This window comes from Phyllobates terribilis, unplaced genomic scaffold (assembly GCF_046119375.1).
Source record: "Phyllobates terribilis strain yellow unplaced genomic scaffold, ASM4611937v1 Scaffold_7__3_contigs__length_470593459, whole genome shotgun sequence".
Classification (NCBI taxonomy): Eukaryota; Metazoa; Chordata; class Amphibia; order Anura; family Dendrobatidae; genus Phyllobates; species Phyllobates terribilis.
The window spans coordinates 395,386,810-395,530,988 of NW_027362767.1; the positions used below are offsets into that span (position 1 = coordinate 395,386,810).

General features: G+C 45.9%; 1 protein-coding gene across 1 annotated transcript; it reads right to left on the bottom strand.

Moving 5' to 3' along the window:
- Positions 1-38,763: 38,763 nt before the first annotated feature.
- Positions 38,764-104,929, bottom strand: LOC141154984 (cytochrome P450 2C8-like). The gene is made up of 9 exons (XM_073641571.1): positions 104,694-104,929; positions 102,872-103,034; positions 81,385-81,534; positions 80,452-80,612; positions 79,523-79,699; positions 79,266-79,407; positions 78,492-78,679; positions 75,807-75,948; positions 38,764-39,191 (listed from the first exon to the last, which is right to left on the bottom strand). Exons 1-9 carry the CDS (start codon positions 104,871-104,873, stop codon positions 39,007-39,009), a joined length of 1,488 nt encoding a protein of 495 aa, XP_073497672.1. The 5' UTR covers positions 104,874-104,929; the 3' UTR covers positions 38,764-39,006.
- Positions 104,930-144,179: the final 39,250 nt, after the last annotated feature.

A 144,179-nucleotide genomic window follows, 5' to 3' on the forward strand; every position in this document is an offset into this window, starting at 1 on the left:
CGCACTGTCACTATCGTTTTGGCCACTTTTTAGGCTTTCTACAGACTGCCGGGGATGCCGCCGCAAAAATGCTCGGGTCTCCCATAGACTAACATTGGGCACGTTGCTCGGGTCGAGCACCCAAGTATCACGGCGAGCTTCGAGCACCCGAGCATTTTAGTGCTCACTCAACACTTGTAGTATTTTGTGACAACGTACATGTAATCCGTGTGACGGAGAAAACACAGTTTAAATACCTGGCCTGTAGGTAACTGTTTTGAACAGCAAACAAGTGTCAAAAACTTTGCCGACACACTGTAAGAAATTTTTAATGGAGGCCAGAAATGGCAGTATTTTCTGACAACATATATGTGAGCCGTGTGATGGAGAAAACACAGTTTTAAATACCTGGCCTGTAGGTAATTATTTTAAACTGAAATCTGGTGTCAATTGCTTCACTGACACACTGAAATTTTTTTTTAATGGAGGCCAGTAGTGTTGAGCGAGCATGCTCGACACTGCTCGGTGCTCGCCCGAGCATCTTACTATTCGGGATGTTCGGCGAGCACCGAGCATTTCCGGGTTACTCGGGCGAGAGCTCGGGTCTCCGCCCTGCACGTTTGGCGCTCTTTACAGAGCCAATGAACATGCAGGGATTGCCAGCCAGTCACTGTAATGCCGCAGCCATGTTGTTTGTGGGCATTACAGTGATTGGCTGGCCGCACAGCGTCACCTCGAGTATTTAAAACCGTGCGCCACCATCTTGGACACAGTCGCTCCGTATCAGACAGTGTAGGGAGAGTGCTGCTGAGTTAGGGAGAGATAAATAGTGCAAAATAAGTAGTGTAGGGTGTCTAAAGCCTGCCAAATCAAACAAACAGTCCTTCTAAGGACTAATATCCATCCCAGAAATCAGGCAGGCAGGCAGGCATGCTGTATAGGAGACACAGTGGTTATACCAGCAAACGCTGCATTACAGTCCTGTGTGCCCTGTTGCTGAAATTGCTGGACTTAGTTCCAGGTCTCGGGGGCCAGGAAAAATCCTTTTTTTCATCTAAATCCTGTATTTTTTTTTTCCTCCCCCCCGCAAAAAAAAATTGAGTGTGGATGTGACTGTTCAGACACCAATATATCTGTTTAAAAGAGTCTGGTGTAGGCCAGATAACTAGAACTGTGGTTTTGCAGTTCCACGGGTCAAATCTCTGTATTATCCTGCTTTTGACATTTTTTCCGAAAAAAAAAACAGTAATAGTGTCTCCCTGACTGTTCAGACACAAATATATCTGTTTAAAAGAGTCTGGTGAAGGCCAGATAGCTACAACTGTGGTTTTGCAGATCCACGGTTCAAATCTATGTATTACCCTGCTTTTGGCATTTTTTCCGTAAAAAAAAACAGTAATAGTGTCTCCCTGACTGTTCAGACACAAATATATCTGTTTAAAAGAGTCTGGTGTAGGCCAGAGGAATATAACTGTGGTTTTGCAGTTCCACGGGTCAAATCTCTGTATTATCCTGCTTCTGGCATATTTTCCATTAAAAAAAAACAATAATAGTGTCTCCCTGACTGTTCAGACACAAATATATCTGTTTAAAAGAGTCTCGTGTAGGCCAGATAACTAGAACTGTGGTTTTGCAGTTCCAAGGTTCAAATCTCTGTATTATCCTGCTTTTGGCATTTTTTTCCGTAAAAAAAGACAGTAATAGTGTCTCCCTGACTGTTCAGACACAAATATATCCGTTTAAAAGAGTCTGGTGTAGGCCAGATAACTAGAACTGTGGTTTTGCATTTCCACGGGTCAAATCTCTGTATTATCCTGCTTTTGGCATTTTTTCCGGAAAAAAAACAGTAATAGTGTCTCCCTGACTGTTCAGACACAAATATACCTTTTTAAAAGTGTCTGGTGTAAGCCAGATAACTAGAACTGTGGTTTTGCAGTTACATGGGTCATCTTTTCCTTAAAAAAAACAGTAATAGTGTCTCCCTGACTGTTCAGACACCAATATATCTGTTTAAAAGAGTCTGATGTAGGCCAGATAACTAGAACTGTGGTTTTGCAGTTCCAAGGTTCAAATCTCTGTATTATCCTGCTTTTGGCATTTTTTTCCATAAAAAAAGACAATAATAGTGTCTCCCTGACGGTTCAGACACAAATATATCTGTTTAAAAGAGTCTCGTGTAGGCCAGATAACTAGAACTGTGGTTTTGCAGTTCCAAGGTTCAAATCTCTGTATTATCCTGCTTTTGGCATTTTTTTCCGTAAAAAAAGACAGTAATAGTGTCTCCCTGACGGTTCAGACACAAATATATCTGTTTAAAAGAGTCTCGTGTAGGCCAGATAACTAGAACTGTGGTTTTGCAGTTCCAAGGTTCAAATCTCTGTATTATCCTGCTTTTGGCACTTTTTTCCGTAAAAAAAGACAGTAATAGTGTCTCCCTGACTGTTCAGACACAAATATATCTGTTTAAAAGAGTCTGGTGTAGGCCAGATAACTAGAACTGTGGTTTTGCAGTTCCACAGGCCAAATCTCTGTATTATCCTGCTTTTGGCATTTTTTCCATAAAAAAAAACAGTAATAGTGTCTCCCTGACTGTTCAGACACAAGTATATCTGTTTAAAAGAGTCTGGTGTAGGCCAGAGAAATAGAACTGTGGTTTTGCAGTTCCACTGGTCAAATCTCTATATTATCCTGCTTTTGGCATTTTTTTCCATAAAAAAAAGACAGTAATAGTGTCTCCCTGACTGTTCAGACACAAATATATCTGTTTAAAAGAGTCTGGTGTAGGCGAGAGAAATAGAGCTGTGGTTTTCCTTTTCCACGGTACTAATCTCCTTTTTGTTACACTTTTTCCATTGATAGTGCGAGTGTAAACTATTTTACTTCACTTACAATGGGCAAAGCATGTGGCAAGGGACGTGGAGCTGGACATTCTGGTGATAGTGCATGTAGAGGACGAGGCCGTTGGCCAAGGTGAAAATGTGCCACTTCCAACAGCCACATCTTCTCGCTCCCTATTCTTGACCGAATTATTAGGGAAGCACACTACAACACCAGTATTGTGAACTGATCAGTGTGAACAGGTTATTAATTGGATAGCAGATAATACTTCCAGTTAACTGGGCACCACCACCTCCAGTCTGTCTACCACATGGTCAAGTTTTAGTAGCTGTGAGTCTTGACCGCATACTCCTCCTCACCCTGATGCTCCTTCCTCCCACCATGCCGAGTGTCGTCAGACAGCAACTGATCCCACACTTGGACACTCTGAAGAGCTGTTCACTGGTCCATTTCAATATTTGTGCCGCTCGCCAGCTGCGCTTGAAGTGGTGGAAGAGGTGATTCCATGTAGCAATGCCCAAATATTTGAAAAGCCACGGCCAGAGGAAGTCGACGCTGGCAATTTGTCACAAGAGGTGGACGATGACGAGACACAATTGCCACGAAGTGAGGAGGAGGATCGTGGTGCGCAAGTGGAAGAGGAGGAGGTGGTGGATGATCTAGTAACTGACCCAATGTGGCAGGAGGACACGCAGAGCGAGGCCAGCAGCACACAGGGGGAGGGAGGTAGAGTACCCCAACAGGCAGGAAGAAGCAGTGTGGTGGCCGCACACAGAAAGCGGGCAACAGTTCCCTGTAGCACCAACACGAGGGACGTTGCCAGTACATCCGGTAGTTCTTCCAGTGTCTGTTTTTTTTTTAAAGACTCTGCTGATAACCCCAAAAAGGCCATTTGTACCACCTGCCATGCCAGCATCAGCAGGGGTGACAAAATTACCAGCCTGACCATCACCAGCATAAGGCACATGGCAGCAAAGCACCCGACTTTGTGGGGCATACCCCAGGGTCCACGACCAGTGTCAGTGGGTCTCACCACTGCTTCTTCCGCTGTTGTGCGTGTAATAGAACCCCCTGTTGTGTGTGCAAGGCAATAACCTGTCCATACTGCATGCAAAGATGCTCCCTCCTCTCAGTCTTCACTTGTTATGGCAGTTTCTCAAGAAACAGCATCAACGTCCACGTCCCACCGCAGCATTCAATTGTCCATATCCCAGAGCTTTGAACAAAAATGCAAATTCGCAGCCAACGCCCCACAGGCCACAGTCCTAAATTCGCACATTTCACGATTTCTTGCGTTGGAAATGCTGCCTTTTAGGCTGGTGGAGATGGAAACCTTCCGCAACCTTATGGCAGTGGCCGTCCCTCGGTACTCGTTCCCCACTAGACACTATTTTGCCCGGTGTGCCATCCCCGCACTACACAAGCACATTGTTACTCTCGCGCCCGGACTGACTGGCGTGAGCGTGATTAGTGATCCCACTGTACCATGAACTGAGGAGTGCCTGGAGGGGCGTAACTAAGTATCAACTCGGTCCGACCTAGGTCACACTGCAGCTCAGTCGACTCTGTGAACCAGGGAGCAAGTGAGCTGAGGGACCAGGTGCTACTCCAGGTCAGACCCCGGTCACAGCTGTTGACCCACACCGGGGAATGCAGGAACAGGCAGGTTAGGCTGGTATACAAACAGGTGGGTACTGGCTGGCACGGCTGGTGTGAAGACATATGGGTATTGGCAGGCATGGCTGGTATGCAGATAGGAGAGGACTGGTAGGCTCGGCTGGCATGCAGACAGGTGGGCACTGGCAGGCATGGCTGGTATGCAGACTGGCAGGTACTGGCAGGTAGGAACACAAGTAGGATAGGGACCAGTTCAGACTGGGACACAGGAACAGAGCCGCAGGTGCGGTGGACAGCAGAGTAGAGCGAACCCGCAGATGCAGTGAACAAGCAGAGCAGAACCGCCGGAGCGGTGAGCAAACAGAGCAGGGTGAAACCGCAGATGCGGTGAACAAACAGAGCATAGCAAAACCGCAGGTGCGGTGAACAAGCAGAGTGGAGCAAAATCGCCGGAGCCGTGAACAAGCAGAGTGGAGAAAAACCGCAGGTGCGGTAAACATGCGAAGCAGAACGGAACCGTCGGAGCGGTGAACAAGCAGAGCAGAATAGAACCGCAGGTGCGGTAAACAAGCGGAGCAGAGCGGTACCGCCGAAGCGGTGAACAAGCAGAGCAGAATAGAGCAGAAGGTGAAGGCAGACAGGACAGGGCTCGGTTCACATGGAACAGTCTGGAAAATACAGGAAGATAGATAGAACACAGGAGGTAGATACGGAGGAAGGAAAAGGGGACAAGCAGAGTGGAGCAAAATCGCCAGAGCGGTGAACAAGCAGAGTGGAGCAGAACCGCAGGTGCGGTAAACAAGCGAAGCATAACGGAACCGTCGGAGCGGTGAACAAGCAGAGCAGAATAGAACCGCATGTGCGGTAAACAAGCGGAGCAGAGCGGTACCGCCGGAGGGGTGAACAAGCAGAGCAGAACAGAGCAGAAGGTGAAGGAAGACAGGACAGGGCTCGGTTCACATGGAACAGACTGGAAAATACAGGAAGATGGATAGAACACAGGAGGTAGATATGGAGGAAGGAAAAGGGGACAAGCAGAACCAGATACACACGAGGTACTTAAAATGAAGTAGAGAGTGGACACAAAACTCACAAACAGAAGTACAGAGACAACGAGTTGGAGTTAGGTGCAGGTTCAGACACTGCAGGAAAAGGGAAGATTCGGACATAGAGACAAACAGGTAACGGACTAGCACACTGTTCAGACAGGAACTGAATCGGGAACAAGATACAGGAACGAGCCTGGAAACTCAACCCCCAGGGTGGCAGAAACAGACTAGAAGTCAGAGATACAGGTAGCGGCCCTGGGTACTCGGCCCCCAGTGTGGCGGAAACAGTCTCGAAGTAACAGGTACAGGTAGAGGCCCTGGGTACTCAGCATCCAGGGTGGCAGACAGACTAGAGTCAGGACAGGACCTGGCAACTAACAGTTGCTCAGAACACAGACTGTAAGAAAGTGTTGCTCAGGCACCTCAGAATGGGTGGAGGGGGTTTAAGTATTGAGTGACTCACAGCAATAGGCTGCGGATGCATTAGTACTGTGCACTCAGTAGCTATAAGAAACAAGCAGAAAGCCGTGCCGACGCCCTAAGCAATCAAGCAAGAGACACGGACAGAGCAGGTACTTGAGCAAAGAGTGCAGCATGGACTGACAGCTATGATTGCGGTCTTGCATGGTGGGAGGTGGTGCACTATGCATGCACGCTGCCAGGGATGTTACACACGTGTCCCAAAGCATCTGCCGTGCCCTCAACAATGCAGTTACTGGGAGAGTCCACCTGACAATGGACACGTGGACTAGTGCTTGTGGCCAGGAACGGTACATCTCCCTGACGGCACACTGGGTATACATAGTGGAGGCAGGGACCCAGTCGGACCTTGGGACGGAACACATCCTCCCCACACCGAGGATTGTGGGCCCTATGTCAGTCAGAGTTGCCCCCACAGTGTACAGCTCCTGCGCATCAACCTCCTCCTCCTCCTCATGTTCAGCCTCCATCTTAGATATCACCACATCAGTTACAAGCTGGAAGCACTGCAGTACTGTCTCAGCCAAGCAGCAACAGGCTGTGCTGAAACTCATAAGCTTAGGTGATAAACCTCACACTGCTTGTGAGTTATGAACAGCTGTGAAAGAGCAGGCAGATCTGTGACTGAGACCGCTGAACCTACATCCAGGCATGGTCGTTGTGACGGATCAACCCCGTACTCCAAGATTTTGCCACATGGGGGTTGTCATAGCGCCTATGCAGCTAATGGGACATAATGTTATAAAGTGGGGTGAATATTGTGGATCGCATATTGTTGGACATTCTGTGATGTGACCGAAGCCCTCCTGGCCCCCACCTTCTTGTGCTCACTTAGCATGGGCAAACAGACAATGTGCTGATTAATGGGTTGATGCATAACTGCTGTCTGGGAGCCTACTGTGGGTATTATCTGGTGAGAACAATGGGTGCTAAAAATAGCTTGTGTGATTCTCTATAAAACCTGCTTGTGAGAATAAAAGTTTAGTTTATTTTGGAGACACTGTGCGATAGTCATATTTTATATATCCCAGTGTAAGAAAAGCCTTTCCATGACAGGGGCCTGCAGAAGAAGATTGGACATCTGTGGATGGGGTAACTAGCTCCAGTCTCACTGGTGGCAGCGGTGGGATACGGTCCATCTTCTTCAGGAATCAAGGACTGAATGGAAGACATCTACCAGAAGATAAAGAGGAATACATTGAAGGACCTTGTGGAAGCTCGAGGGTTAACCGCAAGCAACAAAACAAAAGCAGATTTGATAGCAGCCATTATGGAGCTGGACAACGCAACAACCTCCAACGGGAACGTGGAAGAGACTGAATTCCAGAGGGAGGTAAAGAGCAGACTGGCACTTTATGCTCCCAGCCCAGCAGTACAGATAATAGATAAGGTGATGGCTGATGTGCGTACTGATCTGGATGAAAAGATGGAGATGGAAAGGGCAGAGCGGATGGAGCTAGCCAGGATGGAGATGGCAGAGTGGACCAAGATAGAGCTAGCCAAGATGGAGATGGCGGAGCGGAGAGAGGAGATACAGCGAGCAGGGGGAGCCGTGGCTTCCTCCCCGGTACCAGCAGGGGTAAGACACAAAAATATCCAATACAATGCCTTCCGACAGTTGGGGGAGGCAGAGGAAGACATTGATGGCTTTCTGCAGGACTTTGAGCGGCAGTGTACCCTTCATAAAGTGGAGCCGGAGGATTGGGTCCAGATTCTGGCCAGCAAGCTGACAGGCCGGGCAGCGGAGGCCTATCGCACTGTATCGGATAAGGACTGTATGGACTATAAGTGAGTCAAAGAAGTGATCTTGGCCCGGTATGCACTAACACCAGAGGCATATCGTCAAAAGTTCTGCAAAACCACAAAACGGGAAACGGATACCCACGCTGAATGGGCCTGTAAACTATGGCGGTCACTGCTACAGTGGGTACAAGGTCGCAAAGCAGACATGAAGGAGGACGTCCTACAGCTCATCACGTTAGAACGATTCTTTACTGGGTTAGCTCCCGAGACGCAAGAATGGCTTCGGGACCGACGACCGACGTCTCATGAGGAGGCCGCACGGCTGACCGATGAACATTATGATGCCAGGAGGGCCCAATTGTCAGGGTTCAAAACTGTCTCAAGGGGCCCTCCCATGGGTCTGGAGGCCCCTAAACCACAGAAGCTTGGTGGGGGATGCACCAATACCCGGGCCTACCAGAGTCCTCCTGGGGTGCGATGCCACACCTGCCATCAGCTGGGTCACCTGCAGAGACACTGTCCCAACCGGACGCAGCGCACCCAGTGGCCAAAACCGGAAACGGCTACATTCAAACGGGCCGCTGTACACTGCTACCAAGGCGAAGCCGACCCGGCATCGGTGGCTATGGCTGAAACATATCCTGTGACAACCCGGAGACAAGCTCGAGCTGCGCAGGCAGAATCACACTCGGAGGAGGCCCCGGTAAGACACTACAGCCCTTCTCGTATTCCCATAGCCAGACACATTTCTTTGGACACCCCAGCAGAATTTAGGAGGGAGGTACTAGAGGATCCCTCATTGCAGGGGTATCGCCTGAAGGCACAGGAGGGGAGAGGGGTACTGGAAGGTGAACAGTTTATATGGCATCAGGGACTCCTCCACAGGGTTACAGAGCAAACTCACTCAGGGACGAGCCCCACTGTAAAAAGCCAGCTGGTAGTTCCCAAAAAGTATAGGCCGGAGTTGCTGCGAATCTCTCATGACATACCCTGGCGGGGCACATCGCAGTCAGCCGCACCAGGCATCGTCTGACATAAAACTTCTTTTGGCCAGTGTTATCCCATGTTGTTCGTCAGTACTGCCAGACCTGTGACAGTTGCCAGTGCATTGGCAAGATGGGAGATCGCTGCAAGGCCAAATTACACCCCCTTCCCATTGTGGAGGAGCCATTTAGCTGAGTAGCGGTCGATCTGATAGGGCCGTTAGCCAAACCCAGTCCGTCAGGGAAAAGGTATATATTGACAGTGATAGATTACGCCACAAGGTATTCAGAGGCGGTTGCCTTACCTAACATACTCGCAGAGACGGTGGCGGCTGCCCTGCTCCAGGTTTTCTCACGGGTTGGATTTCCCCGGGAGATTATCTCGGATCAGGGCACCCAATTTAAGGCATAGGTGACCAGGCAACTGTGGAGACTGTGTGGTGTAAAGTCCATTAGAAGCGACCCATACCACCCGCAAACCAATGGGCTGTGTGAGCGCTTTAACGGAACGTTAAAACTAGTGTTGAGCCACCCCCGTAGTGTTCGAGTTCGGTTCGGTTCGTCGAACACCCGTATGTTCGCCGAACTGTAAGTCGAACATCTTCGAACACCGTTAAAACCAATGGCAGGCAAACAAAAACACATAGAAACACATAGAAAACACCTTCAAAGGTGTCTAAAAGCTGACAAACTGCTCAGAAGACACAACTAACACATGGAAAAGTGACAAGTACATGTAGTCATGGAAAAGAAAAGTGGTGGAGGAGTAAAAGGAGGGGGAGACACAGATATAGGCATGTCATGCCCTTCTAAAATCGAAAAAGTGCAAAGCCGACACTGCCAGTCCGTTCCTGCCCATGCGACCTCCGTGTCGCCGGGTTTGTGCCAGAGCTGCGGTGGACCCTGACGGCCAGCCCCCCTCTCCCAATACTGGTGCCTGTCCGCTGGTGGGTTGAGCGAGCCCACCTGTGGTGGAGGCAGGTCTAAGCTTTTTAATTTAAATTGTCTCTCTAATTTGAATGAATACACTTTAAATCCTTTTACAAGGATCTATTGCAGGGCAAGTCTCATGCCAGCAGCCGCGTAATTCCAGCTCCAGTAGCGTCCACTAAAGCTGCTGCAGTTAAAAAACTTTTATAAGGATCGAGCTCGGCGGTCCACCGCAAGGCGTCCTACCGCCAGTCCCAGCCCCTATGCCTTGGGGTGCCTACTGATGCTCTTCACTGAGTATCCCGGGGTCCCGAAGCATTTCCTTTGAAAAAATGAAGTGTCCAAACTACAGGTGGTGTAGCTTGCTTAACAGCTGGGATAATCCGCTGACTAGCAGACACTGCTACTAGGCACAAAGTATTTCCTGGGCTAGATGCAGTTAAAAATTTGTAATTAGATACTCTCGTTGGATGCTGAGAAAGCATTCCATAGAGTCTCCTGGCACGCCATATATTATTCTCTTAAAAAGCTTGGGGTAGGGGTCTAGGGGATCCTTTTAAAGGCAAAATCACGGCCCTGTATCGCAATACGTCACGTGGGCTGAAGATAAATGGAACTGTAGCACACTCGGTTGCTACAGAGGTATTGCACCTCACCCAGAGGTGTGATATCTCACTCTCAGGTAAGGATGGAGTGTGGATCAGGACCCCGACACCTGCATGCATTACACCACATTGCCGTGGGGCAGGGCGACCAATATGCCCCTGAGATGGGCACGACAGTCCCTGTCCCTGGCTGGAGTGGGGGGAGGGAACACCGAGGAAGGGGAACCCTGTAGTGCAGGAGCGGGGAGGAAGCAGTTCCTGGGTGCATTGAGAATGGAGTATAAAAGGTGGGCACCATCTTAGTTCAGTGCAGAGAAGTCTGAGCAGAAGTGACAGTAAGCAGGGGCTCTGCATGAGCTCTGCTTCAGAGGCGGGACAAGTAACAGAGGCCCAGGCCTGGAAGAGGGAGAAGGAAGGAAGAGGAGCGGAGAAGGCTCCAGGAATGAGGAATGAAGGGATCCCAGGGGTGAACGGGCGAGTCGCCACCGCACGCCCGAACCTGGCGCCAAGTTTACCAAGAGGAGGCCTGAGGCAGCCGGACAGAAGCGTTGGTAAGAAAGGCCAGACAAAGGACACACAAAGGGGGTCCTGTGAAGCGCTCCAAAGTTATCTGGGAGTTGTCTGAGCCCCTCACCTGGTGAGCACAGTACGACGTGGGCAGCCATTACCTGCAGAAGTGGTCTGGATAATAAGAACTGTGAGTAAAGGCCCTGGACTGCATCACTGACTCCGTGTCGTTACAGCTGCTGCCCTGCACCATCACCCCCCGTCCTCCGCATACACTGCCCTGAGGCTATACTCCTCCCGCGGGGAGTTATACTATGCTCTGCTGCACCCACAACACCAGTCTCAGCGGTCTGCCCTGCAGCGGCGGTTCACTCTGACCGCAATCCACTGGTGGCGTAGTCGGACATTTAAACATCAAAACCACATAAATAGTTCTGCCACTGGTTTGACCGCCCTGAGCCACGGAACTGGGTCGCCGCCACGGAGACTACAACCACCAGCATCCTCCAAAAAGGGTCCGGCACCAAGAGTGCCAAGGCCCAGGGGGCGCGTCAGAACATTTTCATCACCTTTCATAATCACCAATGGGACAAGGCAGGGATGTCCTCTGTCCCCTCTCTTATACATCCTAGTGACGGAGCACCTGCTCTCATCAATTCGCCATAACCCCAATATTAGGTGGATTGAGGTGGGAGGCACCGAGTACAAGTGCTCTGCATTTGCTGATGATGTCCTAGTATATATCACTCAATCACATATATCCATCCCTGCTGTTATGGCTGAAATAGATCACTTTGTTACATGGTAGTGCAGCAAGAAGGCACTCATGTGTCTTGCACATCTAGGAGACCTAAAATTATTTTCCGGGCTAGATGCAGCTAAAAATTTTTATTAATTTTTAATCTGGTGGAGTTTAGTATAGATGGCCTAATAGAATCAGTACTGCACACTGCTACAAAGCCCAAATTATTTTCCAGCCAAGATACAGAAAAACATGATTAGTAATTTTAAATCTGGTGGAGCTTAGTATAGGTGGCCTAATAGAATCAGTACTGCACACTGCTACAAAGCCCAAATGATTTTCCAACCAAGATACAGATAAACATGATTAGTAATTTTAAATCTGGTGGAGCTTAGTATAGATGGCCTAATAGAATCAGTACTGCACACTGCTACAAAGCCCAAATGATTTTCCAACCAAGATACAGATAAACATGATTAGTAATTTTAAATCTGGTGGAGCTTAGTATAGATGGCCTACTAGAATCAGTACTGCACACTGCTACAAAGCCCAAATGATTTTCCAGCCAAGATACAGATAAACATGATTAGTAATTTTAAATCTGGTGGTGCTTAGTATAGATGGCCTAATAGAATTAGTACTGCACACTGCTACAAAGCCCAAATTATTTTCCAACCAAGATACAGATAAACATGATTAGTAATTTTAAATCTGGTGGAGCTTAGTATAGATGGCCTAATAGAATCAGTACTGCACACTGCTACAAAGCCCAAATTATTTTCCAGCCAAGATACAGATGAACATGATTAGTAATTTTAAAGCTTAAAATGGTTGGTGAGGTGATTTTAACAAATTATCAAGCTTTTACTCTCGCTAGGATGACACAGGGGTAGAAAAGTCGTTTCGGATCCATGATTTGTTACGGTTTGAGTGCTGAACTCTCGACGGTCCCACGGTTGGCAAGTTAGAACTGTGAAATTCACTACGTGCACCACTGGTGTTTTGCGGAAAAGCACATGTAATATTCTGCAACAGTCTCTGCTGATTCTCCTGCATGCGTGCATCCCTTTCTATGGCAGGAATAATTTCTGCAAATTTACTTTTGTACCGGGGATCTAACAGTGTGGCAACCCATTAGTCAGGATTATTTCTAATTCTCACAATTCGAGAGTCATGTTGCAGGTGGTGCAGCAAGAAGGCACTCATGTGTCTTGCGCATCCAGCACCAAGTCCCTGTTGTGTTGGTGGCGAGGTAACAATCATGCTTCCTTCCTCTGTCCTCTCCCCCCAACCTCGCACAACAGAAATGTGATCAAGGTCTCCCTCATCTGATGAGTCTTCCATCAGTTCGTCCTCCACTTCTTCCTGGGCTCCTGCACCTTCCTCACTAGTTTGGCTGCTACCATGCGCCCTGGTAAAACCATCTACCCCCACCCTCACATGCCTGCCGCCTTGGTGCTGCCGACCGTCTGGACCTTGCAGATGTTAGACCTTCCGCATACAACTCCTCCTCCTCTACTTCCTCCACCTCCTCTTGTGCCACCACTTGACTCCGAATTCTGTTTAACATGTGCTCCAGCATGTAAATCACTGGAATAGTCATGCTGATAATGGCATCGTCAGCACTAAACATCTTCGTCGCCATTTCAAAACTGTGCAGAAGGGTGCATAGGTCGTTGATCTGAGACCACTCCTCCAGCGTGATTTGCCCCACCTCTGGATCTCGTTGGCCCAGGTTATACGTCAGAATGTATTGCACCAGGGCTTATCGGTGCTGCCACAGTCGCTGCAACATGTGCAGAGTTGAATTCCACTGGGTAGGCACATCGCATTTTAGCCGGTGAAGTTGCAGGCCCAACGACTTCTGTTGAGATGTAAGTCGCTGAGCTGCGGGATGCGAACGGCGGAAGTGAGCACACAGCGACCGTGCCCTCTGCAGAATTCCATCTAGTCTGGGATAGTGGGCTAAAAATTGCTGAACAACCAGGTTCAACACGTGAGCCATACAAGGCATGTGTGTGACATTGCCCCGGCGAAGGGCCGCACCCAGGTTTGCAGCATTGTCGCACACGGTCTTCCCTGGTTTAAGGTCAAGTGGAGACAACCATTCATGAAACTGGTTCTCCAGAGCTGACCACAACTCCTCAGCTGTGTGACTCACATTTCCCAGACATTTCAAAGTAAAAACTGCCTGATGACGTTGAGCCCTGCTGCCAGCATAGTAAGGAGGTGTGCAGGATCACTTCTGCACAGTTAGAAAGCTTGTGGCATGACCAGACAGGCTTTGGGTGCAGGTGGAGGACCGAAAGGAGGTTGAGGAGGCAGAAGCAGTGGAGGAACTTTGCGATAAAGAGGATTGACGCACAACTCGTGGGGACGGCAAGACTTGGACAGCAGCCCCTTGTCCTGCTGTCACCATAGTTACCCAGTGCCAAGTCAGCGACATGTAACGCCCCTGTCCAAGCCTACTCGTCCAAGTGTCTGTGGTGAAATGCACCCTGTCACACACAGATTTTCTCAAAGAAGCGGTGATATTGTGTGTGACATGCTGGTGGAGCACAGGCACACCTTTCTTTGAGAAGTAGTGCCGACTGGGCATCTGGTACTATGGCACTGCAATGGACATAAGGTCTCGAAAATCCTCTGTGTCCACCAGGCGGAAAGGAAGCATTTCTGTAGCCAAGAGCTTGCAGATGGTGAAATTCAACCTCTTAGCTTTCTCATGGCTAGGAGGAAATGGTCTTTTACTTGTCCACATCTGAGGGACCGAGGGCTGGCTGCTGTGCTTAGACGGGGTTGATAAGGGTGTCCCCGGCAAACTGCCGGTCTGTGAGGAAGATGCAGGCGGACATGTTAGGTTGCCTTGATCCAAAGGTGGTGCTATCGATGTCGGACAGCGCTCAACACCAGCTGGTGTTACCACCTCCAAAGAAAATGATGACTTGCCAATCACGCTGGCTGTTGTGGGTAAAGAGGTGGCAGGTCTGCGTCCCAAAACAGGTGTGACTGCTGTCCCCACAGTCACAGAGGATGAAGAGGCCGCGGACGCACAAGATGTGGCAGATAGTGCTTGGCCCGGCCGGCTAGGCCGCATTGTAGCACAGTGAGCTTCCCACTGCAACTTATGCTTCATGTCCATGTGCCGGTTTATGCATGAAGTACTCAAACTATGTATTTTTTGGTCTCTACTTAGCTTTTGCTGACAAATGTTACAGATAACACAAGTTGGGTCATCTTTTTCGATCTGAAAAAATGCCCAGGCTATGCAAGGCTTAGCACCCATGCGACCTGAAGAGCCACCACGACTTGTGGTCAGAGGCAGAGTTTTGTTTGAGGATGCAGTTGTTGACGTGCTTCCAGTACTACGTCTCTGTCGAGGAAGGCACAACCTGACCTCGTCGTCACTAGCATCCTCCCCCGCCTCCTCTGCTGACCTCATCTCTTGGCTGACTGTGGGTTGACAGTAAGTGTGATCTCCAAACTCATCATCATCACCCTGTGTGTTATCACACCCGTCGTCCTCAGTGCCAACCTGTTCCTGCCCTGACAGAAAACTAAAGTTGTCGCTCCAATCAGGTATTTGAGTCTCATCATCGTCTTCCTCATTGTCTCCACCAACAGGAGTTACAGTTTGGGAACAGGGTATAAATTATGGTCAGAACCTTCTGCGTCTGGTCCCGGATCCGACTCATAAAGATTCTGGGCATCAGTGCAGATCATTTACTCGTCTGGATTCACAGAAGCTCTGGAGCCGACCTCTGATTCCCAGGCTATAATATGAGTAAACAGCTCTGCAGACTCAACCATCTGTTCTACCCCATACTCAGACGGGCAACTGGAGACTTGGGAGCTGTGAGGAAGCAAGTGCGATTGGGGTGACACCTCTGAGGACTGGAGTATTTGTGATGTTGAAGTTGAGGTGGAGGAGAGCCCACTTAAAGGAGCACTTGATATCCGTTGAAGCACCTGCTGTTTGGTGCCTCATCTGGAATTTGTAGCGATTGGCGTGGCCGTAAGAAAGGGATCTTATCACATTGTCCGCTAAAAGAAGTAGACATTTTAGTTTGGCTGGAAGATGGTCTTTCTTCTGCAGATGTTACTGTTGCTTTAACACCTACCCCACAACCTTTTTTCCCCTTCCCAACACGCCTATTCCCCTTTCCACCAGCAGCAGGCCTTTTTCCACTCAATTTGGTGGTTAACTAATTCACAACTCTGGAGTTGTTTGCACAGAAAAACATTGGATGGGAGACGAGCAGAGCTGAGTGGCCAAACTGTGGTATTAGGCCAAAAGTATTGGCTGGGTTAGATGCAGAAAAAAATTATATTGAATTTGCAACCTGATGGAGGTCAGTATAGATGGACTAATAGAACAAGTCCCACACACTGCTACAAGCTGAAATATTTTTTCAGAGCTAGATGCAGAAAAAAATTATATTGAATTTGCAACCTGATGGAGGTTAGTATAGATGGACTAATAGACCAAGTCCCACACACTGCTAGAAGCCTAAATATTTTTTCAGAGCTAGATGCAGAAAAAAATTATATTGAATTTGCAACCTGATGGAGTTCAGTATAGATGGACTAATAGAACAAGTCCCCCACACGGCTAGAAGCTTAAATATTTTTTCAGAGCTCGATGCAGGAAAAAATTATATTGAATTTGCAACCTGATGGAGGTCAGTATAGATGGACTAATAGAACAAGTCCCACACACTGCTACAAGCTGAAATATTTTTTCAGAGCTAGATGCTGAAAAATATTATATTGAATTTGCAACCTGATGGAGGTCAGTATAGATGGGCTAATAGAACAAGTCCTACACACTGCTAGAAGCCTAAATATTTTTTCAGAGCTAAATGCAGAAAAATATTATATTGAATTTGCAACCTGATGGAGGTCAGCATAGATGGACTAATAGACCAAGTCCCCCACACTGCTAGAAGCCTAAATATTTTTTCAGAGCTAGATGCAGATAAAAATTATATTGAATTTGCAACCTGGTGGAGGTTAGCATAGATGGACTAATAGAACAAGTCCCACACACTGCTAGAAGCCTAAATATTTTTTCAGAGCTACATGCAGAAATAAATTATATGGAATTTGCAACCTGATGGAGGTCAGTATAGATGGACTAATAGAACAAGTCCAACACACTGCTAGAAGCCTAAATATTTTTTCAGAGCTAGATGCAGAAAAAAATTATATTGAATTTGCAACCTGGTGGAGGTTAGTATAGATGGACTAATAGAACAAGTCCCACACACTGCTACAAGCCGAAATATTTTTTCAGAACTATATGCAGATAAAAATTATTTTGAATTTGCGACCTGATGGAGGTCAGAATATATGGACTAATAGAACAAGTCCCACACACTGCTACAAGCCTAAACATTTTTTCAGAGCTAGATGCAGAAAAATATTATATTGAATTTGCAACCTGATGGAGTTCAGTATAGATGGACTAATAGAACAAGTCCCACACACTGCTAGAAGCCTAAATATTTTTTCAGAGCTCGATGCAGAAAAATATTATATTGAATTTGCAACCTGGTGGAGGTGAGCATAGATGGACTAATAGAATGATGCTATGCCCAAAAGGTTTTACTTCACTAGGTACAGAAAAAAAAATGGTATTCTATACGCAGGTTGTGTAGCTTGCAACACAGATAGGCTACTCCACTGACTAACACACTCTGCAATAGGCCAAAAAGGATTTGCTTTGCTAGATTTAGCCAAATGCTGTGAAAAAAACTTGCACAGCACTGGCACAGACCTACCTGGCAAAAAGTGATAGGAACTGATGTTTCCTAGCCCTGAAAAGGACTGCAATTACAATTAGTCTTTACTCCCAACTTATCTATTTAAGAGCACAGACCTGCCTGATAAAAGTGATAGGAACTGATGTAACCTAGCCCTGAAAAGGACTGCAATTACAATTAGTCTTTACTCCCACAACCTATCTATTTAAGAGCACAGACCGGCCTGATAAAAGTCGTAGGAAGTGATGTAACCTAGTCCTTAAAAGGACTTCAATCACAACTCTTCCCTACTCCCAAGCTATCTGCAGATTTGTGCGAAAATTGGCTTGAAATTAACAAAGTATAGCGCACACAGCAACAGCGGTGCCGTCTAACACGCAGCTGCAGCAGTGAGAAAATGGTGGCGACGGGGAAAATGGCTGGGTCTTATAGGGCAAGGACATGTGACATACACTGTCAATGACAGATGCCCTTGCTTGTGTGAAAAAAAGCAGTTCGCTCCCTGTGTGCGCTGCTAATAGGCTGACAGACTGCACCTCCCCACTGTAAATGCGGGAAAGAGAAAAAAAAATGGAGATCTTCATTATTCCGGCAGAGATCCATCCCCTGCCCCTCCCCCCGCCCCGTTGTACACTCAAACTGCGTATTAACATTAATTTTCAGAATTACTGAGAAAAAATCCAGTTATGATTTTGGTGCACGAACAGTTATTGAACATAACCTCGAACAGTCAAATTTTTTTCAAATCGTTCGTGTTCGCAGAACGGCTCGAACACCGCCCAAAACAGCTCGAATTTGAGATTGGCAAACAGTTCGAGTTGAACACCGCTCATCTCTAGTTAAAACAACTCATTGGGACGTTCACCCGGACCTACAAGGACTGGGAGAAATTCTTGCCGCACCTCCTGTTCGCCTATCGGGAGGTGCCCCAAGAATCTACGGGGTTCTCCCCATTTGAACTGTTATATAGGAGGCGGGTGAGGGGGCCCCTAGACTTAGTGCGAGAGCTAAGAGGATTTAGCCTAACTCCCCTTGCCCGATGTCTTAGGTGAAAGGACTCAGTCGAAAACCTGGGACCAGGTACACTTAGGAGAAAACCTAGGGGCCTGGGAGAGAGAGCAGGCCGTGGCATTGCTGAGGCAGCGGCAGAGGATGTTCTCAGAGAGACCGGGATTCACCCGACTTGCACAACACAAGGTTGAGACACAAGATCAGACCCCCCTGAGACAACCCCCCTTCCACATCCCGGAGTCTGTACGAGAAGGGATGCGACAAGAGATACAGGAGATGTTGCGTTTAGAGGTCATTGAGGAGTCAGATAATCCCTGGGCGTCCCCTGTAGTGTTAGTGGCAAAGAAAGATGTGACTACCCAGTTTTGTGTAGATTATCGCAAGCTAAAAGAGAAAACTGTGACGGATGCGTATCCCATGCCGCGTGTGGACGAGTTGGTAGACCGGCTGGCTGGGGCAAAGTATTTGACCACCATCGATCTATGCAAAGACTATTGGCAGTTCCCCCTAAGTCCTGATGCTATTCCCAAGTCTGAATTTGTCACCCCGTTTGGCTTATTCCAGTTTCAGGTTATGCCATTTGGGATGAAGAATGCCCCCACGACCTTCCAGAGGCTGGCTGACTGGCTTCTGGATGGTCTTCAGGACTATGCTTGTGCCTACCGGGATGACATCGCCGTCTACAGCGCGACATAGGATGAGCATCTAAATCATCTAGAGACAGTATTGGATAGGATCCACAAAGCAGAACTCACCCTGAACCCCAACAAGTGTCACGTAGGCAAAGCAGAGGTGCAGTATTTACGACATTGGGTGGGGGGTGGAAAACAACGACCGGAACCCGCCAAGATTGAGGCCATAGCCAAGTGGCCCACCCCACATACTAAAACCCAAGTCATGGCCTTTCTAGGGACAGCGGGGTATTATAGGAAATTTGTCCCTAATTACAGCAGCATTGCCAAGCCCCTCACTGATCTGACACGTAAGAACCTCCCCCGCCAGGAAACTTGGACCCCCGAGTGTGAGGAAGCCTTCCGCCACCTAAAGGATGCTCTCACAAATACCCCGATATTGGCCGCACCCGAACCAACTAAACGTTTCCTTGTTCACACGGACGCATCTATGTTTGGGTTGGGGGCAGTACTGAGCCAAGTCAGGCCGGGCGGCCAAGAACACCCAATAGCTTATCTGAGTCGGAAATTACTGCCTCGAGAAGTCAGCTATGCGGCCGTCAAAAAGGAATGCCTGGCAGTAGTATGGGCTGCCAAGAAGCTCCAACCATATTTGTATGGAAGACAGTTTTCCCTCATAACGGACCATAACCCCCTGGTATGGCTTAATCGGGTCTCCGGGGACAATGCCAGACTACTACGGTGGAGTTTGGCGCTACAACCGTTAGACTTCACCATCCACTATAGACCCGGCAAGCAAAATGGTAACACCGATAGACTAAGCCGACAAACTGACCTGCTACCAACCTCATAAATCGTGGACCTCCTCCAGCTTATCCTTCAGTGAGCAGACTGGGTAGGCCGATCCTGTCCGGGAAAGGAGAGCATTGTGATGAATCAACCTCCTACTCCAAGATTTTTCCACATGGGGGTTGTTGTAGCGCCTATGCAGCTAATGGGACATAATGTTATAAAGTGGGGTGAATATTGTGGATCGCATATTGTTGGACATTCTGTGATGTGACCGAAGCACTCCTGGCCCCCACCTTCTTGTGCTCACTTAACAGGGGCAAACAGACAATGTGGTGATTAATGGGTTGTTGCATAACTGCTGTCTGGGAGCCTACTGTGGGTATTATCTGGTGAGAACAATGGGTGCTAAAAATAGCTTGTGTGATTCTCTATAAAACGTGCTTGTGAGAATAAAAGTTTAGTTCATCTTGGAGACACTGTGCGATAGTCATATTTTATATATCCCAGTGTAAGAAAAGACTTTCCATGTCAGGGGCCTGCAGAAGAAGATTGGACATCTGTGGATGGGGTAACTAGCTCCAGTCTCACTGGTGGCAGCGGTGGGATACGGTCCATCTTCTTCAGGAATCAAGGACTGAATGGAAGACATCTACCAGAAGATAAAGAGGAATACATTGAAGGACCTTGTGGAAGCTCGAGGGTTAACCGCAAGCAACAAAACAAAAGCAGATTTGATAGCAGCCATTATGGAGCTGGACAACGCAACAACCTCCAACGGGAACGTGGAAGAGACTGAATTCCAGAGGGAGGTAAAGAGCAGACTGGCACTTTATGCTCCCAGCCCAGCAGTACAGATAATAGATAAGATGATGGCTGATGTGCGTACTGATCTGGATGAAAAGATGGAGATGGAAAGGGCAGAGCGGATGGAGCTAGCCAGGATGGAGATGGCAGAGTGGACCAAGATAGAGCTTGCCAAGATGGAGATGGCGGAGCGGAGAGAGGAGATACAGCGAGCAGGGGGAGCCCTGGCTTCCTCCCCGGTACCAGCAGGGGTAAGCCACAAAAATATCCAATACAATGCCTTCCGACAGTTGGGGGAGGCAGAGGAAGACATTGATGGCTTTCTGCAGGACTTTGAGCGGCAGTGTACCCTTCATAAAGTGGAGCCGGAGGATTGGGTCCAGATTCTGGCCAGCAAGCTGACAGGCCGGGCAGCGGAAGCCTATCGCACGGTATCGGATAAGGACTGTATGGACTATAAGTGAGTCAAAGAAGTGATCTTGGCCCGGTATGCACTAACACCAGAGGCATATCGTCAAAAGTTCTGCAAAACCACAAAACGGGAAACGGATACCCACGCTGAATGGGCCTGTAAACTATGGCGGTCACTGCTACAGTGGGTACAAGGTAGCAAAGCAGACATGAAAGAGGACGTCCTACAGCTCATCACGTTAGAACGATTCTTTACTGGGTTAGCTCCCGAGACGCAAGAATGGCTTTGGGACCGACGACCGACGTCTCTTGAGGAGGCCGCACGGCTGACCGATGAACATTATGATGCCAGGAGGGCCCAATTGTCAGGGTCCAAAACTGTCTCAAGGGGCCCTCCCATGGGTCTGGAGGCCCCTAAACCACAGAAGCTTGGCGGGAGATGCACCAATACCCGGGCCTACCAGAGTCCTCCTAGGGTGCGATGCCACACCTGCCATCAGCTGGGTCACCTGCAGAGACACTGTCCCAACCGGACGCAGCGCACCCAGTGGCCAAAACCGGAAACGGCTATATTCAACCGGGCCGCTGTACACTGCTACCAAGGCGAAGCTGACCCGGCATCGGTGGCTATGGCTGAAACATATCCTGTGACAACCCGGAGACAAGCTCGAGCTGCGCAGGCAGAATCACACTCGGAGGAGGCCCCGGTAAGACACTACAGCCCTTCTCGTATTCCCATAGCCAGACACATTTCTTTGGACACCCCAGCAGAATTTAGGAGGGAGGTACTAGAGGATCCCTCATTGCAGGGGTATCGCCTGAAGGCACAGGAGGGGAGAGGGGTACTGGAAGGTGAACAGTTTATATGGCATCAGGGACTCCTCCACAGGGTTACAGAGCAAACTCACTCAGGGACGAGCCCCACTGTAAAAAGCCAGCTGGTAGTTCCCAAAAAGTATAGGCCGGAGTTGCTGCGAATCTCTCATGACATACCCTGGCGGGGCACATCGCAGTCAGCCGCACCAGGCATCGTCTGACATAAAACTTCTTTTGGCCAGTGTTATCCCATGATGTTCGTCAGTACTGCCAGACCTGTGACAGTTGCCAGTGCATTGGCAAGATGGGAGATCGCTGCAAGGCCAAATTACACCCACTTCCCATTGTGGAGGAGCCATTTAGCCGAGTAGCGGTCGATCTGATAGGGCCGTTAGCCAAACCCAGTCCGTCAGGGAAAAGGTATATATTGACAGTGATAGATTACGCCACAAGGTATTCAGAGGCGGTTGCCTTACCTAACATACTGGCAGAGACGGTGGCGGCTGCCCTGCTCCAGGTTTTCTCACGGGTTGGATTTCCCCGGGAGATTATCTCGGATCAGGGCACCCAATTTAAGGCATAGGTGACCAGGCAACTGTGGAGACTGTGTGGTGTAAAGTCCATTAGAAGCGCCCCATACCACCCGCAAACCAATGGGCTGTGTGAGCGCTTTAACGGAACTTTAAAACTAGTGTTGAGCCACCCCCGTAGTGTTCGAGTTCGGTTCGGTTCGTCGAACACCCGTATGTTCGCCGAACTGTAAGTCGAACACCTTCGAACACCGTTAAAACCAATGGCAGGCAAACAAAAACACATAGAAACACATAGAAAACACCTTCAAAGGTGTCTAAAAGCTGACAAACTGCTCAGAAGACACAACTAACACATGGAAAAGTGACAAGTACATGTAGTCATGGAAAAGAAAAGTGGTGGAGGAGTAAAAGGAGGGGGAGACACAGATATAGGCATGTCATGCCCTTCTAAAATCGAAAAAGTGCAAAGCCGACACTGCCAGTCCGTTCCTGCCCATGCGACCTCCGTGTCGCCGGGTTTGTGCCAGAGCTGCGGTAGACCCTGACGGCCAGCCCCCCTCTCCCAATACTGGTGCCTGTCCGCTGGTGGGTTGAGCGAGCCCCCCTGTGGTGGAGGCAGGTCTAAGCTTTTTAATTTAAATTGTCTCTCTAATTTGAATGAATACACTTTAAATCCTTTTACAAGGATCTATTGGAGTGCAAGTCTCATGCCAGCAGCCGCGTAATTCCAGCTCCAGTAGCGTCCACTAAAGCTGCTGCAGTTAAAAAGCTTTTATAAGGATCGAGCTCGGCGGTCCACCGCAAGGCGTCCTACCGCCAGTCCCAGCCCCTATGCCTTGGGGTGCCTACTGATGCTCTTCACTGAGTATCCCGGGGTCCCGAAGCATTTCCTTTGAAAAAAATGAAGTGTCCAAACTACAGGTGGTGTAGCTTGCTTAACAGCTGGGATAATCCGCTGACTAGCAGACACTGCTACTAGGCACAAAGTATTTCCTGGGCTAGATGCAGTTAAAAATTTGTAATTAGATACTCTCGTTGGATGCTGAGAAAGCATTCCATAGAGTCTCCTGGCACGCCATATATTACTCTCTTAAAAAGCTTGGGGTAGGGGTCTAGGGGATCCTTTTAAAGGCAAAATCACGGCCCTGTATCGCAATACGTCACCTGGGCTGAAGATAAATGGAACTGTAGCACACTCGGTTGCTACAGAGGTATTGCACCTCACCCAGAGGTGTGATATCTCACTCTCAGGTAAGGATGGAGTGTGGATCAGGACCCCGACACCTGCATGCATTACACCACATTGCCGTGGGGCAGGGCGACCAATATGCCCCTGAGATGGGCACGACAGTCCCTGTCCCTGGCTGGAGTGGGGGGAGGGAACACCGAGGAAGGGGAACCCTGTAGTGCAGGAGCAGGGAGGAAGCAGTTCCTGGGTGCATTGAGAATGGGGTATAAAAGGTGGGCACCATCTTAGTTCAGTGCAGAGAAGTCTGAGCAGAAGTGACAGTAAGCATGGGCTCTGCATGAGCTCTGCTTCAGAGGTGGGCCAAGTAACAGAGGCCCAGGCCTGGAAGAGGGAGAAGGAAGGAAGAGGAGCGGAGAAGGCTCCAGGAATGAGGAATGAAGGGATCCCAGGGGTGAACGGGCGAGTCGCCACTGCACGCCCGAACCTGGCGCCAAGTTTACCAAGAGGAGGCCTGAGGCAGCCGGACAGAAGCGTTGGTAAGAAAGGCCAGACAAAGGACACACAAAGGGGGTCCTGTGAAGTGCTCCAAAGTTATCTGGGAGTTGTCTGAGCCCCTCACCTGGTGAGCACAGTACGACGTGGGCAGCCATTACCTGCAGAAGTGGTCTGGATAATAAGAACTGTGAGTAAAGGCCCTGGACTGCATCACTGACTCCGTGTCGTTACAGTTGCTGCCCTGCACCATCACCCCCCATCCTCCGCATACACTGCCCTGAGGCTATACTCCTCCCGCGAGGAGTTATACTATGCTCTGCTGCACCCACAACACCAGTCTCAGCGGTCTGCCCTGCAGCGGCGGTTCACTCTGACCGCAATCCACTGGTGGCGTAGTCGGACATTTAAACATCAAAACCACATAAATAGTTCTGCCACTGGTTTGACCGCCCTGAGCCACGGAACTGGGTCGCCGCCACGGAGACTACAACCACCAGCATCCTCCAAAAAGGGTCCGGCACCAAGAGTGCCAAGGCCCAGGGGGCGCGTCAGAACATTTTCATCACCTTTCATAATCACCAATGGGACAAGGCAGGGATGTCCTCTGTCCCCTCTCTTATACATCCTAGTGACGGAGCACCTGCTCTCATCAATTCGCCATAACCCCAATATTAGGTGGATTGAGGTGGGAGGCACCAAGTACAAGTGCTCTGCATTTGCTGATGATGTCCTAGTATATATCACTCAATCACATATATCCATCCCTGCTGTTATGGCTGAAATAGATCACTTTGTTACATGGTAGTGCAGCAAGAAGGCACTCATGTGTCTTGCACGTCTAGGAGACCTAAAATTATTTTCCGGGCTAGATGCAGCTAAAAATTATTAGTAATTTTTAATCTGGTGGAGCTTAGTATAGATGGCCTAATAGAATCAGTACTGCACACTGCTACAAAGCCCAAATTATTTTCCAACCAAGATACAGATAAACATGATTAGTAATTTTAAATCTGGTGGAGCTTAGTATAGATGGCCTAATAGAATCAGTACTGCACACTGCTGCAAAGCCCAAATTATTTTCCAGCCAAGATACAGATAAACATGATTAGTAATTTTAAATCTGGTGGAGCTTAGTATAGATGGCCTAATAGAATCAGTACTGCACACTGCTACAAAGCCCAAATGATTTTCCAACCAAGATACAGATAAACATGATTAGTAATTTTAAATCTGGTGGAGCTTAGTATAGATGGCCTAATAGAATCAGTACTGCACACTGCTGCAAAGCCCAAATTATTTTCCAGCCAAGATACAGATAAACATGATTATTATTTTTAAGTCTGGTGGAGCTTAGTATAGATGGCCTAATAGAATCAGTACTACACACTGCTACAAAGCCCAAATTATTTTCCAACCAAGATACAGATAAACATGATTAGTAATTTTAAATCTGGTGGAGCTTAGTATAGATGGCCTAATAGAATCAGTACTGCACACTGCTACAAAGCCCAAATTATTTTCCAGCCAAGATACAGATAAACATGATTAGTAATTTTAAAGCTTAAAACGGTTGGTGAGGTGATTTTAACAAATCATCAAGCTTTTACTCTCACCAGGATGACACAGGGGTAGAAAAGTCGTTTCGGATCCATGATTTGTTACAGTTTGAGTGCTGAACTCTCGACGGTCCCACGGTTGGCAAGTTAGAACTGTGAAATTCACTACGTGCACCACTGGTGTTTTGCGGAAAAGCACATGTAATATTCTGCAACAGTCTCTGCTGATTCTCCTGCATGCGTGCATCCCTTTCTATGGCAGGAATAATTTCTGCAAATTTACTTTTGTACCGGGGATCTAACAGTGTGGCAACCCAGTAGTCAGGATTATTTCTAATTCTCACAATTCGAGGGTCATGTTGCAGGTGGTGCAGCAAGAAGGCACTCATGTGTCTTGCGCATCCAGCACCAAGTCCCTGTTGTGTTGGTGGCGAGGTAACAATCATGCTTCCTTCCTCTGTCCTCTCCCCCCAACCTCGCACAACAGAAATGTGATCAAGGTCTCCCTCATCTGATGAGTCTTCCATCAGTTCGTCCTCCACTTCTTCCTGGGCTCCTGCACCTTCCTCACTAGTTTGGCTGCTACCATGCACCCTGGTAAAACCATCTACCCCCACCCTCACATGCCTGCCGCCTTGGTGCTGCCGACCGTCTGGACCTTGCAGATGTTAGCCCTTCCGCATACAACTCCTCCTCCTCTACTTCCTCCACCTCCTCTTGTGCCACCACTTGACTCCGAATTCTGTTTAACATGTGCTCCAGCATGTAAATCACTGGAATAGTCATGCTGATAATGGCATCGTCAGCACTAAACATCTTCGTCGCCATTTCAAAACTGTGCAGAAGGGTGCATAGGTCGTTGATCTGAGACCACTCCTCCAGCGTGATTTGCCCCACCTCTGGATCTCGTTGGCCCAGGTTATACGTCAGAATGTATTGCACCAGGGCTTATCGGTGCTGCCACAGTCGCTGCAACATGTGCAGAGTTGAATTCCACTGGGTAGGCACATCGCATTTTAGCCGGTGAAGTTGCAGGCCCAACGACTTCTGTTGAGATGTAAGTCGCTGAGCTGCGGGATGCGAACGGCGGAAGTGAGCACACAGCGACCGTGCCCTCTGCAGAATTCCATCTAGTCTGGGATAGTGGGCTAAAATTTGCTGAACAACCAGGTTCAACACGTGAGCCATACAAGGCACGTGTGTGACATTGCCCCGGCGAAGGGCCGCACCCAGGTTTGCAGCATTGTCGCACACGGTCTTCCCTGGTTTAAGGTCCAGTGGAGACATCCATTCATGAAACTGGTTCTCCAGAGCTGACCACAACTCCTCAGCTGTGTGACTCACATTTCCCAGACATTTCAAAGTAAAAACTGCCTGATGACGTTGAGCCCTGCTGCCAGCATAGTAAGGAGGTGTGCAGGATCACTTCTGCACAGTTAGAAAGCTTGTGGCATGACCAGACAGGCTTTGGGTGCAGGTGGAGGACCGAAAGGAGGTTGAGGAGGCAGAAGCAGTGGAGGAACTTTGCGATAAAGAGGATTGACGCACAACTCGTGGGGACGGCAAGACTTGGACAGCAGCCCCTTGTCCTGCTGTCACCATAGTTACCCAGTGCCCAGTCAGCGACATGTAACGCACCTGTCCAAGCCTACTCGTCCAAGTGTCTGTGGTGAAATGCACCCTGTCACACACAGATTTTCTCAAAGAAGCGGTGATATTGTGTGTGACATGCTGGTGGAGCACAGGCACACCTTTCTTTGAGAAGTAGTGCCGACTGGGCATCTGGTACTGGGGCACTGCAATGGACATAAGGTCTCGAAAATCCTCTGTGTCCACCATGCTGAAAGGAAGCATTTCTGTAGCCAAGAGCTTGCAGATGGTGAAATTCAACCTCTTAGCTTTCTCATGGCTAGGAGGAAATGGTCTTTTACTTGTCCACATCTGAGGGACCGAGGGCTGGCTGCTGTGCTTAGACGGGGTTGATAAGGGTGTCCCCGGCAAACTGCCGGTCTGTGAGGAAGATGCAGGCGGACATGTTAGGTTGCCTTGATCCAAAGGTGGTGCTATCGATGTCGGACAGCGCTCAACACCAGCTGGTGTTACCACCTCCAAAGAAAATGATGACTTGCCAATCACGCTGGCTGTTGTGGGTAAAGAGGTGGCAGGTCTGCGTCCCAAAACAGGTGTGACTGCTGTCCCCACAGTCACAGAGGATGAAGAGGCCGCGGACGCACAAGATGTGGCAGATAGTGCTTGGCCCGGCCGGCTAGGCCGCATTGTAGCACAGTGAGCTTCCCACTGCAACTTATGCTTCATTTCCATGTGCCGGTTCATGCATGAAGTACTCAAACTATGTATTTTTTGGTCTCTACTTAGCTTTTGCTGACAAATGTTACAGATAACACAAGTTGGGTCATCTTTTTCGATCTGAAAAAATGCCCAGGCTATGCAAGGCTTAGCACCCATGCGACCTGAAGAGCCACCACGACTTGTGGTCAGAGGCAGAGTTTTGTTTAAGGATGCAGTTGTTGACGTGCTTCCAGTACTACGTCTCTGTCGAGGAAGGCACAACCTGACCTCGTCGTCACTAGCATCCTCCCCCGCCTCCTCTGCTGACCTCATCTCTTGGCTGACTGTGGGTTGACAGTAAGTGGGATCTCCAAACTCATCATCATCACCCTGTGTGTTATCACACCCGTCGTCCTCAGTGCCAACCTGTTCCTGCCCTGACAGAAAACTAAAGTTGTCGCTCCAATCAGGTATTTGAGTCTCATCATCGTCTTCCTCATTGTCTCCACCAACAGGAGTTACAGTTTGGGAACGAGGGTATAAATTATGTTCAGAACCTTCTGCGTCTGGTCCCGGATCCGACTCATAAAGATTCTGGGCATCAGTGCAGATCATTTACTCGTCTGGATTCACAGAAGCTCTGGAGCCGACCTCTGATTCCCAGGCTATAATATGAGTAAACAGCTCTGCAGACTCAACCATCTGTTCTACCCCATACTCAGACGGGCAACTGGAGACTTGGGAGCTGTGAGGAAGCAAGTGCGATTGGGGTGACACCTCTGAGGACTGGAGTATTTGTGATGTTGAAGTTGAGGTGGAGGAGAGCCCACTTAAAGGAGCACTTGATATCCGTTGAAGCACCTGCTGTTTGGTGCCTCATCTGGAATTTGTAGCGATTGGCGTGGCCGTAAGAAAGGGATCTTATCACATTGTCCGCTAAAAGAAGTAGACATTTTAGTTTGGCTGGAAGATGGTCTTTCTTCTGCAGATGTTACTGTTGCTTTAACACCTACCCCACAACCTTTTTTCCCCTTCCCAACACGCCTATTCCCCTTTCCACCAGCAGCAGGCCTTTTTCCACTCAATTTGGTGGTTAACTAATTCACAACTCTGGAGTTGTTTGCACAGAAAAACAATGGATGGGAGTCGAGCAGAGCTGAGTGGCCAAACTGTGGTATTAGGCCAAAAGTATTGGCTGGGTTAGATGCAGAAATTTATTTATTGAATTTGCAACCTGATGGAGGTCAGTATAGATGGACTAATAGAACAAGTCCCACACACTGCTACAAGCTGAAATATTTTTTCAGAGCTAGATGCAGAAAAAAATTATATTGAATTTGCAAACTGATGGAGGTTAGTATAGATGGACTAATAGACCAAGTTCCACACACTGCTAGAAGCCTAAATATTTTTTCAGAGCTCGATGCAGGAAAAAATTATATTGAATTTGCAACCTGATGGAGGTCAGTATAGATGGACTAATAGAACAAGTCCCACACACTGCTACAAGCTGAAATATTTTTTCAGAGCTAGATGCTGAAAAATATTATATTTAATTTGCAACCTGATGGAGGTCAGTATAGATGGGCTAATAGAACAAGTCCTACACACTGCTAGAAGCCTAAATATTTTTTCAGAGCTAAATGCAGAAAAATATTATATTGAATTTGCAACCTGATGGAGGTCAGCATAGATGGACTAATAGACCAAGTCCCCCACACTGCTAGAAGCCTAAATATTTTTTCACAGCTAGATGCAGATAAAAATTATATTGAATTTGCAACCTGGTGGAGGTTAGCATAGATGGACTAATAGACCAAGTCCCACACACTGCTAGAAGCCTAAATATTTTTTCACAGCTACATGCAGAAATAAATTATATGGAATTTGCAACCTGATGGAGGTCAGTATAGATGGACTAATAGAACAAGTCCAACACACTGCTAGAAGCCTAAATATTTTTTCAGAGCTAGATGCAGAAAAAAATTATATTGAATTTGCAACCTGGTGGAGGTTAGTATAGATGGACTAATAGAACAAGTCCCACACACTGCTACAAGCCGAAATATTTTTTCAGAGCTATATGCAGATAAAAATTATTTTGAATTTGCGACCTGATGGAGGTCAGTATAGATGGACTAATAGAACAAGTCCCACACACTGCTACAAGCCTAAACATTTTTTCAGAGCTAGATGCAGAAATAAATTATATGGAATTTGCAACCTGATGGAGTTCAGTATAGATGGACTAATAGAACAAGTCCAACACACTGCTAGAAGCCTAAATATTTTTTCAGAGCTAGATGCAGAAAAAAATTATATTGAATTTGCAACCTGATGGAGTTCAGTATAGATGGACTAATAGAACAAGTCCCACACCCTGCTAGAAGCGTAAATATTTTTTCAGAGCTCGATGCAGAAAAATATTATATTGAATTTGCAACCTGGTGGAGGTTACCATGGATGGACTAATAGAATGATGCTATGCCCAAAAGGTTTTACTTCACTAGGTACAGAAAAAAAATTGGTATTCTATACGCAGGTGGTGTAGCTTGCAACACAGATAGGCTACTCCACTGACTAACACACTCTGCAATAGGCCAAAAAGGATTTGCTTTGCTAGATTTAGCCAAATGCTGTGAAAAAAACTTGCACAGCACTGGCACAGACCTACCTGGCAAAAAGTGATAGGAACTGATGTAACCTAGCCCTGAAAAGGACTGCAATTACAATTAGTCTTTACTCCCAACTTATCTATTTAAGAGCACAGACCTGCCTGATAAAAGTGATAGAAACTGATGTAACCTAGCCCTGAAAAGGACTGCAATTACAATTAGTCTTTACTCCCACAACCTATCTATTTAAGAGCACAGACCGGCCTGATAAAAGTCGTAGGAAGTGATGCAACCTAGTCCTTAAAAGGACTTCAATCACAACTCTTCCTTACTCCCAAGCTATCTGTAGATTTGTGCGAAAATTGGCTTGAAATTAACAAAGTATAGCGCACACAGCAACAGCGGTGCCGTCTAACACGCAGCTGCAGCAGTGAGAAAATGGTGGCGACGGGGAAAATGGCTGGGTCTTATAGGGCAAGGACATGTGACATACACTGTCAATGACAGATGCCCTTGCTTGTGTGAAAAAAAGCAGTTCGCTCCCTGTGTGCGCTGCTAATAGGCTGACAGACTGCACCTCCCCACTGTAAATGCGGGAAAGAGAAAAAAAAATGGAGATCTTCATTATTCCGGCAGAGATCCATCCCCTGCCCCTCCCCCCGCCCCGTTGTACACTCAAACTGCGTATTAACATTAATTTTCAGCATTACTGAGAAAAAATCCAGTTATGATTTTGGTGCACGAACAGTTATTGAACATAACCTCGAACAGTCAAATTTTTTTCAAATCGTTCGTGTTCGCAGAACGGCTCGAACACCGCCCAAAACAGCTCGAATTTGAGATTGGCAAACAGTTCGAGTTGAACACCGCTTATCTCTAGTTAAAACAACTCATTGGGACGTTCACCCGGACCTACAAGGACTGGGAGAAATTCTTACCGCACCTCCTGTTCGCCTATCGGGAGGTGCCCCAAGAATCTACGGGGTTCTCCCCATTTGAACTGTTATATAGGAGGCGGGTGAGGGGGCCCCTAGACTTAGTGCGAGAGCTAAGAGGATTTAGCCTAACTCCCCTTGCCCGATGTCTTAGGTGAAAGGACTCAGTCGAAAACCTGGGACCAGATACACTTAGGAGAAAACCTAGGGGCCCGGGAGAGAGAGCAGGCCGTGGCATTGCTGAGGCAGCGGCAGAGGATGTTCTCAGAGAGACCGGGATTCACCCGACTTGCACAACACAAGGTTGAGACACAAGATCAGACCCCCCTGAGACAACCCCCCTTCCACATCCCGGAGTCTGTACGAGAAGGGATGCGACAAGAGATGCAGGAGATGTTGCGTTTAGAGGTCATTGAGGAGTCAGATAGTCCCTGGGCGTCCCCTGTAGTGTTAGTGGCAAAGAAAGATGTGACTACCCAGTTTTGTGTAGACTATCGCAAGCTAAATGAGAAAACTGTGACGGATGCGTATCCCATGCCGCGTGTGGACGAGTTGTTAGACCGGCTGGCTGGGGCAAAGTATTTGACCACCATCGATCTATGCAAAGACTATTGGCAGTTCCCCCTAAGTCCTGATGCTATTCCCAAGTCTGAATTTGTCACCCCGTTTGGCTTATTCCAGTTTCGGGTTATGCCATTTGGGATGAAGAATGCCCCCGCGACCTTCCAGAGGCTGGCTGACTGGCTTCTGGATGGTCTTCAGGACTATGCTTGTGCCTACCGGGATGACATCGCCGTCTACAGCGCGACATAGGATGAGCATCTAAATCATCTAGAGACAGTATTGGATAGGATCCACAAAGCAGAACTCACCCTGAACCCCAACAAGTGTCACGTAGGCAAAGCAGAGGTGCAGTATTTACGACATTGGGTGGGGGGTGGAAAACAACGACCGGAACCCGCCAAGATTGAGGCCATAGCCAAGTGGCCCACCCCACATACTAAAACCCAAGTCATGGCCTTTCTAGGGACAGCGGGGTATTATAGGAAATTTGTCCCTAATTACAGCAGCATTGCCAAGCCCCTCACTGATCTGACACGTAAGAACCTCCCCCGCCAGGAAACTTGGACCCCCGAGTGTGAGGAAGCCTTCCGCCACCTAAAGGATGCTCTCACAAATACCCCGATATTGGCCGCACCCGAACCAACTAAACGTTTCCTTGTTCACACGGACGCATCTATGTTTGGGTTGGGGGCAGTACTGAGCCAAGTCAGGCCGGACGGCCAAGAACACCCAATAGCTTATCTGAGTCGGAAATTACTGCCTCGAGAAGTCAGCTATGCGGCCGTCAAAAAGGAATGCCTGGCAGTAGTATGGGCTGCCAAGAAGCTCCAACCATATTTGTATAGAAGACAGTTTTCCCTCATAACGGACCATAACCCCCTGGTATGGCTTAATCGGGTCTCCGGGGACAATGCCAGACTACTACGGTGGAGTTTGGCGCTACAACCGTTAGACTTCACCATCCACTATAGACCCGGCAAGCAAAATGGTAACACCGATAGACTAAGCCGACAAACTGACCTGCTACCAACCTCATAAATCGTGGACCTGCTCCAGCTTATCCTTCAGGGAGCAGACTGGGTAGGCCGATCCTGTCCAGGAAAGGAGAGCATTGTGACGAATCAACCCCCTACTCCAAGATTTTTCCACATGGGGGTTGTCGTAGCGCCTATGCAGCTAATGGGACATAATGTTATAAAGTGGGGTGAATATTTTGGATCGCATATTGTTGGACATTCTGTGATGTGACCGAAGCACTCCTGGCCCCCACCTTCTTGTGCTCACTTAACATGGGCAAACAGACAATGTGGTGATTAATGGGTTGTTGCATAACTGCTGTCTGGGAGCCTACTGTGTGTATTATCTGGTGAGAACAATGGGTGCTAAAAATAGCTTGTGTGATTCTCTATAAAACCTGCTTGTGAGAATAAAAGTTTAGTTCATCTTGGAGACACTGTGCGATAGTCATATTTTATATATCCCAGTGTAAGAAAAGCCTTTCCATGTCAGGGGCCTGCAGAAGAAGATTGGACATCTGCGGATGGGGTAACGAGTTCCCGTCACAGTCGTGTGTGACAATGGCCCTAACCTGGTGGCAGCTCTGAGGCGAGGCGAGTTCACACACGTACCATGCCTGGCTCATGTGCTTAACCTCGTGGTTCAACGGTTTCTTAAATCGTACACCGAGTTGCCAGATCTGCTCGTCAAAGTACGCCACCTGTCAGCTCATTTTCGATAGTCGGCTACAGCTTCCGCCACCCTTGCTGTGTTGCAGCAGCGTTTGCAGCTTCCGGCACAACGACTGGCGTGTGATGTCCCGACAGGTTGGAACTCTACCCTCCACATGTTGCAAAGGATTTGTGAGCAGAAAAGACCAGTTGTGGAGTACAAGCTGCAACAAGGCTGTCGATATTCAGTTCAGACTCCACACATAAGACCTCAGGAGTGGACCTGGATGTCTGACATATCTACTATCCTGACAAACTTTGAGGAGTCCACCAAAATGGTGAGTGGTGATGACGCCATCATTAGCATCAGCTTCCCACTTGTCTGTCTTTTGCAACGCTCTCTGCAGAGAATTAAAGAGGAGGCATTGCAGCCAGAGTATGATGAGATGGATCAAGAAGCCGTAATGGGCGATTACCCACAGCACAGCCTCATCTCATCCCAACGTGCTTTGGGGGACAATGAGGGAGAGGAGGAGGAAGAACAGGAGCTGGTATCATGCGCTGTAGTATCTGTACAACTGTCATACAGTCGATTAAGCGTGGGTGGCCTGAGGACAGGGGGGAGGAGGAGGAGGAGAGCATGGTCAGTCATCATCTTGGTGAGGACACGGAAGTCTTGCCCGTTACCAATCTGGCACGCATGGCTGACTTTATGTTACGCTGCCTTAACCATGACCCTCGCGTTGTCAAAATGTTGGGTGACAGTCATTACTGGTTGGTGACACTTTTAGACTGTACTGCATGGCTCTTGTAAGGGGCATTAAAATCGACTTGTTAAGCTACTGTGACCTCCATATCTCTTCCAAGGGTCATTAAAACCGTCTTGTTAAGCTGCTGCTACCTCCACCACTTTTCCAAGGGGCATTGATATTGTCTTTTTATTCCACTGCGACCTCAACCATTCTTCGAAGGGGCATTAAAACCATCTTGTTAAGCTACTGCGATCTCCACCAATTTTCCAAGGGGCATTGATATTGTCTTTTTATTCCACTGCGACCTCCAACATTCTTACAAGGGGCATTAAAAACGTCTTGTTAAGCTACTGCGACCTCCACGTCTCTTCCAAGGGGCATTAAAACCATCTTGTTAAGATACTGCGACCTCCACCATTCTTCCAAGGGGAATTAAAACCGTCTTGTTAAGCTACTGCGACCTCCACGTCTCTTACAAGGGGCATTAGAACCATCTTGTTAAGCTACTGCGACCTCCACGTCTCTTAAAAAGGGGTCATTAAAACCGTCTTGTTAAGCTACTGCGACCTCCACCATTCTTCCAAGGGGCATTAAAACCATCTTGTTAAGCTACTGCGACCTCCACGTCTCTTCCAAGGGGCATTAAAACCGTCTTGTTAAGCTACTGCGACCTCCACCATTCTTCCAAGTGGCATTAAAACAGTCTTGTTAAGCTACTGCGACCTCCACCACTTTTACAGGGGCATTAATACAGTCTGGTTAAGCTACTGCGACCTCCACGTCTCTTCCGAGGGGCATTTAAACAGTCTTGTTAAGCTACTGCGACCTCCACCATTTTTCCAAGGGGCATTAAAACCGTCTTGTTAAGCTACTGCGACCTCAATGTCTCTTCCAAAGGGCATTAAAACCGTCTTGTTATGCTACTGCGACCTCCACCACTTTTCCAAGGGGCATTAAAACCATCTTGTTCAGCTACTGCGACCTCCACGTCTCTTCCAAGGGGCATTAAAACCGTCTTGTTAAGCTTCTGCGACCTCCACGTCTTTTCCAAGGGACATTAAAACTGTCTTGTTAAGCTACTGCGACCTCCACCATTCTTCCAAGGGGCATTAAATCCGTCTTTATAAACCACTATGAACTCCACAGCTCTTCCAAGCGGCATTGAAATGTTGTTTTTAATTACCTCTATCCTCCACGACTCTTCCAACGGGCATTGCATTTCCTCCTAATTTTAGTCAGCTTTTGCTTTTCAATGAATAGGCGAACACTAAGGGAGACCCACTCCCCAATAATGGGTAGAAGGTTTTTAGTATGCTGTAATCCACGTCTGTTTCAAGGGGCATTGTGGTTCCTCATAATTTTTGGAAAGCCTTCCATTCACTGCTTAGGCCAACAGTGTACAGGAGACCCAGTTGCTATAAATGGAAAAAACGGTTTAGTTAAGGCCCTCTGACCTCCATGTCACTTCCATGGGACATTGGAGTGCCTCGAAATATTTGGTAGGCATTGCACTCACTGTATGTCCTATAACTGTGTAGCCGAACAGCTCCTTTTGGTACAAACATATCCTACAAGACATGTGTGGTTGACTGACCTGATATTGATGTGAATGGTCCCTGTTCCTCCTGCTCTTTCTCCTTTACCACCACCTCATCAATCATTCATCACCTGAAGCTTTGTTTTAACGTGAGTCATAGAACTGGGATAGTAGCAGGAAAACATCCAGCAATTCTCGGAGGAGTTAGGATATGCGCCAAAACGCTGACCACCTCAGGCCTAGCCGCTACTACATACATGCGCTTGCATTCCAAGATAACAAAGCAGACGCTAACTTCTATCATCATCATCATGCTCCTCACCTTGGCACTCTCAGCTCCCCTGATGGAGAAGCCAGGGCCCACAGGAGGAGTCGGGTTCTCTGGTGGGCTCGTCCAATGCTGCCCTAAAGCAGGCTGGGCTAAGAAAAGTGTGTGTGGGGATGTTCCAAGGAGAGATGGGGGCAGCTGGGGACCGTTTATGGACACATGGCCGCCCCCCGCGTGGCTGGGGAGCGTGCGTGGACACCCGGCCGCGGGGCAGCTGGGGACTGAGTATGGACACCCGGCCGCCCCCTGGCGGCTGGGGACCAAGCGTGGACAACCAGCCGCCGGGCGGCTGGGGACTGAGTATGGAGACCTCACTGCCGAAGCAGCCAAGAGGTAGTGGTCAGCTCCGACCTCCTCCAAAATAAAAGGCCCCATTTCAAGTGCAACCAATCTAGCAGTTTGGTATTGCAGCCTGGGAGTGGGTGGGTGTCAGGCTGCATACTTGTGCTTGCATTGCAAGGAATGGGGGAGGTACAATTGAACACTGCCCTTGGACAAGTACTTGCACGGGGATAGTTGCAAGTCTGCATCTTCTGATGTGGCAAGGATCACTTCTGATGGGCACACTTTTACGAAGTGACCTGGGTGTCAAAGATGCTTCCAGGGGTCTTCCCCATGCTGTTCCCATGTCTTTTCAGCACTGTAGGCATGTGTCACACAGCGCATAGCCAGATAAGGTTGTAAAATGTTAAAATGACATTTCCCGGTGAATGCATTTGTCATGGTTGAAAGCAATACAAAAGTGCAAAAATGCATAAAAATTGCTACTTGTGAACATAGCCCAAGGTGTGGAGGAGTATTTTTGTCTTTGGTTATTTATTTTACCTTATACACAAGTCTTTACTCTGGAAAGGAAGTTCCTTAACATATTTCACAGGAAAACCGTTTCAGTTTAGTTTTTGAACGTTTTATTGTGAGCCCGTAAAAGTGGTTTAATACCTCTGAACACGTTGTTGACAGCAGTGACCTGGGGGTCAGAAATGCTTCCTGGGGCGATCCCCATGCTGTCCCCATGTCATTTGAACACTGTCACTATCGTTTTGGGCACTTTTTAGGCTTTCTACAGACTGCCGGAGGTGCCGCCGCAAAAATGCTCGGGTCTCCCATAGACTAACATTGGGCTCGTTGCTCGGGTCTAGTACCCGAGTATGACGGTGAGCTCTGCCCGAGCTTTGAGCACCCGAGCATTTTAGTGCTCGCTCAACACTAGAGGTCAGAAATGGCAATATTTTCTGACAACGTATATGTGAGCCGTGTGACGGAGAAAACACGGTTTTAAATGCCTGGCCTGTAGGTAACTATTTTGAACAGCAATCTGGTGTCAATTGCTTCACTGACACACTGAAAAAATGTTTTAATGGAGGCCAGAAATGGCAGTATTTTGTGAAAACGTATATGTAATCCGTGTGATGGAGAAAACACAGTTTTAAATACCTGGCCTGTAGGTAACTGTTTTGAACAGCAAACCAGTGTCAAAAACATTGCTGACACACTGAAAAAAAAAATGAATGCAGGCCAGAAATGGCAGTATTTTCTGAAAACGTATATGTGATCCGTGTGATGGAGAAAACACAGTTTTAATTAGCTGGATTTCTAGCGCTGTAATATGGAAAGGACCTGCCAGTATTCTGCAGTGCCAACAAGAAAATGGCGCAGAAATACGGTGTTCTCTGGATTGCTTTTTAAGCAAATTATGAGGATTAAGATGCAAAAAAAATTATTCCTGGCCCCTGAGACCTGGACCTATTTCTAGAAATGTAACAGTAGCAGAAGGCAGAACTGGAATGGAGCCTCTTGTCCTATGTGCACTGCAGTCTGTTATATACCCTGCCTGCTTGCCTATATACACTTCCTGCCTGATATCTCTGAAGATGGATTAGTCCTCAGAAGGACTGTTTGTTAAGATGGGTATGTGTAATGTACAGTTTTTCTCCCTACACTACCTAATACACAAGCAAATCTCTCCCTGACACAGGAGCAGCACTTTTCCCTACACTGTCTGATCCGGAGTGACTGTGACGAGCATGGCGGCGCCAGGTCTTATATAGACCTGATGACGCTGTGCGGCCAGCCAATCACTGTAATGCCCACAACCAACATGGCTACAGCATTACAGTGCATGGCAGGCAATCCCTGCATGTTCATTGGCTCTCTAAAGAAAGCCAAACTTGCAGGGAGGGGACCCGATTTCCCGCCCAGCAACCCGGAAATACTCACCGAGCGCCGAGCTTGTCGAGCACCATGATGCTCGGGCGAGTACCGAGTAGTGGCGAGCGCGTTCGCTCATCACTACTGTCTACATTTTATTTGTTAATTGCATTATTCAGCTCCATAACAGAGGCAGAATAACATATTAAATGATAGTGTCATATTCATTACATGGTTAACGCCATCAGCCAAAAATGGATGGAACCAATTGACTACATATGGATCTATTAGACCTTTGTCATACTGACAGTCATTATATTGGACAAAATGCACATGTGAACATAGCCAAAGTTATGCAATTCTGTTGCAAAAGGTATTAGTTTTACACAAGCATTAATAAAAGAAAATATTAAGAAAATCAAAAAAAATACATACATTATACAGGACAATAGACTTGTTACAGGCCAATATTTTTATTAACATAAAATGATTAGGAATGTTGATAATTACACTTTACATTGTACATCATTATTGTGGAATGACTATTAAAAAATAAAAGGAATATTTATGAATTTTTGTGCAATAAAAACTTTTTAATGTTTTATTAGTTTATATTATTCCAATAAAAGAGTAGCTTTATTATTTTGTAAGTTCTAGAACATCTAAATTTCCTTTATTCAAGATATTCGTTTTCAGCTTAGAAACGAGGGATAACATTCATCTGGTAGGACTGAGGTCTTGAAGCATTGGTGTTGGGCATGGGTCTTATGCTCAGATTCTTTCGATCTATGGTGGGCACCACTGTGAACTTCTGCAGTATCGTTGTCAGAAAAAGAAAGAGCTCCATGCGAGCAAGGCCTTCTCCCATGCACAAGCGTTTGCCTGAGAAATCAGAATAGACGTTAACGTAAACTTAAACATGTTGTGTGAGTTAGAAAAACATTTTTCGGTTGCCGTTTAAGGAAGTTTTGACTCAATATAAGAGCTGGGGATCACCTGTTAGTATGGCAATAATCCAGAATGAATTGTGATTTTAATCTGAATGCAATGCTTTTTTTCCCCCATGGGGGTGCTGCAGGGGGACTGAACTCTTATTGTCTGATTCCCTTATAATCACATCAATTCAGAAATATTTCTAGTCTATGTAGTACAAGGCAATGAAACATCAGGAGAACTCTTGTAGGATGTGCCAGTGGTGAAGAGAGACTGCCATCTGCTGGCCAGGCAAAATCAAGAAGAACCAAGTTGTGCTATAAAATTTGAAGGGGGAGGAAATTCTGATACTGGATCTGATCAGGTGACCTCCAGGAAGGATTTCCTGGATATAAAAGCCCAGTGTGCCATGCCACAGGGAGATTTAGCACCAGGCTGCAGAACCCAGCGTTACAGGCATTAGCCACAGGCTTGCGCCGCCTAAGTGCCTGACACCACCTGATAAGGTCCGGATTCCTCAAAGAAATGCCCCAAGTTCAGCTCATTTTGGAGAGAGCCAAGACCCGCGTTCTGCACTGATTAAGTTCCCAGGATCTGACGTCGCCTGTCAAGAGCCATGGTCTGGACCGCTTTGCCCCAAGCCTGAGAGACTACCATCGATGGTCAAGCCGAGAAGAGCTGAGAGAAGACCGCACCAGCAATAGCCGAGGAACCGCGCAATTGAACAGGGCCGTCACTTCTAACTGTTACCTACGGTAGCTGAGACAGTTAAGATTAGAACTTCAGGTTGGGAGGGTGCCGGTTGGTGGGTGGGAGGCTCAACGGGATCTGATTGAATATATCCGAAAGAGCATTGCGGCTAAGTGGGAAGAACCGGTGACCCCCGCTAGGGCCATGTAGATAGAAAGAGAACTCGTGGTGATTCCTACGGCTGGGTGCATAGACGGATTATAATGAGGGCAATCTTGGCTACAATGGGGGGCCCATGGCCAGATTGCCCTCATAATAATGTTTTGTACGCAGCTGTAAAAAATAATCCGGGGCCTTCGTGGTCTGAGCCCCGGATCTCCTGTGACTGCAGTGCTGACCAGAGGAAGGCTGCGCCGGTCCCCAACCAGCTGTTGAGGGGCCTGCTGCCTTATCAGCCACTGGCAGGCACTGTACCTCTGCATGCTGCTGTGCCCGGCCGGCGGCATCACGGTATAGCAGATTCAGCCACGTGACGCACCATGCTGTGTGTGGTCGCATCTGCCAGCCTCCATGTCACGGAGCCCAGGAGACTTGAAGAACAGGATCCCATACAGGAGTGTGGGCCGGACCGGAGGTGAGCGCTATTTGTCTTGTATGTATCTGAGGTTATATATATCTTTAAATGCAATATAATAATATGCTACCCATAAGCATGCCTAGTACCTTGCCTTGATTTATCGCAATTTCTTGCCTGTATTTATGCATTATACTTGTCTACATGATGGCACTGATATTGAAGATATACACTACCGGTCAAAAGTTTGGGCTCATTTCGAAATTTCATTATTTGACTGGCTAATAAAAGGAAAAGATTAATATGGGCAAAAAAACACAGACATTGGACAGAGGAAGATTGGAAAAAAGTTTTATGGACAGACGAATCAAAGTTTGAGGTGTTTGGATCACACAGAAGAACATTTGTGAGATGCAGAACAACTGAATAGATGCGGGAAGAGTGCCTGACGCCATCTGTCAAGCATGGTGGAGGTAATGTGATGGTCTGGGGTTGCTTTTGTGCTGGTAAAGTGGGAGATTTGTACAAGGTAAATGGGATTTTGAATAAGGAAGGCTATCACTTCATTTTGCAACGCCATGCCATACCCTGTGGATAGCGCTTGATTGGAGCCAATTTCATCCTACAACAGGACAATGACCCAAAGCACACCTCCAAATTATGCATGAACTATTTAGGGAAGAAGCAGGCAGCTGGTATTCAATCTGTAATGGAGTGGCCAGCCCATTCACCAGATCTCAACCCCATTGAGCTATTGTGGGAGCAGCTTGACCGTATGGTACTCAAAAAGTGCCCGTGAAGTCAGTCCAACTTTTGGGAGGGGCTTCAGGAAGAGTGACACCCTGCTACACACAGGTACCACAGGATCCAAAAGGGTGCATTGACGGGCTTCTCCACAAGAGGCCCTCAGTACACGCAGACACCTCCACCCTTCCACCTCATGCCACCAGAGGGAACCTGTTAGGGATATATATACTGGAGGGTGGAGTTAGGTAGCGAGAGTGTGCTGGCACTTGAGATCAGTGAAGAGGCAGCACCTGTTGAGCTGCTGTGCTGAAGGCAAGCCAAGGCCTAAAGCACGTACTGAAACCTGAGGGCCTAGAGCGTGTCCGGAGGCAAGGAGAGGAGAGAGGAGTTAAGGGGGCAGAGGAGCATCTTAGGCTTACCCCAGAACACAAGCCGGACACCGGGTCCGCACCTACAGGGTCCTCTATACCCAGTAGGAATAACCGGTAAACCAGGAGGATTCCAGACCCCTGGTCTACCTGAAGCTACAATCATCTTAAGAACTAGGAACTACCAAGGCCCCAATGTCCAGGAATAGTGGTAGCCAGAGAAAAGTTCTTACTACCAAGCAGACAGGTGAAAGAGTGAAGCAGTACAGAAGCTAGGCCTAGTACCAGGCTGGTCAGGAGCTTCAGAGAGAGAGGAAGAAACGGATCAGGAGGCCTACTACCTGCTCACTGGGGAGAGCCCAGAAGTGCACCTTTCCTACTAAGTACCCTGGACCATACCTGCCGTTTACACCAGTAAAAGGTACTGAAGCGAATCCCCTGTGTGCGTGTCTGTCAATCCCCCTGACCTGCCTGGGCCACCTCTCACTTGCATCCCTTTCATCAACCCTGCCCCGGGGGGCCCTCTCCACCTGTGGGGAGCAGAAACATCTCATCTGCCATCCCATCACCCCCGGAGGTCTGCAGCAGTGCAGGTACCCATTACCGGAACCACAGGTGGCGTCATGAGACAAAACCGTTTATCATCCCTTCAAGCAACAACCCCTTTTAAGAGTGACCCCAGGGTTCAAGCCAGGGAGCCGACCGCTGTGACATCCCAAGAAGGTAAAGGCCCGGGTACCGAGACCCCATATCCCCCTGGGCGAGTCATACTCTTCCTGGCGTCGCAAACAGGATTTCGTGCCCGTTGCCACCGGGTACTGTGTGCCGTGTTTGAACTGTGATGAACACCGCCGCCATTACCGCATTGCCGCACGGGAAGAAGAAGGGCGTAACCGCGGGAACCAGAGAGGCGTGACCGTTGGTGGCGCGCGACGCCAAAGCCCCGCCTCGCGCTCTGACGCTACACCAGGGAGCGTCAGGTCCTGGAAGGAGACCGCTATCTGCGAAGCTGCATCCTACCCGATAAAAGCAAAGAAGGTAGGCTACGGTTTACTGGCGGGGCGCAACCATGGCCGACGACCAGCAAAACGCCGGAGCACCGGTAAACGCTCCCGATGCTCAACTCGCGCCCGGCGCTGCTCAGGCTGGAGTGGCCACCCCACCAGCAGGGGTCGTGACTCCAGTGATACCCATGGCCCTGCCGTACGTCCCCGGAGCGAAATGGCTTCCCCAGAATGACGGCAAACCAGACACCCTGTCTGGGTTCAAAAGAAAAATATGTGGTGTATTGGATATGCACTCAATGTCTGGTAAGCAGAGAGCTGCTGTTGTGCTGGGACAATTGGCTGGTGCCACAGAGTGGGAAGTTTAAACCTGGCCAACCGCAGAACAGGAATCAGTATCTATTATATTTAAGAGACTGCAAACTGTCTTTGAAAACCGCACTGAGACAGATCTTCGGATGAGGTTCTACCACTGTACCCAGAAACCTGAGGAAAGTATCCGGGACTATGCCTGGCATTTAAAAGAGGCCCTGCGGGCGCTGAAACAGGTTACTCCAGCCAGCATACATGATGAGGACAAAATGCTGATAGAACAATTCATCCCGGGGTTAAGGTCCCAGGAGGAGAGCAGAACTGTACGGTGGTGGGCCTTAGATCATCCAAATTCCACCTTTGACGCCCTGAAGGACATGGCTATTAAGGGCCTTCAGCCCCTGGAAACATCAGATACTGCTACCCAGCGTTACCAGGGTAGGACCACCGCAATGCCCACAGCACTCACTGCACCTTCATTAGCGGCTGAGGCAAAAGTGCAAACAGCGTCCCCTAGCGAGCTTGACAACCTGCGCTCTGAAGTGCATCAGCTAAGTAAAACCCTGACCACTGTCCTGAGCGCCCTGCAGCTATAGACGGAGCCCGAGCCGGATGGAAGGATCCTCCTCACCGACAGTCCTGAGGATGTCTCCTGGATGAAGAGAAGAAGGAGGACAACGCCACCCCCTGGGAAGACCAACGACCGACCTCGCCCTCTAGGTAAACTCATTTGCTACCATTGCCACAAGGCAGACCACACCACACGGACCTGTCCTTTAAACGGGCAAACCCTGGGGCCAAGGGTCGACACCCAGGAGTAGATCAACCAGGCCTATCGAGCTGGTACAACTGGTTTGTAGGAGGAAGGCCTTTCCTGTCCATCGTGCTGGACGGCATAGCAACCCCTGCACTACTGGACACCGGGTCACAGGTGTAGCGTCGGCGTCCCTGCCTAATGCTAGGCAGAGACGCTGTTCCTCTCACCTCCCTGATACGTCCTCGGCGTCCTCCTCCCGCGCTGCTGGCAGCGCTCGCCGCTTCCCGGGAACTGTGCTTAGGGCGTGCGCGCTCCCTCTCTCTTAAGGGGCCGTGCGCGCCGTCCTAAGGAGTCCCCGGCCAATTGCCGGTGGAGCTCCCATATATAAGGCACCTCCTCCAAAATGGAGGTGCCCGAGCAAAGTTGTTGCAAAGCCTTTCACCTCTGCTTCAGCCCTCAGGTCCCGTTGCTAGTCTGCTTTCCAGCTCTGTCTACCTGCTTGCGTTCCTGCGGTCCGACAGTCTGTCTACCTGCATCCGCCAGTCTGTCTATGGACCAGTCCGCCTGCGGATCAGGAAGCACCTGCCTGATACCTGCCTGATACCTGCCTGAGATCACCTGCCAGCCAGCCGAGAGACTCTTACCCGCTCACCTGGGAGCGCTCACCTGCTACCCGCCAGCTAGCCTACCTGGAGGCTCTGCCGTCACTTGCCATGACCACCTGCCAGCCAGCCGAGAGACTCTTACCCGCTCACCTGGGAGCGCTCACCTGCTACCCTCCAGCTAGCCTACCTGGAGGCTCTGCCGTCACTTGCCGTGACCACCTGCCAGCCAGTCGAGAGACTCTTACCCGCTCACTAGGGAGCGCTCACCTGCTACCCGCCTGCTAGCCTACCTGGAGGCTCTGCCATCACTTGCCGTTACCACCTGCCTGTCTAGAGACTCTTGCCCTCCTGTCACTTGCCGTGACCACCAGCCTGTCTAGAGACTCTTACCCTGCTGTCACTTGCCGTGACCACCCGCCTGTCAAGAGACTGTTCCCGTCACTTGCCGTGACCTCCTGCCCTTCTACCCAGAGACTGTTCCTGTCACTTGCCGTGACTACCTGCCCGCCTTCCCTGGGAGCCACCCGCTTCCTTACAAGGACTGCCCCTTTGTATAGTAGCTCAGAGGTTCTACCTCCGAGACCCGTTACAACAGGTAACCATCATACCTGATGTCCTCTACAAAAGGTACTGGTCCATAGATGAACTCCACCCGCTAGACGCTAACCTCTCTGTGTATGCATCCAATGGCCTTCCTCTTAACCTAGTCGGGGTTAAGGATGTGACAATGAAGGTGGGAAGAGTGGAACTAAAGAACCAAGGACTGATTGTAATAGAGTCTAACCCTGGAGATACAAACACATATATGATACTTGGTACAAATGTTGTTGGTAACTGTGGGAGAAGTGTTGTTCTTACTCCAACAGATTGCTGACACTGCCAGACCAGAGCAGAGGAAGGTGCTCCAGAAGGAAATTTGCGCCCTTCTGTACCAGCAACAGGTAAAACTAACAGGTGGTGAGATTGGTAATGTACGGGTGACAGACCCGATACCCATTGTGATTCCCCCACTAAGCGAAATGCTGATTTGTGTAGGGCAGCAATAGGTCTCAAGGGACAGAACTACCAGACGGTAGTAGAGCCCGTTAACTCAGAGCACATTCCTACATTCCTAACTGCTAGAGGCGTAGTTGATGTGCGCAATGGGAGGGTACCCGTACGCCTCCTAAATTGTGGGGAGGAGGAAGTAAAATTGCCAAGATACGCCACTGTTGCCAGACTGTATACTGTGAATAATAATGCCATACACACAGTGGAACCCTTGACCCCACCAGACACAGTGGAGGACAATGACTCCAAAGCCTAGCTAGAGGAATGGTGTCAACAGCTCCATGTTGGAACTGACGCCACTCCTGTCCATCAAAAACACGGTGTCTACAGAGTGGTTCTGGAATATGAACAGGTGTTTAGTAAACACTCGCTTGATTTTGGAAGGGTCAAAGGGATACAACACCACATACCCACAGGTAACCATCCACCCATCAAGGAGCGTTACAGACCCATACCACCAGCACATTACCAAAAAGCAAAAGAAATGTTGCATGACATGAAAAAGGCAGGGGTAGTAAGGGATAGCTGTAGCCCCTGGGCAGCTCCCCTGGTCCTGTTCAGAAAGAAGGACGGTAGCATGAGGATGTGTGTAGATTATAGACAAATTAATCGAATAACACATAAAGATGCATGCCCTTTGCCCCGTATAGAGGAATCCCTGGCTGCACTAAAATCTGCCAATTATTTCTCCACATTGGATCTCACTAGCGGGTACTGGCAAGTCTCTGTTGCTGAGGAAGACCGGGAGAAGACAGCCTTCACCACCCCGATGGGATTATGCGAATTCAACAGAATGCCATTTGGACTCTGCAACGCACCCGGAATGTTCCAGAGGTTGATGGAGTGTTGCTTGGGACACTGGAACTTTGAAGCAGTGCTGCTATACCTGGATGACGTTATTGTGTACTCAAGGATGTATGAAGACCATCTAAAGCACCTGCGCGGAGGTATTTGAGGCATTGTCCCGGTATGGGATGAAACTAAAACCTTCCAAGTGCCACCTGCTCAAACGGAAGGTTCAGTACCTGGGACACGTAGTCAGCTCAGACGGGGTAGCACCAGACCCGGAGAAGGTCACTGCCATCCAGAAGTGGCCTGAACCAAAGAACATCAAAGAAGTATGTCAATTCCTGGGACTGTTTGGGTACTACAGGAGATTCATTAAGGACTACACCAAAAAGGCAGCACCTTTACAAGATCTCCTAGTAGGACAGTCCAAAAGAGGTAAAAGTCCCCCATTACAGTGGGTCAAAAAACAGACTGAGTCCTTTGCATTAATGAAGGAAGCCCTAACCGGTGAGGAAATCCAGGCTTACCCCGACTACAGCCAACCTTTTCTGTTATACACAGACGCCAGCAATGAGGGACTGGGAGCTGTGTAGTCCCAGAAGCAAAATGGCAGAGAAAAGGTGATCGCCTATGCCAGTAGGAAGCTTCGCCCTACTGAGAGGAACCCGGAGAATTACAGTTCCTTCAAGCTGGAGTTCCTGGCCTTGGTCTGACCTGGCCTTGGTCTGAGCTATCACCAAAAGATTCAAACATTACCTAGCCTCAACAAAATTTACAGCCTTTACCGACAATAACCCCTTGACACACCTGGAGACCGCCAGGTTGGGAGCCATGGAACAGCGTTGGGTGGCCAGATTGTCGAATTACCAGTTCACAATCAGGTACCGGGCAGGTCACAGGAACACCAATGCTAATGTCCTGTCAAGAATGCCCCACCAGTCAGACACCGAGGATGAAGTGGATGACCTAGAAGAAATTGAATTACCTGCTTTCCAAAGAAATGGAATGGTTCAAGAGCAACACACCTCCAGAAGACATCATGGTGAGACACTTAACCTTTTACCTCATCACAGCTGGAACGAGACCCAGGACGGTGCCCCGGTTGTCAGCCTCATCAAAGGACTGATAACCCACGAAGGTTCTCACCTGGAGAAGGATGCTCCTCCACAAGCCAAACACCTGTGAAATGAGAGAAGCCGTTCGTCTGTTCGTCTACAGAGAAAAGCTGTGCAGAAGGTATGTCAACCCTAGAACCCATGAAATGGTGTGGCAGATTGTAGTGCCCAGGACGGATATCCACATGGTGCTGGAGGCCTACCATGACCAAGCAGGTCATTTTGGCTGGAAGAAGCTGGAAACCCTGCTGAAGGACCAGTTCTATTGGGTTGGAATGCGGAGTTGCATAGAAAGGTGGTGCCGGAATTGTGGGCCCTGTAGCCTCAGAAGGAAAGACTACGGAAGTCAGAAAGCATCCTTGCAGTCCATTAAAACAACCCAACCCCTGGAGATTGTCGCTCTGGATCATGTTAAACTGTCACCCAGCAGATGAGGCTATTCCTATGCCCTGACCATGGTGGATCACAATTCCCGGTTCCTGGTGGTAGCCCCCATCAAGGACCTGACAGCGGAAACTGCAGCAAGAACATTCCAAACCTACTTCTGCAGGCCCCATGGATACCTGGACAAGGTGCTAAAAGATCAAGGCCCTGCCTTTGACGCTGAGCTGTTTAAAGAATTCTGTCACCTGTATGGATGTAAGAAGATCCGGACTACACCATATCATCCTCAAACCAACGGTATGTGCGAGAAAATGAATAACATCGTCATTGACCTGTTAAAAACCCTACCTTTGGAAGAGAGGAACCAGTGGACAGACAAACTACCTGACCTGGTGAACCTGTATCCCCACATACCTGTGAGTTCTACTAATTGTACCCCAGCGTACCTCATGAGAGCAAGACCCGGAAAATTGCCCATGGACCTGGAACTCAGAGTGGTAGAACCTGCTGAAGATATGTCCACCGAAGATTGGGACACAAATCGGCAAGAACAGTACAGGAAAGTAAAGGCCTGTGTTGAAGACAGTCTAAACAAAGTAACGGAAAGACAAAAAGACCAATATAACAAGCATGCACCAGTAGAACCCTTGGCACCCGGAGAAATAGTGCTAAAGTGGAAAAGAATGGGTCACAAGCTCGATGACCAGTGGGAAAGAGAGCCCTTCACCGTGTTAAATTCCGGATTTGACAACACCAAAACCTGCCTGATCAGCAAGAATGGAGGTAGGACAACCCAAGAGTCTCAAGAGACCACTTGAAATTGTGCCCAGGTCTACTGAAGACACAGGATGAAGAAGCACCTCTTATAATACTGGGAAAACCCAAGGAAGATGTAGTTCATACAGTTCTAGCAGATTTTCCCACAGACTGGCCTCAACTCGATGGAGCAGTTATCATACCAATGATACACTTCTGTCAGCCACCAGCAGAACCTCCACCACAAGAAGAACCTGTGAGCGCCCTGGAAGAACCTTCTCAGGAACAGGAAGAGTCCCCAGTAAGGGAAGGATCACCAGTTGAAGCAGAACCTGAGGGTCCAGTAAACAGTGCACTTGCCAGTCCTATAGAGATGTTGAGGCAGTTCTATAACTTACCCACACGTAGACCTGATAGGTTAGCGGATAGTGCATGCACAGACACCAGTAACACCCCAGTGCTACCTAGATCCACACGCAGCACACAAGGCCAAATCCCTACCAGGTATAGGGAATAAGGTACAGAATGCCTACAGTGTAAATAGCTACCCGGAAGGGTATAGCATTGTTTGTGTGAACTGAAAAAGTTATATGTGTCCATTTAGTTACCCGTAAAGGGTATAAAGACTTGCAGACTGAGGACTGTGAGCAGCCAAAAACTGACCATTGTAAATAGTTGCACTTATTAAAGTGCCCTCTATTGGTTTTGTATTAAGAAACTACTGAACAAAAACCCATTAGGCGTGGCCGAAAGCGTGGTCCAACACTTGGATCACTTATGCCCTGTAGCCACGCCCAGGGTCTACGTTGAGGGTTTTCGGACGGGTCCCTCATGCTACTCATGTTGCACTTTCACCAGTGAGATGGACACCTGGTTATGGGACTCACTGTAACTTTGATATGTGTTATTGTTATCGTAATTGTTGTTGTGACCTGTTTACAAAAAAAAAAAATGCTTCAGTCCAGGAGTACTGAGTTGTACTAGGGGGGAATGTGGCACCCTGCTACACACAGGTACCACAGGACCCAAAAGGGTGCATGGACAGGCTACTCCACAAGAGGCCCTCAGTGCACACAGACACCTCCACCCTTCTACCTCATACCACCAGAGGGAGCCTGTTAGGGATATATATACTGGAGGGTGGAGTTAGGTAGAGAGAGTGTGCTGGCACTTGAGATCAGTGTAGAGGCAGCACCTGTTGAGCTGCTGTGCTGAAGGCAAGCCAAAGCCTAAAGCACGTGCTGAAACCTGAGGGCCTAGAGCATGTCCAGAGTCAAGGAGAGGAGAGAGGAGTTAAGGGGGCAGAGGAGCATCTTAGCCTCACCCCAGAACACAAGCAGGATACCGGGTCCGCGCTTACAGGGGCCTCTACGCCCTGTAGGAATAACCGGTATACCAGGAGGATTCCAGACCCCTGGTCAACCTGAAGCTACAATCATCAAAAGAACTAGGAACCACAAAGGCCCCAGCGTCCAGGGATAGTGGTAGCCAGAGAAAAGTTCTTACTACCAAGCAGACAGGTGAGAGAGTGAAACCATACAGAAGCTAGGCCTAGTTCCAGCCTGGTCAGGAGCATCAGAGAGAGAGGAAGAAATGGATCAGGAGGCCTACTACCCGCTCACTGGGGAGAGTCCAGAAGTGCACCCTTCCTACTAAGTACCCTGGACCATACCTGCCGTTTACACCAGTAAAAGGTACTGAAGCGAATCCCCTGTGTGCGTGTCCGTCAATCCCCCTGACCCTACTGGGCCACCTCTCACCTGCATCCCTTTCATCAACCCTGCCTCGGGGGGGGGGCGCTCCACCTGTGGGGAGCAGAAACATCTCAACTGCCATCCCATCACCTCCGGAGGTCTGCAGCAGTGCAGGTACCCATTACCGGGAACCACAGGTGGCGTCACGACAGAACCATTTATCATCCCTTCAAGCAACAACCCCTTTTAAGAGTGACCCCAGGGTACGGGCCCGGGAGCCAACCTCCGTGATATCCCAAGAAGGTAAAGGCCTAGGTACCGAGTCCCCCATATCCCCCTGGGCGAGTCAGAAGCATGGGGGGAAATTTCTCAAGATTAACTCAGCAAATTAACAGCTAGAATGCCAAAGGTCTGCAATGCTGGAATTGCTGCAAAGGGAGCATTCTTTGATGAAAGCAAAGTTTGAAGGAGAAAATTATTCTTTCTAATAAAAATCATTATTTCTAACCTTGTCAATGTCAGGACTATATTTTCTATTCATTTTGCAACTCATTTGATAAATAAAAGTATGAGTTTTCATGGAAAAAAACAAAATTATCTGGGTGACACCAAACTTTTGAACGGTAGTGTATATTTATATGTGAACTGATTACCTAATTGGGACATGATGTTCTGTGTATATGCATTTTCTGCCTCATATACCACTTATAGTTAGACTTCTTGTATACTTATGTTTTCAACAGCATACTCCACTAGGATTTTTCCTGTGTAAAGTACCTACAGTTAGGTCCATATATATTTGGACAGAGACAACATTTTTCTAATTTTGGCTCTAGACATTACCACAATGAATTTTAAACAAAACAATTCAGATGCAGTTGAAGTTCAGACTTTCAGCTTTCATTTGAGGGTATCCACATTAAAATTATATCATTCTCAATTAAACAGATAAAAGGCATGGAGTATATTTGAGGTGTGGTGCTTGCATTTGGAAGGTTTTGCTGTGAAGTAAACATGTGGTCAAAGGAGCTCTCCATGCAGGTGAAATAAGCCATCCTTAAGCTGCAAAAGCAAAAAAAAAACCATTCAAGAAATTGCTACAATATTAGGAGTGGCAAAATCTACAGTTTGGTACATCCTGAGAAAGAAAGAAAGCACTGGTGAACTCATCAATGCAAAAAGACCTGGGCGCCCACGGAAGACAACAGTGGTGGATGATCGCAGAATAATCTCCATGGTGAAGAGAAACCCCTTCACAACAGCCAACCAAGTGAACAACACTCTCCAGGAGGTAGGCGTATCAATATCCAAATCTACCATAAAGAGAAGACTGCATGAAAGTAAATACAGAGGGTTCACTGCACGGTGCAAGCCACTCATAAGCATCAAGAATAAAAAGGCTAGACTGGACTTTGATAAAAAACATCTCAAAAAGAAAGCACAGTTCTGGAAGAACATTCTTTGGACAGATGAAACCAAGATCAACCTCTACCAGAATGATGGAAAGAGAAAAGTATGGCGAATGCGTGGTACAGCTCATGATCCAAAGCATACCACATCATCTGTAAAACACGGCGGAGGCAGTGTGATGGCTTGGGCATGCATGGCTGCCAGTGGCACTGGGTCACTAGTGTTTATTGATGATGTGACACAGGAAAGAAGCAGCCAAATAAATTCTGATGTATTCAGAGCCATACTGTGTGCTCAGATCCAGCCAAATGCAGCCAAACTGATTGGTCGTCATTTCATACTACAGATTGACAATGACCCAAAACATAAAGCCAAAGCAACCCAGGAGTTTATCAAAGCAAAGAAGTGGAATATTCTTGAATGGCCAAGTCAGTCACCTGATCTCAATCCAATTGAGCATGCATTTCACTTGTTAAAGACTAAACTTCAGACAGAAAGGCCCACAAACAAACAGCAACTGAAAACCACCACAGTGAAGGCCTGGCAGAGCATCAAAAAGGAGGAAACACAGCGTCTGGTGAGGTCCATGAGTTCAAGACTTCAGGCAGTCATTGCCAACAAAGGGTTTTCAACCAAGTACTAGAAATTAACCTTTTATTTACAATTATTTAATCGGTCCAATTACTTTTGGTCCCCTTAAAAACAGGGTGGCACATGTTAAGGAGCTGAAACTCCTAAATAGAGATGAGCGTTGTTCGACTCGAACTGTTCGCCAATCTCAAATTCGAGCTGTTTTGGGCGGTGTTCGAGCCGTTCGGCGAACACAAACGATTTGAGAAAAATTTGGCTGTTCGAGGTTATGTTCGATAACTGTTCGTGCACCAAAATCATAACTGGAGTTTTTCTCAGTAATGATGAAAATTAATGTTAATACGCAGTTTGAGTGTACAGCGGGGCGGGGGGAGGGTCAGGGGATGGATCTCTGCAGGAATAATGAAGATCTCCATTTTTTTTTCTCTTTCCCGCATTTACAGTGGGGAGATGCAATCTGTCAGCCTATCAGCAGCGCACACACGGAGCGAAGTGCTTTTTTTCACACAAGCAAGGGCATGTGTCATTGGCAGTGTATGTCACATGTCCTTGCCCTATAAGACCAAGCCATTTTCCCCGTCGCCACCATTTTCTCACTGCTGCAGCTGCGTGTTAGACGTCACCGCTGTTGCTGTGTGCGCTATACCTTGTTAATTTCAAGCCAATTTTCGCACAAATCTACAGATAGCTTGGGAGTAGGGAATAGTTGTGATTGCAGTCCTTTTAAGGACTAGGTTACAGCATTTCCTACGACTTTTATCAGGCAGGTCTGTGCTCTTAAATAGATAGGTTGTGGGAGTAAAGATTAATTGTAATTGCAGTCCTTTTCAGGACTAGGTTACATCAGTTCCTATCAGTTTTTGCCAGGCAGGTCTGTGCCAGTGCTGTGCAAGTTTTTTTCACAGCATTTGGCTGAATCTAGCAAAGCTAATCCTTTTTGGCCTATTGCAGAGTGTGTTAGGCAGTGGAGAAGCCTATCTGTGTTGCAAGATATACCACCTGTGTATGGAATACTAATTTTTTTACTGCACCTAGTGAAGTAAAATATTTTGGGCATAGCATCATTCTATTAGTCCATCTATACTGACCTCCATCAGGTTGCAAATTGAATATAATTTTTTTCTGCATCTAGCTCTGAAAAAATATTTGGGTTTCTGGCAGTGTGTGAGACTTGTTCTATTAGTCCATCTATACTGACCTCCATCACGTTGCAAATTCAAAATAATTTTTTGTCTGCATCTAGCTCTGAAAAAATATTTGGCCTTCTAGCAGTGTGTGGGACTTTCTCTATTAGTCCATCTATACTGACCTCCATCAGGTTGCAAATTAAAAATAATTTTTATCTGCATCTAGCTCTGAAAAAATATTTGGGCTTCTAGCTGTGTGTGGGACTTGTTCTATTAGTCCATCTATACTGACCTCCATCAGGTTGCAAACTGAATATATTTTTTTCTGCATCTAGCTCTGAAAAAATATTTGGCCTTCTAGCAGTGTGTGGGACTTTCTCTATTAGTCCATCTATACTGACCTCCATCAGGTTGCAAATTAAAAATAATTTTTATCTGCATCTAGCTCTGAAAAAAATATTTGGCCTTCTAGCAGTGTGTGGGACTTTCTCTATTAGTCCATCTATACTGACCTCCATCAGGTTGCAAATTAAAACTAATTTTTATCTGCATCTAGCTCTAAAAAAATATTTGGCGTTCTAGCAGTGTGTGGGACTTTCTCTATTAGTCCATCTATACTGACCTCCATCAGGTTGCAAATTAAAAATAATTTTTTGTCTGCATCTAGCTCTGAAAAAATATTTGGCCTTCTAGCAGTGTGTGCGACTTTCTCTATTAGTCCATCTATACTGACCTCCATCAGGTTGCAAGCTGAATATATTTTTTTTCTGCATCTACTTCTGAAAAAATATTTGGGCTTCTAGCTGTGTGTGGGACTTGTTCTATTAGTCCATCTATACTGACATCCATCAGGTTGCAAACTGAATATAATTTTTTTCTGCATCTACCTCTGAAAAAATATTTGGGCTTCTAGCTGTGTGTGGGACTTGTTCTATTAGTCCATCTATACTGACCTCCATCAGGTTGCAAACTGAATATAATTTTTTTCTGCATCTAGCTCTGAAAAAATATTTGGCCTTCTAGCAGTGTGTGGGACTTGTTCTATTAGTCCACCTATACTGACCTCCATCAGGTTGCGAATTCAAAATAATTTTTTGTCTGCATCTAGCTCTGAAAAAATATTTGGCCTTCTAGCAGTGTGTGGGACTTTCTCTATTAGTCCATCTATACTGACCTCCGTCAGGTTGCAAATTGAATATAATTTTTTTCTGCATCTAGCTCTGAAAAAATATTTGGGCTTCTAGCAGTGTGTGGGACTTGTTCTATTAGTCCATCTATACTGACCTCCATCAGGTTGCAAACTGAATATAATTTTTTTCTGCATCTAGCTCTGAAAAAATATTTGGCCTTCTAGCAGTGTGTGGGACTTTCTCTATTAGTCCATCTATACTGACCTCCATTAGGTTGCAAATTAAAAATAATTTTTATCTGCATCTAGCTCTGAAAAGATATTTGGCCTTCTTGCAGTGTGTGGGACTTGTTCTATTAGTCCATCTATACTGACCTCCATCAGGTTGCAAACTGAATACAATTTTTTTCTGCATCTACCTCTGAAAAAATATTTGGGCTTCTAGCTGTGTCTGGGACTTGTTCTATTAGTCCATCTATACTGACCTCCATCAGGTTGCAAATTGAATATAATTTTTTTCTGCATCTAACCCAGCCAATAGTTTTGGCCTAATACCACAGTTTGGCCACTCAGCTCTGCTCGGTTCCCATCCATTGTTTTTTTGTGCAATCAACAGCAGAGTTGTGAATTAGTTAACCACCAAAATGAGTGGAAAAAGGCCTGCTGCTGGTGGAAAGGGGAATAGGCATTTTGGGAAGGGGAAAAAATTTTGTGTCTGTGGGGTAGGTGTTAAAGCAACAGTAACATCTGCAGAAGAAAGACCATCTTCCAGCCAAACTAAAATGTCTACTTCTTTTAGCGGACAATGTGATAAGATCCCTTTCTTACGGCCACGCCAATCGCTACAAATTCCAGATGAGGCACAAAAACAGCAGGTGCTTCAACGGATATCAAGTGTTCCTTTAAGTGGGCTCTCCTCCACATCAACTTCAACATCACAAATACTCCAGTCCTCAAAGGTGTCACCCCAATCGCACTTGCTTCCTCACAGCTCCCAAATCTCCAGCTGCCCGTCTGAGTATGAGGTAGAACAGATGGTTGAGTCTGCAGAGCTGTTTACTCATACTATAGCCTGGGAATCAGAGGTCGACTCCAGCGCTTCTGTGAATCCAGCCGAGGAAATGATCTGCACTGATGCCCAGAATCTTTATGAGTCGGATCCAGGACCAGACGCAGAAGGTTCTGACCATAATGTAGACCCTCATTCCCAAACTGTAACTCCCGTTGGTGTAGACAATGAGGAAGACGATGATGAGACTCAAATACCTGATTGGAGCGACAACTTTAGTTTTTTGTCAGGGCAGGAACAGGTTGGCTCTGAGGACGACGTGTGTGATAAAGCACAGGGTGATGATGATGAGGTTGGAGATCCCACTTACTGTCAACCCACAGTCAGCCAAGAGATGAGGTCAGCAGAGGAGGTGGAGGAGGATGCTAGTGACGACGAGGTCAGGTTGCGCCTTCCTGGACAGAGATGTAGTACTGGAAGCACATCAACAACTGCATCCTCAAACACAACTCTGCCTCTCACCACAAGTCGTGGTGGCTCTTCAGGTCACATGGGTGCTAAGCCTTGCACAGCCTGGGCATTTTTTCAGATCGATAAAGATGACCCAACTCGTGTTATCTGTAACATTTGTCAGCAAAAGCTAAGTAGAGACCAAAAAATACATAGTTTGAGTACTTCATGCATGAACCGGCACATGGACATGAAGCATAAGTTGCAGTGGGAAGCTCACTGTGCTACAATGCGGCCTAGCCGGCCGGGCCAACCACCGTCTGCCATATCTTGTGCATCCGCGGCCTCTTCATCCTCTGTGACTGGGGGGACAGCAGTCACACCTGTTTTGGGGCGCAGACCTGCCACCTCTTTACCCGCAACAGCCAGCGTGATTGGCAGGTCATCATTTTCTTTGGAGGTGGTAACACCAGCTGGTGTTGAGTGCTGTCCGACATCAATAGCACCACCTTTGGATCAAGGCAACCTAACATGTCCGCCTGCATCTTCCTCACAGACCGGCAGTTTGCCGGGGACACCCTTATCAACCCCGTCTAAGCACAATAGCCAGCCCTCGGTCCCTCAGATGTGGATTAGTAAAAGACCATTTCCTCCTAGCCATGAGAAAGCTAAGAGGTTGAATTTCACCATCTGCAAGCTCTTGGCTACAGAAATGCTGCCTTTCCGCCTGGTGGACACAGAAGATTTTCGAGACCTTATGTCCGTCGCAGTGTCCCAGTACCAGATGCCCAGTCGGCACTACTTCTCAAAGAAAAGTGTGCCTGCGCTCCACCAGCATGTCGCACACAACATCATCGCTTCTTTGAGAAACTCTGTGTGTGACAGGGTGCATTTCACCACAGACACTTGGACGAGTAGGCATGGACAGGGGCGTTACATGTCGCTGACTGGGCACTGGGTAACTATGGTGACAACAGGACAAGGGGCTGCTGTCCAAGTCTTGCCGTCCCCACGAGTTGTGCGTCAATCCTCTTTATGTCAAAGTTCCTCCACTGCTTCTGCCTCCTCAACCTCCTCTCGGTCCTCCACCTGCACCCAAAGCCTGTCTGGTCATGCCACAAGCTTTCTAACTGCGCAGAAGGGATCCTGCACACCTCCTTACTATGCTGGCAGTAGGGCTCAACGTCATCAGGCGGTTTTTTACTTTGAAATGTCTGGGAAATGTGAGTCACACAGCTGAGGAGTTGTGGTGAGCTCTGGAGAACCAATTTCATGAATGGTTGTCTCCACTGGACTTGAAACCAGGGAAGGCCGTGTGCGACAATGCTGCAAACCTGGGTGCGGCCCTTCGCCGGGGCAATGTCACATACGTGCCTTGTATGGCTCACGTGTTGAACCTGGTTGTCCAGCAATTTTTAGCCCACTATCCCAGACTAGATGGCCTTCTGCAGAGGGCAGGGTCGCTGTGTGCTCACTTCCGCCGTTCGCATCCCGCAGCTCAGCGACTTACATCTCTACAGAAGTCGTTGGGCCTGCCACTTCACTGGCTAAAATGCGATGTGCCTACCCGGTGGAATTCAACTCTGCACATGTTGCAGCGACTGTGGCAGCACCGACAAGCCCTGGTGCAATACGTTCTGACGTATAGCCTGGGCCAACGAGAACCAGAGGTGGGGCAAATCACGCTGGAGGAGTGGTCTCAGATCAGGGACCTATGCACCCTTCTGCACAGTTTTGAAATGGCGACGAAGATGTTTAGCGCTGACGATGCCATTTTCAGCATGACTATTCCGGTGATTTACATGCTGGAGCACATGTTAAACAGAATTCGGAGTCAGGTGGTGGCACAAGAGGAGGTGCAGGAAGTAGAGGAGGAGGAGTTGTATGCGGAAGGGCTAACATCTGCAAGGTCCAGACGGTCGGCAGCACCAAGGCGGAAGGCATGTGAGGGTGGGGGAGATGGTTTTACCAGGGCGCATGGTAGCAGCCAAACTAGTGAGGAAGGTGCAGGAGCCCAGGAAGAAGTGGAGGACGAACTGATGGAAGACTCATCAGATGAGGGAGACCTTGATCACATTTCTGTTGTGCGAGGTTGGGGGGAGAGGACAGAGGAAGGAAGCATGATTGTTACCTCGCCACCAACACAACAGGGACTTGGTGCTCCTGGATGCGCAACACACATGAGTGCCTTCTTGCTGCACTACCTGCAACATGACCCTCGAATTGTGAGAATTAGAAATAATCCTGACTACTGGGTTGCCACACTGTTAGATCCCCGGTACAAAAGTAAATTTGCAGAAATTATTCCTGCCATAGAAAGGGATGCACGCATGCAGGAGTATCAGCAGAGACTGTTGCAGAATCTTACATGTGCTTTTCCACAAAACACCAGTGGTGCACGTAGTGAATCTCACAGTTCCAACTTGCAAACCGTGGGACCATCGAGTGTTCTGCACTCAAACCGTAACAGAACCACAGTATCTGCTGGTAACATCAATTTTGCGGAATCATTTCACCACTTTTTTAGCCCATCCTTTGCAAGGCCACAGGAGACAAAAAGTCTGACACATAGTCAACGCCTAGAGACGATGGTACAGGAGTATCTCAAAGTAAACATTGAAGCCATGACTGTGTCACTGGACCCTTGCTCTTTTTGGGCTTCCAATCTGGATAAATGGCCGGAGCTAGCCACTTACGCCTTGGAGATCTTGTCATGCCCCGCAGCCAGCGTTCTGTCTGAACGTGTGTTCAGCGCTGCTGGTGGTGTGCTGACAGATAAGCGCACGTGGCTCTCCACTGATAATGTAGACAGACTCACGTTCATAAAGATGAACAAATCATGGATCCGAAACGACTTTTCTACCCCTGTGTCATCCTGGGGAGAGTAAAAGCTTGATGATTGGTTAAAATCACCTCACCAACCGTTTTAAGCTTTCAAATTACTAATCATGTTTATCTGTATCTCGGCTGGAAAATAATTTGGGCTTTGTAGCAGTGTGCAGTACTGATTCTATTAGGCCATCTATACTAAGCTCCACCAGATTTAAAATTACTAATCATGTTTATCTGTACCTTGGCTGGAAAATAATTTGGGCTTTGTAGCAGTGTGCAGCACTGATTCTATTAGGCCATCTATACTAAGCTCCACCAGCTAACAAATTAATAATAATTTTTTGCTGCATCTAGCCCGGAAAATAATTTTGGGGCTCCGAGATGCGCAAGACACATAAGTGCCTTCTTGCTGCACTACATGCAACATGACCCTCATATTGTCAGAATTCGAAGTAATCCTGACTACTGGGTTGCCACACTCTTAGATCCCCCAAACTTTTCAATCAACCTTTTCATTTTAATAAAGACCAAAAAAATGGTCATTTTTGAAATTATAAGCATTAGCATGTTATTAGAAACTGAAATCAAACAGTTTTCAACTCAAAACTTTATTCTAGGTGATGTTACATTTTCACATAGGACCCCTTGTTCGAAAGGAGCTTCTGAATAGAGATGAGCGTTGTTCGACTCAAACTGTTCGCCAATCTCAAATTTGAGCTGTTTTGGGCGGTGTTCGAGCCGTTCGGCGAACATGAACGATTTGAGAAAAATTCGGCTGTTCGAGGTTATGTTCGATAACTGTTCGTGCACAAAAATCATAACTGGATTTTTTCTCATTAATGATGAAAATTAATGTAAATACGCAGTTTGAGTGTACAGCGGGGCGGGGGTAGGGGCAGGGGATGGATCTCTGCAGGAATAATGAAGATCTCCATTTTTTTTCTCTTTCCCACATTTACAGTGGGGAGGTGCAATCTGTCAGCCTATCAGCAGCGCACACACGGAGCGAAGTGCTTTTTTTCACACAAGCAAGGGCATGTGTCATTGGCAGTGTATGTCACATGTCCTTGCCCTATAAGACCAATCCATTTTCCCCGTCGCCACCATTTTCTCACTGCTGCAGCTGCGTGTTAGACGGCACCGCTGTTGCTGTGTGCGCTATACCTTGTTAATTTCAAGCCAATTTTCGCACAAATCTACAGATAGCTTGGGAGTAGGGAATAGTTGTGATTGCAGTCCTTTTAAGGACTAGGTTACAGGATTTCCTACGACTTTTATCAGGCAGGTCTGTGCTCTTAAATAGATAGGTTGTGGGAGTAAAGACTAATTGTAATTGCAGTCCTTTTCAGGACTAGGTTACATCAGTTCCTATCAGTTTTTGCCAGGCAGGTCTGTGCCAGTGCTGTGCAAGTTTTTTTCACAGCATTTGGCTGAATCTAGCAAAGCTAATCTGTGATGAACCCGTAGCCGCCATCTTGGTAATGATAAATCATATTCAGGGATGGCCACACTTCAGCAGCCTCCACCCTTGGGACCTTCTGTTAAAACGTCAACTAGATAGTTTCCCCCATCCAGGCTCCTGTGAGATAAGAAGCCCCCAGGGCCTACTTAACACTTGAATGCTAGGAGCTTCAAAGACTTCGAGAGGAAACACAGCTAGCAGGGGGGGTGCTTAGTCCATCTGTAACTCTGACCATTTGTCCCATAGGACTAGTTTCTTTGTCTGTCACAAGCATGGAGGCATAAGATATAGAAACATGAATAGTACACGCATGTTGCGTGGGATGGGCCAATAAAAAATATCACGGCGTCCCTGAGCCATTGCGCACACAAGCCTCCGCGGTAGACGTTTGTACGTGCTCTGGAAGCCAAGATATAGCGCTGAGCCATTCCTGAGGACCGTATGGTATCATAATTGATATCAAAAGGTCGGTTACGGCGGCCCGAATCCATGGGAACCCCTGGGGGTATCATGAGACCATCCCAGAAGAAGTTATTGGGTTCCTTAGAATTTGGGCTTCTGATCGAAGTTAGACCTGAGGGTGGAGACTGAGCCAGCTGACCTCACCAGCAGTGGGCGGGACGGGGCAGGTAAGATAGCAGGACAGACAAGAGATAACTCAGTCTTGACCCAAGAGCGGGGTGCTGAACATCTGAGCACCAGCTGAGGCCACCAAGGGGAGGAGCAGTTTGACCATGCGGTGGTAGGTCTCAGCCTGTAACAAAGGACCGTGCCTGCGACCGCAGAATCCTCTCCCTGCGTCACAAGAAAATCAAGAAACCGGTAACTGATATGCTGTGGTGATTCTGTGTGTTGTATTCCATTGTTGTATCGTTTAGCCTGACCTTATACCTGTGTATATTTAATTGTATATCGTGTATCTAGTGTATTATTATAATCAATTACCTCAATTAATTGTGGGCCTGCCTTTTATTCTGCATAACAAACGCACGTCCGTGTGAGCTCGGCTCAAGCCAAAAACGCTACCCAGGGTTGGTTCCTGACCCGATATAGGCCCATTCACGGACTGGGCGTATATCTAAAATAGGGATTGGTGGCAGCATACCAACTGGGGATTGGGGAAGGCTGGTAGTGACGGTCGGAGGTTCAGATATATATATTACTGGCGCGGCCAAGGAAGATATATATATCGCCCTCACTACAGAGGGCCCCGATACCCAGTAGGTTACAGGACAGTCTCTCTGGCGACCACTTATCCTAGGTGCAGTTCCCTGACTGACCTGAGGCTAAGAGGGCGCTAGCGGGTTGTGCTGTGTAGTGACGTTACGGTTTAGTGACGTTGAAGGGATAACACTCTACCGTGTTCCCTGCGCTGGTTGCAGCTTCCTGGCACTACTTTCTCTAGTTGCAGTTCCTTGACTGACCTGAGAGGTAAGGGGGCGCTAGAGAGCTGCACCCACCGGCCGGCTTTCCTCACATCATATTGTTAGAATTCGAAGTAATCCTGACTACTGGGTTGCCACACTCTTAGATCCCCCAAACTTTTCGATCAACCTTTTCATTTTAATAAAGACCAAAAAAATGGTCATTTTTGAAATTATAAGCATTAGCAGGTTATTAGAAACTGAAATCAAACAGTTTTCAACTCAAAACTTTATTCTAGGTGATGTTACATTTTCACATAGGACCCCTTGTTCGAAAGGAGCTTCTGAATAGAGATGAGCGTTGTTCGACTCGAACTGTTCGCCAATCTCAAATTCGAGCTGTTTTGGGCGGTGTTCGAGCCGTTTGACACGAACGATTTGAGAAAAATTCGGCTGTTCGAGGTTATGTTCGATAACTGTTCGTGCACAAAAATCATAACTGGATTTTTTCTCAGTAATGATGAAAATTAATGTTAATACGCAGTTTGAGTGTACAGCGGGGCGGGGGGAGGGGCAGGGGATGGATCTCTGCAGGAATAATGAAGATCTCCATTTTTTTTTCTCTTTCCCACATTTACAGTGGGGAGGTGCAATCTGTCAGCCTATCAGCAGCGCACACACGGAGCGAAGTGCTTTTTTTCACACAAGCAAGGGCATGTGTCATTGGCAGTGTATGTCACATGTCCTTGCCCTATAAGACCAAGCCATTTTCCCCGTCGCCACCATTTTCTCACTGCTGCAGCTGCGTGTTAGACGGCACCGCTGTTGCTGTGTGCGCTATACCTTGTTAATTTCAAGCCAATTTTCGCACAAATCTACAGATAGCTTGGGAGTAGGGAATAGTTGTGATTGCAGTCCTTTTAAGGACTAGGTTACAGCATTTCCTACGACTTTTATCAGGCAGGTCTGTGCTCTTAAATAGATAGGTTGTGGGAGTAAAGACTAATTGTAATTGCAGTCCTTTTCAGGACTAGGTTACATCAGTTCCTATCAGTTTTTGCCAGGCAGGTCTGTGCCAGTGCTGTGCAAGTTTTTTTCACAGCATTTGGCTGAATCTAGCAAAGCTAATCCTTTTTGGCCTATTGCTGAGTGTGTTAGTCAGTGGAGAAGCCTATCTGTGTTGCAAGATATACCACCTGTGTATAGAATACCAATTTTTTTACTGCACCCAGTGAAGTAAAATCTTTTGGACATAGCATCATTCTATTAGTCCATCTATACTGACCTCCATCAGGTTGCAAATTGAATATAATTTTTTTCTGCATCTAGCACTGAAAAAATATTTGGGCTTCTAGCAGTGTGTGGGACTTGTTCTATTAGTCCATCTATAGTGACCTCCATCAGGTTGCAAACTGAATATAATTTTTTTCTGCATCTAGCTCTGAAAAAATATTTGGCCTTTTAGCAGTGTGTGGGACTTTCTCTATTAGTCCATCTATACTGACCTCCATCAGGTTGCAAATTCTAAATAATTTTTTGTCTGCATCTAGCTCTGAAAAAATATTTGGCCTTCTAGCAGTGTGTGGGACTTTCTCTATTAGTCCATCTATACTGACCTCCATCAGGTTGCAAATTCTAAATAATTTTTTGTCTGCATCTAGCTCTGAAAAAATATTTGGCCTTCTAGCAGTGTGTGGGACTTTCTCTATTAGTCCATCTATACTGACCTCCATCAGGTTGCAAACTGAATATATTTTTTTTCTGCATCTACCTCTGAAAAAATATTTGGGCTTCTAGCTGTGTGTGGGACTTGTTCTATTAGTCCATCTATACTGACCTCCATCAGGTTGCAAACTGAATATAATTTTTTTCTGCATCTACCTCTGAAAAAATATTTGGGCTTCTAGCTGTGTGTGGGACTTGTTCTATTAGTCCATCTATACTGACCTCCATCAGGTTGCAAACTGAATATAATTTTTTTCTGCATCTAGCTCTGAAAAAATATTTGGCCTTCTAGCAGTGTGTGGGACTTGTTCTATTAGACCACCTATACTGACCTCCATCAGGTTGCAAATTCAAAATAATTTTTTGTCTGCATCTAGCTCTGAAAAAATATTTGGCCTTCTAGCAGTGTGTGGGACTTTCTCTATTAGTCCATCTATACTGACCTCCATCAGGTTGCAAATTGAATATAATTTTTTTCTGCATCTAGCTCTGAAAAAATATTTGGGCTTCTAGCAGTGTGTGGGACTTTCTCTATTAGTCCATCTATACTGACCTCCATCAGATTGCAAACTGAATACAATTTTTTTCTGCATCTACCTCTGAAAAAATATTTGGGCTTCTAGCTGTGTGTGGGACTTGTTCTATTAGTCCATCTATACTGACCTCCATCAGGTTGCAAATTGAATATAATTTTTTTCTGTATCTAACCCAGCCAATAATTTTGGCCTAATACCACAATTTGGCCACTCAGCTCTGCTTGGCTCCCATCCATTGTTTTTTTGTGCAAACAACTCCAGAGTTGTGAATTAGTTAACCACCAAAATGAGTGGAAAAAGGCCTGCTGCTGGTGGAAAGGGGACTAGGCGTGTTGGGAAGGGGAAAAAAGGTTGTGTCCGTGGGGTAGGTGTTAAAGCAACAGTAACATCTGCAGAAGAAAGACCATCTTCCAGCCAAACTAAAATGTCTACTTCTTTTAGCGGACAATGTGATAAGATCCCTTTCTTACGGCCACGCCTATCGCTACAAATTCCAGTTGAGGCACAAAAACAGCAGGTGCTTCAATGGATATCAAGTGTTCCTTTAAGTGGGCTCTCCTCCACATCAACTTCAACATCACAAATACTCCAGTCCTCAAAGGTGTCACCCCAATCGCACTTGCTTCCTCACAGCTCCCAAATCTCCAGCTGCCCGTCTGAGTATGAGGTAGAACAGATGGTTGAGTCTGCAGAGCTGTTTACTCATACTATAGCCTGGGAATCAGAGGTCGACTCCAGCGCTTCTGTGAATCCAGCCGAGGAAATGATCTGCACTGATGCCCAGAATCTTTATGAGTCGGATCCAGGACCAGACGCAGAAGGTTCTGACCATAATGTAGACCCTCATTCCCAAACTATAACTCCTGTTGGTGGAGACAATGAGGAAGACGATGATGAGACTCAAATACCTGATTGGAGCGACAACTTTAGTTTTTTGTCAGGGCAGGAACAGGTTGGCTCTGAGGACGACGGGTGTGATAACGCACAGGGTGATGATGATGAGGTTGGAGATCCCACTTACTGTCAACCCACAGTCAGCCAAGAGATGAGGTCAGCAGAGGAGGTGGAGGAGGATGCTAGTGACGATGAGGTCAGGTTGCGCCTTCCTGGACAGAGACGTAGTACTGGAAGCACGTCAACAACTGCATCCTCAAACACAACTCTGCCTCTCACCACAAGTCGTGGTGGCTCTTCAGGTCGCATGGGTGCTAAGCCTTGCATAGCCTGGGCATTTTTTCAGATCGATAAAGATGACCCAACTCATGTTATCTGTAACATTTGTCAGCAAAAGCTAAGTAGAGGCCAAAAAATACATAGTTTGAGTACTTCATGCATGAACCGGCACATGGACATGAAGCATAAGTTGCAGTGGGAAGCTCACTGTGCTACAATGCGGCCTAGCCGGCCGGGCCAACCACCGTCTGCCATATCTTGTGCATCCGCGGCCTCTTCATCCTCTGTGACTGGGGGGACAGCAGTCACACCTGTTTTGGGGCGCAGACCTGCCACCTCTTTACCCGCAACAGCCAGCGTGATTGGCAGGTCATCATTTTCTTTTGAGGTGGTAACACCAGCTGGTGTTGAGCGCTGTCCGACATCAATAGCACCACCTTTGGATCAAGGCAACCTAACATGTCCGCCTGCATCTTCCTCACAGACCGGCAGTTTGCCGCGGACACCCTTATCAACCCCGTCTAAGCACAATAGCCAGCCCTCGGTCCCTCAGATGTGGACAAGTAAAAGACCATTTCCTCCTAGCCATGAGAAAGCTAAGAGGTTGAATTTCACCATCTGCAAGCTCTTGGCTACAGAAATGCTGCCTTTCCGCCTGGTGGACACAGAGGATTTTTGAGACCTTATGTCCTTCGCAGTGCCCCAGTACCAGATGCCCAGTCGGCACTACTTCTCAAAGAAAGGTGTGCCTGCGCTCCACCAGCATGTCGCACACAACATCACCGCTTCTTTGAGAAAATCTGTGTGTGACAGGGTGCATTTCACCACTGACACTTGGACGAGTAGGCATGGACAGGGACGTTACATGTCGCTGACTGGGCACTGGGTAACTATGGTGACAGGACAAGGGGCTGCTGTCCAAGTCTTGCCGTCCCCACGAGTTGTGCGTCAATCCTCTTTATCTCAAAGTTCCTCCACTGCTTCTGCCTCCTCAACCTCCTCTCGGTCCTCCACCTGCACCCAAAGCCTGTCTGGTCATGCCACAAGCTTTCTAACTGCGCAGAAGGCATCCTGCACACCTTCTTACTATGCTGGCAGTAGGGCTCAACGTCATCAGGCGGTTTTTACTTTGAAATGTCTGGGAAATGTGAGTCACACAGCTGAGGAGTTGTGGTCAGCTCTGGAGAACCAATTTCATGAATGGTTGTCTCCACTGGACCTGAAACCAGGGAAGGCCGTGTGCGACAATGCTGCAAACCTGGGTGCGGCCCTTCGCCAGGGCAATGTCACACACGTGCCTTGTATGGCTCACGTGTTGAACCTGGTTGTCCAGCAATTTTTAGCCCACTATCCCGGACTAGATTGCCTTCTGCAGAGGGCATGGTCGCTGTGTGCTCAATTCCGCCGTTCGCATCCCGCAGCTCAGCGACTTACATCTCTACAGAAGTCGTTGGGCCTGCCACTTCACCGGCTAAAATACGATGTGCCTACCCAGTGGAATTCAACTCTGCACATGTTGCAGCGACTGTGGCAGCACCGACAAGCCCTCGTGCAATACGTTCTGACGTATAGCCTGGGCCAACGAGATCCAGAGGTGGGGCAAATCACGCTGGAGGAGTGGTCTCAGATCAGGGACCTATGCACCCTTCTGCACAGTTTTGAAATGGCAACGAAGATGTTTAGTGCTGACGATGCCATTATCAGCATGACTATTCCGGTGATTTACATGCTGGAGCACATGTTAAACAGAATTCGGAGTCAGGTGGTGGCACAAGAGGAGGTGGAGGAAGTAGAGGAAGAGGAGTTGTATGCGGAAGGGCTAACATCTGCAAGGTCCAGACGGTCGGCAGCACCAAGGCGGCAGGCATGTGAGGGTGGGGGAGATGGTTTTACCAGGGCGCATGGTAGCAGCCAAACTAGTGAGGAAGGTGCAGGAGCCCAGGAAGAAGTGGAGGACGAACTGATGGAAGACTCATCAGATGAGGGAGACCTTGATCACATTTCTGTTGTGCGAGGTTGGGGGGAGAGGACAGAGGAAGGAAGCATGATTGTTACCTCGCCACCAACACAACAGGGACTTGGTGCTCCTGGATGCGCAACACACATGAGTGCCTTCTTGCTGCACTACCTGCAACATGACCCTCGAATTGTGAGAATTAGAAATAATCCTGACTACTGGGTTGCCACACTGTTAGATCCCCGGTACAAAAGTAAATTTGCAGAAATTATTCCTGCCATAGAAAGGGATGCACGCATGCAGGAGTATCAGCAGAGACTGTTGCAGAATCTTACATGTGCTTTTCCACAAAACACCAGTGGTGCACGTAGTGAATCTCACAGTTCCAACTTGCCAACCGTGGGACCGTCGAGTGTTCTGCACTCAAACAGTAACAGAACCACAGTATCTGCTGGTAACATCAATTTTGCGCAATCATTTCACCACTTTTTTAACCCATCCTTTGCAAGGCCACAGGAGACAAGAAGTCTGACACATAGTCAATGCCTAGAGACGATGGTACAGGAGTATCTCCAAGTAAACATTGAAGCCATGACTGTGTCACTGGACCCTTGCTCTTTTTGGGCTTCCAATCTGGATAAATGGCCGGAGCTAGCCACTTACGCCTTGGAGATCTTGTCATGCCCCGCAGCCAGCGTTCTGTCTGAACGTGTGTTCAGCGCTGCTGGTGGTGTGCTGACAGATAAGCGCACGCGATTCTCCACTGATAATGTAGACAGACTCACGTTCATAAAGATGAACAAATCATGGATCCGAAACGACTTTTCTACCCCTGTGTCATCCTGGGGAGAGCAAAAACTTGATGATTGGTTAAAATCACCTCACCAACCGTTTTAAGCTTTCAAATTACTAATCATGTTTATCTGTATCTTGGCTGGAAAATAATTTGGGCTTTGTAGCAGTGTGCAGCACTGATTCTATTAGGCCATCTATAATAAGCTCCACCAGATTTAAAATTACTAATCATGTTTATCTGTATCTTGGCTGGAAAATAATTTGGGCTTTGTAGCAGTGTGCAGCACTGATTCTATTAGGCCATCTATACTAAGCTCGACCAGATTTAAAATTAATAATAATTTTTAGCTGCATCTAGCCTGGAAAATAATTTTGGGGCTCCAAGATGCGCAAGACACATAAGTGCCTTCTTGCTGCACTACCTGCAACATGACCCTCGTATTGTCAGAATTCGAAGTAATCCTGACTACTGGGTTGCCACACTCTTAGATCCCCCAAACTTTTCGATCAACCTTTTCATTTTAATAAAGACCAAAAAAATGGTCATTTTTGAAATTATAAGCATTAAAAGGTTATTAGAAACTGAAATCAAACAGTTTTCAACTCAAAACTTTATTCTAGGTGATGTTACATTTTCACATAGGACCCCTTGTTCGAAAGGAGCTTCTGTACTCTCTCGTCCATTGAATTTGTCAGGTTTTGGATGGTTTCTGCTTCAATTGTTTTGCATGAGGACAGAATACCCTCCCAGAGCTGTTGCTTAGATGTGAACTGCCTCCCGCCATCTTAGACACTCCGTTTGATGATGCTCCAGAGGTTCTGAATGGGGTAGAGGTCAGGGGAGCATGGGGGTCACACCATAAGTTTGTCCCCTTTTATGCCCATATCAGCCAGAGATGCAGATGTTTTATGTGCAGCATGAGATGGTGCATTATCATGCATAAAAATGATCTTGCTGTGGAATACACGGTTCTTCTTCTTGAACCATGGCAGGAAGTGCTATTTGAGAAACTCCACATACATTATGGAGTTCATCTTTACCCCTTCAGGGATCCTAAAGGGACCGACAATCTCTCTCCCCATGATTCCAGCCCAAAACATTACTCTACCTCCTCCTTGTTGGTGCTGTAGCCGTGTTTGCGTGGGGTGTCCATCAACCAGCCATCCTCCACTCCATCCATCTGGACCATCGAGCATTGCACGGCACTCATCCGTGAACAAAACAGTTTTGAAATCAGTCTTCATGTAATGTTTGGCCCACTGGAGCCGTTTCTGCTTGTGTGAAGTGGATAGAGGAGATCGACAGGATGGCGTATGCACAGCTGCAAACCTCTGAAGGACCCTGCATCTTGTTGTTCGGGGGACGTTGGAGGCACCAGCAGCTTCAAAAACTTGTCTGCTGCTATGACAAGGCTTTTTTGCCGCTGCTCTTTTAACCTGACGTAATTGCCTGTAGGAAAGAGTCCTCAATTTGCCCTTTTCAGCACGCACAAGTGTGTACTGTGATTCAGCTACATACTTCTTGATTGCCAAGACACTTCATCCTGATCATCGCACAATGTTGATTGTAGTCATGCCTTGACCTAAACACTCCACAATTTGTTGCTTCTCAGCAGCCGACACATCCTTTTTCTTTCCCATTTTGGCAGAAAATGTAGGCTGCTTAATAATGTGGGACAGCCTTCTTAAGTAGTCTTGCCTTTCATTGGACACACCTGCCAAACTAATTAGCACAGGTGTCTGCAATTGCTTACAGTGATATAAAGAGCCCTGACACACATCACCATCAATTAGTTTAACTGACAAACAAACAAATTCTTCCCTTATCACTCCTAAACACTTTTTGCATAATAATTTGGAACACAGTGTACATGTGCTTTTCCACAAAACACCAGTGGTTCACGTAGTGAATCTTACAGTTCTAACTTGCCAACCGTGGTCTGTATGGAGTTGTTCAATAAAGGGCCCAAAATTAAGATAACATAGATGGGAGAGGTCTCTATGAATAGGAATTCCTAAGTATTTGATACCCTGTGAGGGCCAGGCAAAGAGAAAGTTGGACTGGATGGAATCCTGTATGGATTTGGGGAGGGAGACATCGAGGGCCTCAGACTTCGCTGCATTGATTTTAAAATTTGACCATGTAACAAAGTGATATATTTCAGCCATAACAGCATGGATGGATATATGTGATTGAGTGATATATACTAGGACATCATCAGCAATTAGAGAGCACTTGTACTCAGTGCCTCCCACCTCAATCCACCTAATATTGGGGTTATTGCGAATTGATGAGAGCAGGTGCTCCGTCACTAGGATGTATAAGAGAGGGGACAGAGGACATCCCTGCCTTGTCCCATTGGTGATTGTGAAATGTGATGAAAATGTTCTGATGCACCCCCTGGGCCTTGGGACACCCGGAGCCGGAGCCTTTTTGGTGGATGCTGGTGGTTGTAGTCTCCGTGGCGGCGACCCGGTTCCGTGGCTCAGGGCGGTCAAACCAGTGGCGGAACTATTTATGTGGTTTATGTGGTTTTGATGTTTAAATGTCCGACTACCGTGGATTGCGGTCAGAGTGAACCGCCGCTGCAGGGCAGACCGCTGAGGCTGGTGTTGTGGGTTCAGCAGAGCGTAGCATAACTCCCCACGGGAGGAGTATAGCCTCAGGGCAGTGTATGCAGAGGATGGGGGTGATGGTGCAGGGCAGCAGCAGTAACAACACGGAGTCAGTTATGCAGTCCAGGGCCTTTACTCACAGTTCTTATTATCCAGACCACGTCTGCAGGTAATGGCTGCCCACGTCGTACTGTGCTCACCAGGTGAGGGGCTCAGACAACTCCCAGATAACTTTGGAGTGCTTCACAGGACCCCCTTTGTGTGTCCTTTGTCTGGCCTTTCTTACCAACCCTTCTTTCCGGCTGCCTCGGGCCTCCTCTTGGTAAACTTGGCGCCAGTTTCCCTGACCCTATGTGTTGCCTTCCTAGCGGGTGTAGCGAGGGGCTGCACCACATAAAATGTCACAGCCTCCGGTTTCTAGCTGAGTGTCGTTTCCTGCCTCCACTAGTTTCGGGGACCGGTCTCCCCCTTTGGCCTGACCCCTCCACGCAGGTGGATTCGGGCGTGCGATAGCGACTCGCTCGTCCGCACCCCTGGGATCCCTTCGTTCCTCGTTCCTGGAGCCTTCTCCGCTCCTCTTCCTTCCTTCTCCCTCTTCCAGGCCTGGGCCTCTGTTACTAGGCCCGCCTCCAGAGCAGAGCTCATGCAGAGCCCCTGCTCCCTGTCACTTCTGCTCAGACTTCTCTGCACTGAACTAAGATGGTGCCCACCTTTTATACTCCCTTCTCAATGCACCCAGGAACTGCTTCCTCCCTGCTCCTGCACTACAGGGTTCCCCTTCCTCAGTGTTCCCTCCCCCCACTCCAGCCAGGGACAGGGACTGTCGTGCCCATCTCAGGGGCATATTGGTCGCACTGCCCCACGGCAATGTGGTGTAATGCATGCAGGTGTCGGGTCCTGATCCACACTCCATCCTTACCTGAGAGTGAGATATCACACCTCTGGGTGAGGTGCAATACCTCTGTAGCAACCGAGCCCTCAGGGTGCTACAGTTCCATTTATCTTCAGCCTAGGTGACGTATTGCGATACAGGGCCGTGATTTTGGCTATAAAAGGGTCCCCTAGAACCCTACCCCAAGCTTTTTAAGAGAATCATATATGGCGTGCCAGGAGACTCTATGGAATGCTTTCTCAGCATCCAACGAGAGTATCTAATTACAAATTTTTAACTGCATCTAGCCCAGGAAATACTTTGTGCCTAGTAGCAGTGTCTGCTAGTCAGCGGATTATCCCGGCTGTTAAGCAAGCTACACCACCTGTAGTTTGGACACTTAATTTTTTCAAAGGAAATGCTTCGGGACCACGGGATACTCAGTGAAGAGCATCAGGAGGCACCCCAAGGCATAGGGGCTGGGACTGGCAGTAGGATGCCTTGCGGTGGACAGCCGAGCTCGATCCTTATAAAAGCTTTTTAACTGCAGCAGCTTTAGTGGACGCTACTGGAGCCGGAATTACGCGGCTGCTGGCATGAGACTTGCCCTCCAATAGATCCTTGTAAATGGATTTAAAGTGTATTCATTCAAATTAGAGAGACAATTTAAATTAAAAAGCTTAGAGCTGCCTCCACCACAGGGGGGCTCGCTCGACCCACCAGCGGACAGGCACCAGTATTGGGAGAGGGGGGCTGGCCGTCAGGGTTCACCGCGGCTCTGGCACAAACCCGGCGACACGGAGGTGGCACGGGCAGGAGCGGACTGGCCGTGTCGGCTTCTGACTTTTTGGATTTTAGAAGGGCATGACATGCCTATATCTGTGTCTCCCCCTCCTTTTACTCCTCCACCTCTTTTCTTTTCGCATGACTATATGTACTTGTCACTTTTCCATGTGTTAGTTGTGTCTTCTGAGCAGTTTGGCAGCTTTTGGACACCTTTGAAGGTGTTTTCTATGTGTTTTTGTTTGCCTGCCATTGGTTTTAACGGTGTTCGAAGGTGTTCGACGAACAGTTCGACGAACAGTTCGGCGAACACACGGGTGTTCGACGAACCGAACCGAACTCGAACACTACGGGGGTGGCTCAACACTACTCCTAAACCATTCATCCAATTTTAATGTGGATACCCTCAAATGAAAGCTGAAAGTCTGAACTTCAACTGCATCTGAATTGTTTTGTTTAAAATTCATTGTGGTAATGTCTAGAACCAAAATTAGAAAAATGTTGTCTCTGTCCAAATATATATGGACCTAACTGTATTTTGCTGGTATTATTGAACTTTGTATGTGGCTGCAAAATGGTTTTGTTCCAATAGGTTTATGTCCCTATATTCTGTCCACAAAACCAGGACATCACACCCTATAGTGCATACATATACATCATCACTTTATAGATTCTATCCATTTTAGGATTCATTTTTCTGTATTAATTATCTTCAATTGTGAGTCCTGAATGAGTGAAGTCTCTTTGTCATATTTATTCCCCTTTTGTTGGTTTAATAGTTTTATTGGTTTTTAATATTGAACCTAATAAAAATCATGATTTTATCTTAAGAGCTGTTTCAGCTTCCTGATTTTTTTCGGATTGTGTTTAAGTTGGGACAGCAGCAATATAAGCTGTATATTTATTGGATTTCTTCTGTTAGTGTCTTTGTATATGTTTGTGTGTGCACATTTCTGCGACCCGTATATGTGCAAGTTTGCATGTGTATGTGTGACTGCATGTGCATGACTGTGTGTGTGCGTGCTTTCTGGTGTCTGACTGCTTGTGTGCGTGACTACATGTGTGAGTGTGTATGTGCATGTGCATGCCTGCTGGTGTCTGACTGCATGTGTGTGTACAAGACTGCGTGTGTGTATACTGCATCTAGGGAGCTACATGCGGCCTTATACTGTATCTAGGGAGCTATGTGCGGCCTCATACTGTATATAGGGAGCTATATGAGGGCTCAAACTATATCTTTGAGGCTATGTAAGGGCTCATACTATATATAGGGAGCTATGTGGGGACTCATACTGTATCTAGGAGGCTATTTGCGGGCTCATACTCAATCTAGGAGTCTATGTAGAGGCTTATGCTGTATATAGGAGGCTATACGGAGGCTCATACTATATCTAAGAGGCTGTGGGGGCTCATACTGTATATAGGGAACAATGTGGGGGCTCATACTCTGTCTAGGAGGCTCTATGGGGGCTCATACTATATCTAGGAGGCTGTAGGGGCTCAGACTGTATATAGGGAGCTATGTGGGGGCTCATACTGTATCTAGGAGGCTCTATAGGGGCTCATACTATATCTAAGAGGCTGTGGGGGCTCAGACTGTATATAGGGAGCTATGTGGGGCTCATACTCTATCTAGGAGGCTATATGGGGGCTCATATGGTATCTAGGAGGCTATGTGTGGGCTCAAACTGTATCTAGGAGGCTATATGGGGGCTCATACTGTATATAGGGAGCTATATGGAGGTTCATACTGTATATAGGGGGATGTCAGCATACTTAATTGCACTCAATATTAAGTCATACAATTAATGTAAAAAAATGATTATTAATATGTTAATATTAATGTTGAGCAAAATTAGTTTCAGCCTAATGGTTCGGCCTCCACAACAGTCACAGTCTCTCATGTGGCCCTTTGGGAAAATGAATCCCCCACCCTTACGCTATTATGTATAGCGCTATGTTTTGTAAATTACAAAAAAGGAAAAATTTGCGTGGTGCGATATGCATGCCACTATCTCTATCTTTTTCCATCTACAAATGTGCACCAGAGCACGTGTATGTTACTCACATGACCTATCACATGATCAATCAAAAAGGGATCATGCGACTTGTCACATGTTCCATTGGGTACCTGTGGGGCCCACGCTTCAAACTGCCCGGGGCCCTGGCTACTCTTAATCCACCCCTGAATGGGTGCATCACATTTTTGCAAAGAACTTTACTGTTACTAACCGTATTAGGTACCAATCCTTGTTAAAATATCCATTTTAAAGGTCATCTGTTAATAGGACCTACCCTCCTAAGCCATCTACATGGCTGGTCATTGAAGGGTAAATATAATGATATTTTTACCCCTTAATAGCCTATGACATATTAGTATGCTATAGGCTATCACCCCTGATTCAGCGCTGGCTCCGGCGCTGAGCCCGCACTGAACCGAGCACATGGCAGCTGATTCTTACAGCTGACATGTGCCTGCAACAGCCGCGGGTGGAATCGCGATCCACCCGCGGCTGTTAACAAGGTAAATGCCGTCGTCAATCTCTGACAGCGGCATTTAACTTGCGCTTCTGGGAAGAGCGTCCTAGGCCCCGCCCATCAGTGACCCCATCACATGATAACGGGTCACTGATGGGTTGGCATGACAACCCGGGGTCTGCAGCAGAATCCTGTGTTTGTCATGCCTTACTTGCGATGAGCGACACCCAGTGGTTGACGCTCATAGCAAGTGAGCATTTCTACTCGTCGCTTGTATGCAGTAGAAGCAATGAGAAAACTGCGGCTTCTAGTCTCCTGTGGAGACTATTGAAGCAAGAAAAAAGTGCAAAAAAAATTATTTTCAAAATATAAAAAAATATGAAAGTTTAAATCACCCCCCTTCCGCCCCATTCAAAATAAAATTAAAACAAAACCCATATACACATATTTGGTATCGCCGCGTTCAGAATCGCCCCATCTATAAAAATAAAAAAAGAATTAATCAGATTGGTAAACGGCGTAATGAGAAAAAATTAAGAACGCCAAAATTAAGTTTTTTTGTCATCGCAACATTGCAATAAAATGCAATAACGGGCAATCAAAACATCACATCTGAAATAGTATCAGTAAAAACGTTAGTTCGACACGCAAAAAATAAGCCCTCACCCAGCCTCAGATCCTGAAAAATGGAGACGCTATGGGTCTCGGAAAAAGGCGCAATTTTTTTTTTTAGCAAACTTTTGATTTTTTTTTACCACTTAAATAAAAAAGAATCTATACATGTTTGGTGTCTACGAACTCGTAATAATCTGGAGAATGAAAATGGCAGGTAGAGTTTTAGTATTCAGTGAATGTGGTAAAAAAAAAAAAAAACAGCAACCGTGGAATTGCATTTTTTTTGCAATTTCACTGCACTTGGAATATTTTAACGTTTTCCAGTACACGATATGGTAAAACCAGTGATGGTGTTTAAAAGTACATCTTGTTCCGCAAAAAAGAAGCCCTCACATCGCCATATTGACTGAAAAATATAAAGGCTATGGCTTTAGGAAGAAGGGGAGCGAAGAATGAAAACGCGAAAACGGAAAAAAGGGGTTAATATCAGCGATGCAATGAGGTGAGTGTAAGTGTTATTATTTTTTTAACCCCCTTTTAGCAAATTCGATTCACACTAAATTTATTCAATGTGAAACAAACCCCCCTTTTTTAGGAGTTTCGCTGCATTCTATTGTGTATGAGATTGTTGGTGTTATTTATTGTATGCACTAATACTTCTATAAACGCATGGAAGTGAATGGAGCTGTGGTCACAAATGAGCATTACCACTCCATTCACAAATGACTTCTGTAGTAACTTATATTTGTTGTCAGTGTTACCTTTGAAACTATGAAAAGTGAGTAATACCTCTTACCTGCAGAGAATGGCATGAATGCATCACTTTTCTGAAAGGAACCCTTCTCATTAAGAAAGTGTCCTGGATAAAATTCATCTGGATTCTTAAATAGTTTGGGGTCTTTCAGAACAGAGGTCAGGATCGGAAACACCAGAGTTCCCTGTAAATAAGTGTATGAAATATATAGATCTAGAAAGTGTTAAGTCATGCCTGGATGTCAAATGATCAGATGTTTGGAACCATGATGATGAACAGATCAACACATTTTTTTGTGTTTCAGATGACGGTAGTATTTTTACAGGCACCATTTTTTGAGGGGTTGTCCACTACTTAGGCAACCTTTTCTTAATCACTATATTTCTCCCCAGTAAAATAATAACACCTATTCTGACCTCTGGTGCCGGCGCCATTCCAGTGGTGTTAGCACTGGCTATCCCCGAGCTCATGTGACATTATGTCATGCAATGCCTGTGGCCAATCAGCGACCCTTTCACTTATCCCTCCTTAAGAAGTAATTGACATCCAGGGAAGTCAAAGCTGCGGCTGCTCTCTCACCTCCACTAGATGTCAATTACGTTTGAAACAGGGGTCAGTGAAGGGGTCACTCCTTGGCCACAGTGATCATGACAATGTCACACGAGCCCTGAGAAAGCCAGTGCCAACACCGCTGGAATAGTGCCGACACCGGAGGTGAGTATAGGTGTTATTATTTTACTAGGGGAAACAAGAATTGAGAATGGGTTGTCCAAAGAGTGGACAACTCCTTTAAGGTCCATTTACACTGAGTTATTATCATAAATGAGTGTACCTGGGAACATTAGTTTCTATTTCATTGTGCAGTCTAAACACGCTGACTATCATCGAACATACAATCAAAATGTATATTCATTGGATAAAATGATCTTTCACTTTGTCCAAAAGATCGTCATTCTTGGCAGCACATCGTCTTGTGTAAACAGGATCTGCACTGCCGAGAACAATGACAGCTTATACACAATGAATCATCCATCTATTGTATTGCTGATCATTCGGTGCACATCTTCCTGTACAACAGGATGTTAAACAACCACTGATTGGTAAACATGATATTGGTTGTTGGTCATTTAGGCCAAGTACACACCTTCTGTATTTGGTCAGTATTTTACATCTGTATTTGTCAGCCAAAACCAGGAGTGGGTGATAAATGTGCGGCGCCCCTGCGGGTCCAGTTGCCACAGAGGTACTGCATCTCAGCTAGAGGTGTGATACTCCACTCTCAGGTAAGGAGGGAGCACTACCCGGGACCCACATACTCACATCCAACACCACACCACTCCATTAGGGAAGGTCCAGATAGCTCCTAAGGAGAGCACAGACCCGGTCCCTGTTTGGAAGGTGGAACTAGGTAGAGTGGGTGGAGGAAGTGGTTTAGGGGAGCACTAAAGAAGGACTGAAGGTAGAGGGGACCACATAGAGTGACAGTTAGTGACATGGGTCACATGACAGAGGGTATAAAAGAAAGGGTAGAAACATCTAGAGGAGTTCAGTAAGTGAGGACAGTGGCGGAGTGGGGCCCAGTCAAACGGGCCCAGTAGGAGTGAGGGAGCAGTGAGAAGGGCTCCAATGAGAGAAAGGATCCTAGGGGCACGGGAAGTGCAGAGTCCACCCATGCGCCCGAGTTCACGCTAACCGTGAAGGGATCAGGTCACAGTAGGGGACCGGCCACAGACTAGTGGAGGACTACAAGACTCAGCTAGCAAACCGGAGGTTGCGGTATCTTCAAGTGCCGTAGCAGAAAACCACACACATTCGCTGAAAAGGTGGCCATATAGGACAAAGGGGACAGAAAAGAAGTCGCCCGACAAGGCCCGCGGCCTCTGGCTCAGGACACTGTGTGTGGAGAGCATTGCAGGAGGGCGAGAGCCAGCGCAGAGAGACGACCTGGGAAGGTACACAAAAAGTGGGTCCTGTTCAAGTTCACCCAAGTTATCTGAGAGTTGGCTGGATCACTTCCCCGGAGGACAGAGGACTCGGTATAACCTGGCAGTTGTAACCTGGAACACCATAAGAACTGTGAGTAAAAACTTGAAGACTGCACTCCGCTGTGTCCTTCACTTAATTGCTGTGTCACTTGCTTTGCACCACAACACCAACATCCTAAATTCCTTATTAAACTGCCCTGATGTCTAGCTCTACCCGTGGAGAGCTAAACCATCTCTGCTGCGTCACTAACAGCCCCAGTGGATCTGAACAGCAGCGGCGGCCACCTATAGCCGCATACCACGGGTGGCATCACAAATCATTTTCCCCAAAATAATATTCCCCAAATTACTTTTCATATTGACCGCCCTGGGCCACCGACTGGGTCACTACCACCGTGACTACCCCTAAAAGGATCGGCCCAGCTACCGAGTACCCCACGGCCCCAGAGGGCGTGTCAAATGCAGAAGTGGTGACGTGTTTCTATTCTACTTTTCCTCTTATTGTTCCACTCCCGGTTTTGGCTTACAAATACTGATGTAGAATACTGACCAAATACTGAATATGTGAATGTTTCGGATCACACGGTGTAAATAGATCCTGAGTCAGGAAGGTTACAGAATAGTAATAAATACAGGTAATACAAGGTAATACAAGGTTTGAAGTAGAAAGTTTTAATCTTGAAAATAGTAACATATAAAGTGTTGATAGAGTCAATAAGCTGATAAGACCGGCATACCGCACCTTTGGAATGTGATATCCTCTGAAGGTGGTGTCCTTGCTGGTAGCATGCGGCAATCCTGTAGGAACAATATCAGCAAATCTCTGGATCTCGTGGATTACGGCTTCTGTATACGGCATTTTACTCTTGTCTTCTATTGATGGACAGCGATCTTTGCCTATTACATTGTCAATCTCTTTGTGGATCTTCTCTGAAATATACAAAGACCGAAGACAAGGCATATATTTCAGTCAGTATATTTTATAAGTGTGTAAACTTGTTACAACCAAACTAATGTCCACAGAACCATATGACATGGAGAAATAATAATGCTCCTGTACAAATCTATAGGCTTCTTCTTATTTGTCAGTAATTTGTGTCTTCTTTGGTCTAAACGAAGTCCTGTCACTTGTCATAAATATGTATTTTTTAACTTGATGGAAATGCCGCTGTTTCCCTAAATCTGGCATTGTTTTTCTTTTGCTCCTGCGTCTATTCTCTTTTACCTGTATATAAATCTAGTCTATTTGGCCGGGTAGGCGTGGTCCTCAACACGTCTCTATGGATGTCTTCATGAGGACCATGCCATTGAAGAGGGATCAAATCTCAGAAAGGGAGGGGTGAACAGGAGAGCAGCGCCATTTTCACCAGGTAAAAACAAAATTACATTTTCATGACAAGTGGCCGGTCCTCTTTAAGATGTGTGCTTGATGTTTACCCTTTTACCCCCTGTGACTATGATCCTGTGAGAAGAACATTACCAAAAAAAGGTTTCAAAAATACATTAGAATTATCACCTTGTATTTCTGGATACTTCAATAGTGTTAGAAAACCGTATCTCAGTGTCATACTTGTCGTCTCTGTTCCAGCAAAGAATAAGTCTAATATCGTCGCCTCTAGGTTTTTCTCATGAAATTCTGTATCTAGATTCTTTTTTTCCTAAAAATTTGAATTCAAGTTTCAAATTTAAAAATGTAATAGTTGCTCATATTGATTTTAAAGTCTTCTCAAAAATTCCTTCATTTTTATACCTTGGAAAAAAAAACACACTCACCTCTTCCATCTTTATGAGGAAGCAATCTATGAAGTCACGAGGACAGCTCTCATCCAGGGTGGCTCTATGGGTCTTTATGATCTGTTTAATAAATTGTTTCAACCTGTCTAAAACTTTGAAGATCTTCTGGTGAGGACCAGGAATATAGGGCATTATGGTTGGGAACATGTTAAAAAGCTGATGGAAAAGAGAAAAGTAGTAGAAAAAAAATATTCATATCTATAATTACTATATACTTATAATTTTAATATTTTTAAAGAATATCTCCACCTTTTGAGAAAATGTGTTGGCATTGCTTCAATTCATCTAAAGTAAAAAAAAAAAAAAATAGAACTTTGCCGAAAGTCTTAATTGAGAAATCTTCTACTATTTTGCGTCTACAGTTTCTATGCGAACCTTTTTGTCTCTAGGATTGCAGACCATAAAGAAACCTAGTGTAGTCTGATTAATTCTATTTGTCCACTACTTCTTGATAAACTACCACATCTTTGCATCTTTGGCCTCTTATGCGACAAAGGAGTGCTTGACCGAACACATGGACCCGGAAGCAAAAACCACCATTTTACCTCCTATAGCAAAGCCCCTGTCTGCATGGTTACTGTAGAAAAAACATGTAGGATATTTTTGATCTATGCTGTAGGTAAAGTAATAACTTTTGTAGCTCACTCAATGGATCTTGTGTTCTAATTCTGTGCCAAAACTGCAAACTGAAATTTGAGCAAAAGTGTCTAGGCATTGAGCCATAGGTCCATTGAAACTTATATTACCCAGGCAGATGGGTCTAATACTGTATGTATAGCCATGTATAATTGACACTAGGCAGTTTACCTTCAATCACATGGGCAGAAGTTTGTAAAAACCCATTAATTTTTAGAGTTCATGTTAATTTACTTACACTCATATAGTTTTAGAATTTTTGCAATATTTACCTGTCCAGAACGGCTGTTAAACAGCTGGAGAAGGTCATTAAAATGAGACAAGAGGGTCAAGAATTTTTGATCTTCATAGTCGAATCTTTCACCAAACACGACAGAGCAAATGACATTGGAAAGAGCAGATCGAATTATATTTGCTGGATTAATTGGACTGTCTGTAGCAACATAGGCAAGAAGGAAGAGGTTGTCAGTCATTGGTTTAAAAAATAACTAAACTTTTATTTAACTGAAGATTTTTATAGAATTTTGTCCAGCATGGAAAGTTATGAAGTTTTGCAAATCACTTTATTAGGGAATTTGTCTTCATTCCTGTAAAAAAAAATGCACGTAAAAGACTTCAAAACCCCTGCTTCTCCCGAGTCTATAGGTCTGACTTTAGCTGCATTGATAACAAAATGGACTAATTTGGTGTTCTGATGATGGCAGTAAAAGGATCAGCACAGCCAAATACATGATTTTTTTTTTTTTACAGAAATGAAGACAAAAATTCCCAAATAAATTGATTCGGAAAGTTTCACAACTTTCCATGCTGGACAAAAATTATATAACAACAAAAAGACATTTAGTTACAGTTTAACTATACAATACACTATGGACATTGAGAAAATATGGATCAAGTTAAAGGTTTCTACACAGTGACTGCAGATCTGTAGTCCGGTGTATATGGTGACCTCATTAAAACTGGCCATACTGATCAGATTAATGCTAGCAGTATCTTTTGATCCAAAGAATCAGCCATAGATCCTGTCTGACAGTTTAGTTATCGTAGAAGTTGGAAAAGGGAGAATCAAGAATAAAAAATGAAATATGTTGTATATTAGTTTGACCAATCCTTTGTTCCCCAAAAACACATACATGCATTTTCATGGGTAATACTGGATAGATGATTGTTGGTCAAAAGATTACTAATACTGTATGTCAACCCACCTTTATCCTTCATGAATTTCGCAGTTAGACATCGAGCTTCTTTTTGGATCCTTTCTTCAATGCTCCTCTTTCCCATTCCAAAATTTCTCAAAGTTGTTAAGGAAAATCGTCGAAGGACTTTCCACCTTGCTCCACTGCTTCCAATGACTCCTGTAAGTTCAAGTGTGTGGTTAAATTGGTTGACCAAAACTAGAAAAATGTTCTACCATAATTAATGCATGCCTTTCCATACAATGTATCAAGAATTGCAGATTATCTCTATTCACTTCAATGGAATCCAGCTGCAATACCAGGCACAACTTTTGGACAGGTATGGTGCAGTTTTTGGAATAAAGTGGATATAATTTTCTTATTTTAAAAATCCTGTTAAAAAGCATCTCTGTTACATTTATGCCCTGCACTCCTGTGTCAGGTGGACAGTACAAGTCTTAGTCTCAGAATGTCAGATCCATCAGATGCCTTAGAAAGGGCACATTGAGTTCCGAGTGACTTCGAGCAACTTCAAATTCTTGTTAATCTTATCAATGCTCAGGCAAAGAAAATGTCTGCAACTTCCTTCAAAGCATTGAGCTTCCTATTCCTATTTCTATATTCTATGTACATAACGTAACCTATATACATAATTTCTTTTATTGAAAGTCCCCAAATTTTCAATATAAAAAAACGATTTATTGAATTGAAACTCACAGGAGAAATGAGGGGAACTTTTTACAGAACACAATGCAAAATAAGACAGAATGGTTTCAAGGGTTGAAGTATGAAGGAAGGAAAATGTTTCCAAGACAGTTTTGGCAAACATTCAGAGATACAAACTTTGAGGGAAGTTATATTTGTTCCCCAGAGAGTTAAATGTTTTAAAATTCTTCAAGGGAGGTCCCCAGTGTAATAAGAGAAGAAATCCCGGCACTCACATGTTGAATAATGCTCATTTAATCCAATACATGGAAATCCACACAAGACATTTCAGCCCATCCCAGGATTTTGTCAATTAACAAAAGCCTGGGACGGGCTGAAATGTCTCATGTGAATTTCCATGTATTGGATTAAATGAACATTATTCAACATGTGAGTGCCGCGATTTCTTCTCTTACTGCTGTTTTTCTCCACATGCACCACTACTCCATGGAGTGCCAGCCATTCATTTGGACTCCAAGTGTAATAAAACTGTGTGGAGTGTTGCACATAAATTCTCCACATAATTCAGACAGAAACTCTCATCACAGTTACTGATGATGACTAGACTTGACTAGACAGAATTATAATCAAGGAGATCGGTTTTAGCTTATTTAGAAGAAACTAGAGGGGAGGATAATCACACTGTCCTGCCAGTGGAGATTACAATGTCACTTTCTGCCTATATAATGCTGTGCTGAACAATCATGGGATTGATATCAGAGCATACAGTTACCCTACAGTTACAGTTACAGTTAACAGCAGAGTTAAAACTGAAATTAAAGATGTTTAATCAGAAGCAGACAGGAATATGGAAGTGAGTACAATATAAAGTATTGTAGGGTTTTCTACTCACTTCAGCCGCGTTAGACGTAGGCACGGGACACTGTCTCTTTAAAATGTCCAAGGCCGGTTTATTATGCTGCATAAACCGCACTTTCAGAGTAAACAAAAGAAAGCCTTGTCCGGCACAGTGTAACAAACACAGAAAATAAAGAGTCCATACAATATGGCGGGCTCACGGTCACGGTCAGTGTCCTTTTGGCAAAAACACTTCGGAGGTCTCCACACCTCCAGCCACAGACACTGAAAGAGACACTTAGTCTCCATTATATACACACGCCATGGGGGTGGGGATATGTGAGCAGCCAATCCCCCCCATCTCTTATGACTGCTCGAAAAAAATAGCCCTGATATACCTAATTAACCCTCTCAGCACTACTTGTGCTGGAGCATGTTTTTCTGGTTTTACATCACTGAAGTTGCCAACCTCAGCGATACATATCTCCCGTCAATGACATGTCTGGTGACCATCTTACATACCCCCCTGCCCAAATCTGGGGGGCTGGGCACCTTCTGCTAACATACCGTGGACCCTCGACAATGCGTCAGCATTGCCATGCTGTTACCCAGGCCTATGCTCTACATGGAAGCTAAGCTAGGAACCACCTTTTCACTTTGTATTGTTCCCCTTCTTCTCTCTCATCCACCTTAGTGGGGCATGGTCTGACACCAGCCGGAACTTCCTGCCTAAGAGGTAGTATTTCAGGTTGTCCAATGCCCATTTGATGGCAAAACATTCCTTCTCCACTATGGAGTAATTCTCCTCACAAGATGTCAGCTACCGGCTTCAATACATTATGGGGTGCTCTTCCCCGTTCACCTCTTGTGATAGGACAGCCCCCAGTCCAATATCTGATGAGTCCATCTGGACCACAAACTCCTTTGAGAAATCCGGCGGCAACAGTACTGGCTATTTACACAGAGCCTGCTTCTGCTCCTGGAAAGCCATCTCAGGCTCTGGAGACCACTTAGCCATAGCCGACTTTGTCCCTTTAAGGAGGTCTGTTAGAGGAGTGGCTAAGATTGTGAATTTAGGGATGAACCGGTGGTAGTAGCCCACAATGCCCAGGAAGGCTCTGACCTGTTTTTTTGAGAGAGGTTGTGGCCAACCCTGGATCGTTTTAATTTTATTTATTTGGGCTTTATCACGCCTCTGCCTACGACATAGCACAAATCTCTGGCTTCCTCCATGCCCATGGCACATTTCTTTGGGTTGATTGAAAACCCGGCCCTCCGTAGAGCATCGAATAACGCTTGGACTTTACTCAGATGGCTTCCCCAATCCTGGGTGTAGATCACGTTATCATCCAGGTAGGCCACTGCATACTACTTGTGGGGAGCTAGGATCTGGGCCATGGCTTTCTGGAAGGTAACTGGAGCTCCATGCAACCGAAACGGCATCTTGGTGTACTGAAAACACCTATCTGCAGTTGAAAAGGCCGTCTTCTTCTTGGCATCTTGGGCGATAGGGATCTGCCAATACCCTTTTGTGAGGTCAAGGGTGGTAATGTACCTGGCCGGCCCTAGCCTTTCAATTAGTTCATCTACCCTGGGCATTGGGTATGAATCTAATTTAGAGACCTCATTCAGTTTCCTATAGTCGTTGCTAAACTGCCATTCTTTATCTGGTTTTGGCACTAGGACTATATGACTGGACCAGGCACTCTTGGATTCTTCAATGACTCCCAGACTTAGCATCCGATTTACTTCTTTTGAGATACCTCTCGGCGGGCTTCGGGAATCCGATACGGCTTCAGATTTACCCAGACATGAGGTTCTGTAAGGACCTCTTGCTCTATGATCTGGGTACAACCTGTTAGTTCGGAGAACATGTCCCTGTTCCGCTGCAGCAACTCTCGGCTGTTGCTTTTGGGCATGTGAGAGCGTCTCAGCCACCCTGACCTCTTCCACATTGGCTTCACACTTTGCCAATAAACACTGAGCTTCCATGGGCTCCCTATCTCGCCATGGCTTGATTAAGTTGATGTAGTACACCTGATAGGGCTTTCTCCTCCCTGGTTGGTGAATTTTATAATTGACATCACAAACCTTTTCCACTACTTCATAGGGACCCTGCCACTTGGCCAGGAGTTTGCATTCCATTGTAGGCGCCAGCACAAGTACCCTATCTCCAGGGTTGAAGTGTCTCACCCTCGCCGACCTATTGTATACCCTCGACTGTGCCTCTTGCGCTTTGAGGAGGTTTTCTTTCACAATGGGCATTACTTCTGCAATCCTCTCTTGCGTCTGTGCCACATGTTCAATAAATCTCCTGTAGGGTGTAGACTCAGCCTCTCAGGTCTCCTTTGCTAAGTCCAGGAGTCCACGGGGGTGTCGGTCATACAACAGCTCAAAAGGGGAGAATCCAATAGAGGCCTGTGGGACTTCTCTGATGGAGAACAGAAGGTACGGCAGTAGGCAGGCCCAATCCCGGCCGTCTTTCTCTATGACCTTCTTCAACATGGCCTTCAAGGTTTTATTGAACTGCTCCACCAAGCCATCTGTCTGTGGTAAACTGAGGTCCTTAGTTGTGTGATTTTCAGGCTCCTGCACAACTCCCTCATCACCTTTAACATAAACAGAGTTCCTTGGTCCATTAGAATCTCTTTAGGCAACCCCGTCCTGGAAAAGATATGGACCAACTCCCGACTATACACTTGGAGGAGTTTCGTAGGGGCACGGCCTCTGGATACCGCGCAGCATAGTCCAGTACCACCAAGATGTACTGATGTCCACTGGCGGACTTGAGCAAGGGTCCCACTAGATCCATTGTGATGCGTTCAAGTGGGATCTCAATGACAGGTAGAGGCACTAAAGGGCTACGGAAGTGAGCCACAGGGGAGGTCAGCTGACAGGTGGGACACGACTTGTAATTCGCTATCTCTCTGTGACACCCGGGCCAGTAGAATCTCTGGAGGATCCTTTACTGTTTTTTTTCTACTCCCAGATGTCCACCCAAGACAGGAATGTTAGCCTCTGGGGATGCTGCCTCATCCTCATCCCCAACCAGCACACAAAAGGGAGCCGTCGGCTCGGTTTTTCTCAGGGGTGACTTGGTTGTTGCCTGGAAAACCCGGCTTCCTCTCATTCTCCCACAAGTCGCAAAACAGGGTAAAGTCCCACCCTATTATAACCGGATGCAGCAGGTCCTTGACTATGCTGACCTCATGGGACTTGGTGCCACAGTTTGTGTCTATGACCACTCAGGCCACAGGGTATTCCTTGGCGTTTCCATGGATTCAACGGACGCCGACCTTTTTCCCTGGAACCAGCTGATGAGGAACTGTGGCTCTCACTAGGGTTACTAAACTCGCCGAGTCTAAAAGAGCTGTCACTTGCATACCAGTCACCGACACGAGGCATGCCTGCAGTCCCTCGCCTGCTTGAGGGACAGCATTGCTGGCAGGATATGCAAAATATGAGAAACGCCGTCCTGCACTGCAGTCTATTGGTACAGTTGTCATGGGACACCGGGCGGCTATGTGACCTGGGTTATGACACCTCCAACATACTATGTTATGGGATGGGACCTTGGTCAGCAACTCAGACTCCTCCTGAGCTCTAGGACCCCCCCAGGTGTTGCTCTAGCTCCCCTCTTTTGGGTGTCCATCCCCTTTTGGGAACCCCAGTATGGAGACCCCAAGACCCCTTGTTTCCCCAAGGAACTCTCAACCGTCTGGTACCTTTCCACCAACCCCACCAAGTCATCGGCATTGTGAGGATCTCCCTGGGCAACCCAGGATTGCACCGATCTCAGAAAGGAATGTATGAACTTGTCCATGACAACTTTCTCAACCATTTGGGCTGGGGAGGAAGATTAAGGTTGCAACCACTTTTGGATCAGGTGTAGGAGGTCGAACATCTGGGACCTGGAAGGTTTGTCATTGCAATAGGCCCAGTGATGCACTTGTTGCGCCTTGACAGTCAGAGTCACTCCCAAGCGCACCAAAATCTCATTTTTCAACTTGGCGTACTCCTTTGCATCCTGCAAGGCCAGATCATAATAGGCCTTCTGCTACTCCCCTGTTAAATATGGCGCCAGCACTTCCGCCTCTGCTCCAGAGGCAATTTCTCCCGTTCCCCCACCCTCTCAAAGACGGTCATGAACGCCTCAACATCATCACCCGGCGACATCTTTTGCAATGCTCTCCTTAGCGTCTTCCTCACGTGAGAGTCATCGCCTGGAGTAGGGGTTCGGGCTGTTGCCCTGCCGTGGACCACCTCGGCCAGGAGCTCCATCTACTGCTTATGCTGTAGTTGCTACATCTGCGCTTGCTACTGCTGTTGCCACTGCTGCTGCTGTTGGTGCTGCTGGAGGTTAGCCTGCAACAGTTGCTTAATCAGCTACTCCATGCTGCCTGACGTCCCTGGCTGGCTGGCGGCCTTCAACAGGGACATAAACGGTTTCTTGTAGCAGTCACACTGCACCTTGGGATTCATGCCTGCATTCTCCACCAATTCTAGGGTTTTCTACTCACTTAAGTCGTGTTAGAGGTAGGCACGGGACACTGTCTCTTTAAAATGTCCAAGGCAGGTTTATTATGCTGCATAAACCGCACTTTCAGAAGTAAACAAAAGAAAGCCTTGTCTGGCACAGTATAACAAAAACAGAAAACAAAGAGTCCATACAATATGGCGGGTTCACCCGCTCAAGGTCACGGTCAGTGTCCTTTTGGAAAAAACACTTGTCTTTGAGACTTTAGACTTCACCCTTCTGGAAATACAGAAAGATGTAGTTGAAATGTACCCTTTCTAAAAGCTAGAGATAAGGAGTTTATTTTTTATAGAGAAAAATTGCTATTCTTATTTGTGTGCTGTGTCTGGTATTGCAGTTCAGGTCAATTTAGATAAATAGTTGCACAATGCAATACTAGATACAGCCAATGAGAGGTGCTCTTTCTGGGAAAATTTAGATTTTTTTCTTGTCAGGTAACACCTTTTAATAACTATATACTAATCCTATCAAGCTATCGTACATACAAGGTACAAAGGTTCACAACAGCTGAGATATCACAACTAGTGTTGAGCGAACATGGTCGACACTGCTCGGTACTCGCCCGAGCATCACACTACTCGGGATGTTCGGCGAGCACCGAGCATTTCCGGGTTACTCGGGCGGGAGCTCGGGTCTCCGCCCTGCATGTTTGGCGCTCTTTACAGAGCCAATGAACATGCAGGGATTGCCAGCCAGTCACTGTAATGCAGCAGCCATGTTGTTTGTGGGCATTGCAGTGATTGGCTGGCCGCACAGCGTCACCTCGAGTATTTAAAACCGGGCGCCGCCATCTTGGACACAGTCGCTCCGGATCAGCCAGTGTAGGGTCAGTGCTGCTGAGCTAGGGAGAGATTTATACTCCGAAATAGTTAGTGTAGGGTCTCTAAAGCCTGCCAAATCAAACAAACAGTCCTTCTCAGGACTAATATCCATTCCAGATATCAGGCAGGCAGGCAGCCTGTATAGGAGACGCAGTGGTTATACCAGCAAACGCTGCATTACAGTCCTGTGTGCTCCTGTTGGTCAAATTCTAGACTTATCACCCAGGTTTCAGGGGCAATGAAAAATTTTTTTTTTTTCATCTAAATCCTGTATTTTTTTTTTCCTCAGTCAGACTGTCAAAATACGTGTCTTATTAACCTTTTGGTATCCCCCCCCCCCCAAAAAAAAAAAATTGAGTATCTCTGTGACTGTTCAGACAACAATATATCTGTTTAAAAGAGTCTGGTGTAGGCCAGAAAAATAGAACAGTGGTTTTGCAGTTCCACGGGTCAAATCTCTGTATTATCCTGTTTTTGCCATTTTTTGCCGTAAAAAAAAAACTGTAATAGTGTCTCCCTGACTGGTCAGACACCAATATATCTGTTTAAAGGAGTCTGGTGTAGGCCAGAAAAATAGAACTGTGGATTTGCAGTTCCACGGGTCAAATCTCTGTATTATCCTTTTTTTGGCATTTTTTGTCGTAAAAGAAAACAGTAATAGTGTCTCCCTGACTGGTCAGACACCAATATATTTGTTTAAAAGAGTCTGTTGTAGGCCAGAAAAATAGAACTGTGGTTTTGCAGTTCCACGGTTCAAATCTCTGTATTATCCAGCTTTTGGTATTTTTTCCGTAAAGAAAAATAGTAATAGTGTCTCCCTGATTGTTCAGACACAAATATATCTGTTTGAAAGATTCTGGTGTAGGCCAGAAAAATAGAACTGTGGTTTTGCAGTTCCACGGGTCAAATCTCTGTATTAACCTGTTTTTGGCATTTTTGCCGTAAAAAAAAACTTGTAATAGTGTCTCCCTGACTGGTCAGACACCAATATATCTGTTTAAAAGAGTATGATGTAGCCAAGAAAAATAGAACTGTGGTTTTGCAGTTCCACGGTTCAAATCTCTGTATTATCCAGCTTTTGGTATTTTTTCCGTAAAGAAAAATAGTAATAGTGTCTCCCTGATTGTTCAGACACAAATATATCTGTTTGAAAGATTCAAGTGTAGGAGAGAAAAATAGAACTGTGGTTTTGCAGATCCACTGGTCAAATCTCTGTATTATCCTGTTTTTGGCATTTTTTGCCGTAAAAAAAATCTGTAATAGTGTCTCCCTGACTGGTCAGACACCAATATATCTGTTTAAAGGAGTCTGGTGTAGGCCAGAAAAATAGAACTGTGGTTTTGCAGTTCCACGGGTCAAATCTCTGTATTATCCTTTTTATGGCATTTTTTGCCGTAAAACAAAACTGTAGTAGTGTCTCCCTGACTGTTCAGACACAAATATATCTGTTTGAAAGATTCTGGTGTAGGCCAGAAAAATATAAGTGTGGTTTTGCAGTTCCACTGTTCAAATCTCTGTATTATCCAGCTTTTGGCTTGTTTTACGTAAAACAAAAAAAAATAGTGTCTCCCTGTCTGTTCAGTCACAAATATATCTGTTTAAAAGATTCTGGTGTAGGCCAGAGAAATGGAACTGTGGTTTTCCTCTTCCACTGTTCTAATCTCCTTTTTATTACACTTTTTCCATTGATAGTGCGAGCGTAAGCTATGTTACTTAATTTACAATGGGCAAGGCGCATGGCAAGGGATGTGGAACTGGATGTTCTGGTGATGGTGCGTGTAGAGGACAGGGCCGTGGCCAAGGTGAAAATGTGCCACAACTAACAGCCACATCTTATCACTCTCACTTCTTGACCGAATTACTAGGGAACCACACTACAACACCAGTATTGCAAACAGATCAGTGTGAACAGGTTATTAATTGGATAGCTGATAATACTTCCATTTACCTGGGCACCCCCACCTCCGGTCTGTCTTCCACACGGTCAAGTTTTAGTAGCCATGAGTCTCGACCGCATACTCCCCCTCACCCTGATGCTCCTTCCTCCCACCATGCCGAGTGTCATCAGACAGCAACTGATCCCACACTTGGACACTCTAAAGAGCTGTTCACTAGTCCATTTCCATAATTGTGCCCCTCGCCTGCTCCGCTTGAAGTGGTGGAAGAGGAGATCCCATGTAGCGATGCCCAAATATTTGACCAGCCATGGCCACAGGAAGTCGATCGACGCTGGCAATTTGTCACAAGAGGTGGACGATGACGAGACACAATCGCCACAAAGTGAGGAGGAGGATTGTGGTGTGCAAGGGGAAGAAGAGGAGGTGGTGGATGATCTACTAGCCACTTCACTTGTTATGACAGTTTCTCAAGAAACAGCATCAACGTCCACATCCACGTCCCACCGGAGCGCTCAGTTGTCCATATGCCAGAGCTTTGAAAGAAAGCGCAAATTCGCAGCCAATGCCCCACAGGCCACAGTCCTAAATTCGCACATTTCACTACTGCTTACGTTGGAAATGCTGCCTTTTAGGCTGGTGGAGACGGAATCCTTCCGCAACCTTATGGCGGTGGCCGTCCCTCGGTACTCGGTCCCCAGCCGACACTATTTTGCCCGGTGTGTCATCCCCGCACTACACAAGCACGTGTCCCAAAACATCTGCCGTGCCCTCAACAACACAGTTACTGGGAGAGTCCACCTGACAATGGACACGTGGACAAGTGCTTGTGGCCAGGGACGGTACATCTCCCTGACGGCACACTGGGTAAACATAGTGGAAGCCGGGACCCAGTCGGACTTTGGGACCGAACACATCCTCCCCACACCGAGGATTACAGGCCCTATGTCAGTCAGAGTTGCCCCCACAGTGTACAGCTCCTGCGCATCCTCCTCCTCCTCATGTTCAGCCTCCATCTCAGATATCACCACATCAGTTACAAGCTGGAAGCACTGCAGTACTGCCTCAGCCAAGCGGCAACAGGCTGTGCTGAAACTCATAAGCTTAGGTGATAAACCTCACACTGCTACTGAGTTGTGGACAGCTGTGAAAGAGGAGGCAGATCTGTGGCTGAGAAGGCTGAACCTACATCCAGGCATGGTCTTGTGTGACAATGGCCGTAACCTGGTGGCGGCTCTGAGGCGAGGCGAGATCACACACGTACCATGCCTGGCTCATGTGCTTAACCTCGTGGTTCAGCGGTATCTTAAATCGTACCCCGAGTTGCCAGATCTGCTTGTCAAAGTACGCCGCCTGTCTGCTCATTTTCGCAAGTCGGCTACAGCTTCCGCCGCCCTTGCTGTGTTGCAGCAGAATTTACAGCTTCCGACTCACCGACTGGTGTTGGAACTCTGCCCTCCACATGTTGCAAAGGATTTGTGAGCAGAAGAGAGCCGTTGTCTAGTACCAGCTGCAACAAGGTCAGACTCCACACATATGACCTCAGGAGTGGACCTGGATGTCTGACATATTTACAATCCTGACAAACTTTGAGGAGTACACCAAGATGGTGAGTGGCAATGACGCCATCATTAGCGTCAGCATCCCACTTTTCTGTCTTTTGCAACATTCTCTGCAGAGAATTAATGAGGAGGCTTTGCAGCCAGAGTATGATGAGATGGATCAAGAAGACATAGTGGGCGATTACCCACAGTCCAGCCTCATCTCATCCCATCGTGCATTGGGGGACAATGAGGGAGAGGAGGAGGAGGAAGAGCAGTAGCTGGTATTATGCGCTGTAGACGGTAGTACCTGTACAACTGTCATACTGTCGATTCAGCATGGGTGGCCTGAGGACAGGGGGGAGGAGGAGGAGGAGGAGGAGGAAAGCATGGTCAGTCGTCATCTTGGTGAGGACATGGAAGTCTAGCCCGTTACCAGTCAGGCACACATGGCTTACTTTATGCTGCACTGCCTTAACCGTGACCCTCGCATTGTAAAATTGTTGGGTGACAGTCATTACTGGTTGGTGACACTTTTAGACCCCCGCTACAAGAAAACTTTCACTCTCTTATTCCTGAGGTGGAGAGGTCTGCAAAAATGGGGCAGTACCAGAAGGCCCTTGCTGCAGAACTTTTAAAAAAATTCCCATCTGAACACGCTAGCGGCAGAGGTCACAGTTCGTGCCTAACCAAGGCGTACAGGCGAGAGGGACGCAACTCCAATCCAGCAGCGGCAGGGGAACACTGTCAACGTTCTGGACAGTTTTCTGAGACCCGCCAAGCTTACAGGCCCTGAGGCACGGGGTAATCTCACAAGGAGTGAAAAGTTTCAAAACATGGTGAGGGAGTACCTTGCTGACCGTACCAGCGTCCTTGGTGATTCCTCTGTGCCTTTTAATTATTGGGTATCCAAGCTGGACACTTGGAATGAACTCGCTTTGTGCACCTTGGAGGTCCTGCCCTGCCCTGCCACTAGCGTGTTATCGAAGCATGTTTTTAGTGCCGCTGGGGGAATTATAACAGATAAGCACACTCACCTGTCAACTGACAATGCTGACAAGCTGACCCTTATCAAAATGAACAAGGGCTGGATTGGGCCCGACTTCTCATCACCACCAAATGACAGCAGAGTAAAATAAAGTCAAATCCACTGTGTTATTTCGGGAGGTGGATTCCCATGCACCACTTCACACCCACACATGGTTATATGCTTCATCATTTCAGCTGTATTTTGCTCTTCTCCTTATCCTTAGCCTCCACCACCACTATACCACCAGGGTGATCTTGGTCCTTGTTGCTAGCATTGCATATTCCTCCGTCCTAATTTTTGGCAGCTTTTGCTTTGAAGGCATAGGAAAAGACTATGGGAGACCCACTCCCCAATAATGAGAATAATGTTTTTAAGATGCTGTACTGCATGGCTCTTCCAAGGGGCATTAAAACCGTCTGGTTAAGTTACTGCGACCTCCACCACTTTTCCCAGGGGCATTAAAAGCGTCTTGTTAAGCTACTGCGACCTCCACCACTCTTCCAAGGGGCATTGATATTGTCATTTTATTTCACTGTGACCTCCACGTGTCTTCCAAGGGGCATTTAAACCGTCTTTTTAAGCTACTTTGACCTCCACCACTCTTCCAAGGGGCATTAAAACCTTCTTGTTAAGCTACTGCGACCTCCACGTCTCTTCCAAGGGGCATTAAAACAGTCTTGTTAAGCTAATGCGACCTCCACCGCTCTTCCAAGTAGCATTAAAACTGTCTTGTTAAGCTACTGCGACCTCCACCACTTCTCCAAGGGGCATTAAAACCGTCTTGTTAAGCTACTGTGACCTCCACCACTTTTACAAGGGGCATTAAAACCGTCTTGTTAAGCTACTGCGACCTCTACCGCTCTTCCAAGGGGCATTAAACCATCTTCTTAAGCTACAGCGACCTCCACCACATTTTCAAGGGGCATTGATATTGTCTTTATATTCCACTGCGACCTCCACGTCTCTTCCAAAGGGCATAAAAACTGTCTTGTTAAGCTACTGCGACCTCCACCACTTCTCCAAGTGGCATTAAAACCGTCTTGTTAAGCTACTGTGACCTCCACCACTCTTCCAAGGGGCATTAAATCCTTCTTGTTAAGCTACTGCGACCTCCACCGATATTCCAATGTGCATTAAAACTGTATTGTTAAGCTACTGCGACCTACACCGATATTCCAAGGGGCATTAAAACCGTCTTGTTAAGCTACTGCAACCTCCACCGCACCTCCAAAAGGCATTAAAACCGTCTTGTTAAGCTACTGTGACCTCCACCACATTTTCAAGGGGCATTGATATTTTTTTTGTATTCCACTGCAACCTCCACGTCTTTTCCAAGGGGCATTAAAACTGTCTAGTTAAGCTACTGCGACCTCAACCACTTCTCCAAGGGCATTAAAACCGTCTTGTTAAGCTACTCTGACCTCCACCACTCTTCCAAGGGGAATTGATATTATATTTTTATTTCACTGTGACCTCCATGTCTTTTCCAAGGGGCAGTTAAACCGTCTTTTTAAGCTACTGTGACCTCCACATCTCTTCCAAGGGGCATTAAAACCGTCTTGTTAAGCTACTGCGATCTCCACTGCTATTCCAAGGGGCATTAAAACCATCTAGTTCAGCTACTGCGACCTCCACCACTTCTCCAAGGGCATTAAAACCGTCTTGTTAAGCTACTCTGACCTCCACCACTCTTCCAAGGGGCATTGATGTTGTCTTTTATTCCACTGTGACCTCCAAGTCTTTTCAAAGGGGCATTTAAACCGTCTTGTTAAGCTACTGCGACCTCCAACACTTTTCCAAGGGGCATTAAAACAGGCTTGTTAAGCTACTGCGACCTCCACCACTTCTCCAAGGTGCATTAAAACCATCTTGTTAAGCTACTGCGACCTCCACCACTTTTCCAAGGGGCATTAAAACCGTCTTGTTAAGCTACTGCGACCTCCACCACTTTTCCAAGAGGCATTAAAACCGTCTTGTTAAGCTACTGCGACCCCCACCGCTCTTCCAAGGGGCATTAAAACCGTCTTGTTAAGCTACTGCGACCTCCACCACATTTTCAAGGGGCATTGATATTGTCTTTTTATTCCACTGCGACCTCAACTTCTTTTCCAAGGGGCATTAAAACCGTCTTGTTAAGCTACTGCGACCTCCACCACATTTTCAAGGGGCATTGATATTGTCTTTTTGTTCCACTGCAATCTCAACGTCTTTTCCAAGGGGCATTAAAACCGTCTTGTTAAGCTACTGCAACCTCCACCACTTCTCCAAGGGGCATTAAAACCGTCTTGTTAAGTTACTGTGACCTCCACCATTCTTCCAAGGGGCATTAAAACCGTCTTGTTAAGCTACTGAGACCTCCACCCCTTTTCCAAGGGGCATTAAAACTGTCTTGTTAAGCTACTGTGACCTCCACCACTTTTCCCAGGGGCATTAAAACCATCTTGTTAAGCTACTGCGACATCCACCGCTCTTCCAAGAGGCTTTAAAACCGTCTTGTTAAGCTACTGCGACCTCCACCACATTTTCAAGGGGCATTGATATTGTCTTTTTATTCCACTGCGACCTCCACGTCTCTTCCAAGGGGCATTAAAACCATCTTGTTAAGCTACTGCGACCTCCACCACTTCTCCAAGGGGCATTAAAACCATCTTGTTAAGCTACTCTGACCTCCACCACTCTTCCAAGGGGCATTGATATTGTTTTTTTATTCCACTGCGACCTCCACGTCTCTTCCAAGGGGCATTTAAACCGTGTTTTTAACCTACTGTGAACTCCACCAATCTTCCAAGGGGCATTAAAACCGTCTTGTTAAGCTACTGCTACCTCCACCGCTCTTCCAAGGGGCATTAAAACCGTTTTGTTAAGCTACTGCGACCTCCACCGCTCTTCCAAGGGGCATTAAAACCATCTTGTTAAGCTACTGCGACGTACACTACTTTTCCAAGGGGCATTAAATTCGTCTTTTTAAGCTACTGCGACCTCCACCGCTCTTCCAAGGGGCATTAAAACTGTCTTGTTAAGATACTGCAACCTCCACCACATTTTCAAGGGGCATTAATATTGTCTTTATATTCCACTGCGACCTCCACTTCTCTTCCAAGCGTCATAAAAATCGTCTTGTTTAAACACTCTGAACTCTACAGCTCTTCCATGGGGCATTGAAATGTTGTTTTTAATTAACTCTAACCTCCACGACTCTTCCAACGGGCATTGAATTTCCTCCTAATTTTAGTCAGCTTTTGCTTTTCAATGCATAGCCGAACTCTAAGGGAGACCCACTCCCCAAAAATGGGTAGAAGGTTTTTAGTATGCTGTAATCCACATCTGTTTCAAGGGGCATTGCAGTTCCTCATAATTTTTGGAACGCCTTCCATTCACAGGTTATGCCAACAGTGTACAGGGGACCCAGTTGCTATAAATGGAAAAAATGGTTTAGTTAAGGACCTCTGACCTCCATGTCACTTCCAAGGGGCATTGGAGTGCCTCAAAATTTTTGTTAGGCATTGCACTCACTGCATGCCCTTTAACTGTGTAGCCGAACCACTCCTTTTGTTACAGAAACATATCTTACAAGACATGTGTGGTTGACTGGCCTGATATTGATGTGAATGGTGCCTGTTCCTCCTGCTCTTTCTCCTTTGCAACCACCTCATCCATCATTCATCACCTGAAGCTTTGCTTTAACGGGAGTCATAGAACTGGGATAGTAGCAGGAAAACATGCAGCAATCCTCCGAGGAGGTAGGATATGCGCCAAAATGCTAACCACCTCAGGCCTAGCCGCTACTGCATACATGCGCTTGCATTCCAAGAAAACAAAGCAGACGCTAACTTCTATTATCATCATCATGCTCCTCATCTTGGCACTCTCAACTCCTCTGGGGACCGAGTATGTATACCTCGCTGCCAAAGCAGCCATGAGGTAGTGGCCAGTTCGGCCTCCTCCAAACTAAAAGGTCCCATTTCAAGTGCAAGCACACAGTATGGTATTGCAGCCTGTAGGTGGGTGGTTGTTTGGTTGCACACTTACGCTTGCATTCCAAGAAAACAAAGCAGATGCTAACTTCTATCATCATCATCATGCTCCTCACCTTGGCACTCTCAACTCCCCTGATGGAGAAGCCAGGGCCCACCGGAGGAGTCTGGTTCTCTGGTGGGCTCGTCCAATGCTGCCCTAAAGCAGGCCGGGCTAAGAAAAGTATGTGGGGGGATGTTCCAAGGAGAAATGGGGGCAGCTGGGTACCGTTTATGGACACCCGGCCGGCCCCTGGCGGCTGGGGACCGAGCGTGGACACCCGTCCGCCGGGCGGCTGGGGACTGAGTATGGATACCTCGCTGCTGAAGCAGCCATGAGGTAGGGGCCAGCTTCGGCCTCCTCCAAACTAAAAGGTCCCATTTCAAGTGCAAGCAAGCAGTATGGTATTGCAGAAAAGTGTGTGGGGGGATGTTCCAAGGAGAAATGGGGGCAGCTGGGGACCGTTTATGGACACCCGACCGCCCCCAGGAGGCTGGGGAGCATGTGTGGACACCCAGCCGCGGGGCGGCTGGGGACCGAGTATGGACACCCGGCCGCCACCTGGCGGCTGGGGACTGAGCGTGGACACCCGTCTGATGGGCGGCTGGGGACTGACTATGGATACCTCGCTGCCGAAGCAGCCATGAGGTTGTGGCCAGATTCGGCCTCCTCCAAGCTAAAAGGCCCCATTTCAAGTGCAAGCTAGCAGTATGGTCCTTGATGCTGCACATAACACATCTGCATCTCTGCCGGATATGGGCATAAAAGGGGACAAACTTATGGTGTGGCACCCATGCTCCCCTGACCTCAACCCCATTGAGAACCTCTGGAGCATCATCAAAAGGAGTGTCTATGATGGTGGGAGGCAGTTCACATCTAAGCAACAGCTCTGGGAGAGTATTCTGTCCTCATGCAAAACAATTAAAGCAGAAACCATCCAAAACCTGACAAATTCAATGGACGAGAGAGTTCAGAAGCTCCTTTCGAACAAGCAGTCCTATGTGCAAATGTAAAATCACCTAGAATAAAGTTTTGAGTTGAAAACTGTTTGATTTCAGTTTGTAATAACCTGCTAATGCTTATAATTTCAAAAATGACAATTTTTTTGTTCTTTATTAAAATGAAAAGGTTGAAAACTCTGCTGTGCATAATAATTTGGAACTTGCATTTTGAGTGCAGTTTGAGTTTTTTATTTTTTTTTTAATATACTGGTATCATAGGCAGTTTGTACAAAAACCTTTCAATTGTACTCTAATAGTTATTTGACTGGAAAATTACAATGACTGCAATTCATATAGGTAATTTGGGAAAATCTGAGCAAATATTATTTGCATAATAATTTGGAACACAGTGTAAGACTGGGCCCTACTTGTGGGACAGAGCTCCTAAGAGACTCTGCTCCCTGACTGTCTTCACTCTCTCCTCTTAATGACTTCTCTGCCACCCTAAGATGGCTTCCCTTTTTATACACCTCCTTCTATGCTGCTCCCCTAAACTACTTCCTCCACCCACACCCACTACTGGTTTCCTCTACCTTTGGGTTCCCCCCACTCCAGCCAGGGTCAGGGCTCAGCAGCTACGCACATGCATATCACCCCTCCAGCTGGCCTGGAGCAGTGTAGTGTTGGATGCAGGTGTTGGGGTTCCGGGCAGCACTCCCTCCTTACCTGAGAGAAGGAGACACCACACCTCTGGGTGAGGTGCAGTACCTCTGTGGCGACTGAACCCTCAGGGGCACCACACTCCCCCCTGGTAAAACACAGCACGTCCGCGGGCTGGATCAGAGTAAAAACAGGGTATAATACAGACTTGCAAATTTTTAAGAATGCATTCGCATATAAGATAATAAAACTATCTACCCTTTAGGGGAGGCACATCACTTTAATGTTACAGGTAACATTTTTCATAAACATTATAAAACACTTTTAATAACATTCCTTTTCACATAAACTGTTTTTCTGCAGGTTACAGCACGAGTTGCCACCAGGTGTCCTTTTTCTTTAATAAACAGGTGCAACGGTAGCAGCATGAGGGACCCGTCCGCAAACCCTCAGCATAGGCCCTGGGCGTGGCTGCAGGGCATAGGTGTTCCTGGGGCGGGACCACGTCTTCCGCCACGCCAAATGGGTTTTTCTTCTGAGGTCATTTAATTGCACTTAAAAAACCAATAGGAAGCACTTTAAGAAGTGCAGAACTATGTACAAAATAAGTTTTTGGCTGTTCACAGTCCCCAGCCTGTAGTCTGTATACCCTGACGGGTAATTATGAAAACACACTTAAAACAACTTCAATTTTTGTACCCTTACGTGTGACTATTTACAGTTTTTAGTCCCACCTACTGGCCTAGTAGTGGGGTCCCCGCCTGGGGTACTTTTGGTTCTTGCTGGACCCAGCCAGGTCATCAGCTATGTCCTGCGGGGGGGTGTCCTCGATCACGCGGTACACTTGTAAGGCATACCACCCGCGTTCCCCGTGGTGCCGCGTGTAAATTACATGGTCACCGGGGTACAGATTCCGGTCGGGATGGCCCTGTTCCAGCTCGGCTCAACATCCCGCCGGTTCACGAAAATGTCCCTAGCGAAGTCGGGATCTCGGAAGAATCCCCACCCAGCCATCAGGTCGAACTTCACCACGAGTCCTTCTTCAGGGGGACTGGGGTGGGGACTCCGCCTGCCGGGCTTGAGCCTTTGCGGCCTTGTTCTAGGCCTCCAGATGCTCACAACGCGCCTGCCGAGCTCGCCGCTCCTTCTCCAGCTGCTGGAGCTCCCGCCTGCAGAACTCCTTCCTCCGCAGGGCTTCAGCTTGGGTCTCTTGCGGGAACCCCATCAGGTCCCCCATCCCCCGGTTGTCCCAACTAAATTCTTCTCCGCTGGGGCAGGCAACCGGGGGTGCTGGTGTTGGGAGTAGCAGGCACGGCTGCTGGTCCTCGAACCGGGTTGACCAATCGAAGGCTGGAGCGCCATACACCCACTCTGGTGCCAGAGGTGGAGGCTCCGGAGGGAACCAAGCAGGAGGTTCCTGGCTTCAGCGCCCGGGATGGGAGGTTCCGGGAGGGCACCAAGTAGAAGGTCCTCAGGGTCAGCACCCGAGGGTGGAGGTTCCTTGCTGAGCAGCTGCTCCAGGGAGGGCATGGCAGGGTACGGGGAGCACTGGTGGAGGAGGCCCAGGAGCAGGTCGGCGCTTGCAGCACCCGGGACAGGGGATTTCTTCTTACCTGCTCCTGTGCTGCACACGGACTCCTGGTATCAAGCGGGCTCCGCCGGGGCTTGGGTGCGCCTGCTGGCATCCGGTGCTGCTCTCCGCCGTGCTGCCATTTTTTCTAGCAGCTCGTTCCTCCACTTGGTAACCGCTGCTTGCTGGGCCCATTCTACTTGCTGGCTCAGCTCCAGGATTTCACCTTGGAGGAATTCCGCATCCTCCGGGGACAATTTACTAGATTCCCCCTCCAGGGTGAGGGGGGTCGCTTGCTGCTGCAGGCCAGAGGCGGAGGCTGGATATTTGCTTCCATCCATGCTGGTTGCCGGGTGTGGTCTGTCTAGACTGGTTAAGACCACACCCTGTCTCCATTCTTTCTCTCCTCCTCCCCACCCTTTTCGGGGGCAGTCCCATGGGAGCTTACTGTCGGTCACTCCTTGTGACGTCCTCCCTGCCTTGACGGACACATCTACGCGGACAGTCGCTGTTGCAAGGGGCAGGGTGTGCTTTTGGCGCCATTCTGGGACCCGGCCAACGATGGGAGGTTCCATATTGTTGTTTTCGATCACTCACATAATGGAGCCCGTTCTTGTGAGGCGGGCGACACATTCAATGTAGACAAACAGTTCTTTAGGGCCACAATACCCGCCGATAACAGGTTGGTAACGTATCCTGTTCGTGACGACAGAGATGATGCGCCCCCAGAGCCGTGGGGTACTCGGCAGCCGGGCCTATGGATGCTGGTGGGGGATATCACTGTGGCTGGCCCGGTCCGTGGCCCACGGCAGTCAACAAAAAGGGGAAAATTATTTATAGGGGATTTGTAAAGTTCGTGACGCCACCTGTGGAATGCGGCTATGGGAGCCGCCACTGCGGAGCAGTCCTCTGAAGCTGATGTTACTGCAGCAGGGATGGTATTGCTCTCCACAGGAAGAGCTAACTCCAGGGCAATATAGGTGTTGTTGGTTGCGCTGGGTGTTGTAGTGCAGGGGGAAAGATGGCACAGATGAAAGAATAGACGGAGGCAGTACGGTGCAGTCATCCGAGTCTTTACTCACAGTTCTTATGACAGTTCCACTGGTGCACTGTACGGGTGCCAGCCTCCCTACGTCGCACTGCGTTCACCAGGCAGGGGTTCAGCTCTTCCTCAGGCAAATTAGGAGCACCTGACGGAACCCCGCTTTCTTGTGTTCCTTGCTAGACCGTCTTCACGCTGGGTCTTCTCCCTCCTGCCCTGCGCTTCCCCACTCTCCATCCCGCTTGGGTACTCTGAAGTCCCTCCTGTCTTACTGGAGTTCCCAGACCTGCTTGATCCTCACGGAGATTAGAATAAGGCTTCAGCAACTGGCTATATAAGCCAGAAGCCTCCGGCTTTTCCAGCCGAGACCTGGAGTTACATGACTGGTCCAGGGGCCGGTCCCCTTATTGCGGCCTATGATCCCTCTGTTTTCTGACAGATTTGGGGCGTACGGGTGCCGTCCCGCACTTGCCGTACCCCATGGGATCCCTTCTGTAGAACGGAGCCTACTCCTCTGCTCCCCTCCGGGGCCTCTAAGATTGGGCCCTACTTGTGGGGGAGAGCTCCTAAGAGACTCTGCTCCCTGATTGCCTTCACTCTCTCCTCTTACTGACTCCTCTGCCACCCTAAGATGGCTTTCCTTTTTATACACCTCCTTCTATAGTGCTCCCCTAAACTACTTCCTCCACCCACACCCACTACTGGTTCCCTCTACCTTTGGGTTTCCCCCACTCCAGCCAGGGTCAGGGATCAGCAGCTACGCACATGCAAATCGCCCCTCCAGCTGGCCTGGAGCAGTGTAGTGTTGGATTCAGGTGTTGGGGTTTCGGGCAGCACGCCCTCCTTACCTGAGAGAAGGAGACACCACACCTCTGGGTGAGGTGCAGTACCTCTGTGACGACTGAACCCTCAGGGGCACCACACTTGCATTGCAAGGAACGGGGGAGGTACAATTGAACACTGCCCTGGGACAAGGACTTGCACGGGGATAGTTGCAAGTCTGCATCTTCTGTTGCGGAAAGGATCACTTCTGATGGGCACACTTTTAGGCAGTGAAATGGGTGTCAGAGATGCTTCCAGGGGTCTTCCCCATGCTGTTCCCATGTCTTTTCAGCACTGTATGCATGTGTTACACAGCACATGGCCAGATAAGATTGTAAAATGTTAAAATGACATTTCCCGGTGAATGCATTTGTCACGGTTGAAAGCAATACAAAAGTGCAAAAACGCATAATAAATGCTACTTGTGAACATAGCCCAAGGTGTGGAGGAGTATTTTTGTTTTTGGTTATTTATTTTACCTTATACACAACTCTTTACCCTGGAAAGGAAGATCCTTAACATATTTCACAGGAAAACCGTTTCAGTTTCGTTTTTGAACGTTTTATTGTGAGCCCGTAAAAGTGGCCTAATACCTCTGACCACGTTGTTGACAGCAGTGACCTGGGGGTCAGAAATGCTTCCTGGGGCGATGGCCATGCTTTCCCCATGTCTTTTGAGCACTGTCACTATCGTTTTGGGCACGTTTTAGGCATTCTACAGACTGCCGGGGGTGCCGCCGCAAAAATGCTCGAGTCTCCAATAGACTAACATTGGGCTCGTTGCTCGGGTCGAGCACCCGAGTATCACGGTGAGCTTGGCCCGAGCTTCGAGTACCTGAACATTTTAGTGCTCTTTCAACACTAATCACAACCTGAAAAACAGGTTACATGAGAATTAATACGATAGCTTCAGGAATGGTCATATATCGTCCTCGCTGATATCTGCGATATAGGAAATGTGAGAGAAGTATACTCTTACTGCTCCGTACTCTTCAAATTTTCAAATAATGTCCCTCATTTGTCAAATATTACAGATATTGCAAAAATTGTATGTCTGTATACCACATTTTAGAATAACTAGTATTAAAATCACAGAAAATGATCTGTTATTCTTATTTTAGTCATTTATTTGATCGACTTACCAAACCCTTTATTGAAAACCTCTCCTGCTCCTGTGTCTCCCCTATCACTGAAGGCATCACTGCGGTCTACCAATGCTTCCTTCACGGCATCATACCCGATCAGTATTATGGCTCGTTGGTTTGCTAAGTAGATAGTATAAACAGGTCCATGCTTCTTACTCAGCTTTAGAGATATATAAAAAACATAACAAAACAGTATAAATTACCATCCTAAAGTCCTCCATACACATTAGGTTAAAATCAGTCGAACATGTCTAAATATGATGGATGAGGACCATCAAATGTTTAAGTGGACTTATTGTAAATATCATCTAGAAGAACTTGGCACTCAAACTATGATACAAGATGTTTTGTTCATAGGTGAAATCCACAGTGAAATACATAATGTTTCGTTCTATAATTTGACCGAAACTTGTTTTGTTCATAGGTGAAATCCACAGTGAAAAAAATATCTAGTATCACAATTTGAGTGTCAAGTTCTGATATTTATTAAAGGGTGGGCCCCTACTTGTGCACGAGCATTTCGGGAGGGCTGTGTCCTATCACATAACTTAGCCTTTTAACTCTCTCCCCTGACAGATGATTTTGGAGGAAATAAGGATCAGACATTTTAAATTTAAGTGCTCAAGCCTTTGACCGCTACTTTCCATTGAAAACATATGAACGTTTTGCCAAGTAGAATGTTCAAATGTATGGCAGAGTGCGAGAGATAGTCGTAGGCTAAATGAACATTCAGACCCCCACCATCACATGCGTATAGTCAACATAAGAGGACGCATCTAATTCATAACCCTCCATCGTATGAAAATCATCTGAACCTACTGATATCACCAGGACTTGCTGAACATGTGACTTGTACGGACACCTCCTGGTTCTCGTCCAACAGATATTTTCGGGGTTGAAAAGGATCTGGCAATTGTAATTTCAATGCCTGAACTTTGAGTTTTCAGGGGGAAATAAGAGTCATCTGACATAGAAGGCGTTATACTCTTTCACAGTTGAAAACACATAAATGCTCAGCTAATCCGAGCATTCATGCGTTATAGGGGAGTTAGGAGAGTTAGTTGTCTGCTGTCCCAGTATTATACAATCAAAACCATCATTTAGGCATATCAAAAAGAAACATTTCAGCCACAAATGTATTTTATCAAACCGATAAATATGAGAAGAAAGATGTCTTTTTTTCTTATATATCTTTGCTTTACGCAGGCCTTTTGTTGCTAAAACGTTGCTTTTTGATATGCCAAATTAATGATTGTGACCTTATAGCGCATTTCCCGGAGCAACTCTGGTGCCTTGGAATTTCCTTGTTGTGGACTGCTGAATAAACATTTGGCCTATAGCTATCTCTTGTATATGGATCATGGAAAAAGCTTTCTGGATCTTTGAGGTTGGGATACACATAGAAAACAGCAATACACAATCATGGAACTGAGGGGGAGCTCCATCTTCAGGACCTCTTTTTATCAGGTAGAGGAGAGCATCTACAAAGACTGTTTAGAGAACTCAACAGGTCCATGGATCAGATTTACTTGTTAATTTTAATATTTACTCTGGTCATACCTAATTTTTCCTGCGGAGGTGCTGCAAGCAGATTGAGCACTGTCTTTTTAAAGCTAACCGAGCTGTAGACATAAAGTATCATAAAATAGCCTGTATATAATGTTAGGCTTGAAGAACAATTGCAGGGAATATCAATTCTCTGAAGATTTCCTTGTTTATGTACGTATAGCCCAGAGCTATTCTGATAACAGATTTATATCTGGAATCATTGTATAACCTGTTCTGTAAAAAGAGTAAGATTGCAAGTAAGTGTACGTACCTGAACTAATGACTGTGGCAGTTCTATGGTGTTGATCTGAAGGATATTTCCCAAGCCGGGCAGAGGTGTAGGTCCTGGAGGGAGGTCCTTCTGTTTGACCCTACTCCACCATTTAATGAGATGAATAAGGAGAGTGACTCCAGTAGCCAGGAGAAGTGTTGCTGAGATACTGAGTGCCATCTTGAGCCCCGGTGACTACAGCTCTGTATTTATTGTGTATTTATATACAGTCAGGTACAGGGCAGCGATCCAGCAGGTAAATAGGCTGAACATGGGTAAAGTGCAAAGTCACAGCTGTATTTCACAACGTATTGAACTGCTGCTGTAATCAAATATAAATTAATGTCATGGAGAAGCAGATATTTTCATTTTTACGCTATTGGATTACCTTCTCTCCTTACAAAAACACTACATTTTTTGTTCTTCCATCAATATAGCCTTATATGGGCTTATCTCTTGTTGGACAAATGAGGAAAAAAATCCAAGAGTGGTGAAAAAACACTATTTTTCCATTGTTTTTTGGTTAGCATTTGTATGACATTCATTGTTCAGGTAACATGATTCTTCAAGACAGCATGATTATGGTGAAAACAAACTTGCAATATTTTTTATTGTTTCAGAGGTATAAAAAAATTCTGAACTCTGATAAAAATTATTTTGTTTTGCCATATTCTGACACCTGTCAATAATTTTATTTTGGAGCCAAAGGAGTTTTGTGAGAGCTTGATTTTTTTGTGTGCCAATATGTCGTTTTTATTTCTATTTTGTGGTACATACAAGGTTTTTAAATTGCATTTTTTGTGGAGGGTGCAGCAACGGAAAATCAGCAATTTTGGCATTACAATTTGCTTTCTTTTACAATGTTTATCCTATGGGTTAAAAACTTTATGTTTTGATAGAGCAGACTTTTATGTAAGTGGTGATATTAAATATGCTTCACTCAAATACAGGGCCGGCGTCAGCACCCAGCACACCAGGGCAAGTGCCGGGGCCCTGAGCAGGCGGGGGGGGGCATTCGCCATCGGGCGCCGTCGCACTATGGGACCCGTGAGAGGAGGAGAGGGAAGTCAGCACCCACTTCTCCCGCTTGCTCATGGCCCCGGCAGGGCCGGCGTCAACACCCGGAGCACCCCGGCAAGTGCCAGGGCCCTGAGCAGGCGAGGGGGCCCACTCGCCATCAGGCACCGCGCCGCACTATGGGACCCGTGAGCGGAGGAGAGCAGTGTCAGCGACCACTTCCCCCCGCTTGCTCAGGGCCCCGGCACCCGGCGCAATACTTACCTCTCCCCGTGCCTTCGCAGCAGGTCCTGTCTCTTCCGCGGCTGCTGCACAGTGATGTCTCAGGTCAGAGGGCGCGGTGACGTCTTTCCATCGCGCGCTCTCCTGAGCCGTCACAGCGCAGAGCGGGAAGACGCCGGCGCATGTGAGTAGTCTGGGGCTGCGGCTGTTATGATCTGCAGCATGAACTAAGGAAAGATAGGGGAAAGCTGTCCCTACAGTAAGACTAAGCTGAATCCCTACGATGTAGCGTACTGCCTTTTCCTAGCGAACAGACCCGCCTTAGTCCTCGGCTAGTCTGAACAGAGACCTATAGCATAAAGGGAGGGGTCCCTAAAATAACTAAGAACTGGGACAAAAATGGGACACCTCCTAAACAGAGAAGTTGTTACAAAACACAAAAAGACAAACTGACAAAAAGGTACTAGAGGTCCCAGAAGGACCAAGCAAACTGACAGATAAAGGCACAGAAGCACCTGGCTAGAGAAACAGTCAAACATTGAAGTCCAGCACAGCGAAAAGGGTGGAGCTGGAATATAAAGGCAGATGGTCACGTAACCGCAAAACACAAGATGGAAAAAACAAACAGGAGGGTTCTAACAGCGGCAGCAGGTGAGAAGTGAGGTGAGTATTTGATTTTTTCTTTTATTGTATGGAGGCATGGGGCATTATATGGTGGGGTGGGGGTGTGTGACATCCCGCATGGGGCATTATAAGGGGGGTGTGACATCCTGCATGGAGCATTATAAGGGAAGGCGGGGGTGACATCCTGCGTGGGGCATTATAAGCGAGGGGGGGTGACATCTTGCATGGAGCATTATAAGGGGAGGTGTGTGACATCCTGCATGGGGTATTTTAAGCGAAGGAGGGTGACGTCCAGCATGGGGCATTAGAAGGGGGGGTGACATTCTGCATGGGGCATTATAAGGGGGGTGTGACATCCTGCATGGGGCATTATAAGGGAGGGGGGGGGTGTGACATCCTGCATGGGGCATTATATGGGAGAAACAGCTAGCATGGAGCATTATGTGGGGGGAACATCCTGCATGGGGCACTGTAAGGGAGGGGTGTGTGTGACATCCTGCACTGGGCATTATAAGGGAGGGGGTGTGACATACTGCATGGGACATTATAAGGGGGAGTGACATCCTGCATGGGGCATTATAAGGGGGGGTGTGACATCCTGCATGGGGCATTATAACGAAGGGGGGGTTTGACATCCTGCATGGGGCATTATAAGGGTGTGTGACATCCTACATGGGGCATTATAAGGGGGGGGGTGATATCCTGCAAGGGGCATTATAAGGGAGGGAGGTTGTGACATCCTACATGGGGCATTATATGGGGGAAACAGCCTGTATGGAGCATTATGTGAGGGGACAGCCTTTGTGGGGCATAATGTGAGGGGAACAGCCTATGTGGGGCATAATGTGGGGAGAACAGCCTGGGTGGGGCATTATGTGGGGGGAACAGCCTGCATAAGGCATTATGTGGGGGGAACATCCTGCATGGAGCATTAAATGGGGGCCAGTATTCTATATGGAGCATTATATGGGGGCCAGTACCCTGTATGGAGCGCTATATGGGGGCCAGAGTACTTTATGGAGCATTATATGGGGGCCAGTATCCTGTATGCAGCATTTTATGGGGGCCAGTATCCTGTATGGAGCGTTATATGAGGGCCAGTATTCTGTATGGATCTTTATATGGAAGCCAGTATCCTGTGTGGAGCGTTATATGGGGGCCAGTATACTCTGTGGAGCGATTCAACGGTTTCTGAGCTATTGTAGAATTTACAATAGATATCAGTCATGTAATGTAAGAAGTGAAATCTTTGGCCTTGTACTATATATACTGTATATTTCTCTGCTGTATCTGTGCATCATGAATCGTGTTATTTGTTAAAGGGGCCTACTGAGACTCTTTCACCCAGGGCCCACAAAAACCTGGAGCCGGCCCTGCTCAAATAAATAATGGTGCATTGGGACTCACTGATTTGATATCCCAATTACTGGAACATCTCTTTAAAGACATGCAGAAAATACTTCTAATATAAGGATGGGAGCAGCTCACTTTGCTTCTCTTATATAGTGCCTTGAAAAAGTATTCATACTCTGTGAAATTTTCTTCTTTTGTTCACAATACACATGCAAAATTAAGTATATTTTATTTAGATTTTATGTGATTTACCAACACAAAGAAGGAAGTATTTGTGAAGTGTAATGGATTTAAATATGTTTATGCCTAAAAATGACGAAAGTGTTCTCGGAGTGATAACTTTATTGACTAACCAGAAAAAGAAAAAAAATATCTAAAAAAAAAAAAAAAAAAAAAAAAAAAAAATATATATATATATATATATATATGCAGGCTTTCAGAGCACAGAGGCTCCTTCTTCAGGCATTTAAGTCTATTTTGTAAATTGTAGACTGTTCATAATACACAATTTGACATTTTCTAAGCTTTTCCACTCTGGAAATTGCCTTAAGAAGGAGCCTATGTACTCTGAAAGCTTGCATATATATATTGTTTTCTGGTTAGGCAATAAAGGTATAACTCCGAGAATACTTTTGTCATTTTTGGGCATAAAAGTATTCACATCAATTTTTCTGGCTAACACGGTATCACAATATAACTTTGTATTGTACATCATGAAGTATAGTGGAAATGAGACATAGTTTTCTAATTATTTAAAAAATATAAATCTAAAAATTTTGACATACAATTGTATTCAATCTCTTGTAGTCTAATTCCCCTAAATAAAATCTTGATTGAGCAATTGCCTCCAGAAGTCACATAATTAATAAATTTAGTTCATCCGTGTGTAATTTACTCTCAGTATAACTACAGCAGTTCTGTAAAGGCATCAGTTTTTTTTTGTTTGTTTGTTTGTTTGAGAACATTAGTTATGTTGGGGATCAAACATCATCATGAACACAAAGGAACACACCAGACAAGTCAGGGATAAACTTGTAGAGGAGAGTAAAGCGGGGTAAGGTTATTAAAAAAACAATAGCACAAGCTCTAAACATCTCTCAGAGCATTGTTCATCCATCATCCAAAAATGGAACCAGTATTGCCAACTGCAAACTTACCAAGGCATGGCTATCCACCTAAACTGACATCCCAAGAAAGGAAACCACCAATTAGAGAAGCAGACAAGATGCCCAGCATCATTCTGGAGGAGCTTCTGAAATCCACAGCTCAGATGACACAATCTGTCCACAGGACGGCTATTAGTTGTATACTCCACAAATCTGACCTTTATTTAAGAGTAGTAAAAGCAAAAAGTCCCGTTTTCTGTTTGCAAAAAGCCATGTAGGGGACACAGCTAACATGTGGAAGAAAGGGCTCTGGTCAGATGAGACCAAAGTAGCACTTTTTTGGGTTAGATGCAAAATGCTAGATGTGCTGAAAAACTAACACTGCACATCACCCTGAAAACACCATTCCCATCTTCAAACATGGTGGCAGCACCATAATGCTATGGGGATGCTTTTCTTTAGCAGGGACAGGGAAACTGGTCAGAATTGATGGGAAGATGGATGGAGTTAAATACAGGGCAATCCTGGAGGATAACCTGTCAGAGGATGCAAAAGACTTGAGACTGAGGTGTAGGTTCATCTTCCAGCAGGACAATGACTTTCAACATATTGCCACAGCTACAATGGAATGGTTGAAATCAAAGCATATTCATGTGTGTGAATGGGCCAGTCACAGTGCAGACCTAAATCCCATTGAGAACCTGTGGCAAGACTTGAAAATTGTTGTTCACAGACGCTCTGCATCCAGTCTTACTGAACTAGAACTAATTTACAAAGAAGAATGGGCAAAAATTTCAGCCTCTACTGTAGATGTGCAAAGCTGGAAGAAACAGACTCCAAAAGACTTTCAGCAGTAATTATAGAGAAAAGCGGTCCTGCAAAGTATTGACTTGTGGGCTGAATACAAATGCACATCACAATTTTCAAATTTACATTTTTAAAATGTTTTGAAAACCCTGTATCATTTTCTTTACAGTTCACAAATACTTGCAACTTTGTATTGGTATATCACATAAAATCTCAATAAAATACATTTATATTTGTGCCTGTAACATGAAAAAATATGGAAAAGTTCAAGTGGTATGAATACTTTTTCAAGACATTGTATGTCATTTTCAACTGGATGCTATGTTTAGTATCAAATTCTGAAATGCTGCTCCTGAAAACTGCACATATTTTATTTTTTTAAACACAGTGCCCATCTTCACCACAGGATATTGGTACTGCAGCTCAACCCAATTCAATTGGTGGCTTAAACAGTCATGTGAGATCTAAGTACCTCCCACAGTGAAAAAGCTTAGAAAATGTCAAATTGTGTATCATGAACAGTCTACAATTTGAAAAATAGATTTATATATTTCCACATTACAATTATGAAACATGATCTTCACTGACTGTATGTTTTGCACTGTCTCTTACATTTGTGAAGTTTTCTTGTAAGGTCCACTATTACTATGTATCTCTTGGACTATGCTCTCTTTAGCAATGGAGGTTCATTTTGGAGATTCTTTTGCAAATTCCATCAGTTTTGACAAGAAGATTAGATGTTTGCCTGTGGTGTGGGACCAGTAGTTGGACAGTGAAGCTTTGTTGTACCAAAGGGTTATGATTGTGCCACATTGTGAGAAAGAGAAGGCATCCAAATTGATAGGTCTATATGTTCTGAACAACTTGAGGGTATGTGACACTAGGGTGGCAGCAAATCTAAAAATGTATAAAATGCACAAGACACAATAAAAACGAAGAAAATATGTGAGATTCTCAGATATAGAAAGGTGCTAGGTCCATGATAATGTCTCATGAGCCACAAGGACTGCTATAATGAAGAAACTACTCATGCTGGACATAACCATGATCAGCAAAAAACCCTAAAGGTGTTGTCAGCACATATAAGGAAAAAAGGGAATGCCCTTGCATTGATAAAAGGGGGAAATGTAAGAGCTCTGAAACTGTTTTGGTCATCCAGCTCCTGTGTTCTTTCTTGCACAGAGGAGACACATGTATACTAGAAGGAGAAGCCCAGCATAAAACATATGGGTTATAGAAAGCTAGCAAGTGGGGGTGAGTAGCTCTTGCCAATTGATGTGTTACTCTTTAGGAACTAGATAGGGCCAGATTGAGACATGTAAATAACTCTAGCCTATACAGAAGTGTGTGCTATTTTATCCACTAGTTTATGGCATTTGACAGCATATTGGTCAACAAGGACATTCTTTGATTGAGGTAAAGAAAAGCTGAAAAAGCCAAAGAAGGCTATTTGAATGTCTACATGAAAGCCAGAAAAGAACATGACAGAGAGGAAGCCATTGGATTATACCACCATCCGACTTCCCATAGTAAACATTTGCCTTTTGCTTGACAGAATCATACTTTTTTTTTTGCTAACTACCGATCTGAGAATGAAAAGTACTCAGTGTCTACGTTCTTTCATTTTCCAAAAACTCAAACTATATATGTGTTTTTGGTAGATTATGACTTCATGCAGAAGCACATATTCTCAATGATGGAAGTGATATCACAGCTAAGATCTACTGGTGAAGACATTAAAGAAAGTCATGTAGCAGCTATATTATTGTGCAGTTTACCTGATTCGTATACAGTCTTGATAAATGCCCTTGAGACGAGACCAGAAACTGACATTACATTCGATTTTGTGAAAACAAGACTAATAGATGAATATCAGAGAAGAAAAGAACAAAGAAAAGAATCTTCTACTGAAAAGGACAGTGAAAATGCTCTTAAAGCTACAGAATTTAAAAAACCCTATAATAGACAAGAAAATGCTTCAGATGAAAGTAAAAAGGTAATTTAAAGAAAGACTGTACCATATGGAAAGCAGAACAACAAAAATTACAACATAAAAAGCATACACAGAAAGTAAAAAACACAATTTCCAATTCATGTGAGAATAATTGGAATGGCACATTTAAAGTAACAGACAAGAAACCATCACTTGGTTGGTTTATTGATTCAGGAGCAACGAGTCATATGACAAGTGACAAGAATTTCTTTAATGATCTTGATTTAGATAAGAAAGAAGCCATTTATCTTGCAGATGGAAGAAAAATAACCGCAGAAGGTATCGGACAAGGTATGCTAAATTGTTCAAACAAGTTCGGACAAGATTCAATGATACTTGTACAGGATGTGTTGTATGGTCAAAAATTGGAAGGTGGATTATTATCCGTGAAACATTTAACAGCAAAATGACTTACAGTAAAATTCAAAGACAATGAGTGTGCAATTATTGAAGGAAACAAGGTGATAACCAAAGTCAAGGCAGATGAACAATTATATCATTTTGACACACCAAAGAAACAGATGAAGGTATGTACACATGATCACAAAAACTGTATTCACATGTGGCATAGACGTCTAGGACATAGACACCCTGACAGTATAAGGGAACTACAGAGAAAAGAAATGACAAAAGATTTAAAGATATCAGATTGCTCAATTACTGGAAGATGTGAATGTTGTATAAAATCCAAAGCCACAAGGATATCTATTCCAAAAGAAAGTGAGATGAAAAGCGAAAGACCACTTGATTTGGTGCATACTGACGTATGTGGACCCATGAAAGTGACTACATCAGGAGGCAATAGATATATGTTGACTTTTATAGACGACTACTAAAGATACACAGTCGCATACTTAATTAAGAACAAAAGTGAAGTTTTTGATAAACTTGTAGACTATGTAACAAGATCAAGTAACAAATTTCAAAGGAAGACAATTGTCATCAGAAGTGATAATGGAGGTGAATTTACAGGTCACAGAATAGAAGAATACTTAAGACAAAATGGAATAGAACACCAGAAAACTGTTCCATACACACCTGAACAAAATGGAGTAGCAGAAAGGTAAAACAGAACTCTAACAGAAATGATAAGATGTATGCTGACGGATTCCGAACTACCAGAGAAATATTGTGGTGAGGCAGCAATGACAGCTACATATCTACAGAACCGACTTTTTTCCAGAAAACTGACGAAAACTCCATATGAACTGTGGCAAGGTATGAAACCAAGTGTCAATTATTTAAAAGTTTTTGGATGTAAAGTTTTTATATTCATTCCAATAGAAAAACGTTCGAAACTTCAAAACAGATCCATGGAAGGAATATTCCTTGGATATAGTGAAAATTGCAAAGATATAGAATCCTAGATCCCAAACAAGACAGAGTTATGGTGAGTAACAGTGTGACATTCATTGAAGATTTAAATGAAGACATTATGATTTCAGTTGAAACAAAAAATGAGAAAAACAATAGTGACATAACTGAAGAAATATCTGATGAGAAAGAAGAAGAAATCAATGAAGAACAAAATACTGAAAGTGAAGAATCACAACTACAAACAGACACAGAACCAATACGCTCAATGAGAGAGAACAAAGGAAAACCACCAAAACATCTCTCATACAAGACAAGCATAAGAAAAATCTATGAGCCTACCTCTTGGGAAGACATATCTAAACTTCCTGAAGAAGAAGCTAATAAATGTATAGAAGCAACAGAAACAGAAATTAAATCCATGCATGATTCAAATACATGGACACTAACAGATTTTCCAGAAGGAAGAAAAGCCATAGGATGTAAATGGATTTTTAAAGTAAAATACCAAACAGATGCCACAGCTGAAATATACCAAGCAAGACTCGTAGCTAAAGGGTATTCTCAAAAATATGGAGAAGACTATGATGAGACATTTTCTCCAGTTGTCATACACACTACAATAAGAACTTTGCTTACAGTTTCAGCAATGAAACAGATGGAACTGAGACATCTGGATGTAAAGACAGCTTTTTTGAATGGAGATTTAACAGAAGACATTTACATGGAACAACCTCCAGGATTCAAAGATGAAAGAAATCCAAACAAAGTTTGCAAACTACAGAAAAGCATATATGGTTTAATGCAAGCAGCTAAAGCGTGGAATGACAAAATCACGGAAGTACTTACAAATGAAAAATTTCAAAGAGGCAAAGCTTTTCCATGCTTGTACACAAAAAGGCTGATTAATAGATGGATTTATGTACTAATATATGTAGACGACATTTTGATTTGCTTTAAACAAGAAAGGGATAAAGAAAACATTCTAAAAATCCTGAAGCAACATTTCGAAATCATAAGACTTGGGAAATGTGAAACAGTACCTAGGAATACAGGTAGAAAGAGAAGAATACGGAAGTTTCCTACTGAATCAAAATCACATGATTCAAGACATAACAGAAAAATTTGGATTAAAGGATGCAAAAACAGTAAAGTCTCCAATGGAAACTAATTATCTCAAAGAGATGAACAGTGAAAAAAATATTCTACCAAATAATGCAGAATACAGAACTGCAATAGGAAAACTACTGTATCTAGTGACCGTTACAAGACCAGACATCACAGCAGCAGTAGGAATCCTGAGTAGAAAGGTATCAAAACCAAATAAAGCTGATTGGAATGCCGTGAAGAGAGTAATGCGTTATTTGAAAGGAACTAGTAATTAGTGTTGAGCCTCCCCCGTAGTGTTCGAGTTCGGTTCGGTTTGTCGAACACCCGTGTGTTCGCCGAACTGTTCATCGAACTGTTCGACGAACACCTTCGAACACCGTTAAAACCAATGGCAGGCAAACAAAAACACATAGAAACACATAGAAAACACCTTCAAAGGTGTCCAAAACCTGACAAACTGCTCAGAAGACACAACTATCACATGGAAAAGTGCCAAGTACATAAAGTTATGCGAAAAGAAAAGATGTGGAGGAGTAAAATGAGGGGGAGACACAGATATAGGCATGTCATGCCCTTCTAAAACCAAAAAAGTGCAAAGCCGACACGGCCAGTCCGTTCCTGCCCGTGCGACCTCCGTGTCGCCGGGTTTGTGCCAGAGCCACGTTGGACCCTGACGGCCAGCCCCCCTCTCCCAATACTGTTGCCTGTCCACTGGTGGGTCAAGCGAGCCTCCCTGCGGTGGAGGCAGGTCTAATATTTTTAATCTAAATTGTCACTCTAATTTGAATGAGTACACTTTAAATCCTTTTACAAGGATCTATTGAAGGGCAAGTCTCATGCCAGCAGTCGCGGTAATTCCAGCTCCAGTAGCATCCACTAAAGCTGCTGCAGTTAAAAAGCTTTTATAAGGATCAAGCTTGGCGGTCCACCGCAAGGTGTCCTACCCCCAGTCCCTGCCCCTATGCCTTGGGGTGCCTCCCCTATGCTCTTTACTGAGTGTCACGGGGGCCCGAACCATTTCCTTTGAAAAAATTAAGTGTCCAAATTACAGGTGGTGTAGCTTGCTTAACAGCTGGGATAATCCGCTAACTAGCAGACACTGCTACTAGGCACAAAGTATTTCCTGGGCTAGATGCAGTTAAAAATTTGTAATAAGATACTCTCGTTGGATGCTGAGAAAGCAATCCATAGAGTCTCCTGGCACGCCATATATTATTCTCTTAAAAAGCTTGGGGTAGAGGTCTAGGGGACCCTTTTATAGCCATAATCACGGCCCTGTATCGCAATACGTCACCTACGCTGAAGATAAATGGAACATTTTCATCACCTTTCATATTCACCAATGGTACAAGGCAGGGATGTCCTCTGTCCCCTCTCTTATACATCCTAGTGACGGAGCACCTGCTCTCATCAATTCGCCATAACCCCAATATTAGGTGGATTGAGGTGGGAGGCACCGAGTACAAGTGCTCTGCATTTGCTGATGATGTCCGAGTATATATCACTCAATCACATATATCAATCCCTGCTGATGTGGCTGAAATAGATCACTTTGTTACATGGCCAATTTTAAAATCAATGCAGCGAAGTCTGAGGCCCTCGATGTCACCCTCCCCAAATCCATACAGGATTTCATCCAGTCCCACTTTCCCTTTGCCTGGCCCTCACAGGGTATCAAATACTTAGGAATTCGTATTCATAGAGACCTCTCCCGTCTATGTTATCTTAATTTTGGGCCCTTTATTGAACAACTCCATAAAGACCACGGTTGGCAAGTTAGAACTGTAAGATTCACTACGTGAACCACTGGTGTTTTGTGGAAAAGCACATGTACACTGTGTTCCAAATTTTTATGCAAAAAGTGTTTAGGAGTGATAAGGGAAGAATTTGTTTGTTTGTCAGTTAAACTCATTGATGGTGATGTGTGACAGGGCTCTTTATATCACTGTAAGCAATTGCAGACACATGTGCTAATTAGTTTGGCAAGTGTGTCCAATGAAAGGCAAGGTTACTTAAGAAGGCTGTCCCACATTATTAAGCAGCCTACATTTTCAGCCAAAATGGGAAAGAATAAGGATGTGTTGGCTGCTGAGAAGCAACAAATTGTGGAGTGTTTAGGTCAAGGCATGACTACAATCAACATTGCCAAGACACTTCATCCTGATGATCGCACAATCAAGAAGTATGTAGCTGATTCACAGTACACACGTGTGCGTGCTGATAAGGGAAAATTGAGGACTCTTTCCTACAGGCAATTACATCAGGCTAAAGGAGCAGCGGCAAAAAAGCCTTGTCATAGCAGCAGACAAGTTTTTGAAGCTGCTGGTGCCTCCAACATCCCCCGAACAACAAGATACAGAGTCCTTCAGAGGTTTGCAACTGAGCGTAAGCCATCCTGTCGACCTCCTCTATCCACTGCACACAAGCAGAAACGGCTCCAGTGGGCCAAACAATACATGAAGACTGACTTCAAAACTGTTTTGTTCACCGATGAGTGCCGTGCAACGTTCGATGGTCCAGATGGATGGAGTGGAGGATAGCTGGTTGATGGACACCCCATGCAAACACGGCTACGGCGCCAACAAGGAGGAGGTGGAGTAATGTTTTTGGGCTGGAATCATGGGGAGAGAGATTGTCGGCCCCTTTAGGATCCCTGAAGGGGTAAAGATTAACTCCATAATGTATGTGGAGTTTCTCAAACAGCACTTCCTGCCATGGTTCAAGAAGAAGAACCGTGTATCCCGCAGCAAGATCATTTTCATGCATGATAATGCACCATCTCATGCCGCACATAAAACATCTGCATCTCTGGCTGATATGGGCATAAAAGGGGACAAACTTATGGTGTGACCCCCATGCTCCCCTGACCTCAACCCCATTGAGAACCTCTGGAGCATCATCAAAAGGAGTGTCTATGATGGTGGGAGGCAGTTCACATCTAAACAACAGCTCTGGGAGGGTATTCTGTCCTCATGAAAAACAATTGAAGCAGAAACCATCAAAAACATGACAAATTCAATGGATGAGAGAGTTCAGAAGCTCCTTTCGAACAAGGGGTCCTATGTGCAAATGTAACATCACCTAGAATAAAGTTTTGATTTGAAAACTGTTTGATTTCAGTTTCTAATAACCTGCTAATTCTTATAATTTCAAAAATGACCATTTTTTTGTTCTTTATTAAAATGAAATGGTTGATCGAAGAGTGTGGGGGATCTAAGAGTGTGGCAACCCAGTAGTCAGGATTATTTTGAATTCTGACAATCTGAGGGTCATGTTGCAGGTAGTGCAGCAAGAAGGCACTCATGTGTCTTGCGCATCTAGGAGCCCCAAAATTATTTTGCGGGCTAGATGCAGCTAAAAATTATTATTAATTTGAAAGCTGGTGGAGCTTAGTATAGATGGCCTAATAGAATCAGTACTGCAAACTGCTAAAAAGCCCAAATTATTTTCCAGCCAAGATACAGATAAACATGATTAGAAATTTTAAAGCTTAAAATGGTTGGTGAGGTGATTTTAACAAATCATCAAGCTTTTACTCTCCCCAGGATGACACAGGGGTTCAAAAGTCATTTTGGATCCATGATTTGTTCATCTTTATGAACGTGAGTCTGTCTACATTATCAGTGGAGAGCCGCGTGCGCTTATCTGTCAGTACACCACCAGTAGCGCTCAACACACGTTCAGAAAGAACGCTGGCTGCGGGGCATGACAAGATCTCCAAGGCGTAAGTGGCGAGCTCCGACCATTTATCCAGATTGGAAGCCCAAAAAGAGCAAGGGTCCAGTGACACAGTCATGGCTTCAATGTTTACTTGGAGATACTCCTGTACCATCGTCTCTAGGCGTTGACTATGTGTCAGACTTCTTTGTCTCCTGTGGCATTGCAAAGGATGGGCTAAAAAAGTGGTGAAATGATTCCGCAAAATTGATGTTACCAGCAGATACTGTGTTTCTGTTACGTTTTGAGTGCTGAACACTCGACGGTCCCACGGTTGGCAAGTTGGAACTGTGAGATTCACTACGTGCACCACTAGTGTTTTGGGGAAAAGCACATGAAAGATTCTGCAACAGTCTCTGCTGATGCTCCTGCATGCGTGCATCTCTTTCTATGGCAGGAATAATTTCTGAAAATATACTTTTGAACCGGCGATCTAACAGTGTGGCAACCCAGTAGTCAGGATTATTTCTAATTCTCACAATTCAAGGGTCATGTTGCAGGTAGTGCAGCATGAAGGCGCTCATGTGTCATGCGCATCCTCACCAGACACCACAGGTAGCGTCACGACAAATCCCTTAAAATTATCCCCTTTTTACACTGACCGCCCTGGGTCACGGACCGGGCCAGCCACCGTGATATTCCCCAAAAGCAGCCATAAGGCCCGGCTGCCGAGTACCCCACGGCCCTGGGGGTGAGTCAGATCTTGGCGTCGCGAACAGGAAGCTTGACCAGCCCTTTATTAGCGGGTATTGTGTGCCTAAAGACTGTTTTACTACACTGAATGTGGCGCCCGCCCCAGAAGAACAGGCGCCATTATGTGCGTTATCAAAGACAGCAACATGGAACCACCCATCATGGGCCAGGTCCCGGAATGGCGCCAAAAGCATAACCTGCCCCTTGCAACAGTGACTGTCCGCATTGATGTGTCCGTCAAGGCAGGAAGGTTGTCACAGGGAGTGACCGACAGCAAATCGTCATGGGACCACCCCCAAAAGAGGAGAGGAGGAGGAGAAAAGGAATGGAGACAGGGAGTGGTCTCGACCCATCTAGCCAGACCGCACCCGGCAGTCAAGATGGAAGGAAGCAAGAGCCAAGCCTCCGCCTCTGGCCTGCAGTAGCACCAAGTCACTCCCCTCATCATGGAGGGAGATATGGAAAAGTTGTCCCCGGAGGACGTGGAGTTCCTCGAGAGCGAGGTCCTCGAACTGGGCCAGCAAGTGAAGTGAGCACAGCAGTTAGCAGTCGCCTGATGGAAAAGCGAGCTGCTGGAAAAATTGGCAGCACGTCGGAAAGTGACACCAAATGCCAGCAGCCGCAAACCAGCCCCGGCGAAGCACGCAGAAGACCAGGAGGCCGTGTGGAGTACAGGAGCAGGTAGGAGAGAATCCCCAGTCCTGGGTGCTGCCAGCGCCGACCTGTTCCTGGGCCTCCTTCCACAGCCCCTGCCATATGCTGCCGCACCCTGGCCGGAACAGCTGTACAGCCCGGAACTTCCACCCCCGGGCGAGGAACCAGAAAACTCCTCACCAAGAGCCTTCCTGGAACCCCCACCTCCGGGCGCTGCACCGGAGGATCACCTACACAGTGCCCTCCCAGAACCTCTGATCCCGGGTGCTGATGCCGCGGGCCTTTTACTGGGAGCCCTCCCACCACCTCCGCCTCCGGCACTAGAGTGGCTCTACAGCTCCCCGGTTTTTGATTGGTCCGCCCGCTTTGAGGACTAGCAGCCGTGCCCGCTCCTCCCTGTTGGCATATGCAACAGATTAGGACTTATTATAAGTGAAAGGAGGACTTTATTCTAACCAGACAGCAGATGGTGAGAATGTGTAAAGTTATATGCTTGCTGTAATGTGGGGAGGGAAGCTTTCAATTGTTGGTTGTTTAACTTCCTGTGTTTTTTTCTTCTATGTGTTATGTCAGCAGCACACGGGCAGTGTGACACTGAATTGTATCTCATATTTATCCAGTATGAAGTAAATACTGTTTACTCAAGATATCTTGCTGATTAAAGCTCTCGTAAGTACACCGGTGACTGTAAGAAGATGCACTCTGCGACAGTTTATGGGCCCAGGCCGGAACCCAGACACTAAAGCCCAGACACTACAGGCCTGCACTACAAGAGGATCCTGGTTTGTAACCCCAGATAACGGAGCACACAGATATGCTCTGTAAACAGAAGGAAATAATCCAGATACAAAGTGACAAAGGAATTCATGATCCCAGGAGCTGGATATAATTACAGAGAATTCAACACAGTCAGGACATACAGGAACTATCAAGAAAAAAAACAGGAGAATATCTTCAGTACAATTCTCTAAACATGTAAGACTATATAAAGATGATGAGTAACACAGAACTGAAATTCACAGTAGCTAAACTGAATAGTGAAAATTATCAGTTATGAAAATTCAAAGTAGAGATGTTGTTATCTAAGGATGATTTATGGGAAGTAATTGTTACAGAAAGACCAGATCAAGATAATCATACATGGGATAAGAAGAATAGACAAGTGAGAACCACCATTAGCTTATTAGTGGATGATGCTCAATTAATACATATAAGATATGAAGAAACAGCTAAAGGAATGTGGGAAGAATTAAGAAAACTGTATGAAAGACCTAGCTTAAATCACAAGTTATTTTTATTAAGAAAGCTTTACAGTATGAGATTGAGTGCAAATGACTTCATGCAGAAGCACATATTCTCAATGATGGAAGTGATATCACAGCTAAGATCTACTGGTGAAGACATTAAAGAAAGTCATGTAGCAGCTATATTATTGTGCAGTTTACCTGATTCGTATACAGCCTTGATAAATGCCCTTGAGACGAGACCAGAAACTGACATTACATTCGATTTTGTGAAAACAAGACTAATAGATGAATATCAGAGAAGAAAAGAAGAAAGAAATGAATCTTCTACTGAAAAGGACAGTGAAAATGCTCTTAAAGCTACAGAATTTAAAAAACCCTATAATAGACAAGAAAATGCTTCAGATGAAAGTAAAAAGGTAATTTAAAGAAAGACTGTACCATATGGAAAGCAGAACAACAAAAATTACAACATAAAAAGCATACACAGAAAGTAAAAAACACAATTTCCAATTCATGTGAGAATAATTGGAATGGCACATTTAAAGTAACAGACAAGAAACCATCACTTGGTTTTTTTATTGATTCAGGAGCAACGAGTCATATGACAAGTGACCAGAATTTCTTTAATGATCTTGATTTAGATAAGAAAGAAGCCATTTATCTTGCAGATGGAAGAAAAATAACCGCAGAAGGTATCGGACAAGGTATGCTAAATTGTTCAAACAAGTTCGGACAAGATTCAATGATACTTGTACAGGATGAGTTGTATGGTCAAAAATTGGAAGGCGGATTATTATCCGTGAAACATTTAACATCAAAAGGACTTACAGTAAAATTCAAAGACAATGAGTGTGCAATTATTGAAGGAAACAAGGTGATAACCAAAGTCAAGGCAGATGAACAATTATATCATTTTGACACACCAAAGAAACAGATGAAGGTATGTACACATGATCACAAAAACTGTATTCACATGTGGCATAGACGTCTAGGACATAGACACCCTGACAGTATAAGGGAACTACAGAGAAAAGAAATGACAAAAGATTTAAAGATATCAGATTGCTCAATTACTGGAAGATGTGAATGTTGTATAAAATCCAAAGCCACAAGGATATCTATTCCAAAAGAAAGTGAGATGAAAAGCGAAAGACCACTTGATTTGGTGCATACTGACGTATGTGGACCCATGAAAGTGACTATATCAGGAGGCAATAGATATATGTTGACTTTTATAGACGACTACTCAAGATACACAGTCACATACTTAATTAAGAACAAAAGTGAAGTTTTTGATAAACTTGTAGACTATGTAACAAGATCAAGTAACAAATTTCAAAGGAAGACAATTGTCATCAGAAGTGATAATGGAGGTGAATTTACAGGTCACAGAATAGAAGAATACTTAAGACAAAATGGAATAGAACACCAGAAAACTGTTCCATACACACCTGAACAAAATGGAGTAGCAGAAAGGAAAAACTGAACTCTAACAGAAATGATAAGATGTATGCTGACGGATTCCGAACTACCAGAGAAATATTGTGGTGAGGCAGCAATGACTGCTACATATCTACAGAACCGACTTTTTTCCAGAAAACTGACGAAAACTCCATATGAACTGTGGCAAGGTATGAAACCAAGTGTCAATTATTTAAAAGTTTTTGGATGTAAAGTTTTTATATTCATTCCAACAGAAAAACGTTCGAAACTTCAAAACAGATCCATGGAAGGAATATTCCTTGGATATAGTGAAAATTGCAAAGATATAGAATCCTAGATCGCAAACAAGACAGAGTTATGGTGAGTAACAGTGTGACATTCATTGAAGATTTAAATGAAGACATTATGATTTCAGTTGAAACAAAAAATGTGAAAAACAATAGTGACATAACTGAAGAAATATCTGATGAGAAAGAAGAAGAAATCAATGAAGAACAAAATACTGAAAGTGAAGAATCACAACTACAAACAGACACAGAGCCAATACGCTCAATGAGAGAGAACAAAGGAAAACCACCAAAACATCTCTCATACAAGACAAGCATAAGAAAAATCTATGAGCCTAGCTCTTAGGAAGACATATCTAAACTTCCTGAAGAAGAAGCTAATAAATGGATAGAAGCAGCAGAAACAGAAATTAAATCCATGCATGATTCAAATACATGGACACTAACAGATTTTCCAGAAGGAAGAAAAGCCATAGCATGTAAATGGATTTTTAAAGTAAAATACCAAACAGATGGCACAGCTGAAATATACCAAGCAAGACTAGTAGCTAAAGGGTATTCTCAAAAATATGGAGAAGACTATGATGAGAAATTTTCTCCAGTCGCCAAACACGCTACAATAAGAACTTTGTTTACAGTTGCAGCAATGAAACAGATGGAACTGAGACATCTGGATGTAAAGACAGCTTTTTTTGAATGGAGATTTAACAGAAGACATTTACATGGAACAACCTCCAGGATTCAAAGATGAAAGAAATCCAAACAAAGTTTGCAAACTACAGAAAAGCATATATGGTTTAAAGCAAGCAGCTAAAGCGTGGAATGACAAAATCACGGAAGTACTTACAAATGAAAAATTTCAAAGAGGCAAAGCTGATCCATGCTTGTACACAAAAAGGCTGATTAATAGATGGATTTATGTACTCATATATGTAGACGACATTTTGATTTGCTTTAAACAAGAAAGGGATAAAGAAAACATTCTAAAAATCCTGAAGCAACATTTCGAAATCATAAGACTTGGGAAATGTGAAACAGTACCTAGGAATACAGGTAGAAAGAGAAGAATACGGAAGTTTCCTACTGAATCAAAATCACATGATTCAAGACATAACAGAAAAATTTGGATTAAAGGATGCAAAAACAGAAAAGTCTCCAATGGAAACTAATTTAAAAATGAGATTCTCAAAGCACAATCGTTAACAATCCCGAAAAGTAGGAAGAATGGGAAGCATTTAAGGAAACCAGGATGGATGAACACAGAACTTAAACACATGCTAAAAAGAAAGAAATAAATCTTTATTAAATGGAAAGAGGGAGGCATATCTAAAGAAGATTATAATGCAGTCTGCAGATCCTGCAGGGCACGTATCAGGTTAGCTAAAGCTGACAATGAATTAAGGCTTGCAAGAGATGTCAAAAGCAATAAAAAAGGATTTTGGGGTATGTCAAAAGTAAAAGAAAAGTCAAAGATGCTATAGCTGTCTACAAATATGTCAAGGGCTGTCACATTGTAGAAGGATCATCTTTATTCTCATTTGCACAAGGAAAGACTAGAAGCAATGGGATGAAACTAAATGGGAGGAGACACAGATTAGATATTAGAAAAAACTTTTTGACAGTTAGGGTGATTAATGAGTGGAACAGGCTGCCACGAGAGGTGGTGAGTTCCCCTTCAATGGACGTCTTCAAACAGAGGCTGGACAGACATCTGTCTGAGATCATCTAGTGAATCCTGCTTTGAGCAGGGGGTTGGACCAGATGACCCAGGAGGTCCCTTCCAACTCTACCATTCTATGATTCTATGATTCTATCTCAAAGAGATGAACAGTGAAAAAAATATTCTACCAAATAATGCAGAATACAGAACTGCAATAGGAAAACTACTGTATCTAGTGACCGTTACAAGACCAGACATCACAGCAGCAGTAGGAATCCTGAGTAGAAAGGTATCAAAACCAATTAAAGCTGATTGGAATGCCGTGAAGAGAGTAATGCGTTATTTGAAAGGAACTAGTAATTAGTGTTGAGCCTTCCCCGTAGTGTTCGAGTTCGGTTCGGTTTGTCGAACACCCATATGTTCGCCGAACTGTTCATCGAACTGTTCGACGAACACCTTCGAACACCGTTAAAACCAATGGCAGGCAAACAAAAACACATAGAAACACATAGAAAACACCTTCAAAGGTGTCCAAAACCTGACAAACTGCTCAGAAGACACAACTATCACATGGAAAAGTGACAAGTACATAAAGTCATGCGAAAAGAAAAGAGGTGGAGGAGTAAAAGGAGGGGGAGACACAGATATAGGCATGTCATGCCCTTCTAAAACCAAAAAAGTGCAAAGCCGACACTGCCAGTCCGTTCCTGCCCGTGCGACCTCCGTGTCGCCGGGTTTGTGCCAGAGCCACGTTGGACCCTGACGGCAAGCCCCCCTGTCCCAATACTGGTGCCTGTCCACTGGTGGGTCAAGCGAGCCTCCCTGCGGTGGAGGCAGGTCTAATCTTTTTAATTTAAATTGTCACTCTAATTTGAATGAGTACACTTTAAATCCTTTTACAAGGATCTAGTGAAGGGCAAGTCTCATGCCAGCAGTCGCGGTAATTCCAGCTCCAGTAGCGTCCACTAAAGCTGCTGCAGTTAAAAAGCTTTTATAAGGATCAAGCTTGGCGGTCCACCGCAAGGTGTCCTACCCCCAGTCCCAGCCCCTATGCCTTGGGGTGCCTCCCCTATGCTCTTCACTGAGTGTCACAGGGGCCCGAACCATTTCCTTTGAAAAAATTAAGTGTCCAAACAACAGGTGGTGTAGCTTGCTTAACAGCTGGGATAATACGCTAACTAGCAGACACTGCTACTAGGCACAAAGTATTTCCTGGGCTAGATGCAGTTAAAATTTTGTAATAAGATACTCTCGTTGGATGCTGAGAAAGCATTCCATAGAGTCTCCTGGCACGCCATATATTATTCTCTTAAAAAGCTTGGGGTAGGGGTCTAGGGGAACCTTTTATAGCCAAAATTATGGCCCTGTATCGCAGTACGTCACCTACGCTGAAGATAAGTGGAACATTTTCATCACCTTTCATATTCACCAATGGTACAAGGCAGGGATGTCCTCTGTCCCCTCTCTTATACATCCTAGTGACGGAGCACCTGCTCTCATCAATTCGCCATAACCCCAATATTAGGTGGATTGAGGTGGGAGGCACCGAGTACAAGTGCTCTGCATTTGCTGATGATGTCCTAGTATATATCACTCAATCACATATATCCATCCCTGCTAATATGGCTGAAATAGATCACTTTGTTACATGGTCAAATTTTAAAATCAATGCAGCGAAGTCTGAGGCCCTCGATGTCACCCTCCCCAAATCCATACAGGATTCTATCCAGTCCCACTTTCCCTTTGCCTGGCCCTCACAGGGTATCAAATACTTAGGAATTCGTATTCATAGAGATCTCTCCCATCTATGTTATCTTAATTTTGGGCCCTTTATTGAACAACTCCATACAGACCACGGTTGGCAAGTTAGAACTGTAAGATTCACTACGTGAACCACTGGTGTTTTGTGGAAAAGCACATGTACACTGTGTTCCAAATTATTATGCAAAAAGTGTTTAGGAGTGATAAGGGAAGAATTTGTTTGTTTGTCAGTTAAACTCATTGATGGTGATGTGTGTCAGGGCTCTTTATATCACTGTAAGCAATTGCAGACACCTGTGCTAATTAGTTTGGCAGGTGTGTCCAATGAAAGGCAAGATTACTTAAGAAGGCTGTCCCACATTATTAAGCAGCCTACATTTTCAGCCAAAATGGGAAAGAATAAGGATGTGTCGGCTGCTGAGAAGCAACAAATTGTGGAGTGTTTAGGTCAAGGCATGACTACAATCAACATTGCCAAGACACTTCATCCTGATGATCGCACAATCAAGAAGTATGTAGCTGATTCACAGTACACACGTGTGCGTGCTGATAAGGGAAAATTGAGGACTCTTTCCTACAGGCAATTACATCAGGTTAAAGGAGCAGCGGCAAAAAAGCCTTGTCATAGCAGCAGACAAGTTTTTGAAGCTGCTGGTGCCTCCAACATCCCCCGAACAACAAGATACAGAGTATTTCAGAGGTTTGCAGCTGAGCGTAAGCCATCCTGTCGACCTCCTCTATCCACTGCATACAAGCAGAAACAGCTCCAGTGGGCCAAACAATACATGAAGACTGACTTCAAAACTGTTTTGTTCACCGATGAGTGCCGTGCAACGTTCGATGGTCCAGATGGATGGAGTGGAGGATAGCTGGTTGATGGACACCCCATGCAAACACGGCTACGGCGCCACCAAGGAGGAGGTGGAGTAATGTTTTTGGGCTGGAATCATGGGGAGAGAGATTGTCGGCCCCTTTAGGATCCTTGAAGGGGTAAAGATTAACTCCATAATGTATGTGGAGTTTCTCAAACAGCACTTCCTGCCATGGTTCAAGAAGAAGAACCGTGTATTCCGCAGCAAGATCATTTTCATGCATGATAATGCACCTTCTCATGCTGCACATAAAACATCTGCATCTCTGGCTGATATGGCCATAAAAGGGGACAAACTTATGATGTGACCCCCATGCTCCCCTGACCTCAACCCCATTGAGAACCTCTGCAGCATCTTCAAAAGGAGTGTCTATGATGGCGGGAGGCAGTTCACATCTAAGCAACAGCTCTGGGAGGGTATTCTGTCCTAATGAAAAACAATTGAAGCAGAAACCATCAAAAACCTGACAAATTCAATGGACGAGAGAGTTCAGAAGCTCCTTTCGAACAAGGGGTACTGTGTGCAAATGTAACATCACCTAGAATAAAGTTTTGATTTGAAAACTGTTTGATTTCAGTTTCTAATAACCTGCTAATTCTTATAATTTCAAAAATGACCATTTTTTTGTTCTTTATTAAAATGAAAAGGTTGATCGAAGAGTGTGGGGGATCTAAGACTGTGGCAACCCAGTAGTCAGGATTATTTCGAATTCTGACAATCTGAGGGTCATGTTGCAGGTAGTGCAGCAAGAAGGCACTCATGTGTCTTGCGCATCTAGGAGCCCCAAAATTATTTTCCGGGCTAGATGCAGCTAAAAATTATTATTAATTTGAAAGCTGGTGGAGCTTAGTATGGATGGCCTAATAGAATCAGTACTGCAAACTGCTACAAAGCCCAAATTATTTTCCAGCCAAGATACAGATAAACATGATTAGAAATTTTAAAGCTTAAAACGGTTGGTGAGGTGATTTTAACAAATCATCAAGCTTTTATTCTCCCCAGGATGACACAGGGGTTCAAAAGTCATTTTGGATCCATGATTTGTTCATCTTTATGAACGTGAGTCTGTCTACATTATCAGTGGAGAGCCGCGTGCGCTTATCTGTCAGCACACCACCAGCAGCGCTGAACACACGTTCAGAAAGAACGCTGGCTGCGGGGCATGACAAGATCTCCAAGGCGTAAGTGGCGAGCTCCGACCATTTATCCAGATTGGAAGCCCAAAAAGAGCAAGGGTCCAGTGACACAGTCATGGCTTCAATGTTTACTTGGAGATACTCCTGTACCATCGTCTCTAGGCGTTGACTATGTGTCAGACTTCTTTGTCTCCAGTGGCCTTGCAAAGGATGGGCTAAAAAAGTGGTGAAATGATTCCGCAAAATTGATGTTACCAGCAGATACTGTGTTACTGTTACGTTTTGAGTGCTGAACACTCGACGGTCCCACGGTTGGCAAGTTGGAACTGTGAGATTCACTACTAGAGATGAGCGTTGTTCGCCTCGAACTGTTCTCCAATCTCAAATTCGAGCTGTTTTGGGCGGTGTTCGAGCCGTTCGGCGAACACGAACGATTTGAGAAAAATTCGGCTGTTCGAGGTTATGTTCGATAACTGTTCGTGCATCAAAATCATACTGGATTTTTTCTCAGTAATGATGAAAATTAATGTTAATACGCAGTTTGAGTGTACAGCGGGGTGGGGGGAGGGGCAGGGGATGGATCTCTGCAGGAATAATGAAGATCTCCATTTTTTTTTCTCTTTCCCGCATTTACAGTGGGGAGGTGCAATCTGTCAGCCTATCAGCAGCGCACACACGGAGCGAAGTGCTTTTTTTCACACAAGCAAGGGCATGTGTCATTGGCAGTGTATGTCACATGTCCTTGCCCTATAAGACCAAGCCATTTTCCCCGTCGCCACCATTTTCTCACTGCTGCAGCTCCGTGTTAGATGGCACCGCTGTTGCTGTGTGCGCTATACCTTGTTAATTTCAAGCCAATTTTCGCACAAATCTACAGATAGCTTGGGAGTAGGGAATAGTTGTGATTGCAGTCCTTTTAAGGACTAGGTTACATCAGTTCCTATCAGTTTTTGCCAGGCAGGTCTGTGCCAGTGCTGTGCAAGTTTTTTTCACAGCATTTGGCTGAATCTAGCAAAGCTAATCCTTTTTGGCCTATTGCAGAGTGTGTTAGTCAGTGGAGAAGCCTATCTGTGTTGCAAGATATACCACCTGTGTATAGAATACCAATTTTTTTACTGCACCTAGTGAAGTAAAATCTTTTGGGCATAGCATCATTCTATTAGTCCATCTATACTGACCTCCATCAGGTTGCAAATTGAATATAATTTTTTTCTGCATCTAGCTCTGAAAAAATATTTGGCCTTCTAGCAGTGTGTGGGACTTTCTTTATTAGTCCATCTATACTGACCTCCATCAGGTTGCAAACTGAATATATTTTTTTCTGCATCTACCTCAGAAAAAATATTGGGCTTGTAGCTATGTGTGGGACTTGTTCTATTAATCCATCTATACAGACCTCCATCAGGTTGCAAACTGAATATAATTTTTTTCTGCATCTACCTCTGAAAAAATATTTGGGCTTCTAGCTGTGTGTGGGACTTGTTCTATTACTCCATCTATACTGACCTCGATCAGGTTGCAAATTGAATATAATTTTTTTCTGCATCTAGCTCTGAAAAAATATTTGGCCTTCTAGCAGTGTGTGGGACTTTCTCTATTAGTCCATCTATACTGACCTCCATCAGGTTGCAAATTAAAAATAATTTTTATCTGCATCTAGCTCTGAAAAAATATTTGGGCTTCTTGCTGTGTGTGGGACTTGTTCTATTACTCCATCTATACTGACCTCCATCAGGTTGCAAATTGAATATAATTTTTTTCTGCATCTAGCTCTGAAAAAATATTGGGCTTCTAGCTGTGTGGGGGACTTGTTGTATTAGTCCATCTATACTGACCTCCATCAGGTTGCAAACTGAATATATTTTTTTCTGCATCTACCTCTGAAAAAATATTGGGCTTCTAGCTGTGTGTGGGACTTGTTCTATTAATCCATCTATACAGACCTCCATCAGGTTGCAAACTGAATATAATTTTTTTCTGCATCTACCTCTGAAAAAATATTGGGCTTCTAGCTGTGCGTGGGACTTGTTCTATTAATCCATCTATACAGACCTCCCTCAGGTTGCAAACTGAATATAATTTCTTTCTGCATCTAGCTCTGAAAAAATATTTGGCCTTCTAGCAGTGTGTGGGACTTTCTCTATTAGTCCATCTATACTGACCTCCATCAGGTTGCAAACTGAATATAATTTTTTTCTGCATCTTGCTCTGAAAAAATATTTGGCCTTCTAGCAGTGTGTGGGACTTTCTCTATTAGTCCATCTATACTGACCTCCATCAGGTTGCAAACTGAATATATATTTTTTCTGCATCTAGCTCTGAAAAAATATTGGGCTTCTAGCTGTGTGGGGGACTTGTTGTATTAGTCCATCTATACTGACCTCCATCAAGTTGCAAACTGAATATATTTTTTTCTGCATCTACCTCAGAAAAAATATTGGGCTTGTAGCTATGTGTGGGACTTGTTCTATTAATCCATCTATACAGACCTCCATCAGGTTGCAAACTGAATATAATTTTTTTCTGCATCTACCTCTGAAAAAATATTTGGGCTTCTAGCTGTGTGTGGGACTTGTTCTATTACTCCATCTATACTGACCTCCATCAGGTTGCAAATTGAATATAATTTTTTTCTGCATCTAGCTCTGAAAAAATATTTGGCCTTCTAGCAGTGTGTGGGACTTTCTCTATTAGTCCATCTATACTGACCTCCATCAGGTTGCAAATTAAAAATAATTTTTATCTGCATCTAGCTCTATAAAAATATTTGGGCTTCTAGCTGTGTGTGGGACTTGTTCTATTACTCCATCTATACTGACCTCCATCAGGTTGCAAATTAAAAATATTTTTTTGTCTGCATCTAGCTCTGAAAAAATATTTGGCCTTCTAGCAGTGTGTGGGACTTTCTCTATTAGTCCATCTATACTGACCTCCATCAGGTTGCAAACTGAATATATTTTTTTCTGCATCTACCTCTGAAAAAATATTGGGCTTCTAGCTGTGTGTGGGACTTGTTCTATTAATCCATCTATACAGACCTCCATCAGGTTGCAAACTGAATATAATTTTTTTCTGCATCTACCTCTGAAAAAATATTGGGCTTCTAGCTGTGTGTGGGACTTGTTCTATTAATCCATCTATACAGACCTCCATCAGGTTGCAAACTGAATATAATTTTTTTCTGCATCTAGCTCTGAAAAAATATTTGGCCTTCTAGCAGTGTGTGGGACTTTCTCTATTAGTCCATCTATACTGACCTCCATCAGGTTGCAAACTGAATATAATTTTTTTCTGCATCTAGCTCTGAAAAAATATTTGGCCTTCTAGCAGTGTGTGGGACTTTCTCTATTAGTCCATCTATACTGACCTCCATCAGGTTGCAAACTGAATATAATTTTTTTCTGCATCTAGCTCTGAAAAAATATTTGGCCTTCTAGCAGTGTGTGGGACTTTCTCTATTAGTCCATCTATACTGACCTCCATCAGGTTGCAAATTCAAAATATTTTTTTGTCTGCATCTAGCTCTGAAAAAATATTTGGCCTTCTAGCAGTGTGTGGGACTTTCTCTATTAGTCCATCTATAATGACCTCCATCAGGTTGCAAACTGAATATATTTTTTGTCTGCATCTAGCTCAGAAAAAATATTGGGCTTCTAGCTGTGTGTGGGACTTCTTCTATTAGTCCATCTATACTGACCTCCATCAGGTTGCAAACTGAATATATATTTTTTCTGCATCTACCTCTGAAAAAATATTTGGGCTTCTAGCTGTGTGTGGGACTTGTTGTATTAGTCCATCTATACTGACCTCCATCAGGTTGCAAATTGAATATAATTTTTTCTGCATCTAACCCAGCCAATAGTTTTGGCCTAATACCACAGTTTGGCCACTCACCTCTGCTCGGTTCCCATCCATTGTTTTTTTGTGCAAACAACTCCAGAATTGTGAATTAGTTAACCACCAAAATGAGTGGAAAAAGGCCTGCTGCTGGTGGAAAGGGGAATAGGCGTGTTGGGAAGGGGAAAAAAGGTTGTGTCCGTGGGGTAGGTGTTAAGGCAACAGTAACATCTGCAGAAGAAAGACCATCTTCCAGCCAAACTAAAATGTCTACTTCTTTTAGCGGACAATGTGATAAGATCCCTTTCTTACGGCCACGCCAATCGCTACAAATTCCAGATGAGGCACAAAAACAGCAGGTGCTTCAACGGATATCAAGTGCTCCTTTAAGTGGGCTCTCCTCCATATCAACTTCAACATCACAAATACTCCAGTCCTCAAAGGTGTCACCCCAATCGCACTTGCTTCCTCACAGCTCCCAAATCTCCAGCTGCCCGTCTGAGTATGAGGTAGAACAGATGGTTGAGTCTGCAGAGCTGTTTACTCATACTATAGCCTGGGAATCAGAGGTCGACTCCAGCGCTTCTGTGAATCCTGACGAGGAAATGATCTGCACTGATGCCCAGAATCTTTATGAGTCGGATCCAGGACCAGACGCAGAAGGTTCTGTCCATAATGTAGATCCTCATTCCCAAACTGTAACTCCTGTTGGTGGAGACAATGAGGAAGACGATGATAAGACTCAAATACCTGATTGGAGCGACAACTTTAGTTTTTTGTCAGGGCAGGAACAGGTTGGCTCTGAGGACGACGGGTGTGATAACGCACAGGGTGATGATGATGAGGCTGGAGATCCCACTTACTGTCAACCCACAGTCAGCCAAGAGATGAGGTCAGCAGAGGAGGTGGAGGAAGATGCTAGTGACAACGAGGTCAGGTTGCGTCTTCCTGGACAGAGACGTAGTACTGGAAGCACGTCAACAACTGCATCCTCAAACACAACTCTGCCTCTGACCACAAGTCGTGGTGGCTCTTCAGGTCGCATGGGTGCTAAGCCTTGCATAGCCTGGGCATTTTTTCAGATCGATAAAGATGACCCAACTCGTGTTATCTGTAACATTTGTCAGGAAAAGCTAAGTAGAGGCCAAAAAATACATAGTTTGAGTACTTCATGCATGAACCGGCACATGGACATGAAGCATAAGTTGCAGTGGGAAGCTCAGTGTGCTACAATGCGGCCTAGCCGGCCGGGCCAACCACCGTCTGCCATATCTTGTGCATCCGCAGCCTCTTCATCCTCTGTGACTGGGGGGACAGCAGTCACACCTGTTTTGGGGCGCAGACCTGCCACCTCTTTACCCGCAACAGCCAGCGTGATTGGCAGGTCATCATTTTCTTTGGAGGTGGTAACACCAGCTGGTGTTGAGCGCTGTCCGACATCGATAGCACCACCTTTGGATCAAGGCAACCTAACATGTCCACCTGCATCTTCCTCACAGACCGGCAGTTTGCCGGGGACACCCTTATCAACCCCGTCTAAGCACAATAGCCAGCCCTCGATCCCTCAGATGTGGACAAGTAAAAGACCATTTCCTTATAGCCATGAGAAAGCTAAGAGGTTGAATTTCACCATCTGCAAGCTCTTGGCTACAGAAATGCTGCCTTTCCGCCTGGTGGACACAGAGGATTTTCGAGACCTTATGTCCGTCGCAGTGCCCCAGTACCAGATGTCCAGTCGGCACTACTTCTCAAAGAAAGGTGTGCCTGCGCTCCACCAGCATGTCGCACACAACATCACCGCTTCTTTGAGAAACTCTGTGTGTGACAGGGTGCATTTCACCACAGACACTTGGACGAGTAGGCATGGACAGGGGCGTTACATGTCGCTGACTGGGCACTGGGTAACTATGGTGACAGCAGGACAAGGGGCTGCTGTCCAAGTCTTGCCGTCCCCGCGAGTTGTGCGTCAATCCTCTTTATGTCAAAGTTCCTCCACTGCTTCTGCATCCTCAACCTCCTCTCGGTCTTCCACCTCCACCCAAAGCCTGTCTGGTCATGCCACAATCTTTCTAACTGCGCAGAAGGGATCCTGCACACCTCCTTACTATGCTGGCAGTAGGGCTCAACGTCATCAGGCGGTTTTTACTTTGAAATGTGTGGGAAATGTGAGTCACACAGCTGAGGAGTTGTGGTCAGCTCTGGAGAACCAATTTCATGAATGCTTGTCTCCTCTGGACCTGAAACCAGGGAAGGCCATGTGCGACAATGCTGCAAACCTGGGTGCGGCCCTTCGCCGGGGCAATTTCACACACGTGCCTTGTATGGCTCACGTGTTGAACCTGGTTGTCCAGCAATTTTTAGCCCACTATCCCAGACTAGATGGCCTTCTGCAGAGGGCACGGTCGCTGTGTGCTCACTTCCGCCGTTAGCATCCCGCTGCTCAGCGACTTACATCTCTACAGAAGTCGTTGGGCCTGCAACTTCACCGGCTAAAATGCGATGTGCTTACCCGGTGGAATTCAACTCTGCACATGTTGCAGCGACTGTGGCAGCACCGACAAGCCCTGGTGCAATACGTTCTGACGTATAGCCTGGGCCAACGAGATCCAGACGTGGGGCAAATCACGCTGGAGGAGTGGTCTCAGATCAGGGACCTATGCACCCTTCTGCACAGTTTTGAAATGGCGACGAAGATGTTTAGTGCTGACGATGCCATTATCAGCATGACTATTCCGGTGATTTACATGCTGGAGCACATGTTAAACAGAATTCGGAGTCAGGTGGTGGCACAAGAGGAGGTGGAGGAAGTAGAGGAGGAGGAGTTGTATGCGGAAGGGCTAACATCTGCAAGGTCCAGACGGTCGGCAGCACCAAGGCGGCAGGCATGTGAGGGTGGGGGAGATGGTTTTACCAGGGCGCATGGTAGCAGCCAAACTAGTGAGGAAGGTGCAGGAGCCCAGGAAGAAGTGGAGGACGAACTGATGGAAGACTCATCAGATGAGGGAGACCTTGATCACATTTCTGTTGTGCGAGGTTGGGGGGAGAGGACAGAGGAAGGAAGCATGATTGTTACCTCGCCACCAACACAACAGGGACTTGGTGCTCCTGGATGCGCAACACACATGAGTGCCTTCTTGCTGCACTACCTCCAACATGACCCTCGAATTGTGAGAATTAGAAATAATCCTGACTACTGGGTTGCCACACTGTTAGATCCCCGGTACAAAAGTAAATTTGCAGAAATTATTCCTGCCATAGAAAGGGATGCACGCATGCAGGAGAATCAGCAGAGACTTTTGCAGAATCTTACATGTGCTTTTCCACAAAACACCAGTGGTGCACGTAGTGAATCTCACAGTTCCAAATTGCCAACCGTGGGACCGTCAAGTGTTCAGCACTCAAAACATAACAGAAGCACAGTATCTGCTGGTAACATCAATTTTGCGCAATCATTTCACCACTTTTTTAGCCCATCCTTTGCAAGGCCACAGGAGACAAGAAGTCTGACACATAGTCAACGCCTAGAGACGATGGTACAGGAGTATCTCCAAGTAAACATTGAAGCCATGACTGTGTCACTGGACCCTTGCTCTTTTTGGGCTTCCAATCTGGATAAATGTCCGGAGCTAGCCACTTACGCCTTGGAGATCTTGTCATGCCCCGCAGCCAGCGTTCTGTCTGAACGTCTGTTCAGCGCTGCTGGTGGTGTGCTGACAGATAAGCGCACGCGGCTCTCCACTGATAATGTAGACAGACTCACGTTCATAAAGATGAACAAATCATGGATCCGAAACGACTTTTCTACCCCTGTGTCATCCTGGGGAGAGTAAAAGATGGATGATTGGTTAAAATCACCCTACCAACCGTTTTAAGCTTTCAAATTACTAATCATGTTTATCTGTATCTTGGCTGGAAAATAATTTGGGCTTTGTAGCAGTGTGCAGCACTGATTCTATTAGGCCATCTATAATAAGCTCCACCAGATTTAAAATTACTAATCATGTTTATCTGTATCTTGGCTGGAAAATAATTTGGGCTTTGTAGCAGTGTGCAGCACTGATTCTATTAGGCCATCTATAATAAGCTCCACCAGATTTAAAATTACTAATCATGTTTATCTGTATCTTGGCTGGAAAATAATTTGGGCTTTGTAGCAGTGTGCAGCACTGATTCTATTAGGCCATCTATACTAAGCTTCACCAGATTTAAAATTAATAATAATTTTTAGCTGCATCTAGCCCGGAAAATAATTTTGGGGCTCCGAGATGCGCAAGACACATAAGTGCCTTCTTGCTGCACTACCTGCAACATGACCCTCATATTGTCAGAATTCGAAGTAATCATGACTACTGGGTTGCCACACTCTTAGATCCCCCAAACTTTTCGATCAACCTTTTCATTTTAATAAAGACCAAAAAAATGGTCATTTTTGAAATTATAAGCATTAGCAGGTTATTAGAAACTGAAATCAAACAGTTTTCAACTCAAAACTTTATTCTAGGTGATGTTACATTTTCACATAGGACCCCTTGTTTGAAAGGAGCTTCTGAACTCTCTCGTCCATTGAATTTGTCAGGTTTTGGATGGTTTCTGCTTCAATTGTTTTGCATGAGGACAGAATACCCTCCCAGAGCTGTTGCTTAGATGTGAACTGCCTCCCGCCATCATAGACACTCCTTTTGATGATGCTCCAGAGGTTCTGAATGGGGTAGAGGTTAGGGGAGCATGGGGGTCACACCATAAGTTTGTCCCCTTTTATGCCCATATCAGCCAGAGATGCAGATGTTTTATGTGCAGCATGAGATGGTGCATTATCATGCAAAAAAATGATCTTGCTGTGAAATACACGGTTCTTCTTCTTGAACCATGGCAGGAAGTGCTGTTTGAGAAAATCCACATACATTATGGAGTTCATCTTTAGCGCCTTCAGGGATCCTAAAGGGGCCGACAATCTCTATCCCCATGATTCCAGCCCAAAACATTACTCCACCTCCTCCTTGTTGGCGCTGTAGCCGTGTTTGCGTGGGGTGTCCATCAACCAGCCATCCTCCACTCCATCCATCTGGACCATCGAGCGCTGCACGGCACTCATCCGTGAACAAAACAGTTTTGAAATCAGTCTTCATGTAATGTTTGGCCCACTGGAGCCGTTTCTGCTTGTGTGAAGTGGATAGAGGAGGTCGACAGGATGGCGTATGCACAGCTGCAAACCTCTGAAGGACCCTGCATCTTGTTGTTCGGGGGACGTTGGAGGCACCAGCAGCTTCAAAAACTTGTCTGCTGCTATGACAAGGCTTTTTTGCCACTGCTCTTTTAACCAGACGTAATTGCCTGTAGGAAAGAGTCCTCAATTTGCCCTTATCAACACGCACACGTGTGTACTGTGAATCAGCTACATACTTCTTGATTGCCAAGACACTTCATCCTGATCATCGCACAATGTTGATTGTAGTCATGCCTTGACCTAAACACTCCACAATTTGTTGCTTCTCAGCAGCCGACACATCCTTTTTCTTTCCCATTTTGGCAGAAAATGTAGGCTGCTTAATAATGTGAGACATCCTTCTTAAGTAGTCTTGCCTTTCATTGGACACACCTGCCAAACTAATTAGCACAGGTGTCTGCAATTGCTTACAGTGATATAAAGAGCCCTGACACACATCACCATCAACGAGTTTAACTGACAAACAAACAAATTCTTCCCTTATCACTCCTAAACACTTTTTGCATAATAATTTGGAACACAGTGTACATGTGCTTTTCCACAAAACACCAGTGGTTCACGTAGTGAATCTTACAGTTCTAACTTGCCAACCGTGGTCTGTGTGGAGTTGTTCAATAAAGGGCCCAAAATTAAGATAACATAGATGGGAGAGGTCTCTATGAATACGAATTCCTAAGTATTTGATACCCTGTGAGGGCCAGGCAAAGGGAAAGTTGGACTGGATGGAATACTATATGGATTTGGGGAGGGAGACATCGAGGGCCTCAGACTTCGCTGCATTGATTTTAAAATTTGACCATGTAACAAAGTGATCTATTTCAGCCATAACAGCACGGATGGATATGTGTGATTGAGTGATATATACTAGGACATCATCAGCAAATAGAGAGCACTTGTACTCGGTGCCTCCCACCTCAATCCACCTAATATTGGGGTTATGGCGAATTGATGAGAGCAGGTGCTCCATCACTAGGATGTATAAGAGAGGGGACAGAGGACATCCCTGCCTTGTCCCATTGGTGATTGTGAAAGGTGATGAAAATGTTCTGACGCGCCCCCTGGGCCTTGGGACACCTGGAGCCGGACCCTTTTTGATGGATGCCGGTGGTTGTAGTCTCCGTGGTGGCGACCCGGTTCCATGGCTCAGGGCGGTCAAACCAGTGGCGGAACTATTTATGTGGTTTTGATGTTTAAATGTCCGACTACGCCACCCGTGGATTGCGGTCAGAGTGAACCGCCGCTCCAGGGCAGACTGCTGAGGCTGGTGTTGTGGGTGCAGCAGAGCATAGCATAACTCCCAACGGGAGGAGTATAGCCTCAGGGCAGTGTATGCGGAGATGGGGGTGATGGTGCAGGGCAGCAGCAGTAACGACACGGAGTCAGTGATGCAGTCCAGGGCCTTTACTCACAGTTCTTATTATCCAGACCACGTCTGCAGGTAACGGCTGCCCACGTCGTACTGTGCTCACCAGGTGAGGGGCTCAGACAACTCCCAGATAACTTTGGAGCGCTTCACAGGACCCCCTTTGTGTGTCCTTTGTCTGGCCTTTCTTACCAACCCTTCTGTCTGGCTGCCTCGGGCCTCCTCTTGGTAAACTTGGCGCCAGTTTCCCTGACCCTATGTGGTGCCTTCCTAGCGGGTGTAGCGAGGGGCTGCGCCACATAAAATGTCACAGCCTCCTGTTTCTAGCTGAGGGTCGTTTCCTGCCTCCACTAGTTTCGGGGACCGGTCTCCCCCTTTGGCCTGACCCCTCCACGCAGGTGGATTCGGGCGTGCGGTGGCGACTCGCCCGTCCGCGCCCCTGGGATCCCTTCGTTCCTCGTTCCTGGAGCCTTCTCCGCTCCTCTTCCTTCCTTCTCCCTCTTCCAGGCCTGGGCCTCTGTTACTAGGCCCGCCTCCGGAGCAGAGCTCATGCAGAGCCCATGCTCCCTGCCACTTCTGCTCAGATTTCTCTGCACTGAACTAAGATGGTGCCCACCTTTTATACTCCCTTCTCAATGCACCCAGGAACTGCTTCCTCCCTGCTCCTGCACTACAGGGTTCCCCTTCCTCAGTGTTCCCTCCCCCCACTCCAGCCAGGGACAGGGAGTGTCGTGTCCATCTCAGAGGCATATTGGTCGCCCTGCCCCACGGCAATGTGGTGTAATGCATGAGGTGCAATACCTCTGTAGCAACCGAGCCCTCAGGATGCTACAGTTCCATTTATCTTCAGCCTAGGTGACGTATTGTGATACAGGGCCGTGATTTTGGCTATAAAAGGGTCCCCTAGACCCCTACCCCAAGCTTTTTAAGAGAATCATATATGGCGTGCCAGGAGACACTATGGAATGCTTTCTCAGCATCCAACGAGAGTATCTAATTATAAATTTTTAACTGCATCTAGCCCAGGAAATACTTTGTGCCTAGTAGCAGTGTCTTCTAGTCAGCGGATTATCCCGGCTGTTATGCAACCTACACCACCTGTAGTTTGGACACTTAATTTTTTCAAAGGAAATGCTTCGGAACCACGGGATACTCAGTGAAGAGCATCAGGAGGCACCCCAAAGCATAGGGGCTGGGACTGGCAGTAGGATGCCTTGCGGTGGACAGCCAAGCTCGATCCTTATAAAAGCTTTTTAACTGCAGCAGCTTTAGTGGACGCTACTGGAGCTGGAATTACACGGCTGCTGGCATGAGACTTGCCCTCCAATAGATCCTTGTAAATGGATTTAAAGTGATTCATTAAAATTAGAGAGACAATTTAAATTAAAAAGCTTAGAGCTGCCTCCACCACAGGGGGGCTCGCTCGACCCACCAGCGGACAGGCACCAGTATTGGGAGAGGGGGGCTGGCCGTCAGGGTTCACCGCGGCTCTGGCACAAACCCGGCGACACGGAGGTGGCACGGGCAGGAGCGGACTGAACGTGTCGGCTTCTCACTTTTTGGATTTTAGAAGGGCATGACATGCCAATATCTGTGTCTCCCCCTCCTTTTACTCCTCCACCTCTTTTCTTTTCGCATGACTGTATGTACTTGTCACTTTTCCATGTGTTAGTTGTGTCTTCTGAGCAGTTTGTCAGCTTTTGGACACCTTTGAAGGTGTTTTCTATGTGTTTCTATGTGTTTTTGTTTGCCTGCCATTGGTTTTAACGGTGTTCGAAGGTGTTCGACGAACAGTTCGACGAACAGTTCGGCGAACACACGGGTGTTCGACGAACCGAACTCGAACACTACGGGGGTGGCTCAACACTATTCACTACGTGCACCACTAGTGTTTTGAGGAAAACCACATGAAAGATTCTGCAACAGTCTCTCCTGATGCTCCTGCATGCGTGCATCTCTTTCTATGTCAGGAATAATTTCTGAAAATATACTTTTGTACCGGCGATCTAACAGTGTGGCAACCCAGTAGTCAGGATTATTTCTAATTCTCACAATTCGAGGGTCATGTTGCAGGTAGTGCAGCATGAAGGCGCTCATGTGTCATGCGCATCCAGGAGCACCAAGTCCCTGTTGTGGTTGGTGGAGAGGTAACAATCATGCTTCCTTCCTCTGCCCTCTCCCCCCAACCTCGCACAACAGAAATGTGATCAAGGTCTCCCTCATCTGACGAGTCTTCCATCAGTTCGTCCTCCACTTCTTCCTGGGCTCCTGCACCTTCCTCACTAGTTTGGCTGCTACCATGCACCCTGGTAAAACCATCTACCCCACCCTCACATGCCTGTCACCTTGGGGCTGCCGACCGTCTGGACCTTGCAGATGTTAGCCCTTCCACATACAACTCCTCCTCCTCTACTTCCTCCACCTCCTCTTGTGCCACTACCTGACTCCGAATTCTGTTTAACATGTGCTCCAGCATGTAAATCACCGGAATAGTCATGCTGATAATGGCATCGTCAGCACTAAACATCTTCGTCGCCATTTCAAAACTGTGCAGAAGGGTGCATAGGTCCCTGATCTGAGACCACTCCTCCACCATGATATGCCCCACCTATGGATCTCGTTGGCCCAGGCTATACGTCAGAACGTATTGCACCAGGGCTTGTCGGTGCTGCCACAGTCGCTGCAACATGTGCAGAGTTGAATTCCACCGAGTAGGCACATCGCATTTTAGCCGGTGAAGTGGCAGGCCCAACGACTTCTGTAGAGATGTAAGTCGCTGAGCTGTTGGATGCGAACGGCGGAAGTGAGCACACAGCGACCGATCCCTCTGCAGAAGGCCATCTAGTCCGAGATAGTGGGCTAAAAATTGCTGGACAACCAGGTTCAACACGTGAGCTATACAAGGCACGTGTGTGACATTTCCCCAGTGAAGGGCTGCACCCAGGCTTGCAGCATTGTCGCACATGGCCTTCCCTGGTTTCAGGTCCAGTGGAGACAACCATTCATTAAACTGGTTCTCCAGAGCTGACCACAACTCCTCAGCTGTGTGACTCACATTTCCCACACATTTCAAAGTAAAAACCGCCTGATGACGTTAAGCCCTGCTGCCAGCATAGTAAGGAGGTGTGCAGGATCCCTTCTGCGCAGTTAGAAAGCTTGTGGCATGACCAGACAGGCTTTGGGTGCAGGTGGAGGACCGAGAGGAGGTTGAGGAGGCAGAAGCAGTGGAGGAACTTTGAGATAAAGAGGATTGATGCACAACTCGTGGGGACGGCAAGACTTGGACAGCAGCCCCTTGTCGTGCTGTCACCATAGTTACCCAGTGCCCAGTTTGCGACATGTAACGCCCCTGTCCATGCCTACTCGTCCAAGTGTCTGTGGTGAAATGCACCCTGTCACACACAGAGTTTCTCAAAGAAGCGGTGATGTTGTGTGCGACATGCTGGTGGAGCGCAGGCACACCTTTCTTTGAGAAGTAGTGCCAACTGGGCATCTGGTACTGGGGCACTGCGACGGACATAAGGTCTCGAAAATCCTCTGTGTCCACCAGGTGGAAATAGTAATAGTAGTAAAGCCGAATAAAGACTTGCGTCCATCAAGTTCGACTTGTTAGTTCTGTAATTGCTAAAGTTGATCCAGAGGAGGGCAAAAACCACAAATGATTTAGCCAATCTTCACCTGAGGAAAAATTCCCTCCCGACTCTGAAACCAGCAGTCAGAATAAATCCCTGTATCAACCTACTATTTTATTCTATTTTTAAGTATATGCAGAAATCTGCCTGGTATCTAGAAATGCATCCAGTCCCCGCTTGAACTGGTGTAGTGAATCCGACATTACCGTCTCCTCACTCAGTGAATTCCATATTCTCACTGCTCTTACCGTAAAGAACCCCTTCCTATGCTGGTGCTGAAACCTTTTCTCTTCCAGTCATAGTGAATGCCCTCTTGTTACCGTAATATCCCTCCTTTTGAACAAATCCCGGGCAAGGTCTCTATACTGTCCCCTAACATATTTGTACACATTTATTATGTCCCCCCTCAACCTTCTCTTTTCCAGGCTGAATAGTCCTAGTTTTGCCAACCTCTCTGGGTATTGCAGTCCCTCCATTCCCCTTATTAATTTTGTTGCCCTCCTTTGTACCTTTTCAAGCTCGTTTATATCCTTTCTATATATTGGGGCCCATAACTGGGCACAGTATTCCAAGTGTGGTCTGACCAGTGCTTTGTACAGTGGAAGAACAATGTTCTCATCCTTTGCAGCTATACCTCTTCTGATACATCCCATTACCCTGTTTGCCCTTACAGCAGCGGCCTGACTTTGGGCACTCCAATTTAGTTTGCTATCAATCAAGATGCCCAAGTCCTTCTCCATCTCTGAATTCCCCAATGATTTCCCATTCAGTGAGTACTGGTGACTTCCATTTTTCCTTCCCATATGTATGACCTTACATTTCTCCTCGTTAAAACTCATTTGCCATTTAATGCTCCACCTACCCAGCTTATCCAAATCCCTCTGTAGGTCTTCACTATCCTCTTTTGTATTAATTGTTTTACATAACTTTGTGTCATCTGCAAACATTGATATTTTACTATTTATCCCGTTGACTATGTCGTTAATAAAGATATTAAATAACATTGGGCCTAGTACAGACCCCTGTGGTACCCCACTAGTGACTCTTACCCAATCTGAGTATATTCCATTTATAACCACCCTCTGCCTTCTATCCTTTAGCCAGTTAGCTACCCACTTGCAAACATTTTCCCCCAGCCCCATCATTCTCATTTTGTATATCAACCTATTATGTGGCACGCTATCGAACGCTTTTGAGAAGTCGAGATACACGACATCCACTGGTTCCCCCTGATCTACTCGAGAGCTAACCTCCTCGTAGAAGTCAATCAGGTTAGTTTGGCAGGAGCGATTCCTCATGAATCCATGTTGGTTCGGGGTTAATAGATTATTAGCATCAAGATGCTCCATAATTGCCTCATTAATAAAGCCTTCAAAAATTTTGCCCACAACGGACGTCAGACTCACCGGCCGATAGTTTCCGGCGTCACTTTTTGCTCCCTTTTTGAATATTGGCACTACATTCGCCTGTCGCCAATCAAGTGGTACAGACCCAGTCTCAACAGAGTCCTTAAATATAAGATATAACTGTCTGTCTATCACATTACTTAGTTCCCTTAGTACCCGTGGGTGTATGCCATCAGGTCCTGGTGATTTGTTTATTTTAATGTTACTGAGGCGTTTCTGTACCCCAGCTTGGGTTAGATTTGTCATACTTAGTGGAGGATTAAGCTTGTCACTTCTCATTTCGCCTGTTAGTTCTTTTTCCTTTGTGAAAGTTGACAAAAAAAATTTATTTAATAGATTAGCTTTATCCTCATCTTTCTCTATGATTTTGCCTTCTTCACTTTTTATCGGTCCAATATTATCCGATTTAATCCTTTTACTATTTATATACGTAAAGAACAGTTTGGGATTTGATCTACTTTCCCTAGCAATACGTCTCTCTGTTTCCTCCTTTGCTATTTTTATTTGTTTTTTGCAGGTTCTCGTTTTTTCCTTGTAACACATTAGTGCCTCCTTGCTGTTTTCCTGTTTTAATCTCTTGAATGCCTCTTTTTTGCTATTTAACGCCCCTTTTACGTTCTTATTCAACCATATTGGTTTCCTCTTATTTCTGGCCCTTTTATTCCCATACGGTATATACCTCTCGCACTGAGTATTCAGAATTATTTTGAAGGTTTCCCATTTAATATTCATATTTCCTTGATTAAGAACTTTGTCCCAGTCTATAAATTGAAGGTTTTCTTTCAGCTGATCAAACGTCGCCCTCCTAAAGTTTAATGTTTTAGTTGTTCCCTTATTGATAACCCTACTGAAGGGCATTTTGAAATTGATAATATTATGATCGCTATTACCTAGGTGCCCCCCTATCTGTACCTCAGTTATTCTATCAGGCCTATTAGTCAATATTAAGTCCAACACGGCCTTCCCTCTCGTTGGTTCCTGCATTTCTGTAGCCAAGAGCTTGCAGAT

What these genes read in the sequence shown, in the direction of transcription:
- LOC141154984 (XM_073641571.1), bottom strand. Translation starts at nt 104,873, where the DNA reads ATGGCACTCAGTATCTCAGCAACACTTCTCCTGGCTACTGGAGTCACT. An exon ending in TCCTCATAAAGATGGAAGAG is followed by an intron (nt 79,408 to 79,522) that starts GTGAGTGTGTTT and finishes TCAAATTTTTAG; the next exon opens with GAAAAAAAGAATCTAGATAC. An exon ending in GAAGTATCCAGAAATACAAG is followed by an intron (nt 78,680 to 79,265) that starts GTGATAATTCTA and finishes TGTATATTTCAG; the next exon opens with AGAAGATCCACAAAGAGATT.